The sequence below is a fragment of the Pleurodeles waltl genome, chromosome 12 (genome assembly GCF_031143425.1).
Source record: "Pleurodeles waltl isolate 20211129_DDA chromosome 12, aPleWal1.hap1.20221129, whole genome shotgun sequence".
Classification (NCBI taxonomy): domain Eukaryota; kingdom Metazoa; phylum Chordata; class Amphibia; order Caudata; family Salamandridae; genus Pleurodeles; species Pleurodeles waltl.
In genome coordinates this window covers 86264179-86408357 of record NC_090451.1, presented here as the reverse complement: position 1 = coordinate 86408357, position 144179 = coordinate 86264179, and the positions used below count along the sequence as shown (strand labels likewise).

The 144179-nt window shown below is 45.2% G+C and overlaps 2 protein-coding genes across 2 annotated transcripts; both read left to right on the top strand.

Moving 5' to 3' along the window:
• The first annotated feature begins 45357 nt into the window (after nt 1-45357).
• Nucleotides 45358-102472, top strand: LOC138268164 (asialoglycoprotein receptor 2-like). The gene is made up of 7 exons (XM_069217585.1): nt 45358-45508; nt 56534-56673; nt 60822-60941; nt 63594-63716; nt 65649-65800; nt 82837-82946; nt 101257-102472. The coding sequence occupies exons 2-7, from the start codon at nt 56601-56603 to the stop codon at nt 101441-101443; spliced, it is 765 nt and encodes a 254-aa protein (XP_069073686.1). The 5' UTR covers nt 45358-45508; nt 56534-56600; the 3' UTR covers nt 101444-102472.
• Nucleotides 102473-108449: 5977 nt separating this feature from the next.
• LOC138268075 (CD209 antigen-like protein B) lies at nt 108450-138511 on the top strand. Its single transcript, XM_069217435.1, has 6 exons — nt 108450-108580; nt 125333-125446; nt 126945-127271; nt 127834-127985; nt 134051-134163; nt 137166-138511. The coding sequence occupies exons 1-6, from the start codon at nt 108487-108489 to the stop codon at nt 137338-137340; spliced, it is 975 nt and encodes a 324-aa protein (XP_069073536.1). The 5' UTR covers nt 108450-108486; the 3' UTR covers nt 137341-138511.
• Nucleotides 138512-144179: the final 5668 nt, after the last annotated feature.

The following is a 144179-nucleotide window of genomic DNA, read 5'->3' as shown; positions in this document are numbered from 1 at the left end:
TAAATCCCACAACTGGAAGTTGTGGGATTTATTACAACAATTAATTTGATACCAAACTCTTGGTATGCATCGTTTAAGGAAACTTTAAAAATTAAAATAAAGTCTCCCCATTCTAGCCTATGAAGGCCATTTACTACAATGAGGGAATTACGAATTTGGCGGTTTTTACCTCACCAGGGCTTATAAAACTATTTTTATAAAGTCCCTGCTTATAGTTACATGGCACCCAGCCCTAGGGGCACATAGGGCACACCGTAGGGGTGACGTATATGTAAAAATAAGGTAATTTAAGACTTTGGAGCTACTTTTAATTCCAAAGTCGAATTTGCATATAACTTTAGTACCTGTCCAAAAAGTTTAGGGGTGACCAGGGCAAAAAGGAGGACTTTCCTACAATCAGATAACACAGAGTCCATAAATCTTTGGAAAATGGAGGGGGCATTAGTGAGACCAAAAGGCATAACTCTGTACTCATAGTGACCAAATGGGGTCCTGAAGGCAGTCTTCCACTCGTCTCTTTCTTTAATGCGTAACAGGTGGTATGCTCCCTGTAGATCCAGTTTGGTAAATCGTTGAGCCCCTCTGACTGCCTCTAATATATCCTTGATGAGGGGCAAAGGATAACGGTCTTTTATAGTTATCTTATTTAGGCCTCGAAAATCCAGGCAGGGACGAAGATCCTTCGTCTTCTTGGGTACAAAAAAGAGGGGAGCCCCTGCCGGATAGGATGATGGTACAATAAGACCGCTCTGTAAGTTTTGTTCCAGATACTCCTTTAGAACTTTCCTTTCAGGTTCTGTGAGTGAATACATCCTCCCAAAGGGAACGATAGTTCCAGGTTCCAAGGGAATAGTACAATCTTAATCTCGATGTGGAGGTAACACAGGTCTGGATGGTTTTTGGAACACATCTTGAAGTTCTGAATAGTGTTCAGGGACTCCTTGGACTGTATTGATGGAACATCCGGTAGAAATTTCAGAAGGCATCAATCTCTTAGGTGACCAATATGTGTCTGAAGCAAAGCAGTTCTCATGACAAAACTGTGAGGACAAGGAAATAGTCTGGGTTTCCCATTTTACATAAGGGTTATGTCTTATGAACCACGGAATTCCTAAAATGATAGTATGGTTGGGTGATGATATGAGATCAAAGGAGATGTGTTCTTGGTGGTTACCAAATTGTAAACTTAGTGTCAGGGTGGTAGTATCGACTGGACCAGAGGATATTAAAGATCTATCCTGTGTGTGCACCTGTTCTGGAATTTCTTTGGGTCGTGTAGGTATTTGTTGAGTAGTGGCCCAAGTCTTATCCATGTATATGCCACTAGCACCACAATCAAGTAAAGCCATTGTTCTTTCTTGACGGCCGTCCGGTAGCTGTAACATCAGAGGTAACATGAACAAAGTCGTGGCATTGTCCTTGAATGAACTGATGGAAGGTATAGCCAACGACCCCGTCCCCTCCCTTCTTACAGAGGACGGGAAGTGGCGTTTCCCGATGGCCTTTGAGGACGAACGGGGTAGGTACGAAGCATGTGGCCAGCAGCACCACAATACAGGCACAATCCTTCTTACGTCAGTCTTCCTGCTCGCTAACGGAAAGTGGGCCTCGAGTGGTATCCACTTGCATAGGTTCCCCTCTATGTCTGGCGGGAGGATGAGATTCCTCGGAACGATGCAGAAAAACCTGTGAAGTGCTTGGCTGGGAAGATCCTCTACTCTTTCTCTTCTCCAATCGTCGTTCTTGGAGACGGTATTCGATGGAAAGAGCTTGATCCATCAGACCAAGGAGATCTTCATCTCGGGTGGAGTGTACTAACTCATCTTTTATTTCTTCTTTAAGTCCTCTATGGAATAAAGTCACCTGAGTTCGTTATACCCAAGTGGTCTCCGCCGTTAGCTGTCGAAAGCGAGTAATATATTGAAGGACATCTTGTGAGCCTTGTTGGATGTCACATAAGGCTTCTTCCGCAGAGGCATCCAATCCTGGACGACTAAACATTTGTTTAAACCAATTCACGAAGGCGGAATAGTCTGACAATACCGGGTCATTGGATGATACCATCGGGGTTGCCCAGGCCAAGGCAGGACCTGATAACGCACTGATAAGATATCCCACTTTTGTCCTGTCGTGGGAGAATAGGGTAGGTCGGAAGGCGAAGTACACAGTTAATGCATCGAGGAATTCATGCAGTTTAGTTGGTTCACCAGAGAAACGAGGAGTAGAGGTGGAGACAGTCGGAACATCGCCACTGCGGAAAGCCAAAGCCTGTCGTAAAGCAGCATTCTCATTGCGTAATTGTTGCAGTTCCTGAGCCTGTTGCTGAATAGTTGCCAGAAGAGATTGATCAGGATCTGCAGCAGCCGCCACTGTATCATCCATGGTGTTAGATGACGTCGGGAGAATTTGGTGCTGCAATCTGTCACGACTTACGTGCTGCTTACACCTGGAGTCCGCAGATCGAGTGGCGTGGGACTTGAAGGTTCGGCCTCGGCCCAGGTAGGGGCAACTTTTTCTGGTAGCCACCGTGCTGTAGGCAATGAAAATGCCAAGAGCAGACCGTGCCCTCAGAAGTAGCGCCAGAGGGAAAAAACCCTGAAAAGGGGAAAAAACCTCCAACAGATAGATTCCTGAAACAGGAACAAAAGAACAGGAATCAACAGAGGCAAAAATACAGGAAATACACTGAACTGACGAGAACCAGCACAGGAAGGCAAAGAAACAGGAGTGAAGACACCATCCAAACAGAAAGTGTTGCAGTGCAAAGAGAGTAAGAATCACAGCCCTTAAATACCAACAAACAGGAAGCGACCAACAGGAAGTACAAGGACACCATCTTAGATAGGGAAAAGATACATAGAATAGAATGAACTAGGAGCCATAGAAAGCAGGGAACAAGGAATGTTGGGAAAAGAAGGGAGATATGGGAAGGGAGAAAAAACATAAAGGAAGGCACAACCAGATAGCCAGAAAAGAAAAGAGAAGAAAAGAAAAGAACAGGTGAGTGGGGGTCAGACCTGCCTGTAAGCGCGGTGAATGAAAGGAAAACGAAGCCCCATACCAAATTTGGGGCCTCGGAGAATGCCGATCAGTCTAGGGGCGCGGCGCGTCTTGTGGCTGCGTGCCGCGCCCCGAGCCGAATGTTCGGCTCAAGACGTGCGCGCGGCACGACATGTCTGAGCTGGCATAAAGGGGCACCCACTGACTGACACCCACTACCAGGTTCCCATGCCACCTACCAATCATAGTTGTAATGCACACTGTACTCACCCCCTTGTGGCTGCTGTGATGCCCTCAAGCGCCCATCCAGCTCTGGGTAGGCCACCGCCAGTATGCGGGCCAGCAAGACCACCTTCCGCCTTGACGCGCAATGCTGGTGGAGTTACCTCACTTCCACCTGTCGCTACATACAGGACAGGCGGTTGCAATTTTATGGTGGTGGACAATATTCAGATAGTCGAGAACTGCGTCGTTTCCATATTTTGCACATACATTGCCATTCCCAATGTCCCATCACGTTACTGCTCTATGTACATTGAGGTGGTGGTTCTGTTGTTTAAATTGTGTCAGCCTACTCACTCTTGTGTCCCTTAGATACGTACCACTGTGGAGGAATCGGAGGATGAGACAAGCCCCCGTGTACAGACCCCTTGTGAACTTGACTACACTGGAGGAGAGGCATAAAATACTCACCTATAGACTGGACAGTGCCACAATCACAGAGCTGTGTGCTCAATTGGAGCCTGATCTCATATCAGCTATCCGTCATTCCACTGGGATCCCCCCTTTAGTGCAGGTTCTATCAGTGCTCCATTTCCTGGTAACTAGTTAATCCCAAATGAGAGTGGGCTTGGCAGCAGGAATGTCACAGCCAATGTTTTCAATCGTGCTGGCAAGGGTTTTGTCTGCCCTGGTGAAACACATGTGCAGCTACATTGCTTTCCCCCAGGTGGAAGATTTGGCCACTGTGAAGGCAGGATTCTATGCAATGGGACATATACCCAACATTATTGGGGCGATTGATGGTACACATGTTGCATTTGTCCCCCCCGCCAGAATGTACAGGTGTTCAGGAATCAGAAGAGTTTCCTCTCACTCAATGTGCAAATGGTGTGCCTGGCTGACCAGTACATCTCACACGTCACTGCCAAGTATTCTGGGCCGGTGCATGGTGCCTTCGTCCTGAGGAATAGCAGCATTCCAAATGTGATGGCACAACTACAGAGGCACAGGGTGTGGCTAATTGGTGAGCCTGACTCCCCACCCAATGTATGTAAGTGTATGCCTTCTGATGTTGACCCCATACCATTGTGTAAGGCTAATGTTTGTCCCTCAATACTTGCAGGTGACTCTGGCTACCCAAACCTATCGTGGCTCCTGACCCCTGTGAGTAATGCCAGGACAGGAGCTGAATATCGTTATAATGATGCACTTGGGCGGACCATGAGAATTATTGAAAGGACCTTCAGCCTCCTGAAGGGCAGTTTCAGATGCATCAATCTAACCGGTGGATCCCTGTGCTACTCACCCAAGAAGGTCTGCCAGATAGTAGTGGCATGCTGCATGTTGCACAACTTCACCTTCAGACGACATGTGCCTCATCTACAGGAGGAGGAGACTGGAAATGCCTCTGTGGCAGCAGTGGACCCTGAGAACAGTGAAGATGAGGAGGCAGATGATGAGGATGTGGACAATAGAACATCAGTTATACGTCAATACTTCCAATGGCACACAGGTGTGAGAGTGGAACTGACCATTCCTCTGATTATTGAATTATTCTGTGTGGCTGTAGCAGGATGGCATTCACTTCCTTTGCATCTCTACTTACTGTCACATATGGCTTCTTATTTTGCAGATGTTGGTGATATGACAACTGTGTACTGATGTGATGACTACAGACAGCTACACGTCATTATTGGCATGCCATCACAGAGTTCAGATCATTTGCACAAGATGTAACTGATACATTATCTTCACATAAAGCACTATCACTCAAGTTGTGTTCAACTGTGTTTATTGTAGTGAATTTTATAGATGGAATAGTGCAATGGAATGGAATGATGGTAGAGCTAAGTCCAGGTTTTTAGTCCAGTCTGTTTGTAGCACAGGTCCAGTGTCCAAGGGGCCATAGGAAGGGGAGCAAAGGCAGTTCAAAGTTGACAAGGTGACAGAGTGGGACACAAGGGGGACATTCAGGAGGGTCTAATTTCATGGAGGTGGTCTTGGTCTTGGCAAGTGTCTCTGGCTTCTGTCTGGGTTACAGGGAACGTTTGCGGGGTGGCGCTCCTTCTACAGGAGGAGGGGTGCTGGTGGCCTGTGGGTCCTGTGGCAGGGGCCTCCTGCCCACTAGCTGCAGTGGAAGTGGTGGGCTGGTCAGTAGACTGGCTGGTGTCCTGTGTCCCCAGAACAGTGTGCCCACTGCCACTGACCCCAGGTCCCTGATTGTCTTTGGGGTGAGGTGTGGACTGGGGTCCCTGTACAGGTGGGCACACTGCTGATTGACATGTCCTGGGGACAGAGGTGTGGGGACATTGGGTGGGTGTTGTGGTGTTGGATACTGATGGGGGAGGCTCTGTGGTGGACTGGGAGTGGGCTGGGGTGTCCGACTGACCAGTGGTCCCTGATGGGTCAGGTAGTTTATCCAGATCCAGAAGTCCAGAGTCACCGTCATCACTGGGGCATCTTCTGTTGGGGGACTGGTTAGTCATGGCACCTCCTCACGGCTGAGATTTTCTGGGGCACCTGTGGGGACGTAAGTGATGTATTATACTTCATGTCTGTGACATATTGTACATCCCTTGCTTCCCCTCTATTGTTGCTGTTGCCCTACCACCTTTGTTTGTGTATGGTGATGTATTGTGTGAATGTTAGTTCTCCATGCTGTGATGGGTGTCCATGCAGGGCTGGGAGGGCTGTCCATGCATTGGTATTGCATGTAGGGCTTGGCATTTGGGTTAGTCAGATTTGTGGGTGCAGTGAGTGGGATGGAGTGGAGTGATGGGAGTGAGGGTGAGGAGGTGGGATGGCATGGAGGTATGGGGGGTGATAAGTACTGAATATTGACTCACCAGTGTCCAGTCCTCCGGCTACTCCAGTGAGTCTCTCAGGTTGCAAGATTGCCAAGACTTGCTCCTCCCATGCTGTGAGCTGTGGTGGAGGAGGTGGGGGTCCACCGCCAGTACTCTGGATGGCGAGCTGGTGCCTTGCTGCCACGGAACGTACCTTACCCCGTAGGTCATTCCACCTCTTCCTGATGTCATCCCTTGTTCTTGGATGATGTCCCATGATGTTCGCCCTGTCCACGATTCGCCGCCATAGCTCCATCTTCCTTGCAATGGAAATTTGCTATACCTGTGCTCCAAAGAGCTGTGGCTCTACCCTTACTATTTCCTCCACCATGACCCACAACGCCTCATCTGCGAAATGGGGGTGCCTTAGTAGGGCATGGGCGTTGTGTGGTGTGTGTTGTGCAGAGGGTGTTAAGTGATGTGGTGGTGTGTGGGATGTGGGGTGCGTGACGGATGTATGTGTGTTTGTGGTGTGTGTGCGTAGTTGTCTCAGTGGTCTTCGTGTTAGTCTTAAGGCGCTTATTGGTATTTGTAAAGGGTGGTGTGTGATGTGGGTGTGTGTAGGAGTGTCAGGTGTGTGAGTTTAGTTTTGGCCAATGTTGTGTTGTTTTGTATTTGGGTGGCCATTCTCTGCGTGCCGGTGTGTACCGCCAATGATTTATTGCCATTGAATGTCGCTGTGGTGATTCGTGGGTCATAATGTGGTGGGCTTTGTTTTGTTGGCGTAACGGTATAGGTGTTCGTACTGCCACTTTAGCACTGACCTTTGGGCTGGAAGATTTGTGTATGTGGCAGCATTCTCTCGGTTTGGTGTGTGTGTGTCATAATATGGTGAACAGATATTCGCCACCGTGGCAGTATGTTGGCGGCCGCCACCGCGGTGGTGAGTGTCATTTACCGCCAATGTCATAATGAGGGCCTTGATGTCTTTTTTTTTTTTTTTTTTATGCTTCTTGGTCTGCAGTCTGATGGTGTCCTGTGTGTGCTGAGAACACTGGAGATGATGAGCTTGTCTGTAAGATAGGAGGGAGTGTTGGCTGTGATGACTTTGTAAAAGCTGCAGCTTGTTTTGAAGATGTGAGGGCCAGCAAGATGAACAAATGGAAATCCAGTGGGATGGGGGTGCTGTTATCATATTTCTTCAGCTCCTGGATGTGACATACTGCAGTGTGTAAGATGTCGCTAAGGGCTGTGTAGCATCCCTGAGGCAATGGAGTAAGGGATTACCACCATTCAGATGCAAGAGTATGAGGATTGAATAGCAATTCTGAATTTGCTTTCTGAAAGAAACAGTTTGACTTTAAACAGAAGAGAGAGCTAGTAATAGGCTGTCTACGTTTTTTTTTTTTTTTTTTGCAAAGTGTTCCTAGAGGGTGAGATTGGTGTCCGGGGTAAATGCAAAAGATTTTGCATTCAGTGAAAGTTGGGGTTCAAAAATGTCAAGGTTTATGTCACTGAGCCAGATTTGTACTGTATCTTGTTTGTTGTTCTTGGCATGTAACAGGAATTCTGCTTTGGTTGGGTTGAGGTTCAGGTAGGCATTGGACATCCAGGTCTTAATGATGTTCAAGTAGTGTTTAGGGTGTTGGATGCAAATCTATGAACTGCACATTTACACAAATAAAGGAGATGCTGAGGAAGGAGCTTGGGCTATGACACCACATCCATGATTGAGGACAGGATAGCATTAATTTTAGGAGCAACATATGCTTGTACCTATGTCAACAATGCTCACAGGGCTCCCTTTACACCTTTAGCACATTACAATATGTTATTAAAGCATGCTAGTTACTGCCTTCTGGGTATGCAACAGAACTTTGGTAAATCTATCTATAAATTCTCATTTCTGTTTTGACGCGGCAGTCTCAGCCATGAAGAACACGGCCTTTAAAGCAAATTCTAATGTGTAAAGTTGCAGTGCCAGAAGAACAAAAAACTGTTAGTCCCAGTAGCAAGGGCAGCTTTTTCTCAGGAGCATCAGGGTGTTGACCCGCTATGCACAGTGAGAGTGAGCTGTCACATACACAAAAGAAGTCATTTATGCTTTCTCTTGCAACTTTACCTGGGTCACACTTGCTGGATGGTGGAGAAGTGGGCTGCTCGAGGCATGATGATTGGCAGCCAACTTGCTTGTCACCATGATGAAGTGCGCATGCCAGTCTGGCCGTTTCTTTAGCCACTGCCATCCCAACATGCATACTTAAGCTCTCCTACCTAGCACTGTGCTAGTGAGGCAGTGTGGGTGTGGTGTCTGCCTACTCTAGCGAATCCTGGTGCTGCTGTCATACTGTTCATTTATACAAACAGCATGAAAGCAGCATCGGGATTAGGTAGGATGACGGGCTATGTAGGGGCAGTAAAAAGGCCTTGGCAATGCACTTTTAAACTGTGGAGCAGATGGACGCAACCGCTGCTCTCATGATTGTGGCAGGCTGGAGCAAGGATTAAAACGGGGCGATGCAAGTGTGCTAACCGTGGCTCTTGCTTTAAACTAACACAAAATTCTTAGGAACGGGGCCTTTTCATGTTTAAAGTCCTTCCTTTGACTGTCCCTACTCCTTTGGCATGTTAATGGAAGTATTAAGTAGCCAACGTGATCTCTGTCGACAGTATTCTCAGGGTCCACTGTCTCTAAATGAGTTTGGTAGGCTGAGGCTTGGTGATGGAGTACCCCGTCTGTCCAACTCCAAATCAGGCCCTAAAAAACCCTTCACTGTAAATGATAAAATCTTATTTAAAAATAAAATATCATCAGAGATCATAACTTGTAAAAATATATAAGTGGAGAATTTGGGGATCTGTAGGCGTGTCCACAGTAAATGAAGCTGAGCCGGGTCCATGCCATAATCTACATAAAGATGTTCATTTAGATTGATTTATATATTTTTAGGTGGATATCCTAAAGATTTGACCTGGATCTGCATCTAAATTGGACACCGGAGTTCAGGTGAACTGTATGTGTAATCCTGAAATACAAGCCCAAAATGACCAGATTAGCAACTGCAGGAGATTCATCAAACAGGCATTTGAAGTTGTAAATTAGTTGCTTTGTTACTCAATGTGTTCGTAATTTTGTGAATTAGTAATAACACTTAGAAACTGAGGGCCTCATTACGAGTCTGGTGCCATGTTGGTGGCAACTTGGTGGTATTGTTGGTAATACGAAATACACTGTGAAGACTGCCAAAAAACAGCCAAAAATCAGAAACTGCAAGGACACAGGAGGACAGAAAAGAGGTGGTCCTACCACCAGCACTGTCAGCCCGACAAAAAACCACCCACCAGATTACGAGCCGCAAATCACCACAGTGTTTCTTACATGGAGGAAAACCATTGGCGGTGCGAACTGCATCGGTCACAACTCACTACAATCAGAACACCACACCACATTAGATAGTTTGAATACCCCACACCTGTCACACATCCACACACCCAAAACCTACTCACTGCACTATATAACACACCCCAACACAACCCACAATCCTTTGCAAAGAGAACGCCATTAAGATACTCTGAGGAGCCAAAAATATAGATTTTGCTCTATTACAGTGTAGACACACATACACATCTCACTCAACACCCCCCCCCATTAGCACAACTATCACAATACACACATCACTAGCACACACAATGTGCAACAACAGTCTCCAACTCACATTGCAGCACACACACCTCACCAATTACCTAACACTGCACCCTTACACTCACAACACCCCGATCCACCGTCTGCACAACCACTACCATGTCCCCACAAAAACAGCCACATTTCACTGGTAACAAGTTGAGGGTCAAGGTGGATAGAATTGTCAGGGTAGAGCCACACCTGTTTGGAGCACAGGTCAGTTGACACGGTCAATTCTGTAGGCAGTCATCCATGCACAAGGAACGACATCAGGAAGAGGTGGAATGACCTATGGTGGAATGTGCGTTCCATGTCATCCAGGCACCAGATAGCTGTGCAGAAGACTGGCGGTGGGCCCGCACCTCCTCCCTCATGGGAGAAGTTCTTGGACATACTGCATCCTGAGGGTCTGACAGGAATACAAACAGCATTCATGTCACACAATTGACTAGTCTTGCATGCTTCCTCACCACCCAAATCCTCCTTATGTAACTATTTTAGCCACTACACCTCTCGCCTAATCACCTAATGCCCCTCTCTGTAATGCCACATCTGCACTCAGCCCAACTACCCTCACAGCCCTTGGAGATGGCACATTAACTACAGGCTGATCAGATCACTATGACTTCCAGAATGCACTAACCCATCATTGTGAAAACCTGGATTATGCTCATTACATGTTATGCATGTACAACTAAAGTACTGTCTACACCATTTAGAATGTTCTAGCAAGGACCAGTACATGGCAATGACGGTAATGCAATGGAACACTCACAGTAGCAAACATAGTAAAACACAGCTACAGCTAAGTGATCATTCCTAATGGCCACAGATCAAATATTTCAAACCAGAAATAGACAGACCTGGGATTGGAAATTAAGATAGCATTGTCGATGCACATGCACAACATCTAGTTACAGAACAATTTCCCCTGCATCCTCACATACTGTATTCCCACCAGAACACCATGGTGCAATGTGCAGCCTTAATGTGTGACCTATAGCAAGCCTGACTATTCACCAGGTAACAGTGCTGAACAGTCATGTCATATATCAGACATAATCAGATTGCATCTGCACAAAATTCCATACCCAATTAGTATAACAGCTGTAAACATGGAGTAAGGGAAACAAGTCATAGAGTTGTATGTACAACTAAGATATGCTGTGCTGCATCTGTAAATGTCATTGCAGGGAATCATGTTAAGCCACTGTATGCATCTCACAAGAAAGCAATGAAACACACATTCTAACCTGACTCTATGTCTCACTCCCTCCAAAGGTAACCTTGCCATTGTCAACATGGAGAGGATACCTCAGACTGTCAGTCCCCCTCAGGATGAAGGCCCAGGTGAGAACAACACGCTTTGTTATCTGGACACCGACAAACAACCTGGCCCATCTGGGACACCTGGTCAGTCAATGACTCTCAGCCTTACCCTGCCCACATCAACTCCTCCAATCACTGTAGCATCCATGTCACAGGCAACCATTGCACCCAAACCTGCACCCCAAGAATTGCTCAATCTATTGTGTGCCCCACAGTACAGGGACCTGAGTCCAACCCTGACACCCCTGAAAATCATGGACCTCCAACCACTGTGAGAGGGCACACTGTGCTAGGGGCACGGGGTGGGGTGTGTGGGAGGGATGCTGTGGGCCAGAGGATGGGGCCTCAAAGAGACACAACTGACCAGGAAACCATCTCCCAGGTCTTTGGACCTTACCAATGGTCTCAAGACAGGATGGGCCAAATCGTCACCATGTTGGGGGGGAATCAAAGGCTACTGAGGGAACACCACCAGAAAGTCATGCAGCAGTGGCAGGCACAAAATGCCCACATGGCTACCATTGCAGGGGTGCTGAGGGACATCAATACCACCCTGATTAGTTTCTCCACACAATATCAGGCCCCTTCAACTAGCAATGTCACATCTGCCCCTTTTACATATGCAACAGCAAGTGGAATGGAGGCCCTGCCAGGGGAAGGACATGCCTCAGATAGCCCACCCTCTATAGCCAAAGAAGCCCCCACAAACGTGAACGTCCACCCAGACATCCAGTTGGAGCAGATGCCAAGACCAAACCCACTGCCACGAAGTGAACCTCTCCTGATTTGTCACCCTTGTATGCCACACAAACACCCTGGTAATTGTTCAGAAACCTAACTCTATTTTCCCATGGTACAAGGACACTGGACTTGTGTAGCCAACAGGTGTGGCAGCTGCCCTGATGAATACATCAACAATGACGTCACTCATCACTTTTATTTTCATTTGTGCACTTAATTGTAACTGATAGTATTTTAATATGCACAATAAATCACAAATAAACACAGCTACTGTGTATGTGTCCTTTATAATACATGTACAATAGTCACGTTTGCCAGATGTGGTCTGGCCATGCCCCCCTGTATGGAACAGCCAGTGTGATGGTCATCAGATCTCAGCAGGAGACAAATTGCAACAGAAATGTCACAGGACAGATGTCAGAGAGGTTAAAATCCAGGGCAACACAGTTGTATAGTCAGTATTCCAATCTGCAAATAGAGTATTACAGAGAATACCTTCAGGTTGTAAGACATGGTGTCATGCAATGTACATACACTGGTTGCAGAAGTCGAACACATAGTTAACTATCTACAAAGCTGGGGCACACAGATAGATCCTCTATATCACCAGGTAGAAACTCTTCACATACCTATACCATAGCTACATTATCACATATTCAATGGAACACACTAAGAACATCACAGAGGAACCCAGTACTTAAAACATACACTAACACAGGCCCCATACATGTAGGATTGTCACTCACCTATGTCAGTATACACTTATATTCACCTTGGACAGCAAAGTTAGAATAGAAACACAACTAAGTCCCATGGCCATCACGAAGTACTCCAACCATTGTGAAGCGAGAGGCCGTGATCAAATCTTCACACATGTGCCACTAACTTCACCTGACACGTTATACTCCATTTTACATCCTCCTCAACCCCACAGGTAAAAGAAAAGGACTAAGCATTTACCACCCGACTTGTATGAAGGATAACCTATCAAGGTACCACCCAACTGAAGCTAATTACATTTTACCAGGTATCTGTCAGGCACACCTCTCATGTCTGTCAGCAATAACCATTGCCTACTGACACTGAATACCTCAAGCCTAGGTTGCAGAGCCAAACAGGATATAGCTAAATCAATGAGTGGAAGGAAAAGAGGCTAGAAGACTGCACGACACATAGCTCAAATCTGAGAAGTCTTTACTAGGAGTGTATGTTAACATCTGCTGTTACAACACATGAAAAAGCAGACCTTTCTGTCCTGTACACATTACAATTTATTATTCTGCATCCACAACTCACACATTGGCATTGGAGCTCAATACATCCCCTCTGATGGAGCACGGAAGGAGGTGTAATGGTAGCCATCTACTACACGTTGTGCACATTCATCACAAAAAAGGTAAATTTCACATACCTGTATGTCAGTTGAAGAACTGATTGATGAAATCCACTCTAGAGTCACGTGGTCCTTCTTCCTCTGGCTCTTCATCAATTGCCATATAATCATTTCCAGCCACAGCTTCAGCTGCCTCTCCGTCATCCGCTATCAATGGTATCTGACGTCTCAAGGCTAAATTGTGGAGCATGCAGCAGGCAATGATTATTTGGCATACCTTGTGGGGCGAGTAAAGGAGGGCTCCTCCAGATAGGTCCAGGCACCTAAATCTTGCCTTCAGGAGCCCAAATATATGCTCTATTATACACCTTGTCCTCCTGTGGGCCTCACTGTAACGGAGTTCCCCTGACATGAATGGGTACCTCACTGGTGTCAACAAACAAGGATGGTTTGGATAGCCTGAGTCACCTGTGAACACAATGGTTAAACAACTCAAAAACTGTATGTGTGACTGGCCATATTGTGATGAGAGGAGACACTTACACATACTACAATGGAAATGTACCAACTAGCCAGGCCCTCTCTGTGTGGAGTTGTATCATTAGCTGTGGGACATTGCTTTTCCACATGATGTAGTAATCATGCACAGATCCTGAATACTTGGCTGACTGAGTGGTAGTTCTTCCTGTTCCTATACACCTGTTCATTTGCACTGGGAGGGACCAAGGCTACACAGGTGCCATCAATGGCTCTTACCACATGAGGAGTGCGTCCCATCTCATAAAAGTATGCCTTCACATAGGCCAAATCCGCTCTGTGGGGAAACCTGATGTAGCTGTCCAGGTGTCTCAACAATGCACACAGTGCATCCTTCAAAACCAGACTGAACATAGGCTTAGACATCCCTGCTTTTAAAACCACTATTTTGTGAAAGGAGCCTGTGGCCAGGAAATGTAGCACTGGCAAGCCATGAATGATGGGAGGTATGCCACATGGATTGCGAATGGCAGGCATCAGATCTGGCTCCAACTGAGTACATAGATCCATGATGGTATGACGATTTATACGATATGTCTGGATGACATGCCTTTTCTCCATGGTGTCCAGGTCTACTAGTGGATGGTACACTGGTGGTTGTTGACTCTCCTCATGGCAGGATAACTATGTTGAGAGAAGTGAAAATGCTATGATTTATGCAGTATGCACACATCATGTACATTTTGTTTATCACCTCACACCTAACATCTGTATAGGACACATAGCACATCTGACATGTACAGTACAGCCCATAGATGTGCACAGATTTAATCCTTCTTGGTGCACATTGGCAACTATAACAATGGGATTGGATATTTGATACTCTTGTTAGAGCATATGTGTGTAAGACTTAGCTGTCCTGCACTAATCACACGTATGTTTTGGTAAAGACCAATGTCTTTTTGAGGACTAAGCATCTCTGAGTATCTGTACATGGTTAGTACCATATTTACTCACTCAAAACAGCTTTTACTTCACACTTGCACATTATGTTACACAAACATGATGGCACTACCTACAGATATATAGCAATTTAGGGGATTAAGGCCCTCATTACAACCCTGGCGGTAAATGCCCCCTACCGCCGTGCTGACGACCACAAATGTACCATGACCACGGCGGTATTCCGCTACAGGTATTATGACAGAGAAATCCGTCACTATACAGACACCCACACAAGTCTGCCACACCAAAGGTCAGTGATAAACCGGCGGTAGCAAAACCCACACCGTTACGCCAACAGAAATATGCCCACAGTATCACGACCCACTAATCACCTATGCGCTCAAAATACACACATACTAACAAAACTACACCACATTGGACAATTCAAAATACACACACCAGACACATACACACATCACACCCACACACTCACACCACTATAAAACACACACCCACATTACCCACAACCCTTTCCAGTGAATGAAAAGAGATAGCAAGCAGAGAGAGACACAAGGCAGGAGCACCCACTCAATCAGAGGCACAGAACACCATCACCCATACAACATCCACGCACCTCACACCACATCCACAACACATCACCCCACACATCCTCACACCTACCACTCACACCACATCCATGGCACCCCAAAGACACCCCAGGTTTTCAGAGGAGGAGCTAAGGGTCATGGTGGAGGAAATCATCTGGGTAGAGCCACAGCTATTCGGATCACAGGTGTAGCAGACGTCCATTACTAGGAAGATGGAGCTATGGCGGAGAGTCGTGGACAGGGTCTACGCCGTGGGACAGCACCCCAGAAAAAGGGATGACATCAGGAAGAGGTGGAACGACCTAAGGGGGAAGGTGCATTCCGCGGTATCCAGACACCAGACAGCTGTACAGAGGACTGGTGGTGGACCCCCACCTCCTCCCCCACAACTAACAACATGGGAGGAGCAAGTCTTGGCGATCATGCATCCTGAGGGCCTTGCAGGAGTAGCAGGATGACTGGACTCTGGTAAGTCAAATCTTTACTACTATATCACCCACGCTACCAGCATGCCATCACAAACTGCTACCCCTACCCTCACACCCATCACTCCACCACCTCACATATACCCCCCATCATAATCCACCCATCCCAATACCAAGCCCTACATGTAACACCAAAGCATGGACACCCATCACAGACCTGCATGGACACCCATCACCACAGCATGCCCATTAGAGATTAACACCCAGCCCACAAAACCACTACGAACACAAGGCCAAGCTGACAGGGAAATCACAACCATACAGGGAAACATACCCATGCACAAGATGGCACACGCAGATACATTAACACTGCATTTGCATCCCTACAGGACCCCTACTCAACATCACCAGTGAGGAGGTGCCAGCTACAACCAGTCCACCCCCTGAAGAGACCCACAGTGATGACAGCAGCTCTGCACACCTGGATCAGGATGACCTACCTGGCCCATCAGGGACCTCTGGACAGTTGGTTACCCTGCCACAGTCCCAAGCTACCACAGAGCGCCCCCCTTAAGGAAACACCAGCACAGCACACGACCAGCAGGTCCATCCCTCTGTCCCCAGGACACGTCAATCAGCAGTGTGTCCACCACTACGGGGACCCCAGGTAACCCCACAAACACAGGACGATCAGGGACCTAGGGTCAGTGGCAGTGGGCACACGCTTCAGGGGACATAGGCACAGGACAACAAGGAAGCTGGGAGGACTGCTGTGCGACAGGGGGAGGACAGGCCCAGGGAACCCACACTCCACAAGGCTCTTTCCAACATCCTGGGAGCATACCACCATTCCCATGAGACCATGGGCCAGGTACTGGCCAATTTGCAGGAGACCCAGCGGCTGCAGGAGGACAGTACCTAGGGATCAGGAATGACCTAACAAACATCTACACCATCCTGGTCACCATTGCAGGGGTGCTGGGTGACATGGCCAAGACTATGAGGGAGGTAGTGGGACAACAACGGGCCCCTGACACTAGCCACACAGCCACCTCTACCAGCGCTAGTGGACAGGAGGCCCCGCCACAGGACCAACAGGCCACCAGCACCCCACCCCTTGTAGAAGGAGAACCACCCCACAAACAGTCCCTGTGATCCAGGCAGAAGACAGAGAACATTGCCAAGACCCCGCCAGGAAATAAGACTCTCCTGAATGTCACCCTTCTGTCCCACTATGTCATCCTGTCCACCTTGAACTGCCATTACTCCCCTTCCTATGCCCTCTTGGACAATGTACCTGTGACACCAAGAAACTGGACTCTAACTGGACCTTCGTCCACCATCACCCCTGCCCAGTGCACATCCCCTTCTACTTATGAGCACTGAAATAAACACCCTCGGATCAAAAACAAGTACAGAGTCTGTCAATTGATTGCAACATGTATTAGGTTAACAAGCTGTAAACATTTCAATCCATATGTCCAGTCATATATACATTGGTATGACCTGTAGTGGGCAGCAGTACACACAGCAGGAACCAGAGTGGGGCACAGGAATCTGAAAAGAGACATGGCAAAGGGTAAAGTCAGTGGCCAGAAACATCGGGTAAGAGGCTGTCCTGTACAATGTCCAACAGTGAAATGAAATGTAATATGAACGTACAATGTCTTACCTGTGTGTCACTGGAAGTATTGCAGAATAATGTTGCTCCTGTTGTCAACATCTTCTTCCTCTGCCTCCTCTTCCTCACTGTCCACAGGCTCCAACGCTGCCACAATACCATCTCCAGGCTCATCCTCCAGCAGAAAAGGCACCAGGCGTCTCAAAGCCAGGTTGTGCAACATGCAACAGGCAACGATGATCTGGCACACCTTCTTGGGTGAGTAGTACAGGGATCCACCAGTCAGATGGAGGCACCAGAATCTGGCCTTCAGGAGGCCAAAGGTCCGTTTGATAATCCTCCTTGTACGGCCATGTGCCTCATTGTAACGTTCCTCTGCCCTTGTCCTGGCATTCCTCATTTCAGTAGACATGGAAGGTTGGGGTAACCAAAGTCACCCTGCAAATATCCAGGGATACCTGTTAGACACAAACTAACCCTTAGGGACAACCCCATAACCAGATACCTACTCATACTGTGTGGGGACTTTGGGCTCACCTATTAGCCACACCCGGTGCCTCTGGGGTTGGCCCATCACATAGTGGATGCTGCTATTCCTCAAGATAAAGGCATCATGCACAGAGCCAGGGTATTTGGCATTCACATGGGAGATGTATTAGTCCGCCAAACACACCATCTGCACATTCATAGAGTGATAGCTTCTTCTATTCCTGAAAACTTGTTCATTTCTCTGGAGGGGGGGGGACAAATGCCAAATGTGTACCATCAATGGCACCTCTGATGTTGGGGATCTGTCCCAGGATATAAAAGTCAGCTTTCACAGTGGCCGAATCCTCCACCTGGGGGATCACGATGTAGCTGCGCATGTGTTTCAGCAGGGCTGCCAACACTCCGGTCAACACGTTAGAGAACATTGGCTGAGACATCCCTGATGCCATGGCCACTGTTGTTTGGAAGGAACCACTTTCCAGGAAATGGAGCACTGACAGGACTTGAACTAGAGGGGGGATACCAGTGGGCTGCCAGATAGCTGACATCAGGTCTGGCTTCAATTGGGCACACAGTTCCTGGATTGTGGCACGATCAAGTCTGTAGATGATGATAATGTGTCTCCATTGTTGCAAGGTCCACCAGGGGTCTGTACACCGGAGGATGCCGCCATCTCATATGCAGCCTCAGCGGTTGGAGCCTATGCAATAGAACGGTCAGCAAAGGGTCACATTCCCACATCTATTACACTAATGCTGTTTTTTAAAGCTTACAGAAACAACATGTGAATCCTAGAATCAGTTGCCGTGCCAATGTCTGCTGTGACGCAGTTAGGTGCCATGCCCTGTGGACCCCTGAAATGGTGGCTGCCTGACCTGTGAGGAGGGACAAATGGGAATGAGGTAATTGCGCTGGCGTAGTGTGCCGTCGCGGTAGGTGGTCAATGACCCCAGTGCAACTTCACATTGGTTATCATTGTTCCCTATGGGTTCCAGGAGCCAATGGCCATTTACGCTGGCGGTGACGGTACGCACAGCCATGGAAATGACTGCCATTTTCTATCTAATCACTCACTTGCTACCTGACCTTCAACAGGAGAGGACCTACACTGGAAGTGCTGCTGTGACCTGTGTCTGGAAGCGACAATGGCTTATGTGTCTGGGGAAAGGGCCCCTGCCTTCACTGTGGAGGAGTTGGAGAAACTGGTGGAGGGGGTCCTACCCCAGTACACATTACTCTACGGTCCTCCAGACAAACAGGTGAGTAACATGTGAGCATAATGCGTGGGCCATGAATGTATAGAGTGCCGTGGATGTAAGCCACATGTTGGGGTGTGCTGAGGCATCCTGGCCAGAGTGCAGCATGTAAGATGGTCATTGTATGTGCATCAGCGGATGGGTGGGAACTGGTGGCCAATGAGTCTGGTGGTCCGGACTGGTGAATAATTCCCTTTTCTGCTGTCTTTTTCCTCCAGGCCAGCACCCACCAGAAAAAGGGTATTTGGCGTGCCATCGCCAAGGAGGTGTGGACCCTGGGGGTCTTTCACAGGCGGAGCACCCACTGCTGTAAGAGATGGGAGGGCATGCGCCGCTGGTCAAAGAAGACGACAGAGGCCCAGCTGGGGCTGGCCTCCCAATGAGGAAGGGGTGCCTGTCGCACTATGACTCCCCTGATGTTCTACATCCTGCCGGTGGCCTATCCGGAGTTGGATGGGCGCTTGAGGGCATCACAGCAGACACAAGGGGGTGAGTACAGATTCTGAAAGCTGACTTTGCGTGCATTAGGAGGTACCTGGGTGGGGGATGTGGGCTCTGGGTGCCCCTGGGCCAGGGCGATCATGGCATGGTAGGTCCCTTGTTAGACAGGCTCTGGCGCACTCCTATCCCAATAGTGTAAGTGGCCATCTACTACTGGGCAGGGTCCTCTGGGTTTCTGGTGTGCAGATGCTGGCATAAGGCATTGTACCCCATGGGCTGGTGACTGTCTTAGAAAATGGATGGGCATGGCCAAGTGCATAGGGCTGCTCCCTGTGTGTTGTGTCCACCAACGGTTGTGGTGTTGCTGGCATTGACCAAGTCTATCCTCTGTCTCTTCCCCCCCTTTTTGTTTTGTCACCCTGTCCTTGTGTGCATTAGCATCATCTGGCAGAGAAGCAGAGGCACCTGGAGGCCAAATCCACCGAGGGTGAGGGCACCAGTGGGACGGAGGGTGAGGGGAGCACCACGACGGGGACAGGAGGGGAGACCACAGACAGCGACTCCTCCGACGGAAGCTCTCTGGAGGTGGTGGACACCTCTGTGCCCACCCCAACAACAGGTACAACCGCCACCCCCCTACCAGCACCACCCTCTCAGCAGCCCTTCAGCGTATTTCCTGTGCCCGCTCACGCAGAAGGGTGGGCATCTCCTTTGCCCCTGGCACCTCAGGCCCTGCCCCAGTCAGCCCTGCTGCCCTCAGTGAGGAGGCTATTGACCTCCTGAGTTCCCTCTCTGTTGGGCAGTCAAACATACTGAATGCTACCCAGGGTATCGAGAGGCATTTGCAACAAACAAATGCATACCCGGAGGGCATTCACTCTGGCGTGGCGGCCCAACAGAGAGCATTTCAGGCTCTGGCCTCCGCACTGATGGCAGCCATTGTCCCTGTCTCTAGCCTCCCCCTCCAACTTCCTCTACCCAGACCCAGTCCCCTCAACCCCAGCCTATCCCAAGCACACCTTCAGACCAGCATTCACCCACGTCAACACACAAAAGTGGATCAGGCAAACATAAGCACCACACTTCATCTTACAGGCACTCACACAAGCACCATACCCATGAAGACACACCAACATCCACTGCCTCCACTGTGTCCCCCTCCTCCTCCTCGTCCACCTCCCTTCCTGTAGCATCTCCACTCGCACCTTCATGCAGTACATCTTCATCCACTACCTCCATCACCAGCACGCCCATCACAACACACCCCTCACGAGCAGTCACCACCCCCACAACTATGCACACGTCCCCTGTGTCCTCTCCCAGTGTGTCTGTGACCCCACCGCCCAAAGTACACAAATGCAAGCACCCACCCACCCAACAGCCATCCACCTCACAACAGCATCCAGCCCATGCACATTCACCCAAACTCAGCAGACAGACACCTCCTACAACCACTCCCTCTTCCTCCACTCCCAAACCCTCTGCATCTTCCCTTCCCAGTTTGTCTAAAAATAATTTCCTGGCTAACATTGACCTGTTCCCTACCCCTCCCCCCATCCTTCCCCTCGGGCCAGGGTGTCCAGATACCAGGCCAGCACCTCCGCCACCAAGACGGCATCTGCTGTGGTACCTGCAACTCCCAGGGGATCAAAAGGTGCACCCGTCAGGCCAGGCAGTGTGTCACCGACCCCTGCAAAAGGACCATACAATTCCACCACCTGCCAAGGTGAAGAAGGGACCAGCATGCAGCAAGGCCAAGGAGTATGACCCACCCAGCAAGGCCTCCTCCAAAACTTCAGCTGCCAGAGCCAAGGTCCCATCAACATCTCCCAAGGGGAGGAAGGGGCAGAAAAGCCAATGCAAGGCACTTCAGACCTCGGAGGCTCCAGGTGAGGGCCTGGTGCCCCCCCATCAGAAGCGACAGCCCCGCTACCTGTACCGCGGCCAGCACCGCCACAAGCCCCACTGCAAGCACCGCCACCTGCACCGCCTCTGCCACCACTACTGTCAGCAGCAGCATCCCCAATTGGCAGCCATCCGAGGCTGCAGGAGACAGGCTGGTGCCTCCCTCCACCACTGGCAGCACCATGACAGCACCAGGACAGCACCAGGACAGCACCGCCAGCCTCACCGCCACAAGCCCCGCCGCAATCACCGCCGACAGTAGGATCACTACCAGCAGCAGCAGCCATAGTATGCGCCCCTCCAAGGCTGCAGGAGATGGCCTGGAGCCTCCAACCACCACTGGAAGCCCCCCCACCAGCATCGGCACTGCCACCAGATTGCAGACTTAGTCGCCGAAGGATGGAGTCTAGCCCTGCCTCCATGGAGTACCATGCTACCTATTCCCTGCAAATCACGTGCCTCAGACACCCAGGTGCGGGAATGTGAACTGCCACACCCCAAGTGCTGCATCACTGGGCACAAGACCCGCTCCAGAACCAGTGGGGAACTGCATCCACTCACCCTATCCTTGGTAGGATGAAGCACACTGGGCACAAAGCCCCCTCCAGAACCAGTGGAGAAGACATCCACTAGAGAGACTGTGGCCTTGCACTCCCCAGGACAAAGCAGTGAGCAAACCACCCACTTGAGAGACTGTGGTCTTCCACCCCCCAGGAGCAAGTAGTGGGCAACCACCCACTTGAGAGACTGTGGTTTGGCACTCACCAGGACCAAGCAGTGGGCAAAGCACCCACTTGAGAGACTGTGGCCTTCACTCCCCAGGACCAAGCAGTGGGAAAACCACCCACTTGAGAGACTGTGGCCTTGCACTCCCTAGGACCAAGCAGTGGGCAAACCACCCACTTGAGAGACTGTGGCGTTGCACTCCCCAGGACCAAGGAGTGGGCAAACCACCCACTTGAGAGACTATGGCCTTGCTCTCCCCAGGACCAAGCAGTGGGCAAACCACCAACTTGAGAGACTGTGGCTTTGCACTCCACAGGACATCGCTGTGGGCATGGAGCCCCCTCCAGGAGCAGTGGCTTGATTCCATCTTTCAGCTGAGGTGCCCCCCCTGCCCCGTCTCCCTGAGGTGCCTGTGTGTTTTCGACCTGATGCCCCTGCAGTGTTCTCTCCGTATTGAGGCAGGAGTCAAGTGTGGGCTTGACCCATGATACTTGGCCCAGTGGGCGACGAACATTTGCAAAGGACAGTGTACGGCCCTCTGTACATGTTGTAAATATTTTTATATACTGTTTTTCTATCCGTTACGTATATCTGCATATTTAAAAAATATCACTGATTTAACTTAATTCCTTTTGTCCTTACGTTTTTCCAGGGGGTAACAGGGTGTAAATATACTGCTGTTGCATGTTTTTGTGTGTATGGTGGCGGTGGGGGTGTTGCGTGTGTAAGTCACTGGCTTTTTCCTCCCCCGGTCCCCTGTGTGATAGGTGCAGTACTCACCGTGGTTGTCGCCACCGCCTTTGATATTCCTCGTGTATGAGGAGGTAGACCAGCATGAGCAGGACCTGCAGCTTGGGCTCCATGGCGTCCTGGTTCTTAATTGAGTGTCGAGAGGTGAGTGGTTTCCCTTCAGAAGACTGTTTCCGCTGTGCTTTTGATGGCATTGGTACCGCCCCAGAAGAGCTGGCGGATGTGCGTCTTGTAATGGGGTGGGCGATACATTGACTTCCGCCTGTCTGTTGGCGGTGACCGCCGCAATGTTTGTTGCTACCGCTGTGGCGGTCGGAGTGTTAAGGTGGCTGTCTCTGTTGGCGGTTTCCGCCGTGGTCGTGATCCCATTTTTTTTACCGCCAGCCTGTTGGCGGTATTACTGCCGCTTTATCAGCGACCGCCAGCGTTGTAATGACGGCCTAAGTGAATGAAGCAGATTAGAATACAGTTCCATCCATTAAATGAGCCCAAAATGGAAGGCGCCTGACCTACTGGACTGGACAGGTGGAAGTGACCTAAGTCTGCCAGCAGAAGTCATCATGGCGGTAGGCGGTCGCAACCGCCATGTAACTTGCCATTGGAAAACATTGGCGTCTTTGGAGGACTTAGCCCAATGGCGATGTACGTCGGTGGTGACGGTCATGTACATGGCGGCCGTGACCGCCATCTTCTGCGCTATTGCTCACTTGACTCCTGACGCTTTTGCCAGCAAGGCTTCCATGATGTGAGCTGCTACATACTGCCTCTGGGAGCCATCATGCCACGTCCTTCAGGTGGTAGGGCCCTGCCTTCATCCTGGAAGAGCTTGAGAGGCTACTGGAGGAGGTTCTACCCCTGTATGGATAACTATATGGGGCACCAGAGGAGCAGGTGAGTCCAATGTCCTAGTTATGTGTGATAGCTGTTATGTGTGAAGTTGCGTTGGGCATGTGAACTTGTGAGGGTGTTGATGAATGCAGATGGATTCATCTGGAGGTGTTTGTGTAGTGATGATTGGCATATGTGCCTACTTACTGTGACTGATGTGTACTGACCACTCCTATTGGTATGGCACATGTGTACATGACCTTCTTCTTTTGTCAGTGTCATCCATGCAGGTCAACACCAATCAGAAGAAGGGGATTAGGCGTGCCATAGACAAGCAAGTGGGGGTCTGCAGCTGGCGGAGCACCCATTGCAAAAAACAGTGGGAGGACCTGAGACCCTGGGCCCGGAAGACCGCTGAGGCATGCTGGGGATGTCCTTCCAATGAGATAGGGATGTCTGTCGGACCCTGACCCCCTAATAGCCCGCATTTTGGCAGTGGCCTACCCTGAGGTGGATTTGTGTTGGGGGACAGCACAGCAGCCACAAGGGGGTGAGTACTGACTGACTCCATGTACTTTCCTGTGGTAGTTTGGTGTTTACTGTCACACTTTAGCAGCTGTATCACTGTAGTAGGTGCTACATGTATGTTGGCTTCTGGAAATGCATAGTACTCAAGTTACCTGATTAAAAGATGGCTTAGGATTGGGTGTGTCAAAGTTTAGATCACCTGTGTCAAGGAATATCTATGACTGCATGTGGAGATGCACAATTGCTGTGACTCTACTCAGCCATATATATATATGTAAGCTGCTGTGTAATCTTACCCATCTAGTATTTCCTGGCCCATTAATCTAATTTGATGAATATGTAGCTCTAAGGTGTCAGACCGCTCCCATCTGTTAAAATCAGCTGTATGTGCTACATAGTGCCTGATAAATTTGGTATAGGGGCCTAGTTACCCTCTGTCCTGGTAGAGGTTGGCATCTCATTCAGTCAATAGGTATGGCTAGCATTGGACTGTTCATATGGATTTGTGGAGATGTCCCCATTGTCCCTTCATAATAATACTACGGGGTATGTGACGGTAGTAACGGAAGGACATCCAACTATGGGTGTCTGATTTTGTCTATGTGCCCGTACCTGCATTTCCATGCCATTGAAATGTGGGCAAATCACTTTTATCCCAATGCCTTTGGTTTGGAGGAGGTAAGTGGCTAGACTGTCCTACCCTTTGACAATGTGCAATGTCCATGCTACATGTGTCAATGTTCTACGAATAATAGCGAAACATATGCATTAGCTGCCTAGATCATGTCTCAATGGTTACTTGGGGGCAGATCTTGTAGACTGGGACAATCATTGCTACCCTTAGCCTAGCTGTTGCAGGCAGTTTGGACAGGAGTTGGTTTTGGTTCACCTCATATTTCAAGATGTTGTAGTTTAGCTGTACTACAATTCCTCACACAGGTGTTGTTGTGGGATATGTTGTCAGTGGAATGACAGTCGTATAGGTCCATGTGTACATCATTTGTACATGTCTTTTCAGTGGGATATTGTATTGTAATTGTATTGTATTGTAATCGTATTTATATAGCGCTTACTACCCCTGACGAGGCGTCGAAGCGCTTTTCGATGAGTAGCACGCTACTCCGGAACCCAACAAGAATTAGTGATGGATTAGTATCGTTTAATAATGAGTACAGTTTTAGTATTATTATGAGTGAATTTGAGCCGTGGATATGAGAGTTTGTTAGTTAGATTGACTGGAGTAATGGAGGGGTGGAGGAGGAAAGAAATCCAGAAGTGTTAATTGGGAGGATATCCTTCATTTACTCAACCCAAAGGCTTGGGATGAATAAATGGGGGCGGAGGGGGAAGAGTATGTGGAAGGGTTAGGGAGAGCATAGTAGCAGGGTGAGATGAATGCAGGAGAATTTAGTAGGGTTGTGTGGGAGGTCACAGAGGTAGAGTGAGGTTTGGTGAGTTAGATGTGGAGGGAAGAGCTTAGGCAGAGATATTTAGGAGGTGAAAGTGGTAGAAGGGATTTGGGATGAGTCAGAGTGAGAATGGAGGATAGTTTGATAGAGACATGACATAAGAGTGATGAGTAGATAAGTGTGATAAGATGAGAGCAGGAATTCATAGATATCTAGTATAACAACCCAAAAACTAGGAGCTAGGTTTGTGTTATGCATCACAGCATGGACTGGAGAGGCCTCACTGCACCTCACACCCCGGCAGGCCTTGGGTTTGTGTTATGCGTCACAGCATGGACTGGGGAGGCCTCACTGCACCCCACACCTTAGCAGGCCTTGGGTTTGTGTTATGTGTCACTGCAGGGACTGGAGAGGTCCTATGTGCAACCGTGAGAGATGGGGAGCACCTGTACACGACGACCCACAAGAAGAGGTCCACGCTCAAGTATAGTGTGATACCCTGCATCATCCTGAGGGAACCGGGCCTGAACCCGTTCAAGATGTAGGAGGACGAACCACTTCACAGAGAACCACTTCACAGAGTGTGCCGAAGTGGAACCAGATGCAGACATGGTGATAAGAGAGTGATGCACGTGCCCTCTGTGTGTTGTCTGAATTTAGCTACTGGAATTCACATGTCAGGAATGGTGTAAGCGATGTTGATGAACTCGTAATTTCTTGGCTCTGTATCTGCATGCCGGTGGAATGTAATGTGCCCTATTAGGAATTAGTAGGCTGTCCTTTGTTTAGTTGTGATAACTATGCTCTATGTGATTGTCAGTGGATGTCTCATGTGTGCTAGGTAGGTCACTGTAGCTGTCCATGCACTTCTGGTGTGATATGGTATATCTGTGAATAGTGACTGCAGCTATTCCTCTAAGATTTTATACATGTAGTGGCATAGCTGTTCTCCAGACATGGAATGTAAAAATGTGATGGCACTATATGGGACTGCTGTTGTGTCTTCATCAGAGATTGTTGCCATTGATTCATATATACAGAGAGATCAGCTAGGCATGTGATTGGAATGGCAGGTGCTGTGTAATTTGTAAAGAGAGTTGTCTTTACTTGCATGGAACATGACTTATGGTTGTAGATTCACAATATGCATGAAATGGTGATATGATAATGGAGAATTATGACCTGGATTAGGACAATAGATCAGCTTTAGCCAGTTAATGATGAGCATCCTGACATAGATTTACAGGTGATTTGATGGGATGCTCTGGTTGTGCACCCTTACATGGATTATGATGTCGGTGAGAGAGATGACAAATGGGATAGATAGAAGTAACATGTTTTGACATGATGTAGGATGTGTGGGTTTCGTCAGGGGAATACCTTGCCACAAGGTGTATACCTACTGTTGTGCATGTTGTAATGTGTGTATGTGAAGAATGTGTTGAACCTCTCTCTCCCGCTCTATCTCTCCCTCCCTCTCTCTCTGCTTGTGTGCCTCAGCATCGGCAGGTGAAGGAGATGGGGCACAGGCGACTGGGGATGCTGCCGGCCATGGGACCCGGAGTGCTTATACCACCGACAGCGGGGACCAAGTGGCCCTGAGGGCGAGGGCGAGGGGAGTGCACGGGGAGACTGGATCCAGCACATCATCTTCAGAATCCTCCTCCAGTGGACACTCCCTGGCGGTGGCAGACCCATCTGGGACCACCCCAGCACCATCTTTGTCCACCACCCCTCTTTCTAGTACCACCCTCCCAGCCCAGTTGTCTGTGCCTGCTTACCCAATAGGGTGGGTGTCTCTTTTGCCACAGGCCTGCTGCCCTCAGTGAAGATGCTATTGACCTCCTGAGGTCAATCTCTGTGGGTCAGTCGACCATTGTGAATGCCATCCAGGGACTGGCAACTCAGATACAACAGAGTAATGCATTTCTGCAGGGCATTCACAGTACAATGGCTGGCCTACAGAGATCATTACAGGCTGTGGCCTCCACACTGATGGCAGGTAATCACCCTTTGTCTTCCGCCTCCCTCCACCTTCCTCTTCCCAATCCCCTATTCCTGTCCCAGCCAAAGCACACATACAGACAGGCATGCATCCACCTCAACATCCAAGGGTAGCACTGACAAACACAAACACCACAAGACCCATCACAGGCATGCACAGAAGAAACATCCACCTGCAGACACATCAACAGTCACTACCTGACTTTGCCTGCCCCCACCACTGACACACCTGCAGTCAACACACCATATTCACCGATACAGGCCCACCACCTATCCTACCCACAATCAGCACAATAGCAGACCCTCAGACATCCACCCCAGTCACCACATCAGCAGACACCACAACCACAGACACACCTATATGCAGCACATCTGTCAAAGCCCAGCTCACCTGAGTCCTTGTTCAGTTCTGATGGAGGTTGAAGACAATCCGACCCCACCCTGAAACTGCTTGTTCCAGCACACTAGTTTTTAAAACAGTGCATTAAGAACAGAAGCTCAAGGGAAGGGGGGAAGTGGATAAAATAAAATAAAGAGACAACAGCGTTCTTGCGTTTCCACTGTTGAAGTGCTGCACAAATCTGCGGCCCTCTCTGACTTCGGTAGAAACTGGTGCCTAATGAAACATAAACAAAGAACAGATAAGTACATCCTATTCCTAACTGGGTTCCTGACTATCCCTTTATTTATTAGAAATTTTCTTCTAAAAGTACCTCTTGGATCCTGGTCTCTAGTTTCCAGGTTTGGAATGTGTTACTGCTCTGGGATGTGCTTTCTATTACTCTAAAGCTTCTAAAACATTACACAAATACCGTTATCAGAATTATCAATATCAAACATTCATCTTAATATAACTAAAGCCTAAATTGCCAATAGCAGACTCACTTGTCCCATATTTCCAGAATCTTTTATAAAACAAATACTGTACTTTTACGTCAAAATACAGCATGTAATTTGTGCAAGTCCTTGATTTACTGTTTGCCTTGCTGTTAATGGTTTCCACGGTTCGATTCTTAAAAGTTCCATAAAAAAATGTTTGCTTCACAAAGTTCCGCAAAGTATTGTTGTAACAAAGAGTTTGAATCACAATGTTCGTGGAAGGTATCTTGTTTCAAATTGTCTATACACGAATCCAGAAATTGTTGTCAAAGTTCGTTCAGGTAATAAAAGTTTTGCACTTACTTGTTGCTGGCAAGAGATACTGATCAGTCTAACCTTGTCTTCTTTCTCTTTTGCAGGTTGCTTGTAGGAGAGAGGCTGAGGCAAGGAGGAACCGGAAACCGGAAGAAGGAAGAGCCAGCAGCTGCGCCCATTGAAGCCAATGAAAGTCTGTAGAGAGCAGGAGTGCCAGCGCCGAGGGATCTGTCCTCAGGTAAGCGGGAGGTAGACGAGCACAAGCACTAGGCGAGGCTCGAGGGCTGCCTTTTATAGACAGGGCTGGGTGTGGTCCTCACATGCTGCACATGTTCTTGAAAGGTGTGCAGAGCTGGGTGTGGTTTGAAGAGCTGGGTGTGGTCCTCACATGCTGCACATGTTCTTGAAAGGTGTGCAGAGTTTCAGTTATTATGCAAATGAGTTAAATTAACACATGGCCTAGAGAGGAGTGTTTTAAAGAAGCCTTGGTAAAAGCAAGGCCCAATGTGTAAACAAAACAGCACATTAAACAACATACACAGAAGCCTAGGGGGGGGGGGGAAGGTGAGATAACAAGAAAGGCTTTCAATAGTAAGTTTAAAAGGGAGCTATTACAGAACCCACTAGTGCAGTGAGAGGGGACATGCTCTTTGCTGTGCACAAACCCTAACAGTTGCCCCCCTCAAAGGCCCTCCTACAGGATGGGGTTTTCCTGGATTTTTTAAATAAAACCGTCTAATCAGCTGTGGGGCATGTACATATGATGCTGGTTCCCATGAATTCTCAGATTCATCATATCCTTTCCATTCTACTAAATAAAACAGACGTCCACTAATTCTTTTTGAGTCTTTTATGCTTTTCACTTCATATTCTAGATTTCCCTTAATTGGTATGGGTGGAGGTGGTGGTTCAGGTCGGGTTTTTGGATTGTACGGCTTAAGCAAGGACACATGGAATGTAGAATGTACTGGATATTCTTTTGGTAAATCTAATTTTACTGTTACCGGGTTTACTATGGTAGTTATACTAAAGGGTCCAATGAAACGTGGTTGCAGCTTTCGGGATCCCTCTATGTTTAGGTTCTTTGTGGAGAGCCATACCTTGTCACCGATTTTATACATTGGGGCCTCAGATCTGTGTTTGTCTGCTTGTCTTTTCATGCTTTCCTTGTACTTTAATAAATGTTTCCTGGCTTTGTCTTGTATGTCACCTAACCTTGTTAGTCTATCCGTTACTGTAGGTAACAGAGAATCTTCTAACAAAATGGGTATAGCTCTTGGATGATACCCCTGCAAGAAATAGAATGGTGAGCAAAGTAGAGCTGAATGCTCAGTATTATTATAAACAAACTCCGCTACAGGGAGAGCTTCCAACCATTCACTAGAATAATCAGCCAATAAACAACGTAGCGTTTGAAGTAAGGTTTGGTTCAGTCGTTCAGTCTGTCCATCTGTCTCTGGGTGGAAAGCAGTGGATAATGCCACATCTATTTTCAGTTTTTTACATAATTTTTTCCAAAATTTAGAGTTGAACTGGCTCCCTCGGTCTGACACCACTTTGCTTGGCAAACCATGTAAACGCACAATTTCCCTTATAAAAATATCTGCAAATTCTGCCGCCGTGGGTAATTTCCGTAATGGTACAAAATGTGCCATTTTAGATAAAAAATCCACTATAACCAACACTGTTGTGAAAGATTTTACAGGTGGTAAACCTAAAATAAAGTCTACGCTCACAGTGTGCCAAGGTTGCTTGGGTGTTGGCATTGGTATTAACAAACCGTCAGGGGCCTTATGAGAAGATTTATGTCTTGCACAAATTGGACAGGTAGTGACAAATTGCTTAATGTCCTTTCTTATAGTGTCCCACCAAAAGTGTTTTTGCACATTTTCCAGGGTTTTTACCCAACCAGGATGACCTGCCAACGGTGAGGCGTGATGCCAAATTATCACCTGTGTTTGTAATTCAGAGGTGGGCACTAACAGCATGTTGTCGTGATACAATAAACCTCGTTGTATTGTGTTATGGGAATCTTTTAACCAATCCTGAGGTGCTATTTGCATGTGTGCATTATATAGATCTGTGATGAAATCCTTCTGTTGTACTGGTGCCAAAAACTTTTGGGGAGGAATAATGGGTTCTCCTATTTTATCTTGTTTCATGTCTGAAGTATGTCCGTATCTAGATAACACATCAGATTGAATTTGTTGTGCACCTGGTCTATAGGTTATTACAAAGTCAAATGTGCTAAAAAAATGTAACCAGCGCATCTGACGTGGTGTTAATGCTTTAAGTGATCCAAAAAACTGTAGGTTCCTATGGTCAGAAAAGATTGTAACTGGGTACTTGGCTCCCATTAAATGGTGCCTCCATTCTGAAAAGGCTACTTTGATAGCTAGTAGTTCCCTTTCAGCCACAGTGTAATTTTGTTCAGCTGGTAATAACTTTTTGGAATAGAAGGCTATAGGATGTAACTGGCCATCTACTGCATCTCGTTGAGAGAGAACTCTTCCTAAAGCTACTTGTGAAGCATCCGCTTCAACAAAAAAAGGCAAGTCAGGATCAGGATGTTTCAGAATTGGGGCTGAAGTGAACTTTTGTTTTAGGAGTTGAAAGGCGTGTGCCGCCTCATCAGTCCAAATAAATCGTTGCCCTTTCCGCAACAAGGTAGTTATTGGGGCCGCAATGTCTGCGAAATGTGCAATAAACCTCCTATAAAAATTGGCGAAACCCAGAAATTTCTGAATATCTTTTACAGAGGATGGTTCTGGCCAATCAGCAATAGCACTGATTTTCTTTACATCCATAGTTATTCCTTGAGGTGACAGGCAGTATCCTAAAAAGTCCACCTTGCTGACATTAAAAGTACACTTTTCTAACTTAGCAAAAAGATGATTTTCTTTTAACTTTGATAATACTGCACGAACATGTTGGGTATGTTCTTCTGAGTTCTTAGAGTAAATGAGAATGTCGCCTATGTATACTATGACACAAACGTCCAGGAATTCGTGTAGGACCTCATTTATAAAGAACTGAAAGGCCGCAGGGGCATTACATAACCCAAAGGGCATTACTGTGTACTCAAATAAACCAAACTTTGTCTTGAAAGCTGTCTTCCACTCATCCCCCTCTTTTACTCGGACCAGGTGGTAAGCTCCCCGCAGATCTAGTTTAGTGTATACAGTAGAATGTCTTAACTTATCCAACAACACAGGTATTAGAGGAAGAGGATATTTATTCTTTATTGTAGCCTTATTAAGTCCTCTATAATCGATACACGCGCGCAGGGATTTATCCGGCTTCAGGATAAAAAAGAGTGGAGATGACACCGGAGATGTGGAATGACGGATGAACCCAGACTGTAGTAGGTCATCTAGGTAGGTTCTTAAGTATTTGGTTTCTTCGTCAGTCAAAGCATATACTCTGTTATTAGGTAAAGGGGCCCCTGGGATAAGATCTATACGACAGTCATAAGACCTATGTGGGGGCAGCACACTAGCCTTTACTGGATCAAAGACGTCTTTAAAGTCAGAATATTCAGGAGGGAGACTTGGTTCATCTTGTATAACACTAGCACAGTGTAATACTGTGCTCTGTTCTGTACCTGCTTCTTGATAGCAATTGGTTCTACAGAAAGAGGAATCCAAAGTAACATTTCTATTCACCCAATCAATTTTTGGGTTATGAGTTGTTAACCAGGGTACCCCGAGAATCAAACCAAAATTAGGAGTATCTATCAGATCAAAGCTAATCACCTCTGTGTGCCCGTTCTGACAGACCATAACAAGTGGACTTGTTTGTTTTGTGATTAATCCAGAGGTCAATTCTGACCCATCCACTGCACATACTGCTTCTGGACAAGGCTTTAGGCACATAGGAAGTCCTAAGTTCTCAGCTACCTTATTATCCACAAAATTTCCTGTCGCGCCTGAGTCCAGTAGGACAGGGAGAGAATGCCTCACTTGGGTAGTAACAATTAAAACGACCTGAATTATGAAATGTCTAGGTATGTGCGGTACCATGAAGGCTGCAGCATTAGAGGTTTGATTAAGACGTTTTCTCGAACAAGTAACCTCTCCCCTTGTCGAGCTTAATCGTTTCCCGATTCAGTTGAGGAGGTGGAGGAAACAGCACCCTTTCGTGGATTTTTAGGCTTTACTGGACATTCTCTGGCAAAGTGACCTGCCCTTCCACAATATAAACATAATTGAAGTTTTCTCCTTCTTTCTTTTTCCTCTGATGTGAGTGAACCTCTGAGTGTCCCTATTTGCATAGGCTCAGGTTCAGGGAGTTTATTATCTGGGTCTTTCTTCTCGTGTCTAATACAAGTTAACCGTGATTCCACTTTGTATTTATCTCCCTTTCTTTCTCCTAGTCTATGTTCTAATTTCACAACTAAATCTACAAAGTCCGAATAGTCTTCTGGCAAATCAACGATATGAGCCAGCGCGTCTTTTAACTCGTCTCTCAAACCTTTATAGAAAAGGGAGACACGCTTTTCTTCTGGCCAGTGTGTCTCGGTGAGTAAACGATTAAAACTAGTGAGATAGGTCAATAAATCCTTGTTACCTTGTTTAAGATTTAAAAGCTCATTATCACTTGCCTGCATGAAAGTGTGTTTTGCAAAAAGGCTGGTCATGGTACGTTTAAATTGATTCCAATTATGGAGGATGGGATCATCTCTCTCCACGAAAGGAATTGACCAATTGGCTGCTGTGCCACCCAAATAAGACAAGACGAATGCCACTTTCGTAGCATCAGTAGGGAACTGTTGTGGCTTACAAACGAAGTGTAATTGACATTGATTGATAAAAACATGGAATTTGTTACTATCTCCATGAAAACGTTCAGGTGCTGCAAAAGGGCACAGCATTAGGAACATTAACAGTGACCTCAACTGGGGGAGGCAAAGTTGTATGTTTTGATGGCACCCCTGTCTCTGAGGAGGTTTTAAACAAAGGCGTAAAAGCTGTGTTCCACTGAGATACCCTAAATTTATACCTGCTTAAATCCTGTTTTAAAGAGGTATTCTCAATCTTTAATCTCTCTATTTCCTCTTGCATATGTTGCAAGATGCCAGACACTGATTCATTATGAGCCAAGTCCTCATTTAGGGCCTGCGCCATATCCGTGACGTCAATGCCCTCTATTTCTTCCCCGATATTCATCGTCCACCAGAACTGAATTTTTTTATTTATTTAAGGCTTGTGCTTCTGTCAAAGCCCAGCTCACCTGATGGAGGTTGAAGACAATCCGACCCCACCCTGAAACTGCTTGTTCCAGCACTCTAGTTTTTAAAACAGTGCACTAAGAACAGAAGCTCAAGGGAAGGGGGGAAGTGGATAAAATAAAATAAAGAGACAACAGCGTTCTTGCGTTTCCACTGTTGAAGTGCTGCACAAATCTGCGGCCCTCTCTGACTTCGGTAGAAACTGGTGCCTAATGAAACATAAACAAAGAACAGATAAGTACATCCTATTCCTAACTGGGTTCCTGACTATCCCTTTATTTATTAGAAATTTTCTTCTAAAAGTACCTCTTGGATCCTGGTCTCTAGTTTCCAGGTTTGGAATGTGTTACTGCTCTGGGATGTGCTTTCTATTACTCTAAAGCTTCTAAAACATTAAACAAATACCGTTATCAGAATTATCAATATCAAACATTCATCTTAATATAACTAAAGCCTAAATTGCCAATAGCAGACTCACTTGTCCCATATTTCCAGAATCTTTTATAAAACAAATACTGTACTTTTACGTCAAAATACAGCATGTAATTTGTGCAAGTCCTTGATTTACTGTTTGCCTTGCTGTTAATGGTTTCCACGGTTCGATTCTTAAAAGTTCCATAAAAAAATGTTTGCTTCACAAAGTTCCGCAAAGTATTGTTGTAACAAAGAGTTTGAATCACAATGTTCGTGGAAGGTATCTTGTTTCAAATTGTCTATACACGAATCCAGAAATTGTTGTCAAAGTTCGTTCAGGTAATAAAAGTTTTGCACTTACTTGTTGCTGGCAAGAGATACTGATCAGTCTAACCTTGTCTTCTTTCTCTTTTGCAGGTTGCTTGTAGGAGAGAGGCTGAGGCAAGGAGGAACCGGAAACCGGAAGAAGGAAGAGCCAGCAGCTGCGCCCATTGAAGCCAATGAAAGTCTGTAGAGAGCAGGAGTGCCAGCGCCGAGGGATCTGTCCTCAGGTAAGCGGGAGGTAGACGAGCACAAGCACTAGGCGAGGCTCGAGGGCTGCCTTTTATAGACAGGGCTGGGTGTGGTCCTCACATGCTGCACATGTTCTTGAAAGGTGTGCAGAGCTGGGTGTGGTTTGAAGAGCTGGGTGTGGTCCTCACATGCTGCACATGTTCTTGAAAGGTGTGCAGAGTTTCAGTTATTATGCAAATGAGTTAAATTAACACATGGCCTAGAGAGGAGTGTTTTAAAGAAGCCTTGGTAAAAGCAAGGCCCAATGTGCAAACAAAACAGCACATTAAACAACATACACAGAAGCCTAGGGGGGGGGGGAGGTGAGATAACAAGAAAGGCTTTCAATAGTAAGTTTAAAAGGGAGCTATTACAGAACCCACTAGTGCAGTGAGAGGGGACATGCTCTTTGCTGTGCACAAACCCTAACAACATCCACCATGCCTGCAGTCACCACCCCAACAGATACTCACCCATCCACCACTGCATCTTGCAGCACTTCCACCCCAAGACACATAAACGCCTACACTCAACCACTAAACAGACACCCAGCACCCACAAGCATACCTCACACACACATGCACCCAAGATGTCCACCAAAACAAAACACCTCATACAACCACTCCCTCTCCCTCCACACACAAACCGTTTTGCCATAACCGTCCCAGTGTGTCAAAAAAAGCTTTCCTCTTGGAGTTAAACCTTTTCCCTACTCCTTTCCCACCCCATGTGACCCCAAAAATCTATGTGTCCCTCCCCAAGTCCAGACCTTCCACCTCCACCACCTCCCCTGCCCCTACTGCAAGTACCCATGCCCCTTCCAAGACATTTGCCCCTTCCAAGGGTTTCCAACCCTCCCCTAAGCCTCAATCCAAGCTACCCCTCCCAAACCCAAGCCCAAAGATCCTCCTTCCAACCCTAAGCCCCTTCCAGTCCCCCCTAATCTCTGAGGTGCCTGCCACCTCCTTGATGCCCCTCCCTGTGGAGGTTACATGGCAGTCATAAGTCAAGTTAGGGGCAGATACAAGTGCCATATGTGCAACTTGCACTTGTAAGATTTAGACTGACCTATGGCCTTTAAGTTTGTATGTTATGATGTGTATATATCTTTTTTGACTATTTCTAAATATCACGGCCAACCTGTTGTTGGTTCAAAGGTTACATCTTTGTCCTGCTATTATTTTGGTCTTGGTTGATTGTGTTTGTGTTTGAGTAAGTTTTGTGTGAGTTGTGTCGGGCAGCATGTGTGGTTGTGTGTAGTACATTTGTCCCCCAATAATGGATGTGTATTGTGTGATGGGAATGTGTATGTTGGTGACATGTTGTTGTGTTGGTATTATGTGGTGTTTGTGTAGATGTGTTATTTGCAGTGTTGCATGCCTTTGTGTGGTTGTACTGTGTGCATGAGTGTGTGTGAAGATTGGTATGTCAGATACGTTGTCATATGTGTTTACGGGGTAGAGATATATGCCTCATTGTTTGGATGTGTGATTGTGTGTGTTTGTTCTCTAGCGTTGGTACATTGTGTGGTATGTATGATTTTTCAAGATGTGGTGTGTATTGCGGGTGCTTGACAATACTTTGGTGGTGTTGCCATTGTGGTGTAGTTGTGTCTTTTGGTGCTGTTGTGTGTTGATGTGTGTGCCTGTGCCGATGCTGTGTATCTGGGGGTTGGAGTGTGTTTTAGCCGTGTGTGTGTGTTGGCCGTAGTGTGAGTACTATGTGTGTGGGTGTGGGTATGTGGCTATGTGTGAGTGTGCATGTCAGTGTGAGGTTACATTTGTGTCTCACCCTCACCACCCGTTCCCGATTGGTATGTTGCGTGTGCGTAGGTAATTTGACAATTTACAACAGTGACAGGTAAGTTTGTGTACTCACGGTTGTTGTTGTTGTTGTTGTTGTCATCGCTGGTTCTGAAGTCGTTGGGCAAGCAGCAGTAAGACATGTACTTCTGGTTCCATGGCGGCTCCACGTGGGTATGGCTTCCTGAAGGTGAGTGTCTCCTTTTATACAGTTGGTTTCTGCCAAGGTTTCCTTGGTGGTGCTATTGCAGTGGAAAACTTGGCGGTGTGCAGCCTCATAATATGTCCAACGGAAACATGGTCTCCGCCAGCCTGCAGGTGGCTAAAGTCGACTGTGGCGGCCTGTCCACACTGGCAGTGCCGGTGGTAGTTTGGCTGTATTCTGTTGGGAATACCACCATGGTCATAATTTGGCAGTCTTCACCACCAGAATGCTGGCGGTACGACCGCCAACATGGCGGTCCTGAGTCCACCAAACTCGTAAGGACCCCCTGAGACTGGTACAAGTTCCAGACATAGGTCCTCATTATGACATTGGCGGTAAATCCCACTTACCGCCATGCTGACTGCCGCCAACATACCACTGCCGCCGCAGATATCCGCTAATCATATTATGACACACACACAGCAATCCGTCACTATTCAGCCACACACACAAATCCGCCAGCCCAAAGGTCAGTGATAAACTGGCGGTATCAAAACCCACACCGTTATGCTAACAGAACTACGCCAATCACATTATGATCCACAAATCACCACGGCAGACATTCAATGGCGGCAAACCATTGGCAGGACATACCGCCACGCTCAAAATACACACACTCAAATAAAACAACACCACATTGGACAATTCAAACTACTCACACCTGACACCCATACACACACCACACCCACACCACTATAAAACACACACCCACATTACCCACAACCCTTTACGAATACCAATAATTGCCAGCAGAGAGAGACAGCAAGAGCACTCACACAACCAGAGCCACATACCACTATCACCTATACACCACCCACGCATCTTACATCACACACGCCAACACATCACCCTAAACACCCTCACCCACACCACTCACACTAAACTCATGGCACCTCAACGACACCCCAGATTCTCTGAGGAGGAGCTAAGGGTCATGGTGGAGGAAATAATCCAGGTAGAGCCACAGCTATTTGGATCACAGGTGCAGCAGATATCCATTGCTAGGAAGATGGAGCTATGGCAGAGAATCGTGGACGGGTTCAACGCCGTGGGACAGCACCCCAGAACAAGGGATGACATCAGGAAGATGTGGAACGACCTACGGGGGAAGGCACTCTCCATTGCAGCAAGACACCAGCTCGTAGTGCAGAGGACTGGCGGTGGACCCCCACCTCCTCCCCCACAACTAACAACATGGGAGGAGCACGTCTTGGCAATCATGCATCCTGATGGCCTGGCAGGAGTAGCAGGAGGACTGGACTCTGGTAGGTCAACTCCATACTATTCTCACCCCCCTACCTGTATGCCATCACATACCCCCACCCTTATCCACACTCCTATCACTCCACCACCTCTCACACACCCCACCATCACAACCCACTCATCCCAATGCCAAGCCCTGCATGCCATACCAATGCATGGACACCACTCACAGCCCTGCATGGACACCTATCACTACAGCAAGCACACTAGAGAGAATCAGCTAGCCCAACACATAACAACTCACACAAGGCAAAGCTGCCATGGCAATAACAACCATAGAGGGCAACCAACCCATGCACAATATGTTACACACAGAAACAATAACACTGCATTTACATCCCCACAGGTACCCCAGCCAATATTACCAGAGAAGAGGTACCAGCAACATCCAGTCCCCCCACAGAAGAGGCCCACAGGGATGACAGCAGCTCTGGTCGCCTGAATCTGGATGACGAACCTGGCCATCAGGGACCTCTGGACAGTCGGTTACCCAGGCACAGTCTCACAACACCACAGAGCCTCCTCCCTCAGGAAACACCACCACAGCACCCACCCAGTGGGCCCATAATTCTGTCCCCTGGACACATCAATCAGCAGTGTGTTCACCACTACAGGGACCCCAGGGCACACCACAAACACAGGACAATCAGGGACCTGGGGTCAGGGCAGTGGGCACACGGTTCAGGGGACAGAGGCACAGGACAACAGGGAAGCCGGGAGGTCTGCTGTGTGCCAGGGGGAGGACAGGCCCAGGGAACCGACTCTCCAGGAGGCACTCACCATGATCCTGGGAGCATACCAACATTCCCAGGATACGCTGGGCCAGGTCCTGGACAAGATGCAGGAGAACATGCGGCTGCAGGAGGGACAGTACCAGGGGATCAGGGAGGACTTGAAGTCCATTAACACCTGAACCCTGGTCTCCATTGCAGGGGTGGTGGCAGACATGGGCAACAGTATGAGGGAGGCAGTGGCACACCAGTGGGCCCCTGACACTAGCCAGACTACTGAACAGCCCTCCACCTCCGCTGCCGCTAGTGGACAGAAGACCCCGCCTCCGGACCAACAGGCCACCAGCACCCCTCCTCCTGGAGATGAGAACCACCCCCGCAAACGTTCCCTGCGATCCAGGCAGATGCCAGAGGCTATTGCAAAGACACCCGCCAGGAAATAAGACTATCCTGATTGTCACCTTTGTGTCCCACTCTGTCACCCTGTCCACTATGAACTAGAAGTAGGAATTCACAGACTGCCAGTAACAATGTCACACATCAAACTGTCAATGAATTGTGAAATAACACAGTCTCACCTGTGTGTCATTGGAAGTATTGACGAATGACTGAACTTCTGTTGTCCTCATCCTCTGCCTCCTCATCTTCACTGTCTACAGGGTTCACTGCTGCCACATGGCCATCTCCAGCCTCCTCCTCCTGCAGAAAAGGCACAGGGCATCTCAAGGCAAAGTTGTGCAACATACAGCATGCCACGATGATCTGGCAGACCTTCTCGGGTGAGTAGCACAGGGATCCACCTATTAGATGGAGGCACCGAAACCTGGCCTTCAGGAGGCCGAATGTACGTTCAATAATCCTTCTTGTTTGCCCATGTGCCTCATTGTAACGTTCCTCTGCCCCTGTCCTGGGATTCCTCACAGGGGTCAGTAGCCATGAGAGATTGGGGTAACCAGAGTCACCTGCAAATATCGAGGGACAACTGTTAGCCACACACTATGCCATGTGACCCACACCATACCCATTTACCAACATCCACTGGGTGGGAACCAGGGCTCACCTATTAGCTACACACGGTACCTCTGGAGTTGGGCCATCACATTTGGGATGCTGCTATTCCTCAGGATAAAAGCATCATGCACCGAGCCTGGATACTTAGCATTGACATGGGAGATGTACTGGTCCGCCAAACACACCATCTGCACATTTATAGAGTGATAACTTTTAAGATTTCTGAAGACCTGTTCATTTTACCGGGGGGGGGGAACAAATGCAATATGTGTCCCATCAATCGCACCAATGATGTTGGGGATATGTCCCATTGCATAGAAGTCAGCCTTCACTGTGGCCAAATCCTCCATTTTGGGAAAAACAATGTAGCTGCACATGTGTTTAATCAGGGCAGACAACACTCTGGTCAGCACTATTGAGAACATTGGCTGTGACATTCCTGCTGCCAAGCCCACTGTCACTTGGAAAGAACCTGTTGCCAGAAAATGGAGCACTGATAGAACTTGCACAAGAGGAGAGAATCCCAGTGGGGTGATGGATACCAGATATCAGGTCAGGCTCCAATTGGGCACACAGCTCCATGATTGTGGCCCTGTCAAGTCTGTAGGGGAGTATAATGTGCCTGTCCTCCATTGATGCCAAGTCCACCAGGGGGTCTGTATACAGGGGATGTCTCCATCTCCTATTCATCCACAGCAGTTGCAACCTATGGGGTAAAATAGTGAGCAGCTGGTCTTATCTGTACATTGTAACCACTTCAGTTCAATGCATATTGTGATTGCTACAATATTTTCGTGACATTTGTCCAGAATGTGAAATTGTGAACTGTGACGCAGTTAGGATCCATGGCCTCCCTCCCTCCCCTGAACTGTCCAGTATGGGGGGACAGGTGGAAATGAGGTAATTCCGCTGATGTTGTGCACCGTCGCGGGAGGCGGGAGGCGGTCGGGAACCACTGTGCAAATCCTCATTGGTTATCATTGGGCCCTATGGGGTACAGTGGCCAATAGTGATCTACGCCGGTAGTGACGGTACGCACCGCCCCAGACGTGACTGCTATTTTCTATCTGTTCACTCACTTGCTACCTGACCTTCAACAGGAGAGGACCTATACTGCATGTGTTGCTGTGACTTGTGTCTGGAACCTACCATGGCGCGTGGGACTGGGAAAAGGGCCCCTGCCTTCACCTTGGCGGAGTTGGAGCGATTAGTGGATGGGTTCCTACCCCAGTACCGACTGCTGGATGGGCCTCCAGATCAACAGGTGATTACACTGTGAGTACGATGCATGGGGCATGAATACATGGAGTGGTGTGGGGGGAGTTGGTGGATGGGCCCTGGGCAGTGTGCAGCATGTATGCTGGGCCATGTCTGTGCTAATGGGGATGGGAAGGGGCATGGTGGGCCATGAGTGTAACAGGCAGGACAGTGTGACTAATACCTTTCCCTGTGTGTATTTTCTCTGCAGGTCAGTGCCCATCAAAAGAAGGGTATGTGGCGTGTCATCACCAAGGACATGCAGACCCTGGTGGTCTACGGCAGAGGGAGCACCCACTGTCGAAAACGGTGGGTGGACCTGGGATGCTGGGCATGGAAGATGGCAGAGGCCCAGCTGGGGATGGCATCCCAACAAGGAAGGGGTGCCCGTCGAACCCTGACCGCCCCTGATGGCCCGCATACTGGCCGTGGCCTATCCGGAGCTGGATGGGCGCTTGGAGGCATCACAGCAGCAACAAGGGGGTGAGTACAGTGCCCTTCATTTCTACTTACGCCTAGTGGGGTGGTATCCGGGTGGGGGATGTGGGCCTGAGGGTGCCCCTAGGCCAGGCCTGACATTGCAGAGTAGGTCCCATGTTGGCCAGGGTTTTGATGTGAAAATCCTCCAACCTAGCTAGTAGGCATCCACTACTGGGCAGGGGTGTGTGGGTCTCAGGTATGCTGCAGTTGGTGGTATGTGTCCCTACCCATGCCCTGGTGACTAGCATTGTAACTGGTAGTGAATTGCCTAGTGCACAATGCTGTTCCCTGTGTGTGAGTGGGTTGTGTATACCAATGATGTCGTTGGTGCCGCCATTGACCAAGTGTATCCTATGTCTCCCCCCCTTTTTTGTTTTGTCACCCTGTCCTTGTGTGCATTAGCATCATCTGGCGGAGGCGCAGAGGCACCAGTGATGGAGAGAGCTGCATCCCACAGGACCCAGGAGGCAGAGTCCACCGATGGAGAGGGCACCAGTGGGACGGAGGGGGAGGGGAGCACCACGGCAAAGACAGGAGGGGACAGTTCGAACACGAATAACTCCTCCGATGGAAGCTCCCTAGTGGGGGCGGACACCTCTGTGCCCACCCCAACAACAGCTACAGCCACCAGCCCCATACCAGCACTGCCCTCCCAGCAGCCCCTCAGCGAGTTTCCCATGCCCGCTCACCCAGGAGGGTGGGCATCTCCTTTTCCCCAGGCACCTCAGGCCCTGCCACAGTTAGCCCTGCTGTCCTGAGTGAGGAGGCTATTGACCTCCTGAGATCCATCTCTGTTGGGCAGTCAACCATTGTGAATGCCATCCACGGATTGGCAGCCCAAATGCAACAGTCCAATGCTATTCTGGAGGGCATTCATACCGGCTTGGTGGCCCAACAGAGATCAATCCAGGCTGTGGTCTCCTCTCTGATGGCAGACATTGTCCCTGTTTCCCACCTCCAACTTCCTCTACCCAATCCCATTTCCCTCAAACCCAACCTATCCCAAGCACACAGGCAGACAAGCATGCACACAGGACAACACATAAGAGTGGCACAGGCAAACACAAGCACCACACTTCATCCCACAGGCACTCACACAAACACCATCCAGATGCAGACATGCAAACATCCACTGTCTCCACTGTGGCCCCCTCCTCCTCATCCTTCACCTCCCTCCCAGTTGTGTCTACACTCACACCGGCATGCACTACATCCTCATCCTCTACCCATCAACAGCACATCTACCAGAACCCACACCTCATTTCCATTCCAACATCCATGCACACGTCCCCTGTGTCCTCTCCCACTGTGTCTGGGTCCTCTCCTGCCAAAGTACACAAACTGAAGCACTCAGACACCCAACAGCCATCCACCTCACAACAGCCTCTAGCCCATGCACCTGCACCCAAACACAGCAGACTGACACCTCCTACAACCACTCCCTCTTCCTCCACTCCCAAACCTTCTCCCTCTTCCCGCCCCAATGTCCCTAAGAAGCTTTTCCTCTCCACCATTGACCTCTTCTCTACCCCCCCATCCTTCACGTCAGGCCAGGGTGGTCAAAACCTAGGCAAGCACCTCAGCCACCCAGTCCACGGGCACAGTAGTGTCCCCAGCAACTCCAGGTGGGAAAGGATCTCGGCCACCAGCCAGGCAGACAGAAAGGGTGCCTGCCCCAAGTGTTGCAGGAAGAAAGGGCAAGGAGCCAGCAACAGCTGCAGGAAGGAAGTGGAAGGAGCCAGCCCCAAGTGCTGCAGGAAGGAAGGGCAAGGAGCCAGCCCCAAGTGCTGCAGGAAGGAAGGGCAAGGAGCCAGCCCCAGGTGCTGCAGGAAAGAAGGGCAAGGAGCCAGCCCCAGCTGCAGGAAGGAAGAGCAAAGAGCCAGCCCCAGCTGCAGGAGGTAAGGACAAGGGGCCTGTTGCTGGGACTCAGTCGTAGACCCCACCACCAACCATGGTGATGCAGCCGTCTGAGGCTGCAGGGGATGGGCTGGAGTCTTCCCCCAGCGCCACCACCAGCAGCAGCACCAGTGGGCAGCTGTGCAAGGCTGCAGGGAAGGTTCTGGAGCTTCCCTCCACCACCACCAGCAGCAGCAGCACCAGTGGGCAGCCGTCGAGGTTGCAGAGGATGGGCTGGAGCCTCCCCCACCACCACCAGCAGCAGCACCACTGCCACCTCTGAACAGCCGTCACTGCCGGCGGACATTCTGAAGATCTGCCTCCATGGGCTGTTGTGTGGCCTGCCCCCTGCAAATCCAGTGGGTATGACACCCACCTGAGAGACTGTGACCTTGCACTCCCCAAGATCTGCATCACAGGGCATGATGCCCCCTCCAGAACCAGTGGAGATGCCATCCACTCACCCTATCCTCCTCAGGATGAAGATCCCAGGACACGATGCCCCCTCCAGGACCAGTAAGCAGGTCACCCACTTGAGAGACTGTGGCATTGCACTCCCCAGGACCAAGCACATAGCATGTTGCCCCCTCCAGAGCCAGTGGGCAAGTCACCCACTTGAGAGAGTGTGGCCTTGCACTCCACAGCACAGAGTAATGGGCATGTTGCCCCCTCCAAAGCATGTGGGCAAGTCACCCACTTGAGAGACTGTGGCCTTGCACTCCCCAGGACCAAGCACAGGGCATGTTGCCCCCTCCATGACCAGTGGCGTTGTACCATCTGCCGGCTGAGGTGCCCCCCGTTCCTCGTCCTCATGAGGTGCCTGTCTATTTTTTACCTGATGCCCCTGCCGTGTTCTCTCTGTGTTGTTGCAGGAGTAAAGTGGGGCCTTGGACTTTGTAATGTGGCCCTGTGGCCCACAAACATTGAGGACTGGGCAGTGTCCCTTCATTTGTAAATATGTATATACTTTTTGATTTGGATGCACGTATTGCTACTATATTTATCTTATTACACTCACTTTTATCTATTGGAGTTGTCCTTGCATTATTTTTGAGGGGTACAGGGTGTTTATGTTATGTTGCTGCATCTGCTTGTGTGTATGGTGTTGGGGGTGGGGTGTTGCGTGTTGCTTGTGTGTGTCAATCTCTTTTTCCTCCCCCCCTCCCTTGTGTGCTAGGCGGCTGTACTCACTGTGGTTGTCTTCGCCGTCATTGGTGTTTGTAGTGGAGCAGCACGTAGAAGAGCATGGGGAAGACATGCAGCTCGGGCTCCATGGTGGCATGGTTCTTCCCAGAGTCTCCAAAGGCGAGTCATTTCCCTTCTGTGAAGTGTTTCCACCAGGCTTTTGATGTCGTTGGTACCGCCCCTGGAAAGGTGGCGGATTGGACTGCTTAATACAGTGGACGGAACATTGTCTTCCACCTGGCTGTAGGTGGTTACCGCCGTGGTGCCTGTTGATTCTGCCCTGGACGTCGGTGTATTAAAGTGGCTGTCTGTCTGAGCTGTTTCTGCCATGGTCATAATTTAGCGGTATTTACCGCCAGCCTGTTGGTGGTATTACTGCCACTTTATCACCAACTGCCAGGGTTGTAATGAGGGCAATAATATGGAGAAAAAAATTGGGAATTCCAGAAATTTGTGAATCTGCACCCATGTGAGTGTGTAGATCTGTGAATACAGATTTGAGAATATATCTGAGAATTTGGCTCTTATTTTGCTTAATTTGCAAAACATCCTCCAGTCCGTCTAGCTAAGAGGAACGAGTTAGAAGCCACAAACGGCTTTAGGGAAGTCACAAGAATACTCTGCCCTAGATATGGGCATCATTTCCCAGGGTCTACCCACTAGACAGACACTGTCTAGAAGCCTTGTCTGTCACTTTCACGGAGAAGAACTGGGTGTCCACTGTTTCCAAGTCCTACCACTGACACAATGTTTGACTAGTGTGTAGACGTGCACTAATAGAGGAGAAGATTTTGTGTGGAGCACAAACGCAAAAGGAAAAAAGGGCAGAAGTGAAGCAGTAAAGTAAGTACCCTGTTAGGAATTTACCTTATATACCACAAGTCGATCAATAGACCATTTGTAAAGGCTTGTAGTAGTATTTGTATAAGAGTTTCAGGCACTGATGTGGGGTTGTAGCTGTGTGTAATCCTTCACTGAATTGGTGAATTGGTCTGTACCAGCAAGGCTTGTGTACCAGGAAGCCTTGTTTTATTTTGGTTGTAAGGCTGCTGATGTATGTGCAGTTGCTTTTTCTGATTTAGGGCAGGCAAGAGTTTATTTGAGAGGCTGCATTGAAGACTTCCGTGTGAGCTGGGTAGCGCATGCATGGTTGGTAGACTACAAGGTTCTGGGGTGGTCTGTATATGAAAATGTTTGGTTGTGTGAGTCCCAGAGAGAGACCTGAGTGTGCAGCTTTTCAAAAACAGATTAAGTGATGTCATATCCAGTAGAAGACCAACAGATAAAAACAGGGCTCAAAAAATCATAAAAATGTTACTAGACGTGCAGGTCGAGTAACTTAAAAAATCTACTCGACCTGAGTGTAATGTACTTGACCCTCAAACAGATCTCAAATTGTGTGATCCTAGGCAAATAGTTTACATAGTCGCCTTTTTCTTAATTCTCACATATGATTGCACCTTCAAATATGTGACCTCAGCATTTCTGCAGGACAAAAAAACTCTTTTGTTTGATTAAGTAGACTAAAGTTTGCTGCATGGATCACAGGAATCTAGTCAACATACCCATGAGGTCTAGCCCACATAACCTAGGACTTCTTTTAGTTTACTAACAACATTGCCATCAGGGCAGGAGTGTTTAAACACTCAATTTTAATAAATATATTACCAAACAATGATGTGGTAGCATACTGTCATCTGCACACAGTAACTTTCCAAGAAATGTCCAAAAACCTCTCCACAAACTTGCAACTTTACTGATAAAACTGCATAGTGTATTAACAGTCTGTGAAAATTGGGTTTCAGAAAACATATCCTTTTCACAACAACGCACACAGTATTCCGATTTGTTTTCATCCTATTAAAATATTTTTCCATCACACAGAAATATAAAAAAGGGCTTTCACAGCTATTTAAATATATTTAGAAATGTTTGCACAGTTGACTTAGTCATTTAAATAGTGTGTGTTAGGAAAAACCTGTCATCCTATATCCTTTTATTTTACATTCTAAGCAGCAGGTCACATAGGCCCTCATTACAACCCTGGCGGTCATAGACCGCCAGGGCTGTTTCGACGGTTGCACCGCCAACAAGCTGGCGATGCAAACCTTGGGATTACGACCGCGGCGGAAGCGCCAAGGTCGCACCGCCGGGACCAGTGGTTTACGGCCATGTTGGTCCTGGCGGTTTACCGCCACGTTGGTCCCGGCGGTTGTAATCCGCCAGGGCAGCGCTGCTTGCAGTGCTGCCCAGGGGATTACGAGTTCCCCGCCCGCCAGCCTTTTCTTGGCGGTAAGAACTGCAATGAAAAGGCTGGCGGAAAGGGGAGTCGCGGGGCCCCCTGCCACGGCCCCATGGAGCTTTTCATTGTCTGCGTAGCAGACAGAGAAAAGCGCGACGGGTGCAACTGCACCCATCGCACTGCCGCAACACTGCTGGCTCCATTTGGAGCCGGTTCCCGTGTTGCGGCCGACATCCCCGCTGGGCCGGCGGGCAAAAACTAGGTTTTCCGCCCGCCGGGAGTGCAGCCGCATTGGCGGCCGCACGGCGGTTACAACTTGGTAATGTTGTAATGAGGGCCATAGTCCCGGAACTCTGTAGTCAGAAGGAGAATTAATTGTAAGAAAAACTGACTTTTGACCTCTGTCTGTGAACAGAGCAAATGTGACAGAAAAACAAGATTTAAAGGCATCTTTTATTGCCCCTCCACTTTTTTAACTGAACAAAACACCTGTTCAGTGTAAACTCAAGGGAGTAGTAAGTATTAAAAATAGCTCGGCCTGGTCAAATAAAACTTGCCAATGCCAGTGGTCCAGTTGATTTTTCCAGCTCTGAATAAAATGGTTAAAAAAACTTCAACATTCCTTCAGTAAGTACCAATGACAATAATTTACAGTAGATATTAAACCTTGATTGGTTGACCTGCTGATTTGCATCTGTGTTTATAGAGAGCTTCCTGTTGTTCTGTGGCTCTGTCTGCAGGACAGTAGAATTCATGTAGCATAAATGTGCAATTTAGTTCAAGCCAGGGCTTTACTCCAGGAAACCTTGACTGCTTAGAGGCAAGCCAGACCTTGCAAGTCTAGAAAATACAGTAGCAAGTACAGTTGGGTGTGAGGTCCTACATGGTGTCTCAGCTTGTCTTGTGGATGTATGTACGACTGTGTCGTGAAGAGGAACAAAGGGTACAACAGTATTGTATGAATACCTTAAATCAATGCATTTGCATTTCATGTGTGTGATGCACCAGACTTTTCACATTTGGTTGTGTTATCTGAAGCAGTGCAAGACAGACCTTGAGTGCTTGGTTGCCTTGTCGGTAAATGTGCATATTAAGTTACTGTGTGTGGTTTGCTCCTTTGATTTAGAGGCACTTTGCCTGTACAATTTGGATTTGTCCTTGAATATGATACACCAGCCACGGACACTTGCTTAATTTGTAAAAGAATAAGTGCTGGAACTCAAGGTTTTTGCCCAGAAGCCCACAGCTTTTACTATTGAACGTCAGGGCTACCAAATCCCAAGGCCCGCAGCCTTGATTCCACCTCCTGCCTCTTTATTCCACCACCAGACACTCCCTGCTTTTTATCTCGCTTTTTCAGGTACTTTTTCATCCCTTCTTTATTTCTTTGTCACTGTTATCCTGCCGTTCTTTTCCACCTTCTTTCCCCTTTTTTGTTTTTCTCTGTCTTGCTCTGGGTCAAAGTCTGATGAGGAACGATAAGTGGGAGACCACACATGAGCACTGGTGAGCCCCATCTGCAACCATGGCTCAAATCAAGCACTGGTACTGTTATACTTCAAACAGAGTTAATTGTCCTTGCAGCACACTAAGGGGTGGATTCATAGACCATATGCGCCATTATAATTAAGATTACAAGCCAATTAAACTGTGATGTGACTCATACTTCTTTAGATGTAATTGTATGATACTAATTAAATACAAATTTCTGTATAGTGAACACACTGGAAGCAAGGACACACACAATTGAATACAATTTGGTTCGAGTGTTTCCCTATCTGTAGAGTGTTGCAATATTTCGTGGTCTGAAGAGAGGAAACAGTTGTTTCCTTAAACTAGACACAACAAATAACAGGGCTCCCTTCGATCTGATATTTGTAGTAACAAGACAGCGACCTTTTGTTACAGAAGATGGGGCCTACACCATTGAGTGCCCTACGTGTGATGCTGAGTGTCATAAAAGAGATCCACTGGGACAAATCGCCTAGGCCTGTCTGTGGAAGGAGGAGATGTGGTCCATGATTGATTGTAGAGGAGTCATTTTGTTTCTGTGATTAGGTGTAGACACAATTTGTGTAATTTGCTCTGGAGTGATTATGCATAATTTCAGGAAAATTACATACAATTACGTGTAGATACACAAAATGCAAATCTGCACTATATTTTCTTGCAAAGTGCACCCTCAACTCATTTTGACTCAAGACACATTTTGCGGTACATAACATGAAAAAAGTGGTTCTAGCTGGTCCCTCACGTAATTCCCAGATGCTGCAGTAAAATGTTACTGTGAACGGCATGTACTTGGGTGGGCAGAATACGGGGAATTTGACTCTGCAGAATTCTGGAGAGGTACATAAAACTCTGCAAGATTCTGCAGAGTTCTGCCAATGGGCGGAAATAGGCACGGCGTGCTGCTTGCAGTGTGATTTAGCCCCTGGAGCGCGTTCTGTGGTGCTTCAGAGGGCGTAGCTACGTGAGTTGATTTCGCTGCAGCTGGAGTAGATTTTCTACTCGAGCAGCAGCCTTCTGACCGCAAACAGTTGCGAACACCTGATTAGAAAAAACTCGCTGGATGTCCTCCTGGCGACCGAAAATCATGCTAGGGTTCCAAAATCTTGTTCGCGGTCACCAGCTTAGCGTTTTTGAGCTGCATTCAAGAAAACAATCCACCACGCAGCAATTGGCGGAATTTGGTCAGAACTCCGCATTACAAGCGTAACTTGGAGGCGCCAAAATTCCACCAATTCCACTGGAGGAACTAAATATTTCACCCACCTCTAATAATGGCATAATTTGGGGAATTTCTTGTGACAAGTGTAATGCGAAATTCCCAGCATTACATGAATTTTGCAGACTAGGGGGTGTCAGCTATGTGGGGATTCCAGGGTCATGCAGAGGGGCCTTTCCTTCCAGCCATTGTTAAGACCAAGCGTTCTATTGTTGGTGGGTTGCTGGAACACTGTCTGAATGAATAGTATCAAATCAGTTATAATCAAGCAGCAATATCATTTCCCTCAAAGTTGACAAGTTTATTTAGCAGCCCTTTATTGTATCTTATCATAAAGGTGGATATGAGACACTGGGAAATGGCAAAATAGGGCTTGTGGTGTGGGAACAAAGACTTCTGCCAGATTACTCACACTGTTAATCAACACTGAAGGGTACGATAAAACATCCTGTGTTGTGAAGGATTAAAGTCGTAGTGATTAGTCAATGTTACACTTTCACAAGACCACGTCAAGGGGTGAGCTGGGGGAGTATGCAAATATTGTATATCAATTTCTGTAGGGTCAGTTTACTTGGTTTTTCATCTAGAAGGATGGAGGAAAAATTAGCAAATTAAAGTTTTAAGTAGGTTTTGGTCCAAAGTTAGGCCCCAGGACAAAGTATCATCTTTTGGTGAGGCTGGCAATGGCACTGGATAAAATGTGTCGACTTGTATCAAAATCTGGTACTTGGATGTCAGTCTTCAGTTTCTATCGACTGATACAGTCCCTGCACTCTCAGTCTCACTGAAAGTGGAGCACACAGTATCCATTGTTTTTTTGAGTGACGGTGTGCAGTTGAGGGACATGATTTCACACCTTACGAAACCATCGGGGTGTTGTGTATCAGTGGGTCAAAAACATCAAATGGGCATATCTAATGGGCCAGGCATGTGCTGCTGGCCCATCAGAACTGTCGAGTTTCTTTTTTCCACCCTTTCAACCCACAAGTGTGATGCTGGCCCTCAGAGGTGTTGTTGCACCGTCAGACTCGTGGAACGACAGAGGGCACATTTTTATGGGGCACGCCAAAGTGCTCTCATGGGCAAATCTCCACTTATATTTGCTGTCAGAATCTAAATTTCATTTATGGGGCAAAGGTAACAAAGTGAACTTATAGGAATGAGGCACAAGACAGAAGTTAGCTTTATTGATGGATAAGCATGTACAGGGCCAGTACTCAGGAAGACACGACAACAGCAGCAACAAAGTTCGCTGCTCATTTCCCAGGTCATTTCTGCTGTTACCATCACCAGCAGTCGAACTCTCGCCCTGAGCACTCCATACCATGACAATCTCACTTCATCTTTCCTTGTGACACTGATATCCCGTTCTCTGGTGTAGCCTGTGCTGAATTTGAGCAGGTGTTTGCTGGTGGGGCCCACCAGCACTCGTTTTTGGGAACTGGTGCTTATTTTAACTCACTGTACACAGAAAAGACAAATGTGGAAAGAAAAAGGAATTGAAAGACTGAGCAACTGTGACGAAGGGAGAAAACAAGAACATACAAGAGAGGGGTAAAGGGGCAGGGAGTGTCGGTGGTGGATTAAAGAGGCATGAGATGGAGCCAAAACTGTGCATCCTTGGTATTCGGCTCCCGGACCTTTGATAGCCCTGGGTGTATCAATGGTGTCATTGGCCCCAGTGCAAGCAAGGGATATGCCCTCCCAATCCACATGCTGAGTAGCAAAATAAACATTACAATTTGAGTGGAGCAGGCCCTCACCCTCCAGGGCCCGGTGCCACTCCACCGGCTGCGCAATGCATAGCTAGCTCTTAAGCTCAATTGTCTCTGGTTTTCCTCTTTTTAGGGTCGAGCCTGCGTTGCATGCGCTCGCGCATGCGTATCGCAGGGAGACTCTTTTGTATTTAGAAAAGGGTTCGGAGCCCTGTCAACTTCACGTCAGTGCTTTTTATTGGTTCGTGGGCTTCCCTGATAAAATGTGCTTGCTTTCATTAGTCGAGGGCACGCATATGGCATGCCTTTTCCGGTGGCTATCCCTCCTCGAGCGCAGCGACCAACTACAGAAAACATGCGAGGCTCGCTGTTTTCCATCGGGCTCGTGGACCTTTTTTTTCTCTAATTTAGAGCGCGATCTCGCTTGGCAGAAGTCGAGCGCTTTACATACTTGATTTCACTTTTTCGGGTTGTGTACATAAATACACTTTTGCCGAATAGGTGAAAAGTCGGGTTAAGAGTTTACAATGCGATCAGCTCTAACATGAGCAAACGCGAGACCCGTCGCATTGTAAATGCTTGTTCTATCAATGTCAGAGATTTAAAATGTTAGGAATGTTGACATTTCCTCCAGGGCGGCGCTGCATGGTATCAGTGTTAACTTTTACTCCTCTAATCCCTTTGGATTCACAGTTACACTTACCCTGCGTTCTTTCCTGGGACGAGTAACTTTGTGTCAGTGTCCACATTTCTTACTCAGGTTAGTTTCTTTGTATCAATTTTCACACTTCCTAAAACCCTGAGTTTCTTTAAGTCTGTGTCCAGGACTAGTTACTCTGTTACAAATGTTTAGATCTATAGTTTCTCTGAAGTTAACTCCAGCCTTAATGGCAGCGTTTACATTTCCAAAGCTCAGTTACTCTGCACCCCTTCTTTTCATAATGTGGCCCAGAGAAACCCCAGAAGCAGCATAAAGGCAGGGAGTTGCCGGACGTGTGATAAGATGCCAACATGCATTTGGATGACATGAGCACAGGCTACGTTTTATATCTGTCTATGATGTAACTCCATTGCAACAAAGAAAATCAGGTGCCCCCTCCCTCTCTACATGGGCCCAAACCCTCCACCACTCCAGTTGTCCTTTTCCTGACACAGCCTAGCGCTCTGATTAACTGCAAGGTTTTACGTAGCGCTTCACAATACTCCTTAATAAGTGATTAAATATGTAAACGTATTTTATATTTATTAGTTCTCTATTTAAAAAAAAACCCATAAAACTCTCCAGTAATTAAATCTCAGATAATTCACAACCATTTGTGGGGAATAATCCTTCAAATGCTTATTCTGGTAGGCTTTGATTTCCCTTCTTCCCTTGTTGGCTTCCTGCTGACCAGGAGTCTAGACAAGACAACCTTGCTCTTAAGGTTCTGAAGGTTTTATATTGCAAATCTATCTGCTTGCTGCTGTCCCCTTTCTCAGACCATCGGCCTTTCGATTACTCAAATAATGGGAACACTCTGTGCAAAATGTCTGAGATATATCTATGCCTTGGAAACGTCAGATGGCTGGCTTTCATCTGGTGAAATAGACTAAACTCCTAAAAGGATGAGGTACCCTGGTCTAGATTTATGGAGATTTTGAATTTAGTGTCTATTTTGGAATTTACAAAGCCACGCAAAACCTGATTTGCTTGACTTTGCTTTGCTTGGTGTACATAAAAAATAAAATAAAATAAACACAAAGCAGTGTTATGCGCTGCCTAGTGTTACCTTGTGTCAGCTGGGTATAGCCTGTGTGGTCAGTGGGCGTTCCCATGCATCCATCCATGGATTCTGATTCAAACCCATATTAACAAAGACTTGTGAACGTGGCTTTCTGCCAAAATGGAGCACCTGCCTGATGCTCGAGTAACTAGGAAAATGTCTTTATTTTCCTTATTAGTTCCTCCTCGCACGTGTTCTGCATTTAGCAGCACACACACAAAGAAAAAATGTCCTCTAACGAGAGTTTTTTGCTGGAAAGTGCTCCTTCCTCCACAAAAACTATTCTGACCACAGTGCAGACAACCTTGCGTAATGATGCAGTCATGCCTGCATTGGCACTAGGCAGCCGCAAGCGCACCAGCGCCAGGAGACAGCAGAACTGTGCTACAACTGTGAAATTATGGAGAAATCCTGCTCTCCCTTTCATGCAACTTCACGTGCTGCAATGCGTTTTGTGAAGTGCTAGTAAACATGCACAATAGCATCCAATTTTAAGTGTAGTGTTACGTGGGAACACTAGTGTTGGGTTCCTGGGTAGACAGTATTTTCCGTACCAGTAGAAGACAGCTTGCACCAGTGGCGTAGCGTGGGTTGTCAGCACTCGGGCCAAGGCAAGTAATTTGCGCCCCCTAACCCGTGGATTTTAGCACTCATGAGTGCGAGCGCGCCCCCCCCAGATGTTGCGCCCGGTGCGGCTGGCCCCCCCTGCACCCCCCACGCTACGCCACTGGCTTGCACTGTCCTTGCCCCACCCTGCTTTTGCCATCCACTGTGATACAATTATAAGGTTCCACAGTGGCAGAGTTATTGAACAGCCACGTCAAGTCAGTGCTATACAGGAAGTTATAGCTGCACAATACAAACACCGCTCAATGACCATTATAAACCCAGGTATCAGGAAGGCCAATTGGTGTGGCTGGATGATACATTCTCCCACACACACCTGTCACAATACAATGAGGAAGTAACTCACTATTGTTCATTATCAATTATCAAAGAAGGTTTAATGTATTTATATAAAGTGTACACTTAATTATAGAGTATTACAGTCTCACAATAAACGCAAAGGAGCCTATTCATAAATTGCATTTTGCAGTACTTAAAGTATTATTATAGTGGTACCACTCAGGTACTACAAAACTGAATCCATAAACCTACATTTGGAAACGTTCTTCTCTGGATCAACTATGGTTTCTGTGTGATGATTTCCATCGGGGTGGTGGAGATCGAGATGTATGTTTCAGTCAAAAATGTGGGATGGACAAGGGGGAGTGGCTAGAAAAAGGGACATAATTACTACTAAATTGGAGAAAAATGTATGGAGGTGTTTGGACAGGGGCATCCTAATATAAACATACACTCACAAACCAGTAGGACTATTGCTGTCCAGAAACTACACTTCTAAAGTTACTGCAGTCTAAAGGCGACATAACAGTTCTAACTATACTCCAACACAGCCTTGGACAATGTCAAGCACCACACATGGCGACTCACGTGATCATATGAACTGCAATATACTCCATTAGAAAATAACAGTGGAAGAAAAAAAAATCACATCTCTTATGAGATAGTGAAATTACGTTAAATTAATTAAATCATTTTGACATTTAAATTATACATATATGTGTGAATGTATATATCATAAATACATTGTTTTATTTTTAAAATGCATAATAACCGGAATTAAAACAATTAAATAAACATTCACACATCTATTAAAAAAATCGAAATAATTTGATTGAAGTGAACATGTAAGTTTTAACAAAATTTGTAATTAGTAACTAAAAAAAAGTTATTGTGTGAATTTTCAAAATTAATATTGCTTATAATTGTTATTTATAAATGAAATGAATGTATTTAAATTAATTCATTCTTAGATATACATTTAATTTAATGCGCTAATGTGCTGTAATGTTATATGTTAACAATAAATAGTTCAAGCTAATTGTTATTTATATTTTACATTCAAGTTTGTTCAAAGAACAATAAACTTACCAACATATGTGTGGAAAGTTACTAGTAGTAACCTTACACTCTACAAACCTGAAATAGGATGCTCTTCCACCTGATGTGATGGGGCTAGAGACATGTTAGCCTCACTTAGCTGTACATTTGCACTCTGAAGTGGTGAATAGCAAAAATGTCTACAGTTACACCTACGTGTAGAAGTAATGTACACATGTATATTTACCCTTGTGAACATTCATAAGGCTCTATTCTCTTTTACCAGCCAGCACTATTGCCACTAGTGACTAGTCGACTATTCAAAATTACTAGCTTGACCATCCTCGATGCACAACAATGAGGGTCAAATCTATGAACTGTTGGCGCAGGGCAGCAAAGCAAGTCACCTTGCTGCGCTGCCTTGCGTCAGAGGAAGAGCAGGAATGCACCATTTAGATGCAATACAGCGCATTCCTGTCCTTTCCCACTGAATTGGCACCGTTTTGGCTGTCTAACGCCAATGCTGACATCCTTGCTCCATGGTGCAAGGGTGTCTGCGTTGCATGCAGGATTGGTTTTGTGCAGGAAGGGACACGTTACTGGACAAAACAATCCTGGGAGGCTTTGTCCTCGTTCTATGTGTGTTGCAGACTGCAAACTACATTGAAAGTGGAAAAAATGAGGAGAAATAAAGATATTTATCCTCGTTGCTCCTCACCTGGAGGTGTAGGAATTTGGTGCATCCTCAGGTTTACCAGAGTTGGTAAAGCTGGAGATGCCTCAAAATCCATGGGTATTGCGTGGGAATACCGGCAACTCCGATGGAACGCCTCCCTTGCACAGATTAAGACAACACAGCATTTGCGCTACCTTACTCCATATCTATGAGGCCATTCAAAGCCACACAAAGGTGCTTTCCTTGGCTTTATAGATATGGTTGCAAGGTGTGCACCGCTATTGCATCACCAAAAGTGAGGAAACAGAAGCACAAGGGGCTACACAAATATGCCCTTCATTTTGCAAACCATTCATTGGTATTGCCGATCAAGCTGTCATGTGTATATGTGAAAAGACTGGTTGTATGCATGCGTACACATACATTAAACATGTGTACATCTAGGATCCAGTAGAAGTACCAAACTGACCATTTGTTTGGAGATTTTATCATCTTCCCAGCAGAACTTAGTTTTTTCTGAATAAAGAAACACACTTTCCTTTTCCGAGGTTCGAATCTGTGGTTTTGGCACTAAAGGCCTGATAATGACCTTGACGGATAGGATACTCCATCACAAACGTAACGGATATCTCATCCGCTGTATTGTCATGTTTGTGACGGAGTATCCCATCCGCCATGGTCGTAATCAGGCCCAAAATCTTTGCTGTCTGTTTTACCTGTTAGAACAGCTAGGCATTTACTGTTTGCTCCTCAAGAGTGTTTTCATCAACTAGGCTTTGTATCTACTTTGTCACTATCAGGTGATGTGAAAAAACTATTTCCAAAGAAACTGTCCCCTTGGTGCAGAAGAGACTGGAACCCGCTTCGATGGAGTCGGATGTGACTTATGCTGATTTGAAATTTAAGTCAAATGTGGGGGAAACAGCTAAGCTAAGATCAGGTAACGGGCACCTCAGGGAAATGCAGAGACTTAGAGATCTGCGGGACATTTCCTGATAAGTTACTGCATGTGAAAAAGCAAAAGGGGTGTAGAAATATCACATCATGTATGCAATGTGTAAAATTAAATGATGTTTGTGTTGGTCTTTGTAAATGTGTGATAGTGTTTGTTTCACAATATGTTCCATAGGTGTGTGTGTTTGTGTGTGTATTTCAACTTTTTTGTATTTCTAAAAACTCCCAAAGGAGTTTCTTGTAGAAAATCAAATAGTGACATCAAAACCCAGGGAGGTTTCTCCCAGGATGTGGGGAACATTTTTTTCTGTCATTCACCGCCAGGTTTTTCCTAGCAAGAACCAACAGGGGAAAAAAATCTCATTACACTGTCTACCTTAAATAGGGCAAACAGTGTAATGCCCCTCCTCTCATGGCCCTTACTCCGTTGTGCCATCTGAGGAAGTTTTCCACCAATGACCAATGGAGTCAGTGGGGTTCCATGGACATGAAACGTTGGGTCCACCCATCTGTGAATGAGGAGGACACAGACCAAAAGTTTGGCAGAAGGATTGTGATAAGGTACCCTCTCTGGCAAACTTTCAATCAGATGCATAATATTAACGCAATCTAGAAGTCTTATTATGCATTAGATTTGCCCTTCCATCTTTCATTAACGGAGAACACCCACAACTATAAATTCATTCACATTTCTCACAGCAGGCACAGACTCCCACCCTACTCTGCAGCCAGTCCTAACACTGCCTTCATGCTGCTGGTTAGGATTGGCCGAAGAGCCCTGGCTTGGCACTCTGTGTGTGGGTGAAATCAAAGTTGTGGCTAAAACAACATTTTCTATAACTTTTTTTAGTCTTTCACCTTTAGGTAACTGCATATTAAATAACACACAGCTTAAATGAAAAATAAATGCAAGGTAAGTTGATCAGAGGGAAATGCACTATCGCACATTATAAAACCTCTATTAGTTAATGTGCTGCAGAGGTCTGTGTCTTTAACCACAGAGCCACAGAACTGGTTAGTGCAGTGAAGGATAGTGACATATGTATGTTTAGTGCTACAAGGTCCCAGTCTGTGACATAAAGCACTGTGAATATGTAAGGCATTATTTTAAACTTGCATTATACAAAGTAGAAGATAGGCTGCTATAATATTTGCAAGAATGTTTAAGATAAAGTACTTCCAAAATATAGATTTTAGGAATACCCAGACTGTACGTAGTGCAATTTAGTTATAGCTGTTCTTTCAAAGCACACACTTCACAGCTCAGTTGGTATGTCCCTTGCTATGCCACTCAAAAAGAATAAATGTGTGTCATCAAGATGCTTAAAATGATTTCATCAATATCAGGTTCCAAGTACCCTTTACAACTACAGGTTAATGAGTTGTGCACATATACATTTCTTTCAGGCAAACTAGCACCCTGGCAAGGAGGCTTGTTTAGCTGTCTGCCCGTCCCCTCGGTTTCATGCACAGGAGACTCCCTGCCTTACACTTCAGCTGAAGCATGTAAACTCTCAGGACTCACCATCCCGGGACAGTTGCCTTTCCCTAAAAAGAAGGGGAACATTTTTTTAAATTTAAATGTATGGGCACATCGCGTCCTTCTGATCCTGCACACTTCGACCACCGGTCTCAAGTAAGATGCCTCATGCAGCTGCGCTGTATTTAGTGTGTCTAGAGAAGCAATGCTACATGCAGCTGCACTGTCTTGGTTGTATAGTAACACGCAGAGCAACTTTGCATTCCTGAGCACCTGGCTGTTTGGCACAGGGCTGTGTCAGCCAAACACCAAGCATTTTTATTATTTTATTTTAAAAAAGAAAGTCCTGAAACCAGATTTCCTTTTTAAAAATAAGAAAAACGAATGCTCCTCTTGCCATGAGAGTAATCTCCCATAGCGAGAGGAGCATCTGTGCAAAAAGGCTACATATCCGCCCATGCTGATTGGGTGGGGGGAAATGTAGCCATTTCTCTGACAGCATTTACCCCACATGCCGTTAGAGAGGTTTGACTATGGCCGGCATAGCCAAACCGAAAGTCTACCCACATGTAAATTGGACAAGTGAACTTTGTTGTTGCTTCTATGTATTCTCTGTCTCCATTAGGGCAGAGTATACATACCACGGTGTTTAAATTGAACCCCCAAGTATGTTTGCAACTCAATTAATATTAGTCCATTGTGTTGGGTCTTTCTTCATTGCACACAGAACAGGACTGCTTGCTGTCGGTGTAAGGTACTTGTTTTTTATGTACTACATGAGTAAGAATGACGCAGAGTTTGTGCCAGATCACTGAGTCCCGGCACAGTCTTTAAGTGCAACTGGCCGATTCGATGCCAATGTATATATTGGTTTGCATAATTAGAACAACTGAACCATAAAGCAAGAGGTGCTGTAACATTGTGCACACTAAAGTATACAAAAAGCGATGGATGGAATGCTTGAATAAATGTCAGCCAATGGTAATTACTCGGGCCGCATCCCAATCCGTCATTATTTTGCATACCATGGCCCCTCAGTTTGGACCAAGCCATATGCAGAACAGTCTTGACCCTGCTCCAATGGGAACGGTCAAGCCCAAACTCCAAAGTCAGGTCCTCCCTGAACTGGAACACAAGCAACCCAGCTCAGGTTTCGCTCAAGTTAAGGTTCATCAGCAAGGTATAGCTTGGTTCGGCTGACATGCATGGGATCCACAGATTAATTCAAGCATTCCAACTATCATGTTTTCTTTCCTTTTGTGTGCTGCGCTAAGTAGGATGGGCATTCCCAGACGTGGTTCCCAGGAGCAACACCAAGATGGCTTGTTCATACCAATTTTCTCATCATTGGCATTCACTAGATCCCAGGAGTTGATCCCTTATCCATGCATATTTGAGGAGCCTAACACTAGGGATATCACCCATATTATTAATCCATTTGAGACCTACTTAGAGGCATGATTCCCTACTACTGAATGATTGCTGGGCTTGAGGTAAACTATCTGGATACTATTGATACTGTTTGGATCCATTTTTATAGGCAGTTTTCAGACGGGGATGTGGAACCACTGGCTAAAGCTACAGAACAGATGTGGGTTGATTCTCTTTCAGATGCCATTTTTTAAGTTTGACCTCAGATGCAGCGTTTATGTAGGGCGATGGCTCTTACAGCAGGAAGCAATGGGTCTGGCATCAAGCAGGAGTATTCAGAACAATTTCACAGTTGGGTATGTGGTTTCTGCATCAGGCCATCATCAGCTTTCCTTGAAGTTGTAATCAGAGACAGCAAAAGGGCAGGGCCCGTCTGGAAATGTCTGACACCGTGAAAAGCAGAACCAACAGTCTTACCATCTAATTCACTTTCTTTGGTGCTAGGAAAAAAGCTGAGAAAAAATCCTCAAATCACAATTCTATGAATTAAGACTTTCATTTTTTTCTTAGCACAAATTCCAGTCAGTTGGGTTTTCCATAGCCACGAGGGACTACACTTGAGAGCACAATAAATCTGATGGGGATTTTAAGGAGATGAATCAACAGAGGGTTTTTGTATAAGGTGGCTATGAAAAAGCACAATATCTCCCACACTATCACAACCTGATCCCTGTATGTTCTCTCAGAATCTAGGAATTACAGGGAATATGGAACACTGCATCCACTAATCTCTCCTTTTTCCTTGAGTTTTCCGTTTTCCCCAGACATTTTAGCTACTGGTAGTTATACAATTGTTGAGGGTGTATTACCTGTTATTGTGGTGTTCATACAGGTCCCATAAATCTGATGGGTTCATGAACTCACATTATCAGCCCTATTAGGATTACAGAGGCACACAATGCCACTAGGAGAAACACTCCATTTTTTCAGGGAATGTGGAGATTTTTCCACTTGAGGAAATGTATATCAAGTGGAAAGAAATGAGTGGCAAATGTAGGTTTCAATTAACCGTAATGGTGACAATAGTCTATCATTTAGACAAATATGCAGGCATGGCTGTGGGGTAAATAACCATATACCCTGCAGTCAGGCCCAAAACATGTGGGCTTTGTAAGGTGGAATCCTTAGACAATCATAGTCATACACATACAGCTGCAGGGCATCTTCATTTGCGATTTGAGCCCACCTTGACCTGTTAAACATCAACCTGTTGTGTTTTCTAGCCTTACCAAAGACCTCAGATACACAGGAAAAGAAGACACAGCCATGGATATGCCTGGTGATTTCAACATTGGTGATCTGTTTTCTCCTGCTTGCTGCAGTGATTGTCCTTATAATAATGTGTAAGTAGGATGACTTATATTTGAATTCTTTCACAAGGTTTGGAAAAAACTAGCCTTCCCAAAATGTCCTCTGAAACAATTCTAGCGATGGGCAAATTTTATTTTTTGGCTCACCCAGATTGCCTTTTTGGTCACTCTGTCAATGCCTTCATTGTGACTTTATTCTCTAACAAATATGCACTATTTGTATGAGAAAGGGTTGAACTTTTAATGTAATTACAGTATGTTTATTTAAGGCTTTGTGTGGTAATGAAATGTTCCTTTTCCAAACTTCACAAATTCTTCCAAATACTATGATTAATATCCATGGGTTGCAAATTTCCCTCCAAGTGGATTTTCATCTCAAAAACCATAGTACTTTTGTGTCCCTTTGTAGTTGTTCTGATAAAAAGAGATCACCAAAGTACACCCAGTCACAAGGAAAAAGGTTATGAATAATTATGAATTTTCCTCACAAATAAACACACAACCACTTTCAGAATCATCTAGCACGCTCAAAGAATTATTGCCACTTTACCTTGGGAAATGACAGTAAGGACTGAATATACAAAACTTTGTCAGCTATGAGTAGCCCTGCTTTTAGGCTTGACTATTTTACTACTTTAATGGTGTTTTCAATCTGTGAGGTTAACATTCAAATCATTTAAATAAAAACGTGATTAAAATGTTGATTTCACATTAATAACAATGAAGGAGGAAAAGCCTACCGATTCTGACTGCAACACAAAGAAATGGCACCAAGATGCTTGGAAAAATATGAGCATGCCAGGGACATTTGTTTCAAAACCAAACTCCTACTTTGGGGGGTTGTTTTTCAAAAACAACTAAAAATGTTTTACCAGGGCAGTAAACATGGCACCCACACAACAAAGCTTCATTGTCCTTAAAGGAGATGCAGTGGCAGTAACTCCTCTAAAGGGCAAGAGATCTGAGCCAGAAGGGCACAGATCTCCAAATATGGTGGAATATTGGTCTCCTGGTCACTGGTACTAGGCTATTCTCATTTAGGTTTAAATCTACAATAAATGCTAAAACCCCAGTGAAATGGAAACAGACCTCATCAGTGTAAACATATAAACACCTGCACAACCACCAACTAAAATACCATTCAAAGAAAGGAAAGTGAGAAAGAATGTCTCATTTGTATTTCTATTTGAAGGGGCCAACACAATGTATCTTTGTTATACAAAGTGGCAGCAAGAGAGATTGGTGTACAATTATTCTGCTTGGGTTTTGTTATTTAGGGATGTCACTAAAATATTGTTTCTTCTTCCATTTGTTTCTTACAGTTTTGTGTCCTGGGATTAAAGGTTCATGGGTTAGACGTATGTTTTAGGTCTGATCCAATTATTTTTTACACTGTAGAGAATCTTGGAATATTAAACTCATACGTGATGTCTTGGCAGTGTTTAAGTCTGTCACTGATTGGTGAAATGGCTGGCCCTTAAGAATCTTGGCCAATGTGCACTATCACATTTACCAACAAACACAGCATGGGTAACAAGTTGGTATTGATAGCAGGTCTCCTGTGAAACACCAATGGCTTTAAACATTTAATACAATGTGTAGTGACTGGTACCTGTGGGAAAAGAGTGGTTTCTCCTTGCACACGGGACCGTGGTATAAACACAACACAAGACTGTCCACATACCAACAAAATTCACAGCTGCAAGATGGCCCATTGTTATGTAGAATACCTCCAACCCACCCTGGCTTTTTACCCATCTGCACTTTACTGCTGGGAGTTTTGAGCCCATAGTTACAATGTTAACAGGAAAATTTCAAGTCCCAGAATACAATGCAATGTTTGTTAAAAGGTCATTATGGACCTAAAGTGAGACAACTGCAATGGGGAAGCTTGGAGCTGTGAATGTCCACACACAGCACACAAAAGTAGCACCACCTTAAAGCACCCAAGGGAAGGACTGCATAAAAGCAGAGGTGAGCATGTTTAATGCATCACGTTTCGACTGCCTAAGATTACAGCACTGCAAATACATTTGGTGTAATTCAACATTTTAAAGGTTTCACAAGGTACTACGCTGCTGGCAGGGATGACCACCCCCACAATGTCATAATATTCAGTAAGGAGTAAGTGAATGGCCCTCAACTGTGTCCAGGGATTTGATTATTAAAACATTTGAATGTAGGACTTTTTAAACCATTAATAGACCTGTAAACCAGACAGAGCCCTGACAGAGAGATAATGAGATGCCTGGGAAAGTAATGAGATGTGAGTGTGATTGAAAGTGCTATAAACAGACCCCCGATGACTAAACAAATCTGGACACACTGCCAATGGAAAGACACTGCGTATTGTACATTATTTCTCCTTAAAATTAAATATGTGCTATATTACAATCGCTGCAAAAAAAAAAATTTAATTTATATTGTTGACACTGGAAAATCATATCTTTTGACTATTTTGGGGATTAGGCAGCTGAATAAACACTGATATGCACACATTTAAAATGTTTTTAAAATACACAAAAAAACACCACTGAAACCACAAAAATAAACACTGAAAATAGGAAAGCAGTGGCAGAGTGCAGCCAACTTCACTTAAAATAGGGGTCTATTCGTCACATAATAATGGCAGAATAAATAGAATTTGTTTCAAGGAACTCACACTCAATCCTCCATTTTTTCTAGATTCAGTAATGACTGCCAGACTACAGCAAACTGAGCAGAAGATGGCACAACTACAGATCAATCACAGCCGGGCACTGATGTACATCAGGTGCACAGGAAACCCTTCTGACAGTGATTGTGAACGTAAGTGTTCTGTAATGGACCTTTATCAGTACTGTGCCATAACTGGTCTGGGAGCTAGAAGCATGTTGGAAAGGATTACAATTCCATAATCATACTTTGCTGAGGGAGAGATCAAACCAAGCTATCCCCATCCCACCCAAGAGGGTCTGCGGTGCAATCATCCACAAAGAGACCTTGGACCACTTGATTACTTTCAGAGCAGTTTTCAAAATATATTGCTTAGAAATTTGTAAACTTTGAAGAAGAATTTATGAAATGTTCTAAGGTTAGGACATACTACCTCAGGGCATTGTTCTACACAACCGCAAATTGTGAACATCTCTAAAATAAAATTATGAAACGCTCCCCTCAGGGCTGCAATTAATCTTGCAAGGGTTGAGGATCCCTCTGGGTTTCCCAAGATATCCATGATGTGGGATAACTGACAACCTTAACACCACAAAACAGTTTGAGCAGAAAGCAGAGGGTGGTTGATTTACAATAAACCAAATTTGATTAGTCAAGAGACAATCTTCAGACCTTTGTAGTCAGAAGGACTGGGTCAATTGTGCAAGATGGTTAATAAGACACTGACACAATTTGTAAGGGCAGGTAGCAGTTCATCCTCTGCTGCCAATGTGTGGAGGCTAGTAGTATGACAATCACAGCATATAACATCCTCAAGTGTGAGATAATATGAATATGGTCACATGATGAGATAATAAGATGTGCAAATAAATCAGTATGAAACTCAATAGGTCATGTTTGTAAGCATGTTAGGAATCCCATATGGACCCTGTTTGCAAAGATTCGGGGTAACTGACGCTGGAATATCCCATTCAGGCTAATATCCCTGCTCCAAATTCCAATGATTACAAGTGTTTCCCCAAATGGGGAATAACCACATTGAAACTGGAAATACTGTTTGCATTTCCACGTAGCTTGTCCTTATTTCAGGAAGAGAACTGTTGACATTTTTCCGTCTGCACAGAGAAGGCGTAAAATGTCTAGAGGAGGGCTCATGCATGCAGAGCTGGTGGTGTGGTGAGAGAAGTTGCATGTGGGAGGGTTGAAGTAGACCAAGGAAACACTATCTGCACCCCTGTGGTGCTGCATGGGTTCTCAGGCATTCCCTGTCTTTATCACTGAAAAGTTTCATCAAGTGTGGATCTGCACCTGGTGTACCTGGCCGGTGTCTCTGGACCTGAAATGACTGGGCAGAGAGACACATGTGTGGTCATAATGGCCGGAGATAGTAAGCCACACTGGTTACGCTCCATTTGGGATACTGCAACTCATAATCAGGGCCAAAGTATCAGCAATCAAATGGCTGAGGTTGCCAGCCACAAATATTGATATCAGAATAGCGCACAACTAGGGCCAGCTTTAGGGTGGTGCGACTGCACCGGGTGCTGACCTGGATGGGGCGCTGACCTCAGAGGGGGCGCTGTGTTTAGCAGTAACTTACAAAACGTAGGATTTAAAAGCACCTGCTGATAGAGTCCTTGTGCGTCCAGCCTTCAGGAAGCACTTAAAATCCCAAAATATCTCTGATTAATGTTCTTGCTAGAGAGGGATCAGAGTTTTGTCCAGTGGAAGTTTTAAAGTAGGACAGATAGTTAATTTGCCTACTGCAAAGAGCAGAACTTTAGAAAACCATGACGACAGTCGCAAGGTTTCTGCAGTGTACATGGACAGAAACCCAAGATCTAGGGAGGCAAGACAGTAAATACAGAAAAACCAAAAGAAAATGATGGAATGAGCAGGAAGTTATAAGGAGGTGGTGGAGTGAGAATTGAGAAAATGAATAAATGTGGAAAGGTGTGGTAAGTGGAGATTGAATTGGAGGAGCTTTAAAGGCAATTAAGGAATAAGAAATCAGCAGGTGAATGATGATTTCCTGAATTAATATTATATGCTTTATTTAACAATGCCTCATGCTTTCTTTGACAGAATATTTTACCAAGAGTTGCCCCAAGGATTGGTTGCTGAATAACATCCAATGTTATTATTTTCCTGTTGAGAAATTGAGCATGGAAGAAAGTAGGGAGAACTGCAGATTGAATGAGTCATATTTGGTGACCATCTTAGATGGACAGGAACAGGTGAGTGTTAGCACTTTAAATGGTCTCCGTGTCATGCCCCACACATTTAATCAATCTGGTATTTCCATTTGCCACTGAAAGATGGGCAGAGTTGGGTCAGAGTCACCCAATACAATCACCATTTCACAAGGGTTCCATGTCAATGAGGTACAGATAGCAAAATCATCTCTGAGACCTTCCCAGATGAACAGTCGGTGCCACTCTTGATTCTCCACTCTCAGAAAAAAACATGTTCTCTTGGTGCCACCACTACCAGAAAGTGCTGCCCAGTAAATGTTATTCCACTTGGCTCACATATCACAATTCCTTTGAAACAATAGCAATGCCTTCTATATGGCAGTCTTGTACACTACAGTAATTTAGAGGAATGGTTGTCAATTAATCTGTATCAATAGTCCAGTTCCTGGATTTAGAAGATATTACTGGCTGGTGTCAACAACCTAATGGAAGTGCATTGTATAATTGGGAACACCCCTGCAATTCAAGTTAGAGGAATGCCACAATGAAGCAGATGTTTCATCCTGTACTTTAATTGATGCCCTAAGCTGGCCATCACTAGCTGGCATCCCAAAAACTTCCTAAAGTGAGACATGCCTGAGATGGAAACCCACAACTTCTCTGTGCTTACTTAAGTAAGGGCCAGATGTAGGAAAGGTTTTGCACGTCGCAAACAGCGAATTTCGCTGTTTGCGAAGTGCAAAACCCACATCGCGATGCCCAATTCCCGTTTTGCGAGTTGGTAACCTAGTTACCAACTCGCAAAATGGGACTGCGAGTCGCAATTAGGAAGGGGTGTTCCCCTTCCTAATTGCGAGTCGCAGCGCGATGCTGCATTGCTTTGTGACCGCGAACGCAGTCGCAAAGCAATCACAGTTACCACAAGTGACACACTGGTGGTAACCCATTCGCAAAAGGGAAGGGGTCCCCATCGGACCCCTTCCCCTTTGTGAATGGCATGGGAAAAAAAAATTCCGAGCAGGCAGTGGTCCTACGGACCACTGCCTGCTCTGAAAAAATGAAACAAAAACGTTTCATTTTTTCATTTTGTAATGTATCTCGTTTTCCTTTAAGGAAAACGGGCTGCATTACAAAAAAAAACTGCTTTATTTAAAAGCAGTCACGGACATGGTGGTCTGCTGTCTCCAGCAGGCCACCATCCCTGTGAGTGCTGCGAGTCGCAAGGGGGTCGCAAATTGCGACCCACCTCATTAATATTAATGAGGTGGGCCTTTGTGACCCCCTTGCGAGTCGCAGATGGTGTCAGGGACACCATCCTGCATCCTGAATTGCGAGTCTCTCTGACTCGCAATTTGCGAGTCGCAATTCAGGAATTTCCTACATCTGGCTCTAAATCCTTAAAAGTGAATCCTGTTTGATTTTTATTCACCATTTTAATTGCATTAGTTTAGTGTGAATCTGAGTATGGGAGGACAAGCCACAAGAATTTGTCAGCCGCAGTACGTGTGAGTGTGACATCATTGGAGCCTCGCTGGGATAGGTTGGTTAGTGAGAAGGGTCGCGCACGAATTGGCAGCCGTCTGTGAAGGGCAATTGGTTGAGAAGGTGTCTGAATAGAATTCTGGGATTAAAAGTCACTTCCTGATTTGATTTTGAGGAACACAAAAGTCGAAAGGATGACATTTTTCAAAGCTTTAAAGAGTGCTTTAAGGGGAGAAGTGTACATTACCATAAGTATAGGGGATGTGGCACTGCCAGAAGGTACATTAATCGAAGAAAAGGGCGTAGCACCATGTCTTTGGTTGAAGCAGTGGTGCAAAGTGACAGAGAAGGATGGGAGTTTAGCGTTTGCTTCCCACAGAACATTTAATTTGAGGAGCTTAGAGAATCTGAGGAGGGTACTGTATGATCTAACACCCCCTCCGAGAACCAGCACAGTTCGAGGTATTGGCAATCTGGAAATTAGTAGGCAGATAGCAACAGAAATTTGAGAGGAGGATGAGAAAGGCAGAAAAGACACTAGCGGAGGATAGATGGGACATTGGTCAGAAATCGTGGAGAACAGAGACTTTACAGAGAATTAAGATGTTTCCAGCGATTACACAGGACAATGAGTGAGAAGGAAGGAAAGCTACTAAGTAATCAAATAGGAGCCCTTCCGAAAGTAGAGAGCGGCAAACTGGGGAGACTAGGAAATCATTTACATATGAGGGAGAATCAGACGATTATGGGTTTATCTTGCAATTATTGAGAAATCGTCCCCCACCATATGCAGCACACAAGAGTGGTATGAGCACCAGTGCAGATCCTTCGGCTCCGACCCAGGTTAACGCAACAATGAGTACAGTACAGGTTAATCCGAACATGACACACAACCCAATGCAGAGTAGTTTTAACGCACCTATTACCGACTCAAAACCAGGTGCCACACTCATGTGTCCCGAGAATTTACCCTTATGTACCTGTAGTGGAAACTGCCACGAATCTGATAGTGTTAACAGGACAGTGTTTCCCGAAACTGACATTGGTTCCGACAGAGCCGACTCCACTTTTACTGCCTCAAGTGCAGCCACAAGTGATGGCAAGATACACTCCGATAACAGGGACACCGATAGATATGTCTGTAGTAATGAGCCAGAATATGGGAACCACACAACCACACTACTTGAATAGCAGTCCCAACCCCGATGCTGTATCTGTACCTGTTACTATTGACCTAATTGTACCTTTGTTCGCACAAGGGAAAAACAGTGGAGATGAACAGGGAGTCCTGAGCCAGAGTTCAATGAAGAGAGGACTTAATGAGAATATCCGAGCAGTCTCTCCTGTGGGACATACCTTTGACAGATCGAGATCATTGTTAGACCTTAGGCCATTCGGAGTTTCTCCGGATACTATCATAGGGTCGAATGTTAGTCAGAGCCTGAAATTACTGACACCGCAGTCCCCGAATACAGTACGACACGTGCGCATGCACAGGCCAATAACATTTCGCTGCAAGGTTAGACTGCCCAGCAATTGACTGAATGGTTAGATAAGCTGAATACCACTCAGAGTACCCCTATGGGAGAAAAGAACTTGAACTATATGAGACTAGGAATGGAAGGGGTGAGCTCATTGAAGGAACTATGGGTATGAACAGATTAGATTCCTACACAGAAGCAGAGTTGAAATATCTGTGCCCCAAGATTACAAGGGAAGTGAGCAATGTGCACCAAAAACTAGCAGACCTGGCAGAGAAGTACGGCATAGAAATAGAGAAAATGAAGCTTTTGAAAAGGAGTTACGAGTTAGATTTTGACACAAAAGACTTCAAACACATGAGATCTGCAGGGATGAAGGCATACCTTAGGGAGTTACTCCAAAGTGTCCAGACATGGGGAGCCTTAGAAAAATGGGAAGGCAGATGGGCAAAGAAAAGAGATAAAAGAAAAAAGGGATTGTGCAGAGCTGACTGCAAATGTGCAGCAGGACAAGGATCCAGTGAAAATACTATTGATGAGAGAGATTTCAGGAGGGAATTTTGTTCATGTCCCTTGGAGCAGAAGTGACATTCTGTCCTTTACAAATTATTATCCCAGGTTGACAGATAAGCCAGTAGAATGGTATCAGCAGACAGACAGGTTTGTGAAGCTTGCAAAATGCCTGTGGGAGGACTTGAACACTTTTAGAGATAGTAGTTCCAGCTGATTAGTGGATGGAGTGTAAGAGAAGTATAGGTTGGCTGACAAAAGAACCAGAGAGAGATCATGTTACGGGTGCGCCGTCTCCTGAAGTATTGAAATATTACTATAAAGTGATTGCATTCCTGAAAACGAGAATTTCGTCCAAAAACATTGACTTGCAGAGAATAGACAGGACAGCTCAGGAAGCCTAACCAAAGTAATAACACAGTTCACCAATTGCCGTTACACAGTGAGAATGGAATAAAAGATGATTGGGTGAGCGAGAGTTCGGATGAAGAGGAACGTGTGCTTGCAGCTTCTCTAGAGGTAGATCAGAAAGGCCCATATTTGAAAGAAAAGGTAATGGGTCACAAAGTTTCATTTCTGGTTGACACAGGAGCTACATGCACTACAGAGAACTGAAGAAGTTCCAAATTTGCCCCTTTCAGGAAAGACAGTCCAGATTGTAGGAGTAGCAAATCAGTATTTGACCAACCCGATTACGAACGAGTTCAGGTTAAAATTGGCAACTTTAAAGGATTGCACAAATTCGTAGTGTGTGATTCGAGTCCGGTATCCCTACTGGGAAGAGACTTGCTCTGTAAAACCAGGTTCTGGATTACTTGCTCAAATGATAGAATCGAGATACAGTTGAATAGTGATGGTGAAGATGATCCAGAGACAGAGACAGAGTGTGAAACAATAAATGAGGAGTACCCACTGATTAATTTATTTCCAGTGTTCACAGTGAAAGAGCTTCCTCCTGATTTACCGTGAACGGTTAAAGAGAAAATGTGGGATCTGACAGGGAAATGAATAGGTCTTATAAAGGGAGTTGATCCAGTTAAGGTTCCTGTAAAACCAAATGCAATGTTTCCTCAGATTCCTCAGTACCACATGCCACAGGATAGCCTTATAAAGGTTTCCCAGATAATTGCGGAATTTGTAAACCAAGGGGATTTCAAAGAGGTATTGAGCAACCAATGTAATTCATTGATATTGTGATTGAAAAAGCCCCGTGGGAATGTTCGAATTGTCCAGGATTTGAGAAAAGTAAATGACATTGTGATCAAATGTTGCCTGTGATAATGTTTCTGATTCCATGTGATGCTGAATGGTTCACTATCATAATCTTGTCACAAGCCTTCTTTTCTGAGCTTCTTCATGAGAACAATTTATCTTTTGTTTCAAATTGTTGGACAGAGTTTACTGTTGGGGGTCGAATTTTTCGGAGTCACCTTCCATACTCAATCAAATCTTGGAAAAGAATTTGGAGTAGTTGGAATTTCCTTTCCAATCGACATTGGTACAGTACATTGACGATTTATTGATTGCGTCCAGAATAAGGAATGAGTGCAGGTATGACACGATTGCCTTGCTGAACCATTTGGGAAAGAATGGTCATAAAATGTCTCCACTTAAATTACAATGCTGTCAGAAAGAAGTGAAATACTTGGGTCACCAGATTGAGAAGGGATCAAGAAAAATATCCAGAGAAAGGGTCACAGCAATAATATAGATGAGTCCCCCAGCCACACACAGAGATGTCAGGATGTTTCTAGGGATGGCAGACTACTGTCGCCAATGGATTCCCAATTTTTCAGTCATTTCAAAGGCCCTTGCAGAAGCTGACCCATAAGGAGGTTACCGATCCCATAGTGTTAGACCAGGCTTGCATAAAAGCGTTTTCTGATTTGAGAGAGAGTTTGTGCAGAGCTCCGGCTTTGGGTAGACTGATTACACAAAGCCCTTCACATTGTTTTGTCATGAGCATGATGCATGTTTTTTGTCTGTCTTGATGCTAGTTCATGGAGGTGTAAACCACCTAGTAGCATATTTTTCAGCTACTCTGGACCCAGTTGCAGCAGCTTTACCAGGCTGTCTGCATGCTGTTGCAGTGGTTGGACAGAGCCTCACACAGTGTGAAGGTATTGTGGTCAGACACTCTTTAACTATTATGGTCCCTCACTCTATTGAGATCCTACTCACGAAAACCCAATATCTGACAGGTGCATGGTTGACCAGATGTGAGACAAGTATTGTAAGGTCACCAAATGTGTCATTGAAAAGATGTTCAGTGCTTTACCCGGCAACCTTACTTCCAAATTAATATGTTGAAATTTAAAAGTTGGAACACATTGAGCTTGATTGTCTTGAAGTAACTGATTTGGGCACAAACCGAGATCTGTCATTGGAGACACCCGATTCTAAGAAAATGACCAAATTATCTTCGTTGATGGTTCTTGTTTAAGGGATAATACAGGAGTAATGAGAGCAGGAAATGCTGTGTGAACAATTACTGGTATCCGGAAGTGTCTTGGCTATGAGGAGTATATTCTGCAACTGGTAGCCCTTACTAGAGCATTTAATGTTTCTGCTCAGCTTAAAGTTACCATCTATATGGATAGCCAGTATGGATTTGGAATAGTCCAAGATTGTGGTCACAGAGAGGTTTCATGACCTCTTCTGGTTCGCCAGTGAGAAATGGTGAGAGAATTAAAGAATAGTTGCATTCTATCCAAATGCTTGAAAAAATTGCTGTGGTGAAATGCAGTGCACATCTGAAGTCACAAGACTTTGTGTCAATTGGGAATATATATGCGGATCAAGTCGCAAGGTTTTGCGCATTGAACAGTATATCTTTCAAAGATAAGTGGGAACTGCTACCTGAATAAGATGAAACGCGTCCAAGTTTTGCATTGAAAGTAATAGTTAGATTGGAAGAATTGAAAACATTGCAGAATAATGTTGACAGGGAGGAAAAACGTTCATGGAGCAAAATTAAATGTGTACAGCGACAGGATGAATTGTGGGTTTAAGAAGAGGATCAATTGGTATTGCCAAACAGTCTGTTGTCTCAAATGGCTAGGTATTATCATGGTCAAGCTCATGTTGGGAGGGATGCCATGATTCGTCAGTTCAATCATAATTGGTTCAATCCAAAGTTTAGACAAGTTGCTGAATCAGTTTGCACTTGTTGCACGCGGGAAAAGAGACAGTAGTTAATTTGAGCCACATTGGAAAAGCAGGAGGTCCATTCAGCAGAATGCAAATGGATTTTTTTGAGATGCCTGTGTGTGGAGGTTTGAAATACGTCTTGGTGATTGTCTGCGTCTTTAGTCATTGGTATGAAGCGTACCCTACAAGAAGACATGACAGCCTCACAGTAGCAAAACTATAGCTTAGGGAACTGATACCACGTTTTGGGTTTCCGATCTCTTTAGAATCAGATGGGGAAAGTCACTTCAACAATGAAGTAATTAAACTACTGTGTGCAGCATTGAACTTTGAGCAGAAGCTGTATTGTAGTTACCACCCTGAAGCATCAGGACTAGAGGAACAGATGAATGGTGCCTTGAAACCCAGAATGGCAAAGATGTATGTGTCCACAAATCTGAAATGGCCTGATGCACTGCAGTTAGTACTGATGGCAATGAGAAACACACCTAACAGGAACACAGGATTGTCTCTGCACAAACTCCTCATGGGCAGAGCACTGAGGTTGCCAACAGTGTCTGCAAATGCCCTTGTGAGCATAACAGATGATATGGTGTTGGACTACTGCAAAGGTCTGGCTGATATGGTTTGCTCTTTCTCTCAGCAGGTGGAAGCCACCACCCTTCCACCGATCCATGACCCAGGGCACAACCTGAGAGCCAGTGAGTGGATTGTGGTCCAGAAACACGTGTGGAAGATGTGTTTGGAGCCTCACTGGAAAGGCCCATTCCAGATAGTTTTGATTACTACCACAGCTGTGAAGTGTGCTGGAGTGCCGAACTGGATCCACGTCAGCCACACAAAAAAAGTGGCAGGTCCTTTAGATGATGAAGAGGAGTTGTTGAGAGTACCAACAATGACCAGACAAGCCTCATAGCCGGAAAAAGAAGAAAGAGGAACTAAGGCCGTATCTGAGCCCGTTGAGGGCGGTTCAGTCACTCCTGTGAAAGATGAAGGAGAAGACCTTCAGGAGGGTGACAGTGATCCTATCTCAATTGATGCAACAGGAGAGCCTAGTCAGAGGAGAGCTTTCCCAGAAATAGACAAATTTGAGAGACAGATAGAACAAACGCCCGAGGGGGAAGGAGTTGAGGCCGATCAAAGCCAATGTGATCTGACTTCTCTTGAACAAGTTGCAGGTCCGTTGAGAGAAAATCCTTCAGAATAAGACGAAGTTTCAAGTTCAACATTGAAAAGAGCATTGACTAAGGGTCCACTGAAAGGAGATAAGTGGGCGCAATCACAAGCAACGAGAAAAGAAGTAGTTGTTGAACCAACAATAGATGAAGAAGTAGATACGACAAGGAGAGAAGATCTGAGTGAAGGAGAGTTGCAGGGTGATCGAAAGTTTAAAAGAAATAGAATAGCGAGGCGAAGGTACGCAGGTCCTGAATGGGCGTATGCAACTACAAGTCAATTGCAGAAATACTTTTTGTCTATTTGTTTTGATCGAGACATTCGAGGTCAATATATTGGCACCTGAAAGAAGCTGATGAACTGAACTGTTGAGACAAATTGAGAAAATACAATGAGAAAGAAACTGTTGAAAGTAACCAGAAAAGACTTTTGATAACCTAATTTGACTTTTGAAAACCTGATTTGGCACAACTGCTAAACCGATTTTTGACAAAGGATCCTGGAAGTGAGACTGAAAGCTGTAAATGACTGCTGAAAGAAGATTTTTGTTTTTGATTTTAGCAGCATAATTCTAAATTGTTCTCTTCTACTTTCTGATTCTTTACAGATCATGAGTAACATTAGCCAGCAGGGTAGGAAAAACAGGTGCTGTAAATACATGAGTGTTGGTTTGGCAATTGTTTGTGTGATATTATGTGGGATATTGATTTTGGTCATGACTGTTCTTGATAAGAGTTAAGACAACCATAATTCAGCTTTAGACACAACTACTGCATTAACAGTAATAGAGAAGTTTAGGTTAGACGAGAAGTATCTGCATGTAAACAATGCCCAAGGGTAACTTTCTTCTAATGTCTTCTATCGCTTATTGAGTGAGTATGTTGAGATGATGAATGCGACGTATTGTTTTGTGTGTACGCAGATTCCTTCATTAGTCGAAGAAGGAGTTACCTATCATAATTTGCCTCTTACCTATGGGATAAGTTGTAGCCTGTTACTAACAAGATTCTATAACCAGGAGAACATTCAGTATTCTTACTCTAACCATGACGTTGTGTTTTCTTTTGACTCCATAATTAGGTACCTGAGTAGAGTAGCTAAGGATAATGACATAGCATTAGTTAGGGATTTCTTTGAGCCTACATTAACTTTTGGGACAGCTTACGCTCAAAGGAATTACCTGACATGCTTGCTCACACCTTTAGAAAAGTGCTTCTTAGATCACACAGATGACAGTAAAAAGGCATTAAAGGAGAAATTAGAAAAGGGCTTAGAGAAAAGGACTTACAAGAATGATTATGCTTATAGTGCAATAAAGACACAAGGAAATTAGCTTTAGATGCGAAACACGTAGGGAAGCTTTGTGTATATAGGCCTAGATCTCGCACTGACACTTTATTTGTGGGAACAAGTGAATGTAGACATGTGTTTTTGTTTCACAGTAAATGGACATTTATGTTGATTGGACAGGATCCAGCGATTCCTGGAATATGTTACATCTGTGGGCCTAATGCTTATTACTGTCTTCTATGAGGATGGTATGGCACATGTTATTTGGGGATAGTTTTCCCGAAGATTTTTCAACTGGACGTCTTAAAGAAATTATCAAAAGTGAATGAGTTAGATCACATTAGAGAAAGGAGAGAGTCTCCTTCTGGTATGGTGGGAGATATATTTGGAGCAATGATTCCTTCAGTAGGAATTGTTCTGAATTCGATAAAGATTTAAAATCTGTCTACTATTATGGATAACATGCTGACAAATTTTTCAGAAGCCATACTCCTGATAGATACTGAATTGTGCGTGGAAAGAGCTATGACTCTTCAGAACCACCTTGCGTTAGACATTCTTTTGGCAAAGGATAGCAGAGTTTGCAAAATGCTTAATTCGAAGCATTGCTGTTCGTTCACTCCTGACAATAGTAAAGAAATTAGAAGCTTACTTACTAATCTGACTAATGAGAGTGCTGATTTGAAGGAGGTGAAAGAACCAGGTATTTGGGAGGGAGTTGGCAAATTATCTGCTTAAAAAATATGAAGGGATAGAGATGACAGAATTTTAGCTGATGCAAAATTTTGTGTTGGAAGGTTTATTGTGATAGCACATTTAGTCATCAGAGGAGGGATTGTTAACGCTGAGTTTAATAATGAATATTCATGTATTTTGAGTGTTGAATTTATGTAGAAAATGTAATAACGTAGAGAAAAAATAATGTACGCATTTGAAGGTGCGCCCACCTGAGTGGCCGTCAGTATTCACAAGTGTACTTATTAATGGCTTATTAATATGAAATGGTGAGCTTATGTTTGATTAATGTAGTAATATGTCATATTGAGGGTTATGTATTATGTATTAGCTTTATTAATTTTAGGCCTTAACTTAGCAAAGGTCGTGGCCTAGTTGCACGGCCTCATGTCAAGCTGCATTTCTTGGGTGTTTTTATAAAATATCTGCTTAGAGAATTAAATTATGATTTTCCACTGTACTGTCCATGTGCTCGTAGCTGAAAGTCTTTCTCATGAGAACTGCTTGCTAGGAGATGATGTACCTGCCAGTCCAACAATGTTTAATGTAATGTGTGTAAGACTGACTTTCCCAGGAAAAGACAATGTGGACTCTGACTGGAGAATAAGCTGCAACAATATTGTTAGCTAAATTAAGCGCAGTGACGAGAACTGAAGAGATGCGAACCAATTGTCAACATGTGAACCATGTACTAGTAAAATTATAGATTTGAAGTTTTAGATTTATTGGATAAAGTGTGAACATGCAATCTCCTGACCAATTAGGAAGTTGGAAATAGTTTTAGGAAATCTAACTTAGCCAGACTGCACTGAGAAGAAGACACCATTTGCCCATTTTCTATTTTGCCATTAAGACTGCCATTATTTCTTGATCGTCTCTAGAAGAGACGTGCTTAACTTTACTGCTTAAAGAGACTTTGCTGTTTCTGAACTCTGATGCTGAATCTTGATGCACTGCTGAACCGACTGATGTCCTTATGTCCAAGACTATCTTAGCCTGCCGATCCAACTGAGGAGAGGTATACTATCACTGATGTTGTTTGCTATGTCTATTTGCTTTTGTTTCTAGGTACCAACCACTATTTTGATAGAGCCATAGTTAGATGTTTTCCAAATTTGTGTTGACTAAATTGTTTTGCATGAAGCCCAAACATGTCATTCGAATCTGATGTTAGTTAGGGTTCTCACTGATGGAGTTCGCTACATGAAATAACAGCTGATGTCTTTTCCTTCCTGAATTCTATATATATGTTATTTCATTTGCACAGTTATTCTTGCTGTTAATTTGCACTGTAACTTTAGAATGTGTAGTAGCTCAAGCTTTGATTAGATTGCGATTCTTTTGCCGCTTTAGATGCCAGTATTGTTCCTGTATTTTTATTGATTCATTTTGTACGTTAGCATTGTTAATATAGGGAAATAAACATTCCAACTTTTACCAAAAGGTGTGGTTATTCATGACTGCAAGGTCATGGTGTGTGAACATTTTTGACTCCTATTGATTATTAATGTCATTGGCTATTGATCTACGCATGTACGGGATATATGGTGGGAAAACCTCAAAGCGAGTCAAAAGGTTCATCAACCTATTTGTGTCTCCTTGTAAGTTTACTTATTAAGGTCCGACGCGCTAACACAGGGCATCCAGCAAGAGGCTTCAACTGGTAGTCCATAATATACAAACCACCATTCTTAAATCTCATCTGGTAGGACTGAGAAACAAGATGGTCATAGCTCAACCAGATGCTTATGTCTGCCAGCACCATGCAATAGGTTAGCTGCTTCCTAAACTACAATGTGGTCCTAATTCAATCGTTGAGGGATGTCGCTAGATCTGTACAAAGCTGGTCCCTTCACCCAAATCTAAAGAGGCCCCTTAGTAACATACACCCACTCATGAAGGGGCTTAACCTAAAGCTTTGGTTCAAGACTCCCTGACCATGGTGATGGCTTGGTTGCAAAGCCTCTCTTTTGCCTGAGACAGAAGTCTCATCTTGTTCTAGAAGCAATTTAGCAGTTCAGATATCTTTCTCACTGCACGCAGAACTGGAAGCATGCAACCCCATCCATCACAGTTTACTTGAGTTACCTGCAATTTTCTCCTTCAGATCCACGCTGCACTTAATGCCCCTGAGTCCCAAGGTTATTTGTGCCTGTTTGCTTAACTCACAAATTAAAATAACAATTTTTTTAGTACAAAACCATTTGCATCTTTCTGTAAAGTTATTTTTTTACTTGTAAATGGATTTACTCACACTGAGGTCTCTTTCTGTGTAATTCTACTCATTTGGGGCTGGGGTGGGTTCTTCACAAAAGGAATGCCATTTTCTGACCCCTTGCCTTCCTGTAATAGTCAGCATTTAATACTTCAAAGCAACTGTAAATGCCTTTCCACAGTGGAAGTGGAAGATAATGCCCTTCTGCCACCAAACTGTAGGAGAAAGTGTTTGTCCATGGAAAAATGTAGGGAAAAAATAAAAAGTTATCAAGTGTGTTTGTCCTTGTGGTAACTGTTTTTCATTCAAAAATGTGTGAATGTATTTTCTCACATGCAATAAAAGGAATTCACAAACAGTTTACACTGTGATTGTTGCAGATTTCGAATCATACTTCTGTAAAGTTGTGAGAGTTCTATAAATGCAGATGAGTGCAGATTTACTACTTTCTTTGTAAATTGGCCCCACTGGCTTTACATTCCATAGAGTATCTGGCTTCATTATATGTGCCCTTCTGTCATAGATACCTTCTTAGATCACCTGTGGCTGGGTATCTCACCGAACAGAGTCAAAAATGTCCCAAGGTTTGCACAAAGCAATGTAGCGTGCATGCCTCCACTATTACTTTCCTCTAATTATGATGTGCACGATGTCACAGCCCTTTATATTATTTATACACCTTCAGTCTAGGTGGAACAACTAATATGAACAATGACACTCAACACCCTGATTATGTCACCTTCATATGGCCTCCATTCTACCATGTGGTGATGACAACATCAGGATCTTAGTGCTGAATCTCATCACAAATTTACCACCTAACTACTAGTGTGGAATAGGGCCAACAGAACAAATACCATTCATGTATGTGACTGAGCAATGTGCGAACCCTAAAATGTAAGCCAGTTGGATGAGCACTGAAACAGGTCCAGGAATTTGACACAAGGATCATTGAGTGTGAGGCTCAGTTCCACTGCTATGAAAGATGGATGAATCATTGCTGAGCTGGAAGTCATCCAAACTAACTTTGAGCCCTTGATTACTAGGACCCTGCATTCAATGCATTTCAGCAGTTTCATAATAAAACTAGATGATTCTTAGCTGGACATTTAGGAAACCTTGTGAATGGTCTTCCACTGAATACCTTTGCCTGCTAGGGAAGATAAAAGTGTGAGGAATTCCATAGATTAACTTTACCTGGAGGTCAAAAGCTCTCTAATCGCATTGGGTTGCAAGAGCAGTAATTTAACATGGGTAATATGTATCCTGACTAAGTTAATCGCATTGGGTTGCAAGAGCAGTAATTTAACATGGGTAATATGTATTCTGACCAAGCGTAACCTTAGCGTTAATGTCTAAAAAGCAAAATTACTAGCGGAAGCAGCCACTGCTGTTCAGCGCATCTTTGATGTTGTTGAAGGTGTGCAACCATCCAAGCCCCATTAGGTCTCTGGCTTGAAGGCACACATCAGACATCTTTGGCTTCTTTATCAACTACCCTGGGGCAGGCAACTGTAGATGCTGCTGCTGCTACACGTCGGCAAGAGTTATAGTTACATCATGGAGTGAGTTATAGATACTTCAATTAACTATCACTTGTGAATTTCAGTGTTTTCTTTTTAGTTTAATATGTTATGATGTAACTGACATTTATTTTCACAGAATTTTAAAATCACATTTAACCTTTGTTTTTTCTAGTGAATTTCTAGTTTTTTTTTGTTTTTCTTTAATGTAACACAATTTTTTTTTTTTACCATAACCTACTATACCTACCCCACCAGAGGCAGTGCACAGTGTGGGGTTGGGTGCAGGGCCTGGCTGTCCAACCCCATGTCAGGCACTGCCTTTGGCAATGCACGGTGTGATATTGAGCGAAGGGCCCATGGCCATGCACTGTGCCCAACCCCTTATGGTCAGACAAGCCTGCGCTGGGCATTGCCTTTGACTGTGCACATCATGGAGCTGGGCGCGGGGCCAGAACCCAACACCCTGGGGTGCTCAAACCCCCACCTATTTTTTTTACAGAACTGAAGACTACGGTTCTGCTGGAAAATCTCTCCAGGACTCCACTGATCAACATAGTAGCCCTACGGATCTCCTGGGCCGCAGAAGAAAACCGTAGTTTTTAATTTACACCTAAGGGTGGGTACATCTGAAACTCATAACAATACTTAGGGGGTCATGGTACCCCTTCCCAGTACACATATGCTTTCTAAGTTTTTTAAAGACACAGAGGCTGAGTCTCTAAATCCTAACATGTGGCCACAACTTTTTCTTCAGGTTATGGCCAGCCAATATGATCACTTGGTTTGAGCTTGTGGGTCTGCGGACCATTGTGGTGGACCCGTGATAGTACCGAGGCACAAAACATACATAAACTTTGAACCTTAATTTCTCAAAAACTACTGAACATATTTATACCAAATCACAAAACGCACACGTTTTGCTAAATTTTGTGTAATTCCATACAACTGATTTTTCTGAATCGCTGTTCAAATTTCCTTTGAAAAATTGCATTTTGGGACATATCTTTTTCTTAGCCTCCCATTTGAGAGATAGATAGAAACACCTGGAAACTTTCCAGGAAGGAGCTGAGGTGGATGGGACTTTTTTTGTAAGGTTTCGTGAAGATTTGTCAAAGACATTAGCAAACCCAAAAATCTATTTGAAGGCATTTGTCGAAACGCGTTGAAATTTGGCCGGGACAGCGTGATGGGGATTTAATTTTGCTTTCAACTTTAGATATATATGTTTTTTCCACAATAAATAGTCGATGAACTTTATAAACAAATTATTTTGGATATCTTTTTTCTGCTAATTACACACGATCCTTGGGACATTGTACAGCCGCCCGGTGACTGAAAAACTTTTCACTGCTTTTCGAATCACATATATATATATATATATATATATATATATATATATATATATATATATATATATATATAATATATAGCGGTCAGTTATAGTCAGGATCTAGTTTCTATAGAAAATGCTTTTTTTTTTACTTGCCTCTATCTTTGGCACTTTGATTAATCTTCATAACATTTTTCCATAAATATGACGCTCACATCAGCTGCTATTTGATGGTTTTAGGGTGATCGATCAAGAAGGGACTGAGAAAAAGGGGGGCCCCAAAACATGTTTTCTTAATAGGATTAGCGGCCTAACCACTGGACGGATTTACACCAAATTTGTCAGAAAGCCAGCTCTTGGTACAGAAAGTGACCTTTTTGTAATTTGGTGTAAATCCGGTCAGTAGTTTTCTAGTTATTAAATGAAAAACACATTTTTATAGATAGGGACGAGGATCCTCCTTGGATCCTCCTCGGATCTTCCGTTGATTCAGAGGAAAAGCAAGGCCCTGATTGGCTGGCCATAACCTGACAGAAAAGTGGTGGCTGACATTTTGTTTCTCACATTGCCTGGGGGATTGGAAAAAGCTGTGTAAAAACATATAAGGGCTCAGGACACAGGTATCCTGACCCCATAAGACACGTAGAGGGGTTCCCTTAGGGACTCCTCATGGGCAAAACATTGTTTTTTTTTTTTCAGGCCAATCCACAGATTCAAGGATCCTCCTCATATCCTGGGGAAAAGCAAAGCCCTGATTGGCTTGGCACAACCTGACACAAATATTAGCATGTGTCTTAAAAAAACCATAGAAATTCACTGAAAAAAACAAAGGTTACAGGGACATTATAGTTAGGATGATGTTTTACCCAAATAGGAGTCGGAACAATGCATGCTGGAACCACGCATGCCTAAACAACGTGTTCGGAACAACAACTGCGTTGCTACCACGAATGCCTTAACAACAATTTTTTGTTGTAAAGGCATTCCTGGTAAAGGCATGCATGAACGGCATGCGTGGTTCCAGCATGCGACTCCCCCCCTAACACAATCGTACCCCAACCCCCCACCCCTGAAAACAATTCTACCACTACCCCAATTCCCCCTCACCCCCACCGACCCCCCCACCCCACCCCTAAAACTACCACAACCCCCTGCCCCGAAAAACCTAAACTTCCCGACCCCCCTCCCCAAAACTACCACGATCCCCCACCCCCTAAAATCTAAACTACCCCGACCCCCCACCCTGCCCCTCAAAACAAAAAATACCCCACCCCTAAACCTAAACTACCCGACCCCCCACCCCCTAAAAACTTAACTATCTGCACCCCGCCCCTAAACCTAAACTACCCCGACTGCCCACCCCACCCTTAAACCTAAAAATGCCCCAACCCCCCACCCCTGCCCCTAAACCACCCAACCCCCCACCCACAAAAACTAAAAATACCCTCACCCCCTACCCCTGCCCCTAAAACAAAAAATGCCCGACCCCCCTCCCCGTCCCTAAACCTAAACCACCCTATCCCCCATCCCCAAAATCTAAAAATGGCCGACCCCTCACCCCTGCCCCTAAAACTAAAAATGCCCTGATGCCCCTAAACCTAAACCACCGACCCCCACCCCTAAAAACTAAAAATGCCCCAGCCCCGTTTACCTGATCACGTCCTCCTATAAAGCTGACTCCCTTCTTCTGTGCCTTAACCACGCATATGCGTTGTTCAGCACATGCGTGGTTAAGGCACTGAACAAGGAAGCCATGGTTAACAAAAGCGTTGTTCTGCTTTCGTTGTCCACAACTTTGTTGTTCGGGAGTCGTGGATGGGGATGTTTCCCATTTTACCCATATAAAACCATAGAAATTCAGCAGTTATAGTTATATTTATAGTTATACTTATCTGAAGAACTATAACTTGTGTTGGAAAGTCAGTTTGGGCAACGAAGTATAGTTTCTTAACATAACTGTAAGTTATGGTTTTGTGTGGGCAAAATGTCAACCTAACTATAAAGTCCCTGTAACCTTTGATTTTTTTCAGTGAATATATATATTTAGATATATATATATATAGATATATATATATATATATATATATCTTCAAGGTATTTAGATGTGAAGTTAAGAATAGTTGAATACATTTTTTGACTGCTCTGTATGTTTCGTTCACTATCCTACATCTTGCTTTTCACAGGACTTTATCACAAGAATGAAAGGTCTTCACCACTACTGGATCGGATTAACTGATATTCATGAAGAAGGTACCTGGAAGTGGTTGGATGGATCTGCATTGCAAAAAGACAGGTGAGATGAACACAATGTGATGGAATTTATTCTTCTGTAACTGCACTACTCAGGCATTCAGGCAGTTTACATCAAACAACAGCGCTGATATAGTGGAGCCACAGATTAGACTCAATAGAAACATACAACAGTCGTCACTTTCAACCTAGTGGATCATAATTGTAGATAACTTATGCCCAGTGACAGGAGTGAGTAGGTCTGATTTTCAAAGTGAGAAATGTAAGGGTCTGCAGGCCATGAGTTACCTGTTTTAGAGGTAGTGAATGCAGAACATCCTCCGAAATTGGAGTTTGTTCCATCAGCCATTGACTCACTCAGTAAGGCCCTCGTAAATGTGGCTGACATTAAGTATCATCATGATGTATCATAGACGTGTGTTATGAAGAGTTTATATGAATAACAATTTATCATGTACCATTTAGAATGGTGTAGTTTAGGGCAATAGAAAAGGTCATCCTTTTCTGAAGAGGAATGTTTTGAATAGTTCTCCGAACCATAGCAGCATTTTATGAGGTTGATGCCTTCTGAGCATGCTCTCCAGAGTTTGGGGTTAAGCAGGCATAAGCATATCAAGCATTTTTTTTACTTTTTCTTTAGGCACGTACAGCATACGTTTGGATTTCTTATGTCCTCTCATTTAGTTGTGTAATCCACTAAGTATAGCTTATGTACCTTCAATTAAAGCTTAGGAGGAGGAGCAGATGACCATTGGGCTCAATATCCTAAAGGGGGATTAAAAGAATGCGCATCATGAACCTGTTTACATGGAATAACTGCAAACCTACCTATAACCCAGTGGCATGGCCAGACTGAAATTAAATCTCACTATTCTGTACCAAGCAAACACAATAAGCTTCTCTATTGTGTGGTGGAAAGATGGGTTTCTTCTATTTTGGAGTAATGGACCTACATGCTGCATTACTATCTTAGGGTATGTTCCCAAGTACAAGAAACCTCCTCATCATGCCACCATTGGAGTACAGTTCAAAATATCCTGTTTTTCTGCTCAGCCATCCTGCACTTTGTGCAGTTGTTGGACCTGGCCTTTTTACAGGGTCATCCCAAAACTTTTTGCCTCCTTCCTCCAATTTTTTCTCACTTCTTGTTGTTGGCTTTTGAACTCTGGGCACTTTGTCACTGCTATGCAGTGCTGAAGTGCATATGCTCTCTGTGTAAATTGTACTGTTGATTGGTTTATCCATGATTGGCTATTTGATTTACTTGTAAGACCCTAGTAGAGTGCACTATATGTGCCTAGGGCCTGTAGATTAAATGCTACTAGTGGGCCTGCAGCACTGATTGTGCCACCCACTTAAGTAGCCCCTTTACCTTGTCTCAGGCCTGCCATTGCAAGGCCTGTGTGTGCAGTTTCACTGCCACTTCGACTTGGCATTTAAAAGTACTTGCCAAGCCTAAAACTCCCCTTTTTCTACAATAAAGTCACCTGTAATGTGTGCCCTAGGTAGCCCCTAGAGCAGGGTGCTGTGTGGGTAAAAGGCAGGACATGTACCTGTGTAGTTTATTTGTCCTGGTAGTGTAAAACTCCTAAATTAGTTTTTACACTACTGTGAGGCCTGCTCCCTTCATAGGCTAACATTGGGGCTGCCCTCCTACATTGTTGAAGTGGTAGCTGCTGATCTGAAGGGAGTAGGAAGGTCATATTTAGTATGGTAAGAATAGTAATACAAAATCCTGCTGACTGGTGAAGTTGGATTTAATATTACTATTTTTGAAATGCCACTTTTAGAAAGTGAGCATTTCTCTGCACTTAAATCTCTCTGTGCCTTACAATCCACGTCTGGCTAGGTTTAGTTGACAGCTCCTTGTGCATTCACTCAGACACACCCCAAACACAGGGTACTCAGCCTCACTTGCATTCATCTGCATTTTGAATGGGTCTTCCTGGGCTGGGAGGGTGGAGGGCCTGCCCTCACACAAAGGACTGCTACACCCCCTACTGGGACCCTGGCAGACAGGATTGAACTGAAAGGGGACCTGGTGCACTCCTAGGCCCCTCTTTGAAGTCTCCCCCACTTCAAAGGCACATTTTAGTATAAAACAGGGCCTCTGCCCTACCACCTCAGACACTTGCTGGAGAAGAAACCTGAACCAGAACCTGCATCCTGCCAAGAAGAACTGCCTGGCTGCCAAAAGGACTCACCTGACTGCTTTCTACAAAGGACTGCTGCCTTGCTGAACTCTTGCCTTGCTGCAGAAGTGCTCTCCAAGGGCTTGGATAGAGCTTGCCGCCTGTTCCCTGAAGTCTCAGGACCAAAAAGACTTCTCTTTTTCAATTGGACTCCTTGTGCGCTGAAAGATTTGATGCACAGCTTGCTCCGCAGTGAAACATTCACTGCACGCCGATCCGGAGAGACGCCGCTCGACCCCGCAAGGAAAAGATCGACGCAACACCTGCGGTGCGACCGGAACTTCGACGCACGGCCCGCCTGGACAACGCCGCCCGACTTCCAGAGAGGAAATCGACGCGACGCCTGCCGTGAGGGAGAAATTCCACGCACAGCCCACCGGAACGACGCGCAGCCGGATAACAAGCTCAGGATTCCACGCACAGACCCCGGGACATCTGGTAATCCCGCAACCCACAGGAGACTGCCCGCGTGTCGGAAAACGATGCACGTCTTCCCCGCGTGAAAAATAACGACGCAAGTCCGTGTGTGAAGGGGCAAAACTGACGCACACACCATTTTTCCACGCATCTTCTCCTCTGCGGCCCTCTGTGGCGATTTTCCACTCCAAACCAGGTACTTTGTGCTTGAAAGAGACTTTGTTTGCTTTTTAAAGACTTAAGATACTTTATATAACTTTTCAGTGATATCTCTGAAAATTCATATTGCATCTTTTATCGTTTTGACCTGCAAATACCCAGAAAAAATATTACATATTTTTTCTAAACACTGTGTGGTGTATTTTTGTGGTGCTATATTGTGTTATTGTATGATTTATTGCACAAATACTTTACACATTGCCTTCTAAGTTAAGCCTGACTGCTCAGTGCCAAGCTACCAGAGGGTGGGCACAGGATAATTTGGATTGTGTGTGACTTACCCTGACTAGAGTGAGGGTCCTTGCTTGGACAGGGGGTAACCTGACTGCCAACCAAAGACCCCATTTCTAACAGCAGTGTTGTACTATTTCAAATGAGGACCAAAAGCATTCACAAAAGACAGTGAAAGAGAGTTAGGCCCAGAGTTCTAGTTGTGTAGAGGAGTATTCACCTCATCTAGTATTTGCCATTGCTTCGGGGTGAGTTATACATATTGAGATTTAAACTTTGAAATGAGGCATAAACCACAGAATCGGTACTGAGCACACGCAATTCAATATGTTTTTAGACCTTTTTGCCCCAACAAATTCTGGCAGATTTGAAATCTATCAGCTGAAAACTGAGAATGTGATAAATATTATGCACTTTGTAATTCTGATCCCTCTGCAAATTTCTTTTTGCACAGGGATCGGAATTGAGCCCCAAACTTGCAACCAAGGACTATGAGAAGAACGTTTAGCTGATATCTTTTCTCAGCTCATAGTGTGTTTACTCCACTAATCTCAATGTGATGGGTAAGCAAATTTCTGCAACTTTTCCTACTCCTTCTTTATATAGGTTGTTACCTTAGGAAATTTTACAAGTAGAAATAAATAATAGAAAACACGGTTTTATGTATAAACCCTAAAACAAAAGATTTCTGCTTAAAAAAAGTTGCCGGCAAATACTCAAACACTTTTTTGTAGCAGTCTTTGAAAGGGACAAGGTTACGCCAGATTTCAACACTACTTAAAAAATGTTAAATTGCCAAGTTAAGCACTATTTTGAATTTCTAAATGTAAAGCATTGATCTCTGCTCCTATTAATTAAATACAACTAAAAATCCTAAACAATATGAGTCAGGAAGCCTCTGTCATGCATTGTGCTTAAGCTAAGACTTGCTATTTGGACTCTTAGAAGTATTATTTGACTGGCGGATGGTGAGTTTTGTTCTCTTCTGTGTCGTCATGAGTACCATGCCAATTCCCTTTGCCTAAATTGGATCCACCATTGGCTGATCTGCCTTCTGCTTTGCTATTGGAAGTGAAAAGAAATCCTGGCTCCTCAATACTTTTTCAACTGACTTCCAGCTTTCATTTTGTTGTGGAAGCAATTTACATCCAAGTCTTTAGGGTCCAGATCATAAAACATTTTTGACTGGTGATATTTCATGTCCTTGGTAAGTTAGGGCCATATGTACGAACACATTTTCCCACTGACACAGAATTGGAAAAACCCTTTGCTACATCTGGCCCTTAATGTAGTACTTGGAGTAAACATATTTTGATACCATATTTTGAAAGCAGGCCTCTCAAGATGGTAACGTACAACAGTATTGATATATTAACTCCCTCTATAACTACTCTATAATAATTCCCTCCTGCCTCCCCCTCCTCCTCACCGTCCGTTTTCCTTTTCTAAATCCAAGAACCCCTGCCGCAGCATCCCTGCTGCCCCTCCCGCCTCCTCCTCACCGTCAGTTTTCCTTTTTGCTTTTCCCGCTGCTGCTAATCCCTGCGTCCCCACCCCCCAGCGTTCCCATTCGCCCAGCCCTCCCTCCTCCGAGCTGCCACTTCCTCCCTCCTCCCCATTTATGGCAGCTGCAGCGTGGTAACAAGGAGCAACCCTTGGTCACTCCTCGCACCGCCGCCCGCTCCGCCTCCACTTGGCTGTTCCCTTTTTCTTAAAATCCCTGCTGCTGCATCCCCGCGGCCCCTCCCGCCTCCCCCTCTTCTTCACCATCAGTTTTCCTTTTTGCTTTTCCCGCCGCTGTTAATCCCTGAGGCCCCACCCCCCCCAGCCTTCCCATTTGCCCAGCCCTTCCTCCTCCCAGCTGCCACTCCCTCCCTCCTACCCATTTATGGCAGCCACTTCGCAGATGCGCCGCTGGCGCGCCAAAGGCAAGCCCGCTGCTGCTAATCCCTGCGGCCCCACCCCCCAGCCTTCCCATTCACCCAGCCCTCCCTCCTCCGAGCTGCCACTCCCTCCCTCCTCCCCATTTATGGCAGCCGTGGCGCAGTAACAAGGAGCAACCCTTGGTCGCTCCTCGCACCGCCGCGCCGCCTCCACTTGGCCGTTCCCTTTTTCTTAAAATCCCAGCTGCTGCATCCCTGCGGCCACTCCCGCCTCCCCCCTCCTCCTCACCGTCAGTTTTCCTTTTTGCTTTTCCCGCTGCTGCTAATCCCTGCGTCCCCACCCCCCAGCGTTCCCATTCGCCCAGCCCTCCCTCCTCCGAGCTGCCACTTCCTCCCTCCTCCCCATTTATGGCAGCTGCAGCGTGGTAACAAGGAGCAACCCTTGGTCACTCCTCGCACCGCCGCCCGCTCCGCCTCCACTTGGCTGTTCCCTTTTTCTTAAAATCCCTGCTGCTGCATTCCCGCGGCCCCTCCCGCCTCCCCCTCCTCCTCACCATCAGTTTTCCTTTTTGCTTTTCCCGCCGCTGTTAATCCCTGAGGCCCCACCCCCCCCAGCCTTCCCATTTGCCCAGCCCTTCCTCCTCCCAGCTGCCACTCCCTCCCTCCTCCCCATTTATGGCAGCCACTTCGCAGATGCGCCGCTGGCGCGCCAAAGGCAAGCCCGTCTGCACCTGTCCGCGCCAAGACCGCGCCCAGCGCCAGTCCCTCTGGCCCCCACAGACAAATCTACTCCCCCTTCACCCTCCACTCACTCAACCCAGGCCCCCGCCCCACCTGCACCCTTTCCAGCCTCACACACACTCAAGGCCCCTTCACCTGCTACACCTGTCATTTCTCCTGCTCCTCATCCCTCACACCACACACCAACCATAGCGACCCCCCCTACAACAAACACAACACCCCCAACGTAATACTCACCTGCTCTGCCCCCACCCCCACCAACCAGCCCGCCGCACACCACCCCACAACCAGAACACACCACGCAACAACAGCCTTATGCACCACACCAACACCACCGACCACAACCACCTCAACTGCCTGCTCCTCAACACCCGCTCCCTTCACAAACATGCCATAGAACTCGGGACCTCATCACATCACACCCACCTGACATCGCCTTCCTCACGGAAACCTGGACCAACCCCTCCTCGGAACCCGACATAGCCATCACCACCCCCAAGGGATACAAACTCCAACGCAAAGACCGCCTCAACAGGCCAGGTGGTGGCATCGCCATCCTACACAGGGACACCATCAAAGTCACCATCAGCTCCCAAGACACTATCGACAAACACAGAACACATGCACTTCTTAATCCACATTAACAACAACTCCACCTTCAGAGGTACACTTATCTACAGACCCCCAGGACCACGCCCGCCTTCTGCGACACCATCAGCTCACACGCCCTCACCTCCACAGACTACATCCTCCTCGGTGATTTCAACTTTCACTTGGAGAACCTTCAAGACCACAACTCAACCTCCTTCATAGACAACCTCGCCAACCTCAGACTCATACAACTGGTCACCGCACCCACCCACTCAGCAGGACACACGCTCAACGCAATTTTCACCTCAAGCCAACACATAGCCTACACCCACACCACCAAACTCCACTGGACTGACCACCACTGCGTCCACTTCTCCTTCACCAAACCCCCCACACACCACCATCAACACAACACACCCTATCGCATGTGGGACAAGATCCCCACAGAATGCCTGAACTCCAAACTGGCTCACAACCTCCCCCCCTCACCAACGATCCCAACACAGAAGCAGACAACCTCTCTAAATGGATCACTACCTGTGCAGACACACTAGCCCCCCTCAGAAAACATATCGCCACCGGCAACATCAAGAATGCCCCATGGTTCACCCCCAAACTCCAAGACTCCAAGCGCAAATGCCGCCAAGCGGAGAAAATAGGGTGACAAGAACCCTCTACAACCAACTTCTCCACCCTCAAAACCACCATTCGCACCCATCACCAACTCATACGCACCGCCAAAAGAGATCACTACAAGACACGCCTTGACAACAACTCTCAAAACAGCAAAGAACTCTTCACCATCATTAATGAGCTAGCCAAACCCAAAGCCAGCAACATAGACCCCACACACACACAGCCCCTATGTGACGCCATCTCTAACCACTTCCACCACAAAATCCTGGACATCCACAACAGCTTCATACCACACACACCCCCCACCCAAACCACTCACTCACCCAACTCAACCCCCACACATGACCCCCCCACCACACTCACCACCTGGTCCCCCACCACACACGAAGGAACCAAAAAAACCATGAACTCCATCCACTCCGGATCCCCCTCCGACCCCTGTCCTCATCGCATCAACAACAAAGCAAGCCCAACCATCGCCCCCATACTCCGTAACATAATCAACTCCTCTTTCGACTCCGCCACCTACCCAAACCCCTGGAAGCACGCAGAAATCACTGCTCTCCTAAAAAAAAACAAGGCCGACCCGGAGGTCCTCTCCAACTATCGCCCCATCTCCCTCCTCCCTTTCCCCGCCAAGGTTGCCGACAAACTAGTCAATGCCCGCCTTTCCCACTTTCTCGAAGAAAACAACACTCTTGACCCCTCACAATCCGGGTTCCGCAAGAACCACAGCACGGAAACCGCCCTCATCACATGCACTGACGACATCAGGACCAAAGTCGACAAAGGCGAGACCGTCACACTCATCCTCCTAGACCTCTCCATGGCCTTTGACACTGTCTGCCACCACACACTCTGCACACACCTCCACAACACAGGAATTCGCCACAAAGCCTTTGACTGACTCACCTCCTTCCTCACCCATCGGACCCAAAGAGTCCGCCTTCCACCTTCCCACTCCACCCCTACCAAGATCATCTATGGAGTCCCCCAAGGGTCCTCCCTCAGCCCCACACTCTTCAACATTTACATGATCCCCCTAGCCAACATCCACCGACCACACGGAATCACTATCCTCTCCTACGCAGACAACACCCAACTCATCCTCTCCCTCACCTGCAACCCCACCACCGCCAAAACCAACCTACACGCTGCTCTCATCGACACCGACAACTGGATGACAACTAACCACCTCAAGCTTAACTCCAACAAAACCGAGATCATCATCTTCGACCCAAACAAAACCATATGGGATGACTCCCGGTGGCCCCCGCTCCCACCCCGCAAACCACACACCCAACCTCAGCATCATCCTGGACCACTCCCTCTCCATGACACAGCAAATCAATGCACTAACCTCCTCCTGCTTCCACACACTCGGCACTCTAAAAAAATCCTTGAAATGGATTCCCCCAGAGACCAGGAAGACAGTCACCCATGCACTCATCAGCAGCAGACTAGACTACGGTAACGCCCTCTATGCTGGCACCACACTCAAACTCAAACGCAAACTCCAGAGAATCCAAAACACAGCCACAAGCCTCGTCCTTGGCCTCACCCGCCACAAACGAATCTCACCACACCTCAAATCCCTTCACTGGCTCCCCATAGACAAGAGAATCACTTTCAAGATCCTCATCCACGCACACAAATCCCTCCACAACACTGGCCCGACCTACCTCAATGAAAGAGTGAACTTCCACACTCCCACCCGCAACCTCCGATCAGCCGACCTCGCACTAGCTACAATCCCCTGCATCCAACGAACCACCACAGGAGGCAGGGCCCTCTCTTAACTCACCCCCACAACCTGGAACTCCCTCCCCACCAAACTCCTCAAAACCAAAGACCTCCTACTCTTCAGAAAAAACCTCAAGACATGGTTGTTCGAACAGTGACCCCTCCCTCACCCCCCCCCCCACAAGCGCCTTGAGACCCTCATGGGTGAGTAGCGCACTCTATACATTTTTTTCGATTGATTGATTGATATTAATTGAGTTTAAGTGGGTTTTCAACCTTGTACAAGTATCATCACCAGGTTTTGCACTCCAAATGATCAAATGGAAAGCAGAAGACATCAATAGAGGCAGCCTTTATGTGGTCCTTGTTGACCTAAAGGCTGCCTTTGAAACAGTACCTAGGAGGAGGCTTTGGGAGATACTCAAGGAAATGAGGGTGCTGTTGCATTTATTGGGCATAATTGTGAGGCTCCATGAAAAACAACTTATTGCAGATCCACTGGGGCCCCAACGGCCCAGTAGCAGTGGAAAAGGGGGGTGAGGCAGGGCTGCGTTCTAGCCCCAACCCATTTTTCTATTGTTTCATTAAAATTCCTCATGGAATATGAAAATGACTCCCCTACTTTGGGTGGCTTTAAAAGCTTGACAGCTGACAGTTCCCTTTTGGTTTCAAAATCCCCATAGGGTATGCAAAAACTGATAGAGAGGTTCAACTTGTTTAGTTCAATACAAGGATTAAAGGTCAAATCAAGAAAAACGAAGAATATGGCAAATAAACCATGCAAGTGCACAAGGTTTACGGGGGGCATACCTTGGGGAAAGCAAGAGTAGAAAGGGTGGATGAATTAGATTAATTTGATTACCTTGGGATCTGACTATGAAGTAAAAACAGCTGGTCAACCCAAATCACAAAGAGTACCATGCTGTTTAAGCATGGATCAGCAGCGATACTCAGATTGGCAGATAAGACATCATTTCGCCCAGTCTCCCCAGCGCTTGAGATATATAGGGCTCTGGCAGTGGGAGGTGCTATATATGGTGATGAGCTCTGGGAAAGTAGTAACATTGGCTTGCTACAGGTGGCAGAAAACACCTTTTTTTAGATCCATCCTCAAATTCCCAAAGGTACACCTCGAGCCTCCTAACTACTAGATTTGAATCAAAACCCTACTGTAGGAAAGTACCATCTTTCCTGGCATGTTACCCCCATTATTATTTGTGTGTATGTTTGTTTTTGCCTGTGTCACTGGGATCCTGCTAGCCAGGACCCGAGTGCCCATAAAGTATGCCCTGTATGTGTTCCCTGTGTGGTGCCTAACTGTATTACTGAGGCTCTGCTAACCAGAACCTCAGTGTTTATGCTCTCTCTGCTTTCAAAATTGTCACTGCATGCTAGTGACTAGTTTTACCAATTCTCATTGGCACACTGGAACACCCTTATAATTCCCTAGTTTATGGTACCTAGGTAACCAGGGTATTGGGTTCCAGGAGATCCCTATGGGCTGCAGCATTTCTTTGACCACCCATAGGGAGCTCAGACAATTCTTACACAGGCCTGCCACTGCAGCCTGCGTGAAATAACATCCACGTTATTTCACAGCCATTTTCACTGCACTTAAGTAACTTATAAGTCACCTATATGTCTAACCCTCACCTGGTGAAGGTTAGGTGCAAAGTTACTAAGTGTGAGGGCACCCTGGCACTAGCCAAGGTGCCCCAACATCATTCAGGGCAATTTCCCCGAACGTTGTGAATGCGGGGACACCATTACACGCGTGCACTACATATAGGTCAATACCTATATGTGGCTTCACAATGGTAACTCCGAACATGGCCATGTAACATGTCTAGGATCATGGAATTGTCACCCCCAGTACCATTCTCCAGTATAGAGCCCGGGTACTGCCAAACTAGCTCTCTGGGGGGTTTCCTGGCAGCTGCTGCCAACCCTCAGAAAGGTTTCTGCCCTCCTGAGGAGGTCTGGGCAGCCGAGTCCCAGGAAGGCAGAACAAAGGATTTCCTCTGAGAGATGGTGTTACACCCTGTCCCTTGGGAAATAGGTGTGAAGGGCTGGGGAGGAGTAGCCTCCCCCAGCCTCTGGAAATGCTTTGAAGGGCACAGATGGTGCCCTCCTTGCATAAGCCAGTCTACACCGGTTCAGGGATCCCCCAGCCCTGTTCTGGAGCGAAACTGGACAAAGGAAAGGTGAGTGACCACCCCCCTGACCTGCACCTCCCCAGGGGAGGTGCCCAGAGCTCCTCCATTGTGTCCCAGACCTCTGCCATCTTGGATGCAGAGGTGTGAGGGCACAATGGACAGCTCTGAGTGGCCAGTGCCAGCAGGTGACGTCAGAGACCCCTCCTGATAGGTGCTTACCTCTCTCTGTAGCCAATCCTCCTCTGAGGGCTATTTAGGGTCTCTCCTGTGGGGTTCTCTTCAGATTCTGAATGCAAGAGCTCACCAGAGTTCGTCTGCACTTCTCTCTTCGACTTCTGCCAAGGATCGACCGCTGACTGCTCCAGGACGCCTGCATAACCACAACAAAGTAGTAAGAAGACTACCAGCAACATTGTAGCGCCTAATCCTGCCGGCTTTTTCAACTGCTTCCTGGTGGTGCATGCTCTGAGGGCTGTCTGCCTTTACCCTGCACTGGAAATCCCAAAGAAATGTCCCATGGGTTGAAGGAGTCTTCCCCCTGCTACCGCAGGCACCAAACGTCTGCTTCACCAGGTCCTCTGGGTCCCCTCTCCTCTCGACGAGCATGGTCCCTGGAACACAGGAGCTGAATCCAAGTGACCCCCACAGTCCAGTGGTCCTTCTGTCCAAATTTGGTGGAAGTAAGTCCTTGCCTCCCCATGCCAGACAGTAATTCTGTGGACTACGTGAACTGCAGCTGCTAGGGCTTCTGTGCACTCTTGCAAGGATTCCTTTGTGCACAGCCTAGCCCAGGTCCCCAGCATTCCGTCCTGCATTGCCTAACTTGCTGAGTTGGACTCCGGAGTCGTGGGACCCTCTTTTGTTTTTCTGAGTTGACCGTCGTCCTCAGATCTTCTAAGTGCCTGTTCAGGTGCTTCTGCAGGTGCTGCCTGATTCTGCATGGACTCTCTGTGTTGCTGAGTGCCCCCTCTGTCTCCTCCTCCAAGGGACGACCTCCTGGTCCTTCCTGGGCTCTGGCAGCACCCAAAATCTTTAACCGCGACTCTTGCAGCTAGCAAGGCTTCTTTGTGGTCTTTCTGCATGGAAACAACTCTGCATCCTCCAGCACTTCATGGGACATCTTCTGACCAAAGGAGAAGTTCCTGGCTCCTTCCGTTGTTGCAAAATCTTCAGCTTCTTCCTCCCAGAGGCAGCCCTTTTGCACCTTAATCCGGGGTTTAGTGGGCTCCTGTAACTTTACTCCTACTTTTCAGGGTCTTGGGGTGGGGTATCTTGGACACCCATAGTGTTTTCTTACACCCCCAGCGACCCTATACACACTACACTAGGCCTGGGGTTCATTCGTGGTTCACATTCCACTTTTGGAGTATATGGTTTGTGTTGCCCGTAGGCCTATTGTCTCCTATTGCATTCTATTGTGTTCTACAGTGTTTGCACTACTTTTCTAACTGTTACTTACCTGATTTTGGTTTGTGTGTGTATATTTTGTGTATATTACTTACCTCCTAAGGGAGTACATCCTCTGAGATACTTTTGGCATATTGTCACTGAAATAAAGTACCTTTATTTTTAGTAACTCTGAGTATTGTGTTTTCTTATGATATAGTGCTATGTGATAAAAGTGGTATAGTAGGAGCTTTGCATGTCTCCTAGTTCAGCCTAAGCTGCTCTGCTATAGCTACCTCTATCAGCCTAAGCTGCTAGAACACCTCTAATCTACTAATAAGGGATAACTGGACCTGGCACAAGTTGTAAGTACCACAAGGTACCCACTATAAGCCGTGCCAGCCTCCTACAGAAGCAGTAATTAAGTTAAAACCATTACTTTGTACGGTGGCAGAACTTGAACTTTATTAGCTCTGCTTCCAAGATATCCTCCAAAGCCCAGGGGTGTTGAGGATACTATGGGAGAATTATGTCAAGTCATTTCTGACTGGCCTAGGGCTGAGCATCCTGAGACGTTATCAGTGCCCAGTCATGTAGGACTCTCAAGGCATGATCTTCGGAATGTGAGTGATCAAAACTGTATCAATCAACACACAGGCTGCTGACACTGCAGTTCCTAGAGGCAAGATTTGAGCCTAGTTTTGAGGCCTTTCTTGACTACATTAACCCTGAATCTGCAAGATTACTATGTATTAAGTTCAGATTGGGGACCTTGCCAATAGCCAAGTCCACTAGTACGTGGGGACCCTTAACATCTGAAAATCCTCCCAGTGCAGACAAATACTCAGTCTGTAAGGACACACGCAAAACAAAGGAGCATCTCCTCTTTTTCTGCCCTGCCTGTATTAGACAAAGAAAACTCTGAATAGTGCCACGTTGTAGATTTCTGGGCGTCCGGCAGTACAAGATAGCACTGGAGATTTGCAAATATAACACCAGAAACAGTGTAGTATTTCACGTCACCAAGTACTCACAATCTCTTTGGCACATAAGGAGAAAACGTGTCCTAGTACTGCAGAAATAGATGAGCAAGAGGCCAATAATGGAATAGTCTTGACCACCCAAGGTAATGATCTCTTTGTCTCTTTTACCACCATATAGTCTGTCAAATATGACATGTGGAAACTCTATTGCTGCACTTTGTATGACAAGCACTCTAGCCCTACTGCTGTATTGTCTGTTTTTCCCTCTGTTTAATTGATAGCACTAACTAAGATAACCAGAAGCAACCCTGATGCACTTTAATTGACCAGCACTTTAGCACTAGTACAGTGCTGAATTTTATGGAACTTAAACCATGAGTTCCTTTTTTTTTACTGACATCGGGATTTTTTTTATGTTGACTTTTGTTTATTGTCTCTGGTTCCTAATCTGCTCCATCTCACTTGAATATCTATGACATCTAAGAGCGTAGCAAATCCTGGCTATTACCATACAGATAAATCCCGGACCCGAGAACATGAATGAACGCCACCATTAGACATGGCGGACCACATTAGGGGCCAGATGTAGCAAAGAAACATTTTGCGACTTGCAAATAGCGAGTCATAGCAACTCGCTATTTGCAACTCGCAAAATGTTATGCAGTACGGTGTCTCAGACACCGACTGCGACTCGCTATGGGGTCGCAATGACCCACCTCATGAATATTCATGAGGTGGGTCGCAAATTGCGGCCCCATAGCGAGTCAAGGCACTCGCAAACATGGAGGCCTGCTGTAGTCAGCAGACCTCCGTGTTCGTGACTGCTTTAAATAAAGCAGTTTTTTTTTTTTTTAAGTGTAGCCCGTTTTCCTTAAAGGAAAACGAGCTGCACTTAAAAAAAAAAAAAGAAACCTTTAGTTTCGGGTTTTTTTCAGGGCAGGCAGTGGTCCCTTGGACCACTACCTGCCCTGAAAAAAATGTTTGGGGTCCATTCACAAACTGGAAGGGGTCCCATGGGGACCCCTTCCAATTTGCGAGTGGGTTACCATCCACTTGAAGTGGATGGTAACTGCGACGCGGTCCCAAATGGTATTGCATCCCACTCAGACTCGCAAATAGGAAGGGAACACCCCTTCCTATTTGCGAGTCGGAAATGCATATTGCGAGTCGGTCCCGACTCGCAATATGAATTTCTTAATAGCAAAGTGGCTTTTGCGCCTCGCAAACGGCGATTTTCGCTGTTTGCGAGGCGCAAACACTTTGCTACATCTGGCCCTAGAGGTTCTTGTCTATGGTTTGTATTGTTTGTCTTTCCTTCTTGACCCGCTATGTAAATAGAGAAACACCGCATGTAATATCTCTTTGTGGAACACTACTAAGAGCGATGCACTGTGTAGCCACGCACTTGTATTTTAACATTGTTTTTTCTGTGTAACTTTTATGGTCTGTGGCCTAATAAAGTATTTCTTGTCTTGTATGACAATAATGTTTATGCGTATTTGTTGTGTACCTTCTGTTGTGGTGGTTATGTGTTCTGATATTTTTTATTCAGCTCTGTTGTTTTAATAATTAAATGTAATATTGTTGTGGTGCACTGTGATTGTTGTGTTGGTGTTTTGTTGTTTTGTGACCTGTTATGTTTTGATCGTATTGTTATCTGGCTCTGTGTATATTATTGTGCTATGATCTGTGGCTTACTTTAGATGTGTCATCAAATGTTGCTACATTTCCATCCAAAAGCTGCACATGCCACTAAAGGCTGTCCTAAGCATCCATTTAGTACCATGTTGAGTGATAAAACAGCGCTGCTCCAGCTCTTCCACTAATTAAGACACCAGTCAGCCCAAAACTGTGGCAGAGATCATACCTTAAATTAGCATTTGCAAGGCCCACTTGACATGACACAATCCTAAGTATTGAAGTATTTCAACTTAACCAAGATTTGGATTCCTTCTAAATCCTTTAGGCTTGGGATTTTACTACATTCTACCAATAAACGTACCTGAAGTTCTGTCCATGACTAACAACTCACAAAGCTGCTAGCAAGTGGAAACCAAGAGTACCAAGTATGTGCCTTATTCTTGCACAAATCTACATTTACACAATTTAGGAATTATCACATCTTTTCCACTTTATGCTCTTACCCTGTACTGATCATGGTTTTTCGTGTTGAATACTGAAAATATTTTGTGAATTCCCTTATCGAGTACAACAATATACATGCATTTACTCTCACAATATCATATTTACTCGCAAGGTTAATTTCTTCCATGAATCAACCCCTTCCTGGACATCTTCACAAAGTTTGGAAGGTGTTCCCTCCCCCTACCATCTACCCCTTGACTGGAGTAAATTGCCGAACATTCCAGGATGAAAAGATATCAATTAATGATTTGTGAATACCCCTAAACGTGTAAGTTAGTGTGCACATGCAGCAATGTATTACTGATTTCTAAATGTGCTGTGCTTGTCATTAGCAGGGGTGGTTTATATTTATATATTGATTGACTCTATGTTATATGCATCTCTTTCTCATGCCATAGTTTGCTGTTATGTTCTGTTTATCTGATAATGAGTATTCAGTGTTTCGCACTCCAATAGTCACTCCGTGGCAGTGGAAATGTGGCACGGCTTCCTGGCTAACAGGCTTTCAAGAAAGATGCCACTTGTTCCCCCTCCTTTTGCCTTCATTCTTCCAAAGTGTGCCCAAACCTCTAGGACATTCCTGACCTGGAATGCCCACTCCTCGCACACAGAAGCAGATGTATTCACATGGAAGCCTGTGTGTCAGCGCAAAATCAAGTTTCTTTCAACTAGAAAGGTGTTTTTGCATGAATAAATCAGACCATATCTCATCTTTGATTTCATGTAAGATATGGTTGCAGATCTTATGAGAAAATCCATACCACCCTCTTTTCACCTGTAGAAGGTATTTGCTCCCACAATGGTCAATACTGCAAAGTCCACTATCACCCACTACTCCTCCACCACAAATTTAACTTGGTTCTTGACAATAAGATCTGAATCTAACTGTATGAGGTGGGATTATTCCTCTCGTGCTATGGTCTCAAAACAAAATCATCGATTTTTCCATATTTTCCTCATATTTTACAGGTGAGGCACTGCAGCTCACATACCACTGACCTGCAGTATCTCAACATATTAAATGTTCATGAAGGAAAATCTGTGGTTAAGATTGATCCTCTATGAAGTCATTTAGTTCTTGATTGGCATAATCCATGGTCAATAAAAGAAAGCTGAAGCCACAGCACAAAAATGGACTTTGGGAAGGCGAAGACGTAGACTCTTCCTTCAAACACAGTAATGAGCTAGGCTCCTTTTTCCAAAAACAAATCTCAGACATTTACTCAGCCTTCCCGACACAGTCACAAAGCCCCTGGGAAGGTTAGCGGGCAATGTATTGGGGACACAGTTAGCCTAGCAAGGATCCCTCTTCTCTCTCTAGAAACAGCATTAACATTATTGAGTATGCTTAAATCTGGATCCCCTTTATACCCTGCGCCTCCATCGATCTTAGTTCAAGGAGCGCCAACAATAGTCCCCATTTTGAACGATCTGTTGAATCTTTCATTGGTCAGCAGCTCCCTCCCTCCACAGTGGAAGCATGCAATCATAAAGCTGCTGCTCAAGAAACCCAACCTGAATCCATTGTACTAAACAACTATAGACCTATCTCAATGTTGCCAACCTTGGTTAAGATTCTTGAAGAAACATGTCAACCCTCTTGTTTCCACTTTTCTGGAAGATAACCACATTCTTCATCCTTCCCAGATGGGTTTCAGACCCTTTCATAGCACAGAGTCAGCCTTGATAGGAGTTACAGAAGAAATCAGGAAGCGATTAGACCAGGGAATGGTCTCTGCAATCGTGCTCCTTGATCTCAGTGCGGCCTTTGACACCGTAGACCATAGTATCCTACTCCGCAGAATGAGGGAAATTGGAGCAACAGAGCATGCCCTAAAGTGGTTCACAGAGTTCTTAGATGAAAGATCTTTCCAGGTACTCGACCGCTCTTTCTACTCAAGTAGTTTTAAGAGCCACTGGGGAGTACCACAGGGCTCATCCTTAAGTCCTACGCTATTTAACATTTATATGCTACCATTGGCAAGGATAGTGGAGCCATATGGCCTCTCACTGATATCTTACGCAGATGACACTCAGCTGGTAGTTTCCTTCTCCACCTTGCATGGCTCTTTTGATTCTCTGCTTTCTCCCTGCCTACAGGCAGTCTCCAATTGGATGGTGGAGTGTAAACTCAAGCTGAGTGGAGAAAAAACAGAGGTCATGATCATGGGTCATCACTCACACCCATACCAAGTGACACCTAATTTGCACTTGTTAGGAGATCCCCCATCGCCCAAGAGTCACATTAAGAGCCTGGGTGTATGGCTAGATCCATGGCTTACCACGGACCATCAGGCAAAGAAAATATCCTACACCTGTTTTGGGATATTTAGACTCCTTAGGAAAGTCTTTAAAGTACTCCCATTCATTGCAAAGAGACTTATTTTACAGGCACTAGTCATTTTACGTCTGGACTATGGGAAAGCCCTGTTTTTAGGGTCCCCAAATTATGTAAAAAAGAAATTGCAGGTGGTTCAGAATACGGCTGCTCGCCTTCTCTTCAACTTGCCCAGACATCATTCGGCCAAACCTGCCCTTTTAGCTTTACACTGGCTCCCACTGGAACAACGATTAAAGTTCAAGGCACTTTGTTGTATTCATAGAGCTCTTTATGCTAAGGGCCCTTCGTTCCTGCGTACTCTAGCTACTTTTCATAAGCCGATCAGACTTCTTAGGTCATCAGCAGCAGCATTAGCAGTGATTCCACCAATAAAAAAAGCTAAATGGGGCGGAAGATTGATGGCGTATCTCAGTGCCAAACTTTGGAACTTTCTGCCTATTTCTGTTCGGCAAACTAGCCACAAACTATCTCTTGGTCGGCTATTAAAAACATGGCATTACTAATATCTGTTCCCCTATGCTTAGTTGTTGGAGATTTCTATATAGCGCTGGAAGGCCTTAGGGTAGTTATGCGCTCTATAAATTTCCATAACATAACAGTTGTGAGCAGAGAGTGATGGAGGGAGGGTTTGTAACTGCATCAGAGCAATCTGAATGAAGCTGTCTTGTGTTTGACTCTTTTCTTCACAGATTTTGGAGGTGTGATCAACCTGATAACGGAGGTGGCAAAGGTGAAGAAGATTGTGCTACTCTAGGAATTGCACCGTGTGATGAGGTTTCAATCCTCCAAAACTGGAGTGATGAGAATTGTTGGGAGAATCACAGATACATCTGCAAAAAGAAGGCAATGGATATCCAAAATGAATTTGTACTATAGAAAGGAATACATTTAAATGCCACAAAGTACACAAACACACACGTTTGCGCACACACACACACACACACACACACCCCCAGCCCTCCCCAAAACACATGTGAATCTGTCTGCATTCAGACTTCTGCTGGTGCAACACTGTACTTATAGATGAAGTGCTTAATCCATAGTAAATGAACTGTTTTATTTAATAATAATGTTTGGGCAATATGATGAATCTACACAAACTTATGAATCAACTAAGTTAATCAACCTAAAGATAAAATGTAGTACAGGTTTGTCAAGGGATACATAAACAAATAATTTGGTGCTAATAGAAAAGATTACTTTTTTGATTCTAAGTTAAATTATAGCATTTTAGCTCTGCTGTTATCTTCACATTGTATATAGGCCCACTGGAATTATGTGACAGTGGAGGGCCAAATTATGTGGCAGGGATGACTAAATTATGCAACAAGGAAAGGCAAATTATGTTTTTTTTAATGTGCTACATTTTTTTTATAGCAGTACAACATTATTTTGTAATTTGTACACTTCTTCACTATGTCTCGGCATAGGATTTACTCCATTAGTACCAGTTTATCATCCAGATATAGCAATAAGCAACAGAAAGGTAACCAGTCAACTTTTCGAAGAGCCTTCCACTGAGCGGCAAAGCGTTTCACAAGTTTTTAATAACTTTTGATCCACTTAAACTAGAAACAATTTTTGTTTTAAAATCTGCAGATTATGCACAGATGATGGATAATTTGAAAAATTTAGCATATTTATACCCAAGCGTAAAATGCTGCAGCTGCAAAACCGCTTAATTCACCTGGTCCTCATTATATGTGTGGCCTTCAGCAGTCCTGGAGTAAGAGGGTTGCTAGCCTCACCAACAATTGTGATTTTTAGGGCTTTTTTTATTTTGAATTGTAACCATAAATTCTGCTATGAATTTGCATGAATATTTTTCTAACACTTTTTCTTTCAATTAAGTGAGGTGATTAAAGAACCATTGCGTCCCTTTAATAAAATGTTTACCTATGAAAATGTGTGCACATGTGTGTTTATGTACGTGTCTATGATTAAACACATGAAAGTATACATATATGTTACATTTATAGTAAAATTTGTATATTACAAATGTGATTATACTTCATCTAGCAGAAAAAGGTATTTTTTCAACCATGGAAATGATTATTGAAAACAGCAAATCAGTCCTGGACCATACGGTTTGGTTATCTGCAGTAAAAGGACTTGAATTGTGAAACGCCTGCCTGTAGAATGCAGTGATTTTAAAGTTGCTCTTTTCTGGTTAAAATGCATCACATAATACTGCCAGTAAATGTGGAACATATTGATGCATTATTTGTCTTTTATTCATGTATAACCTAGATGACTTTGCTGCACAATTTGGTCCTCCATTGACACATAGGGCCTGATTACAACTTTGGAGGAGGTGTAAATCCGTCCCAAATGTGACGGATATACCACCAGCCGTATTACGAGTTCCATAGGATATAATGGACTCGTAATACGGCTGGTGGTATATCCGTCACTTTTGGGACGGATTAACACCTCCTCCAAAGTTGTAATCAGGCCCATAATCCTAGTAGCCCTGACAATAGCAAAGTTCTGTGTGTAGTGTCATTAGGGTGTTGAAGCTATATTTCATGGGGGCATTTGACATATTTCTATATTGCGCCCTCACCATGCACTGCTAATTACCCCACAAATAACGGCACTCATGACATGTTTGATAACATCATTGATAATATCAATGTAATATGTGCAGTAAACTTTTTGATGAAAAAACTGAGCATGGCGGGGGTGCGAGTTATAGTTACCTCAGGGCACAAGTTATAGTCAGTTTAGGGCACGAGTTATAGTTACTTTAGATAACTCTAACTATACCAGGTGAATTTCTATGGTTTTGTAAGTTTAAAATGGGAGCCTAACTATAACATCCCTGTGGCTTTGGTTTTTAAGTGAATTTCTATGTTTTTTTAAAATTCTATTTCCTAACTATAACAGAGAGAGAGGGAGAGAGAGAGAAAACGCAGAGAGAGAGACGTAATTGAATAGCCATATACAATGGTTCGCTGTTGTTCCCATCAAGAGGTTCTGCAGAAATTATAACCCAAAATGCCCAAGGCTTGGTATGTGTAAAAGTTCCCAGAACTCTCAGATGGCAATTTATATTTAATGTCCATATTGAAGCAATCCGTATGAAACAGTGTTTTCCAAATGGGAACGTGTTTGTTGAAAACAGTACCCAAATATTGGGCTATACCTCTTTAGTAAAAAGAAGAGAAACAAATTTAGTTATAGAACAAATACACTGTTTTATTAAAATCATTGTGTCTGTGGACTCTTTCTCTGTAAAGTAAACACTGGTCAGTAAGCAATGGAATTAGAATGCTAGTTTTTGGAAAAGCTTTGGGATCCAGGAAACAAGTGTCCAAGTTTAGCACTCTGTTGATGAGTCTAGAGTTCAAGTCTTTTAGTTTCCATTGCCCAGTTCTCCAGTATCCAGCCCTGACTGTCTCTATGCTTGATACCATGGCCCAGATTTGGAAACATTTTATACTGTGTTTGCATCACAAAAGCGAGATCCTTCTGCTTTAAAATGTAATAGCTATGCACTGCAGGATTTCTCTTAAATGTGGTTAGCTCCTTGAGGCAGGATTTCACAGAGCCTGTTGATAAGCTCAGTCGGCAAGGAAGAGCAGCTCAGGGGGCTTTACTGCCCTGAATGCTGCTAAGGATAGTCTAGGGGGAAATAGAAAAGAGTGCTCATGGAAGAGAACAGAAAATACTCATAGAGAAAAGTGATAGTCATGGCACCAGTAGCACTTGTTACCACTGATTGATTTACACACATAAACATATGCAGGGGGGACAGGCATAACAACAATTCTATGAGGATGCTGAATGGTTATGGTACCTCGCTGCGATCTCACTCGCAATCACCAAGGCCCTAATTAAGGGTTGTACGAATCTCACAACATTTTTCAGTTTCCATGCAGTAAAATTGTGTACCAGGGAAGTATGTGAAAATCCCCAAATAATGGGGATTAACCATGCAGGGCTGATTTTTCAGACCGTAAAACCACTAGGAATCCTCTATTCCATGGAAATTATCCATTACCTTTCTCTCGGAGTGGGAGGTGAACTCCACTCTGCTCATGGAGTTTGCAGAGTTTTTCCCACTCCGCTCTGCATGGAGCACAGAGTTGAGTGGAGTTTTTTTCCTCGTTCGCACTCTCCACTGTTAAATTGGTGACCGTGAGCAAGGAAAATCTTACTCCGGACCACCTCCCGCTAAGATTTCTCAACGCAGGCAGTCACAGATGGTCACTACCACTTGCTTTGAGAAACCTTCCATTCACGTTGAGGAAGCTGCCGCTGGAGTAGAAAATCTATTCGAGCGACAGAAAAGAAGCAGTGCCCTCTTGCGTGTGGGACAAACACCTGGCACTAAAAATAAGCACGTATGGCGCAACCTGATGCACTCTGCCGCTTGCAAAACTCTGCGTAGCGAGGTGGCAGTGTTTGGTCACTTTCGCAGAGTTCCACCCGCTCAGTGTTTTTCAGATTGTAATATGCGCTTCACCTGTTTGTAACGCACCAGAGAGAGAAGCTGACATACTGAGGCTATCCACTTGCTCATAGGCTTTACAAAAAGGGGGACAAAAAACACGAAATTCCACGGTTTCAATACATGACAAACATGCAGGGCACTGCTTGCCTGCCTCCTATTCCTGAATTAATTCACTGGAAGAATTCCGGGGCATATTTATACTCCATTTGTGCCGGAAATGCGTCGTTTTTTTTTACGCAATTTCGACGCAAAACTAACTCCATATTTATACTTTGCCGTTAGACGCGTCTAGCGCCAAAGTCCATGGAGTTAGCGTCATTTTTTAGCGTGGACACCTACTTTGCGTTAATGAGATGCAAGGTAGGCGTTCACGTCTAAAAAATCGACTCCGAGGCATGTGCGTCGGATTTATACTCCCGGGCAAAAATCACGCCTGGGAGTGGGCGGGTCAAAAAAAACGACGTACGCCCGCTTTTGCGCCGTTTTTTAGCGCCTGCAAAAGGCAGGCGTTAAGGGACCTGTGGGCTCTGAAGGAGCCCAGAGGTGCCCTCCCATGCCCCCAGGGACCCCCCCTGTCACCCTTGCCCACCCCAGGAGGACACCCAAGGCTGGAGGGACCCATCCCAGGGACATTAAGGTAAGTTCAGGTAAGTATTTTTTTTATTTTTTTTTGTGGCATAGGGGGGCCTGATTTGTGCCCCCCTACATGCCACTATGCCCAATGACCATGCCCAGGGGACAGAAGTCCCCTGGGCATGGCCATTGGGCAAGGGGGCATGACTCCTGTCTTTGCTAAGACAGGAGTCATTTCTATGGGGGTTGGGAGTGAAAAAAAAATGGCGCAAATCGGGTTGAGGCGCAAAAATTGCCTCAACCTGACTTGCCCCATTTCTTGACGCCCAAGCCCCATATCCCCCTACGCCGGCGCTGCCTGGTGTACGTCGTTTTTTTTAACGCACACCAGACGGTGCCGGCGGCTAACGCCGGCTAACGTCATTCAATAAATACGGCGCCCGCATGGCGCTTCAGAATGGCGTTAGCCGGCGCTAATTTTTTTGACGCAAAACTGCGTTAGCGCAGTTTTGCGTCAAAAAGTATAAATATGGGCCTCCATATCTTAATCTTGGGAAAAGTGACATAGCCAAAGGAGGCTCTAGCTGGTCCAAGAATTTTTCAAAAGCTGAAATTAATTTCACATCCATGAACCGCCCTGTTAAAGTGCCATGTGCTGTTGAGAGTAACTAATTATTATAAATGCATGCCCAGTACCTATCATTCATTCAGGATGCTGTTCCCTGGCTGTCATTTTCCGGTTAATCCCTCACAACTTGCTAGATACAGCCAGGTTTTAATATGTTTGAACCAGGGTATTGTCAGTTGTTTATCTATCTCTTTAACTTCTGCCACTGCCTGTTTCACTAGGATTCGCAATTCGCCCGACCAGAGTTTTACCCAATATAACAGAGGTTTTAGGGCTGCTATGTTTTCAATATTCCTCAGCCCTAGAACAAGTCGCACTGGGGGAAGTGGGCCACTTCTGCGTAGGGCCAATATCAATATAAATGTGTTCTCTGTTAGCTCTAAGTGCACAGTTTTGTCATGACCCTATAATTCAGCCCCATACAGGGCCATGCTTAATCCCTTGGCATCATGGCATGATAGATCTCAAGCACTGGAGATATAGGATGGAAATAAGACTTGTTCAGTTTTCTCGTAGTTGCAGACTCAGCATGCTGTATGGACAATTGTGTAATTATTGGTAATTCTCCATCATAAAGTAACAGGGCATTACCAGAATTACTTTGATTACTCTGAAATTCCATCCAGGCCTAAAAATAAGGTAGAGGTAAAAGTGTTGTGGATAAAATGTATCTCAATGGAAAATAAAAAAACTGCAGTGGTTAGTTTTACCAATGTACATGTGAATTGTATACAGATATGCATTCCTCTTTACCATAATCCCTAAATGCTACTCCTTCCTAGCTCCAACCTTAGAATGTTTCCCCTTACACCATATTGCCATTTTAAAGGGAGTGTCCTTGAACCATCTCCTGTCCACGCTTCTTTTGCATTTTTTTCTTGCACCATGAATTACACGTTCCATTACACTGAGCATATGCCTCTTTGCTGATATCAAGGGCTGTGTAATCGAACTCCCCATCCTGCCTAGTACAGCGTGTCACCTCTACCAGATCGGACCTTTTTAGAGAGAAATAGTGGCCTTCTGCAGCCCCTCAACCTAACCAACATTAACCTAATTCCTTGCCCAAACCCTACACCTTAATCCAATCCCTACACTAACCTGACTTCAGTCGTAACCATAACCACGTCCCTTACTCTAAATCTAACCCTAACGTCTACACATAACCGAAATCTAACCAGAAAGATATTTTAATGCCACACTCAAGGCATCCATTTGTTTGCTGCTTTTTTCGATTTTTTGTAGTTTACTTGTTTTACCTCTTTTTGTTAATCTAAGCATTACTGTACTTCTTTTAATGTAAACCTTTGCTCCTGCAAAGACCTCTCTAGCAGCTCTACACCTGCAGCGAGTACAGTCGTACACAGTTGTGGTCAGTGCTTAATTTGTGCTTGTTGTTTCCGGTGCTGAGCACCGGCACTTATTTTTAAGGGCCGGCGCTTACTCTTCTGCCTTAAGCATTTGATTCGAGCAAAGCACACATTTGGAAAAGACGGAGGAAGACAAACACGAAAAAGCGTCACAAAGGGAGAAAGCAGAAAGCTGCAAGAGTGAGCTGAAGGGGCAGAGAGTGGCTTTAGATGGATTGAAGATGCCAGAGATGGCTTCATGATTACCTGCTTCAGTATTCCGTGCTCGCACATTTAATTGCAGCAGCCGCGTGTTAAAGAGGAGGGCTTTGGGCACCGGCACCTTTTTATTTACAAATTAAGCACTGGTTGTGGTTAAACCCTAACTGAAGTTGCACTTGGTGGTACACCCCTAGCACCACAGCAGGCAGTGCACGAGTGCAAACACTACATACCCCTTTCCTCCTGAAACACAGCGCTTTCAGGAAGTAAAAAGAATCTTGCTGGGGTTAAAAAAAAAAAGCCCTAAAACAAAGTAATACTTGTCTCTCCAAACGTGCAACACCTCTGTGTAAATCACCATCGAGCCACACTCGAGGAGGGGTCCCTGCTGCACGCGTGTACATTTTGCTGCCAGTGGTTACACAACAGCCAAGTGTGACAGAGATCAGCTGGTGAAGGATAATAGGAAATAACATGAAACTTTGCTCTTTCACAACAGCTTGTAGCATTCGCTGAATGATAAATGGGTTGGCCACATTTCTTCCTCGCTCTGAAATCACATTTCTCTGTGGGGAAGTGCCCCCACCTTTGCATAACTGAAATCCACCCCAGTGTGATCAGGACTTTACTTCCCCTTTCTAAAGCTGTTCACCGAGGTTCCTGCTGCTAGTGTGCGGCCCCCGCAGTGATGGAGCCCGGGGTCACGTATGCAGAGCTGAGGTTCCCTCAGACACCAGCGCCCCCCGCAAGGAAGGGACAGGCGGCTGTGGTCAGGACAACAGGTAGAGGGCACCGGGGCTGGGGCACCGCGAACAAGCGTTCACAGGGTCTCTGCAGGAGGACTTCTGGAGAGGGCTTGCCATACAACAGCTGTAGGGTCGCAGCTTTAGGATTTCTAGGGGGTCACTGTCGCAGAGTCCGCGTGGTGTCACTTACGCATGAATTCTATAGGGTCTCTGTGCCCTTGCTTACGTAGGGTGGCTATAACATGGCCGCTGTCTATGAGGTTACCATCAGTCAAATGTCTCGAGTTGCTTTTGCAGGATATTTGAATGATTAAAGCAAGGGACATTAGTAAGGTCACTACTGAAGCTCTTCTGAGAGATAATCCAGGTAGATCTTTCAAGGCGCTGCAACAGACCTTCTGTTTTGTCACTGCAACAGCCTCTTTCCTAGTTCTCATATTTGATGAAGGTTTGGAAGGAAAAGCCTTCTGGCCTCAATATTCTTCTGGGATATGGCTGAACACTTCAAGTTAAGCATATTCATGTCACGGCACTGACAGTGAGGCGCAGATGTGGTTCGCAGTGACTACAGCGGTCAGAGTTGTGACATGGGGAACCGGGCTCGATTCCTGACCTCGGTTCGACATTCAGTAATTTTGGCCAGATCACCTAATCTCCCTGTGCCTGGAATGAAAAAAGGTGTAATGTCTTGTTATCTGCTAAACTTCTCTAATAACCTCGGAGTTAGGTTTGAGCTACAAAAAAGATATCAATCTCTTAACATGTCTTTTCAATTATGTGTTTATTAAATAACACTGTAAAAAAGACAACCTTAGCAATATTGCTATATGTCAGAATCTATCTCCTCTGTACAGTGGCTCACCATGTGGGCTAAAACTATTAATGCATAGACATTAGTGTGCTGCTGCTCTATCAGATTGTGAGGATCTCACGCATATCCTTTAACCATCCTGTATCCAGGCACTATTTGTTTTATTAATAATGGAAACCCCAAATTTACATTTTCTTTGGAAGTAGTCACAACAACTGGCAATCCATTTCTCTTTATATTTTCTGCTGAGATTGGATTTAACGTTCAGGTCCTTGTCTGTTGGGTCATTGTGAGAGCAAAGTCTACATGTGTCATGTTTATGAAGGAGGAGGGACTGCTGACACATATTGTAGGATGCTGGCCCTTTATGGGGTTTGGAAATACAGTGTAAAGGGCTGAGGGGTTCCCCAGTGAGTGGACAGGGCTTGCTGTGCAAATCCAAAATGCTCTATTTAGGGGTACTATGGTCGTGCAGCCTTAGGCTTAACACAGAGGATTGCAAGACATCTAAAAAAATACACAAAAGTCAATAAATGAGACATATGACTCAAGAAGGAGATCCACACTAATTACTAAAAATAGCAAGTATTTTTATATATGTTTAGCCATCAGAAAAAAATCATTCAGGTAAGTACATTTTTAAATAGGAATTCTTTTCATTCTGAAAAGTGGACGCCGTATTTTCTGAGTTCTGCAATGCTATCCTAAGGTAGGATACACAAGTTCTGAAAACAGGCAGAGTACAGCGATTCAAAAGATCAATCTCAAGGAGTTAAGGTGAGCACTGATCAAGGTCAAAGGCAGCACCTGCAGTCACCCTTATTGGCATGGGGCAGCCGGGCAGAGTGCAAAACAGAGTTGAGTGCCCAAGGAGTTCCAATAGAGATTCTCACTGCGAAAAGAGGCTGCAGTCTCTGGCCAGGAGACCAGTGGGGCTGAACGAACAGCAGGGCTCAGGCATCATGATGCTCGGGCACAGGTAGGCACCTTGGGACCTCATCTTCATGGCTCAGGGGTGACGGTGCAGAGGTGTCTTCAGGTGCCGGGGTTTTCCTTAACAGAGGGGGAGGGGGCAATGGACTTGGACTCTGGAGGCTGGGTAATCTTGTTGGCACCGGTGATCCACTTCAACTCTGGTCAGAGACAGCAGGTGCAGTGGTGACTTCAGGTGTCGAGTTTTGGCCGTTCCAGAGGCTTTAGAGTTCCTTCTTTTGGAGTTTGCTGGAGAACAGGTCTGCAGTTCACCAGTGATCTTGAGTCTTTTTTGAAGGCAGGCAGTCGTCTGAGGTTTTTGGAGTCACAGCTGCAGGGCGAGTCAACTTTGGTGCAGATTTTCGATGAAGGATGCAGACAGGCTGGCGGGGCTGGAACCAGGTCAGCTGCTTCTTTTCTACTCTTCTGCAGCTCTTCAGTGTCCTTGCTCTTCATAGGTCATCAGGATTTGCTTCTCTGGTGCCAGGGTCTCCCCTGAATACTGAATTTAGGGGGTTAGGTGTGTATAGGGTAGTAGCCACTAAGCTACTGACCCTTGGGATCACCATGACCCCTATATGACCACTTCCTTTGGGACATGGGCATAACCCTGTTCCAGAATGCCTAGGTCTGCTATCACAAAGATGGCTACCTCTGAAATTTTGTGTCCACCTTGCAGTAGCCCACCTTAGGGGTGGTACTAGCCTGGAGTGGCGTGCCTACCTGACTAGCTAATTTTCCCACCTGTCCAGGTGCCAAGTGGGCTCTGGACAGAGGAGGGTGGCTTCCTCTCCTATGATGGGAGCCAGCTGTGCACTGAACATGCTTTTCTCTTGATTTAAATTTTAAACTGTCTTTATTTTGAAAACAGGTCTATAGATTCTTCTACTCATCTACCTGGGGGGACCAGATAGCCACTGATGTGCAGATGGACTATGACAAACTGGATCGAACCAAAACAGCGATTTAACTGAACAGAAATAATGTTTATTAGTGGGTTTAGATCTTAAAGTCCACGTCCAGGGGTCTCAGTTGTTCATAGCTTTGCAGTTGTGGTGGGCTGTGCATTACTCAAATGCTTTGTTACTCTGGCAGCAATAAACTCTTTCCAGAGGGCATGTTGTGCTTTGTACAAGTAGCCATATAATGATAATAACAACAACAAAAATATTCATGATAATAATAGAAACAAAAAAGGTTCCTGTGTGTGGTCTGTGGGAGTATTATACAAGTGTTTGTGATGTTTGCTAGGATTCTTTATAGGGCTTTTGGTGTTAGGTATGGAATTAGTCTCAGCTTTGGATATTTACACCATCTCTCATCATCTTAATCCCCTTCACTAGCTCACAATAGCTAAGTGAGTTGTCTTCAAATTCCTTTGCATTTACCACTCCTCCTTATATAGAGTAGGGTTACTCTATCTTCTTAATTCAGTCAGATCCCTCCTGCCCTGGAAATTCCAACCTGTTCCAAAGCCTTAACATCTCTTGAAATTGTGCTGGTGACTGCTCCATTTCTTACTTGCCAGCCAAACATAAGAACTCTCCTCTTATCGATCTTCGAGCTATTACCAACCATCTTCTCTGTAATCATGAGCTGTAAACCCTAATCCTTCATCCTTCCTCAAACAGTTGCATAGGCCCCTGGCTTTCCAGTTGATCTATGTTATCGCTTTGTTCTGCATCTTCCCTTGTGGTGGATGATGTTGAGTCTGCACCTAACCCTTCCGAGTAGGTGCAGTCAACCATCTGCAGAGGGGACTAGCGGGTAAGAGGGACTATTTGGCCTTGTGAACGTAATCCAAACCGCTGCAGGTGTGTGAGTTCCCTGCGGGAAGTGTTTGTTCATTTCTGATTCTGTGCCTCCTGATGTCCCTATTTAGTGGTGGATATATCTGCCTGGTCACGTGTTCCCACTCCCCCTATGTCTCCCTATTCCTGTGTGTGCCTGCCTCTGTGCCTTGAATGCTCAAGGTTTTGGAGTCACTCTGATTCCATGCGTCGCATTTGCCCCTATCCATCTTTACACCTACCGCTGTCCATCTCCTATCACCCTGTTTCATCTGACCCAAGCCTCACCATCACAGAGTTTCCAGCTCTCTGTAGCCCTATCCTGATCTTTCTCTTGCCACATCACATGATTCCTTTTCACCATTGGCTGTTGCCTTGAAATGTGCTCAGCGGTAGTCATCCCTGCTTGGGACAGCACATGGGATGGAGGAAATCTGGGAAGGCAAAGAGGTATAATTGGGGGAAGGGTCCCTGCCAAGGAAAATGGTTCACATTTAGAAATATGAAATAGGACCAAAAAGATATCAAAATATTTAAATTTTAGGAGACCTTTTATAATATCAAATCAATAACAGATTGAAAGATGGTAGAATAATATTTCCTGGTTGACTAATTTAGTTATTACACCCTAGACGTCCTGTCATGGTTCTATATAGTAGTCCCTCTATGGGGACCAGCTCGAACCAAGCATTGGGGGCAAACGGAGGCTTTATAAAAACATACTAAATAATTTCTAGCTATTGCATCAAGAATTTTCAATTCTGTTAAGGACAAGGAAGCTCCGAATATGCTTCTCTTTCCATGCTTTATTTTACTCAGTAGCCAATCAAAACAAAAGAAATTTAAACACTACATTTCCCATATCTTCAAGATAGTCACATGACCAACCATAGAGTGTCCTCTATAAAACCCTGCTGACATCACAAAACGCCTTCTTTTTTGCGGATAGGCACGAAAGACAAGTGCAGAAAAAACATGAGTCCATCAAGCTAATGAAACAGTCTTACGGAAAACTCCTTGGAGTTCCTCAACTTGTAACTGGTACCAAGGGCACAAAAACTTATTTTTGCAGTACGACCAGTAACTGTCCAATCCAGAACGGGACCTCGGGATCCCAGAAGAGACGATCCAACTCCATTCAGCATTGAAAGGAACGACATCCCATGAAAAACACACACTGTTGAAGAGCGGCCTCAAGACTGTTTCTGCTCAACACCTGGGAAGACAAAGAAAAGCCATAACAACTATTCTTTAAGCCCCAAACAAAAACTCAAGTGTAGGGCATAACAATATCTTTGCAATCAGAATAATCACATAAATACAATACTTATACCTTATGTAGGTCTTCACATATCTGTTGGGTGGGATAATCCTCACCTCCGTTTCTTTAATAGAATTGTAAATTCTTGATGCAATAGCTAAAAATGTTTTTATTATATGTCCGGACTGGAGGCTCCAATTATGCTTGTTTAAAGCTAAGCCACCACTATTGATGCTGCATCCACAACAGGTTTATAATAAAATGACTTAAAGGTATATTCAGACGACCAATCCGCCGCTTTCATGATGTCTTCCAGACGAGACCCTAGACTGAAAGATTTGGATGCCATAGCACCCCTAACAGAATGAGCTCCGAAGACGGAAGTATCAATTCCCTCTTCAGAAAGGAACCAACTCAGCCTTCTAGCCAAAGTGGCAGATTAAACTGGTTTAAAAGGCTTTTGCAATACAATAAGTAATTGCCCCTCGGCGTCTACACGGAATTCACTAGTAGCAGCCTCATAAGCTCCGGGGCATTGTACCACACATAATTTGTAATCCTGAGGAAAAGCCGAATAGGACACCGACCTAATGTTAGTCTTGGTCCTCCTAGAATCTGTAAAGCTGACACCCTCTTGTGAAAATTCACGACCTTTGAGGTCCAAGGCATGAACGTCCTAAACTCTTTTGCAAGAAATCAAACATAACAACATAGTTAATTTAGCCGATAACTGCTTGCACAATGAGTATTTGTTATCCGGCCAGGATTAAAAAAAAGTAGAACTATGTTCATGTCCCTTAAAGAAGAATACTTCACTTGAGGAGGTTTGCCCAAACGGATACCTCTCAATAACTTACACACCAATGGATCATCCCCAACAGGTTTACCGTTGACGGGAATATGACCCGCCGAAATAGCAGATCTATAATTGTTCACTGATCTGTAAGCCAATCCTGATTCAGCTAAAGACGACAAGAAGTTAATTATGGAACACACATCCGCTTGAGAGGGATCCAAACTCTTCTCGTTACATCAACAAACCCATCTCCTCTATGCCGAAGCATATCGTTTATGGGTATTATTGGACGAGGCCTGGTCAGTAAAGGTGGAAGATTGAGCAGAAATGCCTGGCAATTTCCATCTATCCCTGAAACCCTTCAGGCCACTAGTTTGAGCTGATTCGATGAGATCAGGGGATGTGGGTGGCCTGTTGGGTCCTGTAATAGATTCAGAAGATGAGGAATCAGGCCGAGAAAGTAGCATTACATTTCCAGAACCAAAGGAAAACATTGCTGAGCCATCCATAACGGTGTTACCAAGACTATATCGGCTTTCTGACGACTCGCCACAGAGAGAACTCTGGAAATCATACTGAATGGCGAGAATGCGTAACCCTTGTGGAGAGACCAATCCTGCAAGAACGCATCCGTCGCCAGAGCCTCCAGATCCGGGCACCAACTGAAGAAGGCTGGGATCTGATGATTGGTCCTGGAGGCAAACAGGTCCACTGAACAAGGACCCCAAATGCGATTGAGTTGTATGAAAACTTTCGGGTGCAACCTCCAATCACTAAGGTCTCGGAGATGTCGGGAATACCAATCCACAGAGTTTCTCGTGCCCAGAAGTACTCCGCAGTGACCGAAATTCGGCGCTGCAGACAATAATGCCACAAATCCTTGGCAATCTCTGCTAGCATGTGGGACTTCATGCCTCCCAGTCTGTTGACATATTGGACTGCTGAGGCGTTGCCCATCCTCAGCAGAATGCAACAGTCTGACCTGATCGGTGAGATGCTTCTGATTGCGAAGGAGACAGCTAACAACTCCAGACAATTGATGTGAAGTCGGAGCTCATTCTCCGTTCAATGACCTCCCATAGAGAGGGCCTGCACCTTGCGCCCCAACCCCATCTGCTGGCATCCAAATCCAGAATGACATCCGGAGCACTGCCAAAAATTGCCCTGCCATTCCAGACTTCCATGTGGTTTAACCACCAGTTCATTTCCAGCCTGGCCTCTGTCGATAGCTGCACCTAGTCTGAGTACAACAACCCCTTTCATATGTGTTGAATTTTGAGGAGTTGAAGGGCCCTGTAATGTAGGGGGCATGGGAATATCGCCTGAATAGACAAGGCCAGGAGACCCACAATCCGAGCTACGGATCTCAACAATATTATCTGGTCTCATAAGGCAGATCTCAATTCTCTCTTGATATTCTGTATCTTCTGAGAGGGAAGAACTAACTGGGGCAACACCGAATCGATCCGAAATCCCCAAAATTCCATCTTTTGGGAAGGGATCAGAGATGACTTCGGCTGATTGATGACAAACCCAGCTCCTGTAATAGCTGAATCATCCAAGACAGATGGAGAACCACAGTCTGGGGATCCTGGGCCATCTGGATTAAATCGTCGAGATACACAATTAACCTGACACTTCTGGCATGGAGGGCTCCTGCCACTGGTCTCATCAGCTTGGTGAAGCACCATGGGGCCGATGAAAGACCGAACGGAAGGACTTTGTATTCGTAAGATTGCCCCTACCAAAAGAATTGAAGAAAATGTCTGTGAGGAGCAAAGATGGGGACAGAGAGGTACGCATCCTTCAAATCCAGTTACACCATCCAGTCGCCCTCCTGTAGCAGGTCCCCCAGGAGATGAATACCCTCCATCTTGAAATGCCTGTAAACTATCAAGGAGTTGAAAGTCTTTAAGTTGAGGTCTAAACGGGAACCCGCCTCTTTTGCTGACCAGGAAAACGTTGCAGATAAAACCCCCCGGATGCGGCGATGATTGGCAAATGGCGTCTTTTCGAAGCAGGGAAAGAATTTCCTCTGCTTGAGCTCTTGATCTTCTAGGGAAAAATATATCTCCCGAGGGGGGGAAACCTGAATTGGAGGGCTGCAAAACTCTAATTAGTACCCCTGTACTGACTCCAGGACCCAGGCGTCTTGTGTAGTGATCACCTGGTTGTGCCTGAAGAATGTAATCCTTCCCCCCAATACCACGTCTGAATAAGGTATAATTCTCACCTGAATATCCTGTGTCCTGGGCACCTTTTTGGTAACCTCTTCCTCTGTGGAAACGCTGACGACCCCCTCTGGGTCTGGTGGGGTAGAAGGTCTGGTCTTGGTCCTGCCAGGAACGGCGAGACATGTTGAAGGCTTCACGCTGGGAGCCCTGATAAAATCCACGGCCTGACGAACGGGCTCTGTATCATCCGGCCCTTCCAAAACTGTATTGCGTAAAACCTTCTTTAAGGACAAATGTGCCTTGTCTAACGTATTGTACATGGCCTCAAACTTTGCTAGGTCCTTCACAAATGGGCCCCCAAACAATAGAAACTGTGCTATAGGGCCTGATTTGGAGGAAGCCAGATCATTCTCCGTTCGGTGGACATGGCCACGTTAGCATTACCCAACTGTCGTACTGCACATTGCGTTCAACCAATTAAAATGTCTGGATCAATCTGACCCCCAGACTCTTTTGCAATGAATCCCATTTCCAGTATCTTTGTGAGGGGTCCTGAAAGATCAAGTAGTTTATCTTGACAGGACTGGCATGCTCTGTGCAGTCCTTTTTGGGGTCTCTGGACCATTTTTTCATGAAATTGCCCATTGTTGCATCCGCCTCAGGTGTGTCTGCCACTTTACCCTCCAGGTCCAGCCTGGGGTATTCAGATTTCAGCCTTGCCCTGACCTCCTTATCGAAACCTTGTCTAAGATGCAATTGCACATAATTTGCTACCTCAGGAAGAGGAGTCCAGTTGGTGGAACAGGGGTTAATAATCTCAGATGGATCAAAAGTAAGCACCTTCGGGGGACTGGTCCCAGGTCGGATCCCTGATTCTGCCACCTTTCTCTACAGGTCAAATACCTTGAAAGGATCATCAAAAGAGGATGCCTGCAGTTGACAGTGGCTATACCCATGTTCATTCTGAATTGTCATAGACACTTTCTCAAAGGCCTCGGAATGCCATAGTTTAGCCTTCACCTTGCCTTTGGCTTTTCCCTCTGAATGCGAGGCTGATGCAGCAACAAGATCACCAGAGGCCGGAAGAGGAGGCAGCCAGTCTTGCTGACAGGTGAAACCCTTAAGATGGGAGGTCAGGGGGTCTAATGCTCTGGCCAAAGCCTTGTTAACCGACAATTGGACATTGGAATCTAGTGCCTCCACCAGGCTTTTTTCAAAGGAAGGAGGGAACTCCTGGTATTCCCCTTTGTACTCTTTATAGGGGTTTTACTGGGCCATTCTCAAGCATAGATGAACCCCCAATGAGATTATAAGTATATCTGCGTAGTTATAACCAGGGGGAGAGCAACCCCACCAGTTGCAGGAATTCAAGTTAAAGAGTGGAGGGAGGTGCCTGGAGCACTCTAGGCAGAGCCTATGCACAGTTTTACAACCCTGGGCACTCTCAGATGCCTCAGGGCATGGTGAGCAATGTATAGGCACAAGGAGGAAATATAGTCCCAGTTTTGGGGGAAAACGAGGACAAAAAACGGTGGAGCGCATCGTCAACACTGCCCCAAGCCTTCAAACCACAGATGAAACTCACGCAGTAAATTGGCGCATGCGCACATGTGCCAAACATCTAGCCGAGACTAGAAGGTGAGACGTGACCGACCCAAGATGGCAGCCGTGTCTCCACCCCCTCTCCTGCTCCACGAAGATAAAGTGGAGCGATCGCTTCCCTGGAGGCCAAAGCGCTCCAACCCGGAAAACAAGTATAGGTTAACCACAACAGCATTCGGTATGCGCATAGTGACGTGCTGATCGTAGTGAAAACAGAAAACACAAAGCACCTCAAACAAAGAAAAGGACATGCACTTAACTGGCTGCAGAGCAGCAAAGAAAGAGAACGTTTTGTGATGTCAGCGGGGTTTTACAGAGGACACTTTATGCTTGGTCATTTGACTATCTTGAAGTAATGGGAAATGTAGTGTTTAAATTTCTTTTGTTTTGATTGCTACTGAGTAAAATAAAGCATGGAAAGAGAAGCATATTCGGAGCATCCGGTCTCGACATAGAATTCAAATGCAATAGTTGTATTATTGTATGTTATTTTAAATAACAGGAATGCAGCCCAAGAGCACTGGAGCACTTCACATGAGCCCCGGATTTCATTATACAAGTTCAGATTCGTTTGATTTTTTATTATTATTTTTTAAAGGCACAGGGAGTTTAAGACATATGCCCGAAATTTGAGACCTTGCGGCGAGCCCGGGACTCGACCCTGGTTCCCCAGTTCCACATTCGGTAGGTCAGGAGGCGGAGCAAGATGACTCGCAGGCCCACCATGACCCCCTCGTGCTGCGCCCTGGTTCGCACCATTCGATAGCCCGGATGTTTCTCTGTAGGTGCCTGGGCCAATTATGGCACAGGAAGTGGACATCAGACAAACATTCTCTTTTCTCTCAGAGAGTCAGGGTAAACTTCCCCTTCATCTGCAAAGTGTTATCACAGGAGCAGGTGAGGGTCGCAAGTGGTTCACACCATCCTGTGTGTTCCGATTGTGTGATGAAATATGTTAATATGCGTACAGATGTCTTAAGAGTGTGACAACCTTTTACCTTTAGCACTGGATGGCAGCGCGTTGGACCTTGTAAGCCGATCTCTGCCCTCTGTCCACACTGACAGATTCCTTTTGAATGTCTCCAAGAAAAGAAGGCAGAAAATCCCAAATGAGATGTTCTCCTGTTTTTTTTTTTATTATACCATATGTCAAAATGAAGCAGTAAAGCACAATATTGTATAGCACAGTATAATATAATGGGACATAATATATTACAATACTCTACTAAGATATCAAAACTATAAGTAGCATAATAAAATAATAACAATACAAAAAATAATACCAGGCAGCGATAGAGTCATGTTTCACTCCAACGTGGCTAGAATTCGACCCCCTCCCCAACCGCCCAAGGCCCCTACACCCCTTCCCATCACTGAAGGTAGTATATCAGCTAGTGAACATGGGCCAAGTAATGTGACGATGTACCTGAAGGAAAAGGAGAAAGCGGGGGAATCTAAAAAACTTGAATAGGTATAGTGCCAAGCTAAGATCTTCTGGGTATATCATTAGAAGACGCAATTAAAGTGGATGTGTGCGGGTGGGGGTGGGTTTCTGGGAGGTGACAGGTAGAGAGAACCATCTTGGAGCATTGACCATCCGTTGAATCAATTCTCCACAGAAATATCGGGGTTCGCTAGTTACTGTTCAGCAAGCACCAGGGAACACCTGTGTGCAGTCAATGAGGGTGGAGACATCTTACTAATTATGCACCATAAAGGTACACACACCCCACCAGAAGTGTGTGGGTACATTAAGATGGTAGAGGTTGATGAGACACACTCAGATTGGTAAAGGAAACAGACATAACAGGTCAGATGCTTGTTGGTCTATCGAATGCAGGTGAGATTGGAGACGGGCAGGGAACAAGTCCTAAAAAAAGAAGGCGGGCTAACAAAGTTAGGTGGTATGCTGGTGACATCATGGCACATGACATCACACATGGAATCATAGACATTGGCATCACTGCCCATGATCTCTCAAGAACTAACCACACAAAGTGACATATGTTTAGCATGTCTATCATGAGTACATTTGAGCGCATTACAATATTTAACAAATTAGAAAATCTGGGCATCAACTTTTACATTTATTTTTTAAAACTCTGTCAAAAAGAAATTGGCAACAAGAAGAAATATGGCAGTAAATCTGTCCTGCTTAATTTTTTGCAAAGTCTGCATTTTAAAATATTTTATGGGGTTAAGGTACCTGCTGCAGAGATCTTTTTGTGGCAACTAAATCTCAGGGAATAATAATAATGGTAAATTTATTCTGAAGGTTAACATATTTGCTGGAGAGATCTGTGTTTAGTCTAGTTCCAGTTCTGAATCAAAGTAGCATATAGGATCAATCAATCAAGGAATTTGTAGAGCACACTACTCACCCAGGAGGGTCTCAAGGCACGGGGGGTGCTGCTACTGCTCGAACAGCCAAGTCTTGAGAAGTCTCCTGAAGTAAGGAGGTCCTTGGTCTGACGTAGGTGGGTGGGGAGAAGAGTTCCACATCTTGGTGGTGAGGTGCAAGAATGATCTGCCGCCAGCTGTAGTTCTGCGGATGTGTGGGACTGTTGGGAGGGCAAGGTCGGCGGAGCAGAGCAGTCGGGTCGGGGTGTAGATGAAGAGCAGTCTGTTGAGGTATTCTGGTCAGTGTAGTGCAGTCCCATGTGAGCGTGGGTGAGGAGTTTGACGGTGATTCTCTTGTTGACGGGGAGCCAGTGCAGGTCTCTCAGGTGACCTGTGATGTGGCAGTGGCAGGGGATGTCCAGGATGAGGCATGAGGAGGTGTTCTGGATGCGTTGCAGCATTTTCTGGAGTTTGGATGTGGTTCCTGCGTAGAGGGCATTGCCGTAGTCCAGTTTGCTGCTTACGAGGGCTTGGGTGACTGTTCTTCTGGTTTCTATGGGGATCCATTTGCAGATCTTTCGGAGAATGCGGAGGGTGTTGAAGCAGAAGGAGGAGATGGCGTTGACTTGCTGGGTCATGTATAGTGAGGAGTCCAGGATGAATCCTAGGTTGCGTGCGTGATCTGTGGGAGTCGGAGCAGATCCCAGTGTGGCAGGCCATCAGGAGTCATCCCATGCGGATGGGGTGGAGACAAAGATGAGGACCTCAGTCTTGTCAGAATTCAGTGCAAGACAGCTGTTTTTCATCCATTCGGCGATGGCCTTCATTCCTTCGTGGAGGTTGGTCTTGGCAGTGTCCTTGGTGAGGGAGAGGATCAGCTGGGTGTCATTGGCGTATGAGATGATGTTGAGGTTGTGAGATCGGGCGATGTTAGCGAGTTGAGCCATATAATGTTGAAGAGGGTCGGGCTGAGGGACGAACCCTGGGGTATGCCGCAGATGATTTTGGTGGCTTCAAAGCAGAATGGAGGGAATGGAGGGAATCTGAGTTCTGCCGGAGAGAAAGGAGGTGATCCAGTCCAGGGCTCTGTCGCGGATTCCTGCATTGCTGAGGCGTGTGCGTAGGATGTGGTGGCAGACGGTGATGGTGGTCCAGGAAAGCAGGAAGCTGGTGGGTGGTGAGTCTGTGGTGTCGGTGGTTGCGGGGGGGATCTGAGTGCTGAAGCTGTCATGGATGTCTTCAATCTTGTGGTGGAGGTAGGAGGCTAGGGAGTCGCAGTCTTGTCTTGTGTTGGTGGGAAGTCGTTGGAGCTGGGGTTGGAGAGTTCCTTCACGATATTGAAGAGCTCCTTGTGGCTGTGTCCATTGTTGTTGATGCTTTCTTTGAAGGCGGTTCTCTTGGCAATTCGGATGAGTTGATGGTGTCTGCGGATGGCGTTTTGAAGGCTGTGTGGTTGTCAAATGTTTAATTATAGCGCCACATTCTTTTGAGTCTTCGGCATGTCAGCTTAGATTCTTGAAGGTCGGCGGTGAACCAGAAGGCCTTTCCATCAGTACGTCTGTTGGAGGGATTTTTGACCGGGGCAAGAGTGTTGGCACAGGCGTCGATCCATTGCCTGAAGTTGCTGGCAGCTGTGTCGGCGGTGTTGATGGGTGGGTTCTGGGAGAGGGTAGTGATTAGTTGGTCTTCGTGACTTTGTTCCATCTGTTGCGGGTGATGGTGTGTTGTGGGTTTCTCGAAGGCGAAGTGGATGCAGAGGTGGTCTGTCCAGTGGAGTTCGGTGGTGTGGCTGAAGGAGACGTGTTTGCTGGCAGAGAAAATAGGGTCGAGTGTGTGTCCTCTCGAGTGGGTGGGTGTCATGACGAGCTGTTTGAGGCTGAGGTTGGAGAGGTTGTCGAGCAGGGAGGTGGTGTTGAAGTCATTGGTGTTTTCGAGGTGAAAGTTTAAGTCCCCGAGGAGTATGTAGTCAGTGGATGCGAGAGCGTGCATGCTTATGACGTCGGTGATGGAGTCGCTGAACTGCTGTTTGGGGCCGGGGGCCTGTGGATGAGGGTCCCTCGGAGGGTGGTGTTTGGGTCGGTGTGGATCTAGAAGTGCAGGTGTTTGGAGGTGCTGAGGGGGTCTTTGGTGCTGGTCGTGATCCTGAGGGTGTTCTTGTGGACGATGGCGACTCCTCCTCCTTGTTTGTTGGAGCGGTCTCTGTGGGTGATCTTGTAGCCGTCCGGGATGGCTATGGAGATGTCAGGCGCTGAGGAGGGGTTAATCCATTTCTCGGTCAGGAAGGCTATGCCTCAGGAAGCTGAGTCGAGTAGATTCCATAGTTCTACGGCGTGTTTGTGGACAGAGCGGGTTTTGAGAAGGATGCATCTGAGATGGATGTGTCCTGTCTTGGTGGGTGGGCTGTTGGCGTGGAGGCTGGTGAAGTTGCAGTTCCGGCAGGAAAAGGGTCCACGAGTGATCTGCTTTGAGGCTTGAAGGCAGTGGGGTGAGCGGCCGGTGTTGCAGGCATGGAGGGTGGCGTGATCGTAATGAAGAAGTGTGTGCCGGAGGTGGGGGGGGCGAGAGCCAAGGGTTCTGGCGCTGGGGGCAATCCAGGCGCAGGCAGGCTTGCCTTTTGCGTGCCAGCAGCCGCCATTAAGTAGGGAGGGAGGGAGGAGAAGACAGCTGGGAGGCGAGAACGGCGTGAAAAAAAGGGGGCGGGCAGCCGCAGCGGGAGAGCAGCAGGAGAGAGCGGAGGGGGACGGGGCAGCAGGGGCAACAGCGGTGGGGGAGAGAGAGAGGCGGGAGGGTGAGAGTGAGAGAGAGTGGAGGGAAAAGAAAAAGTGAAGAGAAAGTAAGGCAGAAGTAAAGCAAAAGTAAAGGCAAAAGTAAAGCAAGTCAAAAGGGCACAGAGGAGAGCGAACAGCAGAAGGGGCACGGGGGGCAGAAACGGAAGAGAGAGCAGACAGAGAGGAGCAGAGAAAAGGTGGAGAGAGGCAGCCTAGTAGGAAAGCAGAGCTCTCCCACTAGACACCAGGAGGGAGCCTCGAACTCCTGACAGGGGTCAGGAGTTCAGAGGAACGAGGGATGAGGACTCTACTTAGCAGGTGGAGCCACGGGAGGCAGAGCAGGATAAATATGTATCCTGCAAATATATTATGTATCATGTAGATAACTGATTTGTATTTTATGTAAATGTTAAGTGGGTTACTGCTTTTAACATAAAGATACTTTTGTTATTTGCAGTTCATAAATTGTGTGTCACAGTGAGCTATGAAGGACAAGTGACTCCTAACCCTTGCAACCCTCATTGTCTTATGTAACACATCCCGTACATTGGTTGACACACATATGATTTATGGTCAATTTATCATATGTAAGTGTGATGTAAAGTGCTCTGACACCCTACTATGGGATGAGAAGCACTATAGCGCTATAAAAGAAATAAACAAAATAGTGGTATTTAAATTGTTGTTTGTGTAAATACAGGGGCAGACCAACAGATCTGACATTTTTACAATGCATGCACATTTGTTATATACTGGAATGAACAAAGTCAAAAGCATGGTTTTCGTATGTACCAGTGGAGAGATAAGCTGTGTGCTTTTGTTTCCCCTCTATTGCATTTAGGTATGAGGTTCCTGATAGCTCCAAGCCCGGATATTCCAACAAAAGGAGTCCTGATGGCCCCTTAACTTCAGTCTCTGTAATAGACCCAGCTGAAATCTGCTAAGACCCCTGGCTGCCTGTATGTTGCTGCTCCGAACAAAAGCATACAACGTGCAAGTGCTGCTGAATGTGTCCCAGTGTCATAAAATTACATCCAGGCAGGTTTAGAATTTGTCTGTGGGGCCCAAACTGTTGGCAGGGTAGACGGCTCCACCCTGTGAAAAAAGTGGATAGATGCTGTCTACTCACGTGTACCCCAGACTCGTGCCCTGAACGGGACTTATATAGTGCTAACCTGGCCCAAAGGCATTAGAGCTCTTTATTTGAGAGAACGGATTTTACAAGACAGATTTTATATATTTTTTTAGACATGGGGAAGTTAAGTGATTTGATCAGAATCATAAGTTGAGGTTAGGTTCAAACATGGTCCCCCGTCTCCTCTCCTATGTAGCCAGCTTGAGAGGAGAAGTACATTCGAACATTTTGGAAGATGCTTGATTTCCACACATTCACTTCATACTGCAGGTCACAGATCTGAGGCTAATCCTTTGCAGGTCAATGCCAGAATCCAGACATGCCGCCCGAGGGAGTGGATGGTACAAACATAGGGATGTCAGGCTACTCCATTGAAAGGGAATTTACCATTTCCTCCATATATCAGATGTCCACTGCAACCAGCTCTAAATCAAGCCCATAAAGTTGGATAGTCTTTCCAAGTCCTCCAAGTTTTGCTTACCATAGAACCCTAAATCAGGTCCACGGTGTCCAATTTGCGGCCATTCAGCATCCAATCAGGGTAGAGAGGTATGATAACCATACATACCAGATGACCTTCTACTAGTAGCTGTAAGTGGCATGCTTTCATATGTCACCACAGACGTGAAAAGTAATGTCAAAAGCAGCTGCCCATCTGTGAATGACCAGGACCTGCAAAGCATCTTCCAGTGCCAACAGCATAACACCAAATGCTGGGGTGCTCCCGTTACCTTATGTCTCAGCACTAATAATATTAACATTATTAGTATTACTACTACCTTTATATTTATTAAGCGCATGTCTACCTAAATACTTTCGCGCTATGAACAAAATGAAACAAAAAAAACACGTAAATAAGAGACAAAAACACTGCATGGAGAGTCTGAATGTCTAGGGCAGGCCCTATAGATAGGATCTGTTTATAGGGCCAGGGCTGAAAGGGGAGCTCCCTGAAGGGTGTGGGGGCTACTGATGCCTGTTACAGCCCTGCTGTGTGCTCTGGGGCTTGCAAGCACAGGCAGAGATGCATGACTGATGAGAAGAGGTGCACCTGCTCATGAAACCACAAGCGAGCCCACATTGATCACTGATGACTCCTGATGTAGACACGCCGATTACTGACATGTTCCTTCTTTCAGTGACCACGAGTGGAAAGGCAGCTGTTTCTTCGCCAGTGTCTACAAAGTTGGTGCGGACTCTTGCCATTTTATCTTTTATCCTGCTGGTGCTTGTGGTCACTCTTTTAATTCTAGGTAAGTATATTCCGGAATATTATTTTGGTATTTCGATAGGCATTGTTTTCAAAGTATACTTCAAAAACATGGGTCCTCAGCTCTTCTTTGGGATGGGCTTCTCATGGCCACCTGGTGCTGTAATATTGAAAGTGCCCCGGGGGGCATCACTGGTGTGAGCAATAGTGTTTTGTGCTCCTGGAGTATTTGATATTTCAGAAGGATCCATACTGATTTGTGCTGCTCCTTCTGTAATACAGATCGCGTTGGCGCTACATGTGTGCAAGTGCAATCTCAAGGCGGCGATCCCTCACTTGTTTGGTATTTTGGTTCCAGGGAAATGAGGGAACCTATTGTCTTTGCATCAGTGCAATATTGCAGACATTGGGGCAGAGAATCCGTCAAGAGTCACACCTACTATGCGCCAGATAAAGGTGGTGCACAGTTAGCACAACCCTCTTCGGTCGCATTGGAAGAGGGTGACACGAATTTCCTAGAATCGCCATGTAGACCCAACAGCAAAGAGTCCATCAAGAGGTATACTTGGTATGAGCCACATAGAGGTGGTGCCCAGTCAGTGCAACCCTCAAGGTCTCCTGTGGGAAGGGGGTAACATGGATTACACAAGGATCCCTATGTAGGTGGTGCTCTCACACAAAGCACCTGCCTGCAGGAGGAGTTCTGCCTCCCGCCAAAGGCATGCTGGTTGTTGCCAGTATAGTGAAAGTCAGATAGGAGGCTTCAAACAGCTGGTCTTTTCTTCACTGATGAACTATTCACATTGAAGCCACAGTGGGACACTGTGCCGTATCTATAATGCAGTCTCTATTACTACATATGAGTAAAGTGGATTTCCCAGTGGCTGCTGTGTGGTCCTAGACATTTCACCTACAAATCAGTATTATCAAGTGTGTTCATCGAATAGGTTCTGTGGAAGCACACCAAGACTACAATTCCCAGAATGCCTTAGGTTATTGTACACAGGGCCAGACCTGGAAACATGCCAGTGAACAGATGGTATAGAGATGGCCACCGTACTGACGATCCCAGTGTTAACCTTAAATGTCATGTGAATGTTTTACCTTATGTGCCTTGAAGCACAAAGGGGTTAGCTAGATACTTTCAAGGGGTATAGTTTAAGGGTACTTCCTCTCTGCTGTAGCTTCTTTCCCATGTCATTTTGATGAAAAGGCTAGTTTCTCCATCAATAGGGCTTTAAATGAAAGCACTCCTTGGAAAGTTGTAGCAGCATTTGGGATAGTTGGACGAGGACTGCTTTGGTTCAGAACAGAAGACATTGCAATTAGCAGAAGCATTAATAGAGTGCCAGAATGTTTCTGAAAGATAACTGAAGGCTCAAACTCCCTTTGTCACCTTAGAAAAAGTTGGGAGCCATTTCGTAGGGGGCAGCTGTTCTAGATTTGAATTCATGAAATTGAAATATGCAAATTAAATTTAAAATGCCTCTTGCCCAATTGAATTTTGTGACTCTGTTGAAGTAATCCTTGATGTGTTCCAGCCATGAGGTGGTCCAGTCAGCTGCAGAGGAGGACAGCGGAAGTGATGCAATGCTCTGCCAATGCCACCCTTTTATCAGAAGAAGTCATGTATTTCTCCAAGCTGTGGGACACCTCCCAACAAAATCTTACCCAGTTGCTATCGGAGTATGCCGCGATGACCTCGCTGTACCAAAACCTGTCTGTATCCTTCCAAAACACCAACAATACTCTACAAGACCTGCTGGAGCAGCAGAGGCAAGCAGCTGAGCACCGGACACAAATGTGGTCATGGCTGCAAGGGAGAAACGTTTTCCAGTGTTCTAGAGAGGATGTGAGTGGCCATGCAGGTGAGCAGGTTTGTGCGAGTCTGATGCAGTGTTTGATCCTTGCAATAAAAGCAGATGTAAATAAACAAATTATTTTTTTGAAAAAACATAAATTAGCTTTATGTAAAGCACCACTTGAAAGTCGGAGTTTCTAACTATATATCCTTACATGTACATATGGGACTTTCTATAATGCAACTTTCTACCTCTATTATTTTCCATATAAATGTATACTTTTCCATGTAGGTACGTATATATTTATATTTACTACTTTACTCCTACTGTAGAAAACAAAACAAATAAAAAAAAACTCCTCAACTCTCTCCAACTCACTACTCTGCCTCATCCTATGCCTCTTTCAATATATCCTCTACCTCCACTGTCTGACTTATCCCAGACCTCATTGTACTAATATGATCTCCTTAACATTCTTTTCTAGGCTCTCCCCTCCTCTATCCCCCTTGCAACATCCACTTTGAGTAACTAAGGACCACGCACACACCAACCAGCAATCGAGCTGTCAATATACGAAATCAAATATTAAAGGCACTTGTTTTCTCTCCTTCCTGCCCTCTCTTTTTAGCCATCCGTTGTAAGTCGTGCCAGGAAGAATGGACATTCCAAAATCCTCACTGTTACTATTTTTCGGAAGAAAAACTGAGCTGGTGGAACAGCCGAGGAAGGTGTGCGTCTCATAAGTCCAAGCTAGTGTCGGTGAACAGCCGGGAAGAACAGGTGTGTTAACTTCTCTTTCTAGTTGGATCACAGCCCTAGAGCAGTGGATGTATATCATTATCATCTGACAAGGTCTGGATCTAGCCTTTCAAATATACGAGAGCAAAGGAAAGTCTGTTCTCCTCAAAGTCTTGCCTTCCGTTATCCAATGTGTTCTTTCTTCACCATGGGTTTCTCACTTTACCTAACTATGGAACATTTAATTACGAACCTAACTCTATGTTACATCAGGATGTTTGTTGTACTTATAAGGAACAGGGATGTGTTACATCAGTGTCCTATGTTTTAGGTCACTGATCAGTCTGTATGAGTGATGAAGTGTGAATGGAGTAGTATGTGGAATGCTGGCTGTGTGAGTCATTTGGGGTCTGGAGGCTAAACAAAGTTGTCCTTGCTCCTGTCGGGATGTCCTGTTTCCCTATTCATATCATATTTATTTTCCCACTTGGAGGGTACATGGAAACAACACAGTGAAGAAGTATCTCACATGAACTGGTGTGTCTTGCCTAATGACTGTTACCACGTTACAACACTCTTTCAAGTGAGGAAAGAGTGATAAGTCTGTGAGAGGCAGTGAACTTTTCAAGCCAAATCAACTGCAGGAAGCCACTTACAGATCTATCATCCACTTGCAGGTCTATCAGCCACTTGCAGGTCTATCAGCCACTTAGAGGTCTATCAGCAGGTTGCCCCCAAAAACAGAAAGGCTGTTGCAGTGACTAGCGTTAGGTGGATGCCAAAATGACACCAACTAGACTTTCAATACCAGTTGTGCGCAGTAGTATTATTTTTGCACTATGTTTCTGTGGAACGATGATGCCACATTACAACAAGTTATAGTTGTGCAGAACCCCACTTGGTATTTGCAGGTGAGGGTATGGAACTGGTAATAACATGCTTGATAATGCAATCTGCTTTCCAGTTACACTTTCAATCTGCTAACAATCTAATAAATAGGTGAACATTAAAGTTCAAGAAATTAGGATAAACATGTAATAATAGATCTGGTATTTCAGGTGTGTGGAGTATTACCCATTCTCTAGAACAGTAATTATCAGCTATTGGCGTGGTAAAATCACCTGGTATCAGTAATACCCATTTTAAGGGGGTAATAAGTAATGAAGTCCCTAGAGGGTACCAGTCCTGGTCTGAGACAGTAGTGGCACCACAAATGAAAGAGTTGAAAGCTACAAGGGGGAAGTGGGATCTTCCTGGAATATTATGAAAGTACATTATTGGGCAGCAAATGTGTTCTCCTTGCCGAAATCTGTAAATTTTTGCAAATGAGCTAAGTTGTTTTATAAGGCTCTAACAAACAGCCATATAAAACCTGTAAACAATGTTTGAATGTTGTAATCAGCAGGCCCAACTTATTTAAAAGTTATTGAGTAAAAATGTGTCACCTTCCTCTTAAAATCTATCTGGAGTAAAAGCTTAAAATAGGTAGGGTAATCTCTTCATGTGTGAATCAAAGCAAGATCACATGTTTCATTACAACCATTAAATAGAACACATAGGGGGTCCCTATGGCCCCGGTGGTAGGTGATAATGTGGCGGTATTACCGCCAACAGGCTGGCAGTACATACCGCCACATTATGACATTGGTGGGTTGGCTGCAGCCAACCTGCCAATTTACCATTCCTACAGCCATGGCAGTAGCGGGTGCCGGGCTGGAGATAAAAACTCTCCATCCCAGCGGCTGCTATTGTACCAGTGGCATTTTGAGACTTTCTACTGCAATGCCACAAAAACCATGGCGGTAGCCTTACTAGTGACAAGGAATTCCTTCCCTGTCACTGGTAGGAGGCTCACCCACCCCCCAAACACTCCCCAGACGCTCCCACCCCCCTTCCATCCACGCTCCCCCCTTCCTATCCTCCACCCCCATAAACGTGCACTCTTGCAGACAGGCACCACGCATACACACACTTACTCACACTGGCATACACGTATTCATTCACGTATGCATTCATTCATTCTCTCACACATCGATACACACATTCACACTGACATGCAGACACGCATTTGCATTTGTACACACATTCTCACACATGCATACACCCACGCAAACAACACTACACACACAGTCGCATTCATTTCCACACTCACAGCCATGCACACACCCCCCCCCCCACACACACACACACACAACACCCCACTCCCCTGTCGGAAGCCCAACTTACCTGCATCCAGGGGGTCTTCCGGCAGGGAACGGGACGGGGCGCTGCTCCCGCCAGCAGCGCCTGCCACCAGAACACCGCCAGGCTGTATCATGTGTCATGATATGGCTGGCAGCGGTCTACTGGCATGGCGGTGCTGGTGATAGCAGCGCCATCTTACCACCATCCAACAGCATGGCCATGTGGACATAATCTGGCGAACGGATGGTAGCCGCGGTGACGGTCTTTTGGCGACCGTCACCGCGGCGGTAGGCGGTTTTTACCGCCATTGTTATACTGAGGGCCAAAGTCACCAATTACAAGTTAACTGCGTTTAGGTGCTGATACAATGTGGCCTTCAATTACATTTTTGGATACTAATCCCACACTTAAATACAGCTAAATGAGTCAGTTCCAATAGCATGGAGAATAACTGCATTGATTCGATTTTTTCCAGGTGAAATTCAATACAGAATTCTCAATTCTGCTGCAGGATTAAAGCAAAGGGCGTCTACGAGATGAAGGGCGAGAAGTGATTTGGACATGTACCCAAGGAGGAAAAGAGTCTCAAGACTGGCCCCGGGGAGCAATCCTTGTTCCCCATGCCTTATAAGTGGGTACCCCAAAGGCTAGGGTCCGGGCCCTGCTGGTCTTGCAGCCCAAGGTTTTGGGAATTTACAAGATAGATTTTCCTGTTGGGAAAATTAATCCCAGGTGTTCCTGCACCCAGAATATCCAAGTGAATGAACTCTGTGTCAGGTATAAATGGTCAGGGCAGTTTTCTACCTTGAGATACAGCTTTGCCCAACTTGTAATCAGTACCATAGAATAATAGCACATATTTTTAATGGATTTGAAGATGGGGCAGCAAACTTTAAAAATACCTCAATAATTTGGCAACACTTTGTCAATTTGTAGCTCTATAGAGATGATCTTTGTTCATGTTTCGACAGTGAAAGTTAATAAAAGCAAGAATAATTCCAATTGATTGGAACACTTTAGGTCACCACACAATGCACCAGTCTCAATCTCTTAAATTCTGCTCCCAAACTTCCTATTTCAATGGTTACATTGAGTCCAGCTGACTCAATACAATTAGTAGGAATATAAATGAGATACAGTCAAAATGTTTAGGTAGTATATAATGTTGGTGTGACTAGTCAAACTAGGTTAATGATTTATATTTACTAAGAAAATTTATAGTGACAGTCAGGTGTCACAAAGAAATTTAGGCAGAATATTTTTGTTAGCTAGTTATGACATTATGCCACCCTACTGCTAGCCTTCTTATTGTATTGTATTGTTGTTGCATTTAAACACACTGCCTGTCCGTCATGCACACTACGGCAAAAGTATAGAGGTGGCTGGGTGCCTCGATTCCCTCTAAAGTTTCTGTCTATCACAGATATTCTTTGGAAAATAATAGACATGTATCCGTTCCATCCTCTAGAACCTTCCAGGAAGGGTTAAAAATGTGTCTTAGTTTAAGTGGACTAACTTGGAAATTACCAAAGTGACATTCCTGTGTCAATTATGAATGCTATGATAAAAAAAAGAAAAATGTGGTTTAAAAAATAGATCTTGATTAATCAAACTATGACCTTCACCTCAAAGATCATTGGATTTGACTTTGGATCTGAAGAACCATTCCAAAATGGATTATGTAGGTATACACAACAACTGCTAAGGATAAAAAACCTAAACAACAGTTTATCATCTCTAAATGGTTGGCCTGGAGGAAGCTTTTAGTCACATCCTGAAAGGCTTCTTAGTGACCTTGGTAGCAAAGGGGAGAAAGCACTGAAGCAGCTCCCTCCTTGGTTCCCTTAATCACCTACTGGTTTTACTCATCATGACCTGGTACAAGGACAACAACCCCAGGATGCACTAACCTCCCAAAAAGTACTGCAGGATACATACATGGAGGACAAACCATGAGCTCACAAGACTCTGTTTCCTGTAACACTGTAGCCTTTAAGCTCTGGCTTGATATAATGAAGAAGAGGTCAAGGCTAAAAATCATTGAACTCTGCTCTGACTAGGTCTTACAAATACCTCCTGAGAAGCATGAAACCTTTAGACCCGGAGCTCCATGTACAGAATTCAGACTTGAAAAACACCTAATGAACTGTTAACTTGGTGACACCTACCACCATTCTAATTTACTACTCCACTGCACCTTCCACCATCTAAACATGCTTGGTAGTGGTCTTAGCGGGAAATAAACCAGATATAAAAATATATACATACATTTAGATGAAGGAAAGCTAATTCTAGAAGAGAATCTAAATTATTGTCCCTTCCATTAGAGACATGGAAATTAGACTTTTGTACAGGTGTCTTCTAGGTCTTGGGCTACCAGAATCAGAAAAAATAGCCTTCAATTAACTTGTCCCGTACATTTTTGATCATTGGAAGAACAGAATATGCACAAATGTGTTTGGTTTGGCAACTTCTGAGAAAGGTGTGCATAGTGAACTGTATTCATATCATGGGTAACAAACTGGCACAGAAAATATAAAAAAGTAAGGAATTATATATAATGAGGTAGGTCACTGAAAAACGTTTTCTAAAATGGGCACAAGACCCCTACTCACTAACCTGGGTGGCCTGCTTAATTGTTAGGCTGCTTCTCCTTCACCTCTCATCATGCTGAACGATAAAGGTACCCTAAAGTAAGAGCTCGTAGCAGAGATCATTTTAAGAAGTAGATAAATGGGACTCTTTTCTCAATAAATGCCTTCAGGTTAACTGGAAAGTGCATTTCTGTTGTCTGGAGCAACATTAAAAACAAAAGGGTGGACATTAAAATGTGGATTATAATGGTCACTTAGTCCCTTCAGCCATTACGTTGATAGGTACTAGTGTGGAGAGAATACTGTGCCTTTTCCCTGTCTCCCTCTTGGTGTGTATAGGTGCCTAATAAACTGTCAAGAAGATTGCTTCTGCTAGGACTTGATGGTTCTGGAGCCAACATGGGAGAATATGGAGTCTGCCAAAGAAGTGATCTGATGCCACATTGACCACTAGAGGTCCAGTTCTCTATTGGGAAGAGCGGAATCTACTGAATGTTGGTTGAGAACTGAGATCTCAATACCTTGTGTCGTCGTAACACAAGATAGGGGCCCAGTTCCCCCAGGTTGGGGAGGCTTCAGTGCCACCCAGAGTTTATGCAACCGAGAGATTATGGTCCTCATCTCAATCACAAATTACCCGTATTTGCTACAAGCCACTCCATAAAATCATCACCATAATCCCCCTCTTCATACACTGGATGCACCACATAATCATACAGATCCTTCAAGGGATACTGTATATCTCTTCTAGACGTGGCCATTAATACAGTGGTCATGTATTGAAAAAGACAAAATCCAAAGTGATAAAACGATGATCCCCTTAGATCATCTTTTTGTCACTTTCTGGATAGGCACAGTATAAATCGCATAAATAAACAGACAGATAAATAATCTTCTTACTGTGGTGCAAGTTAATAGTTAATCGCTGGAAAGACATTGTGTATTTAATATTAGAAATAATGGCATTTCATGTGCATCATTCTTCCCCTTTTTCATAAAGTGTCATATTAACAATAAAGTTGATCGTGAATGTCTGGTGGGTGCATTGCTCTTGCTGTACTCGATGATTCTTTTCCTATTTCTAGTATTGTATTGAAACTAGAATAAACATTGGACTCTGTGTTGTATTGGCCTCTTGTAGGATAGAAAATGGTAAGTGTGTATTCTCTTCGGATAATTGTCTTTTGGTCAGTTTTATTAATAGTAACGGAGGACGTGAAAGCAAACTTGTTTATTTGCATTCATTCATGAACTCTTTTCTTGGATTCAGTGTTTTCTTATAAATGTGGAGGTGAATGCACACTAACAAAGAATTCATTTTATATTCAGATTTTTATCAACAGCAGGTTACAAAATCCACATGATAAATTTTGGATTGGATATTCAGACTCTCAAAAGGAAGGCCAGTGGCACTGGGAGGACGGTTCTTCCGGCTCCCTAGGGTGAGTTATTCCTTCTATATTTAATCGCACTTTGGTAATAGCTGATGTCAAGCCTGGAAGAAATTGGATTGATGGTTGATGGGTGGTGACACCCTATTCATGCAGTAAACACAATCCTTGTCAGGGTGTAGTCACAAAGCAAACCCCAAATTAACCTCCTCTGAGCCCTCTGGTAGTTTGGCTCAGAGCAGTCAGGCTTAACTTAGAGGTAATGTGTAGAGTATTTATGCAGCAGTTCACACAGTAATAAAGTGAAACACAGCACAAGAAAAATTCCACACTAATTTAGAACAATAAAGTTAAATGTAATAAATAATTTAAGACCAAATCAACAAACATCCAACCAGTAGTACCAGAGATATGCAATTTTCAAGATTTAAGTGAAATTAGTGCCAAAAAACACAAAGCTGCAACTGTAGATATCTGATCGCTCTAGATCGGGACAAAGTCACAAGTTCAGGCTGACTGCTATGAAGGGCAGGCTGGCTACAGTGACCAAGTTAGGCCCGCTGAAAAAGTACCTTAAATTCAAGTTACCAAGCGATGCAGACTCTTGCGTTGTGGATGTCTCACGCAGAAGAAGCGATGCAAGGTCCTTCTGTGGAGATGCATCACACAGAGGCAGTTCTGGGAAGCTGCGGGGCTTCTGATGCTGAGTCTTACATCGTCATCGAGGATGCCATAGAGGAGGGACTTGCAAAGTGAAGACCTGCATCAAGGATGCGTTGAATAGTAGCGGGTCCGGGGAGACTGTAGGCTGTAATGTGAGGTTTAATGTCAGGGATTGTCAGGAAAACTATTGCCAGCGTTGTTAAGTTCTTTCCTCAGCTAAAGCGATTCCCCTTTTCCTTGTCCCCACATTGGTTGCAGCGGTGTCCTCACTCCCTGTGGCTCTTGCGGAGTCTGTTCTTAGAACTAGCCTCTTCAGGTTTAACTACCACTCAAGATGGTGGCCGCAGATCCTTGTGAGGTCAGCGCTCTAGTGTTTCTACTTTAGTCTTGTGCTGTAGCCTGCCTCCAGCTGTTCCTCTTAGGGAGCCGTGCACTTCAACTGTCATCCTGAGGAGAATGAGCAGTGTTCCTGAGGCTCTTCGTTTAATAGAGAATTCTTCCAGTTTAGAGGAAATTAATTATTTTTCTTGTTACGGTGTGCACACCAGCTAGTTTTTCCCTTCTGGAGAAGCTGAATTTCTTCCTTCTTCCAACAACTGGCTTTCAGCTTCTGAGGAGAACTTGTTTGGGCTTAACAGAACTTCAAGCAACTGCAGTAACAAATCATTTTGTATGATTTCCAGACTTGCCAACATATATATATATATACATATACATTCAAAAACTCTTCGCCTTGCAGACTTGCCAGTCTTAGAGACAAACCTCAGTGCTCAGACTAATTCTTAGAGACTGTGATTGAGAAAACAGAACCTTGAGAAGGAGTTTTCGTTTCCTGTAAAATACATTAGTAGATTGTATATTTGTGAACTTTTCAACTGTTCTCCAGAGAACCTTAGATACATCTGACTCCTGGAGAAAAAAAGATATTAAGTAAACATAGTTCTGTTTCTCAAAAGATCCAGGTTAGAAGAACAATAGAATTGGGTGAATGTGAATGGTTGAACAGTTGAATGTGCAATAGGAATGTAATTATCTATGCTCTCATCACCTGACTGCAGGTCCTTCCTTTAAAGAAATCCCAAAAAGAAGAAAGGTGCAGGTTACAGAAGCACTGTTCACAGTCCACTGTTCGGGTGGAACAAATAAATGGACTTTCTTTATGCTTGGAGTGTATGGTGACATTCTAAATTCTTCCTTCTTGGCTAATCGTTTTCTCTCTCACATAGTGTAAATAAATCTGTGTTCTTCTGTATAGTCCTACGCTGGGTAGTTTATGTTTCTCATCAGTGTATTGCAAATGGTACTGCACACAATACGGGCTGTCTTTTATCACTATACTACAGGTTCTGTGTTCATTTTAAGGTGAAGTGTTGGCCTGCTCACTCCAGCGTCTGTGTGAGACGCATGTTCATCAACAATCATCCACATGTCTGAGGTGTGCGGGCGAGGATGGAAGTACATATGCCTTATGCAGCCCTACGACAGAGCGTTTCTACTCAACCCGATCTACACTCCCCTACACCACACTTAGCTACTGACTGCTGAGAGAACAGTGAGCAAGAAAGTCATGCTTCCTTCTCAGGTTCTCATAAAACGACAAGAATTCCACTCTAGGGATAATGTAGTCATTGGGTGCTAATTTGTTGTATACTCCATCTTCCTGCACATCAGAGAATAAGAAAATTCAAAGGGACAATGAAGGTGAAATCTAAGCAAGTTGGCTATTATTACATAATAAATTACCCTTTTCTATACTCTGAATCGATAATGTGTCACTAGTATACATTGTATTGTTTATTTTTTTCACCATAAAGATGTCTCAGGGAAATCAGCACTCAGCACATCTTTGTGATATGAAGATCAGGATTTAAATTCATTTTAGAGCAACTCTTTAATCTTTCCAAACTAAGCAAACTGAATACAATTAAATTGGGCAACATAAATATCTCTCCTTTTAAACTCTTAGAAACATCTAAGCTGTGATAGTAAGTGATATTTAAAAAATAGGTGATTACTATTTTGTGAAAAACTTTTAGTGTTTTTAACTTAAATATGATACATTTTATTTTTGCGCTGCAGATTGCTAATTATTGATACCATAAGGCCTGTTTCATTGTTGGTGCGTGATTTAGAACTCTGTGGGCGGGTTACTTCGTCACAACAGTGACAGATATCCCGCCCACCGAAATCTAAATTCCATTGGATATAATGTGATTTACATTTTGGCGAATGGGATATTTGTCTCCGTTGTGACGGAGTAACCCGTCAGCAGAGTTCTAAATCAGGCCCTTAATCAATTGCTGTCCATAACAGTAACACATGCAAGACATTCTTATTAATGAATAATGATATTAAACTTATTTTTATTGTCCCATTTGTTTTCTAAACAGGTTCTGGAATCGGTACCAGCCAGATAACTATAATGATGCAGAAGACTGTGTCACAACAGTGCAGTATGGAAGTCCTTACTCATGGAATGATGATCAATGTTGGAAAGGATTCAGATACATATGTGAAAAGGATGCAGACCAGGTGCTCTTCAATAGCACCAGTATATTCTCCTAAACATCTGCGACTAGTAATTCACTCTCTCTGTCACAGGCTTGACTAAGTCTCTCTTTCGGTGTCTGGAATCTGCCTTCTCGATTATTCATAGAAACACCTACCTTCAAGTCATATGTTTCTATGTGACATCATCAGTGCAGCAGCCAATCAGTCTAAAGGTCTCTAGCAAGGAGTATGGAAAAACCTACAATTATCCCGCTGTAGAGTCCATCCACACTGGAATCCATTATGGTTGAACTACGAGTAAGAGGATGTATTGAATGACTTCGACAAGAGAAAGTTTGGACCCTAATAAGAATTTCAATTCAGAGTCATTACTTCTAACGAGAAATTTAGTGGATGCAATGTGTGGCAAAAGATGGAACAGCATCTGAAGGACCCGGGTTGGAGCCTGCATAGTGTGAAGATCAGCTGATGTTGTTGATGTAATAATCTATGTCCCGCTTTGTAAAACATTTCTATAAATTGAATCTTGCCATACTTCCTGTTCGTTGTCTGTGGAACCAGAAAACCTTCCAGAAGACAAATGTGTTGATCGTTTATGCTTCGTGCATTCCCGACCATCCCAGATCTGTCAAGATCCTCCATTTATGCACTTCTGAAAGGATGAAAGCCCACCTCTTTGAGTGGTCCCAAATCCATGTGCAACTCTCATGGACACAGACACAAAACATTAAATCAGATATTGGATTTAGTTCATACAATTGGCACTGGGCCTTCTCTTCCTGTTGTTGGTCTAGGGCCTGGCACATAGATGTGTGGGCTGGTGCCTAACATATGGAGCCACATGTGTGCATGTAGAATCTTGAGTTTAATACTGAAACTGACGAAGATCCAGGAAATGTACTTCAAAAAAGACTATTACAGGAGTTGTGCTTGGCTCATTGGCTCCTGGTAGTTGTAGTGTTCTAGATTAGAAACCCTCAACAGTGTTAGTTGCAGAATGTGTTAAATACTCATGTTTAGATTGCCAATTCACTGTGCAGAGCTGGATACAGGCCTTTGCCAGGCCGTGGCTACGGGAGGGGCCCAGCCACTCTATATTTGTGTGTGCCCCCCTAAACCACAGGCCTCGGTGTAGCTTGTACTGTTATTCTCTTAAACGGTGCTCAGGTGCACGCTTTCCTGTATGTGGTAGGGGCCGCAATGTATATAAACTACTAGATGGGCAGACTCAAGGGCCTTGCTGTCTCTTAAAAAAACGGAAATAGAAACTGTTTATAAAAAGTCAGTCGAACGGAAATGATGCAGGGCGGGTCAAGTAGTGAGCTTGCACTGCGAAAAGAGATCCGCACCGGGTCTGCCCTCCGCCCACATTCCGATAGCGCTTTCCCTGGAGCACCCTCTATTCAAGCATCTGCACAGCGCCTCGACCCGCTCCCACTGCTCAGCCTGCACTCAGGTTCGGAACCCAGGGCACCCTGCCCGAGCTGGCAGAGTGTAATGATAGTCGTTACTCCAGTGAAAAGTTATTAATAATATAAGTTTATTTTGTAAAGCGGATGCAGCAACGGAAACGATCCCTCACCCACCTCCGTCTTTTTCCCTGTCTCCAACCGTCCCTCTCTGGAATGTAGAATTCTCGACATACGCGCGTATGTCGAGAATTCTACAACACAACATATCCACCCCCTTTACAAACAATAGATGACATGCCACCCCCTTTACAAACAATGGATGACATGCACAAATTTCATATAACTTAAAACTATGTACAAGATAACTACAACAATAGTATAACTTAAAGTCAACTTCACTCAACATAATCTTGTAAATATCTTGGGGGTTTACGAGGTCTTAACCCCACTCTTTTGGTTTGGACATTCCCTTTATTCATATCTGTAAGTGGTTCCATCTCTGTCTCTTGTTGACATTCATTTTGCAAACAGTCTCTCTCCTGTACATCCACTCTTCCTTTATCTAATATATCTTCATCACTCATAAGCAAAGAAACACTGTTCTCATCTGAAACCCATCTTTCAGAGCCCATCTTCCTCTTTTCATTTCCATCACTTCTGCAATACAGTGCTACTTTCCTCTTACTCCACCGTTCACCATTTTCCAAAACAACATGAAATTCACATACATCTTTAACTAAGTAGGGTCCCCGAAATTTCATGCAGCTATTTCCAGTATTCACCGCTCTAATTTTCACCAAATTTCACCAAATCTCGTCAAAGATCGTGATGTCCCTGCACTCTTTTGGATTGAATCTCTTTCCTCTAAAACTGAAAGCAACCATGGTGGGTTAACTTTTGTACATGCTTTCCTGCCTCTCATCCCCTCAAAAGGAATTTTACCCGTAACACTGTGCACTGTGGCGCGATACGCCCATATAAAGTCGTCCACCATAGTACGTATATTCTTGCCACCTCTTATAGCCATGTTGATAACACCCTTTACCATCCGATTGCACCTCTCTACCATACCATTGGCCTGTGGATTGTATAATGCAGTGCAGGAATGATGTATCCCTGTCTGTTTGAGGAATTGTTCCATCTCATGGGAAACTAACTGTGTCCCATTATCTGTAATGAGTTTCATTGGAAAACCTTCTTCATGAAATATTTCCTGCATTGTCCTAATAGTTGCTCTGGTAGTAATCTCGGGCCAGATGTAGCAAAGAGATTGCGAGTCGCAAACGGTGAAAATCGCCATTTGCGAGGGGCAAATACCTCTTTGCTATGTAGAAATGCATTTTGTGAGTCGGATCCGACTCGCAAAATGCATTTCCGACTCGCAAATAGGAAGGGGTGTTCCCTTCCTATTTGCGACTCGCAATGCTATGCAATTCCATTTGCAACCGCGAAAGCGGTCGCAAATGGAATCGCAGTTACCATCCACTTGAAGTGGATGGTAACCCAGTCGCAAACAGGAAGGGGTCCCCAGGGGACCCCTTCCCCTTTGTGACTGGACATAAAAATATTTTTTCAGAGCAGGCAGTGGTCCAAGGGACCACTACCTGCCCTGAAAAAATCCAAAACAAAAGGTTTAGTTTTTTTTTTCTAAGTGCAGCTCGTTTTCCTTTAAGGAAAACGGGCTACACTTTGGAAAAAAAAAACTGCTTTATTTAGAAGCAGTCACGGACATGGTGGTCTGCTGTCTCCAGCAGGCCACCATCCCCGTGAGTGCCCAGACTAGCTATGGGATCTCAAATTGCGACCCACCTCATTAATATTAATGAGGTGGGTCTTTGCGACCCCATAGCGAGTCGCAGAAGGTGTCTGAGACACCTTTCTGCATTTGGTTTTGCGAGTTGCAATTTGTGAGTCGCTATGACTCGCAAATTGCAAGTCGCAATACCATACTTACCTACATCTGGCCCCTCTTTCATAAATTTGACTGTCAACCATTTTGAATGCACATCAATCATCACTAAAGCATATCTTAAGTCCCATGGAACACCATTCAAAGGTCCAATGAAATCCATGCACAATGTATGCCACACTATGCCAGGATCTGATATGGATCCCAATAAACATTGTCTGCCCACTTTCAATCTCTTCTCACTCTCCACACAATCAACACACCTCTCAACCCAATTGCAAACGCACCATCAATCCCTGGCCACCAAAAATTTTCCTTTAGTCTTTTTTTCGTTAAAGTCTGCCCTAAATGGCCTTCGTGAGCCAACCAAAACAGTTTGTATCTCACACCTACCGGAGGAACAAACCTGTCACCCCTCACCACGATATTCTTAGTGACAATAGACAATTCCTCCAGTATCTTTGCATAGGGGCCAACCTGAGGGTTTAATGTACTCTCTCTCCTTTCTCCACTAACAATTACATTAATAACGTCTTTCATCACCTCATCTTTCTCCATTTCCTCACACCACTCCTCACTCGACACCACACCCTGAGTGCATTCAAGCACGTCTTCAACACTTGCAACAGCACCTTCACTCTCATAGTCTTGTATACGTTGTTTATCTACCTCCTGCCAATTCAATGGCAAGCGAGATAGGCAATCCGCCTGAACATTACGCTATCCAGGAATATATTCAATAGTAAACTGATACTCCTGCAACCTTGCAGCTAATCTAGCCAGGCGTGGAGACACTTTGTTGGCACCCCCAGGTAACAGTACCCTCAACAATGGTTTATGATCAGTGCGCAATATTATCTTACGTCACTAAATGTAAGTTCTGAAATACTCAATGCCCCACGATGCAGTCAATGTCTCTTTTTCAATGACTGAGTAATTTTGTTCCGATTTGGTCAATGATCGTGACGCAAATGCAACAGTCCCTTCTCCTTTGTCAGAGCTCTGTGAAAGCACAGCTCCTAGACCAATTGCACTCGCATCCACTGTTATAATAGTCTTAGCTTCAAGATTGAAAGGTACCAAAACTTTAGCTTTACACATTTCTTTTTTTATGTTTTGATAAGCTGACTCCTGATCATCCCCCCATAGGAACTTTTGCCCCTTGTGTAAAAGTTTTCTTATACTCTCCGTTTTATCAGCAAAATTCTTTATGAATTTGGAGTAGTACTCAATGAGTCCCATGAATGATCTCAGCTGTTCTTTATCCTGGGGGGATGGAACTTTTTCAATGGCATCCAACAGTTTCCTCATTGGTTTTACTCCATGTTCAGAGAGGGTATATCCCAAATACTCAATTTCTTCAACTAAAAATTTACATTTTTCTCTTCTTAGTGTAAGACCTGCTCTCATAACTCTCTCTAATGCACACTTCAGTACTTGGTTATGTTTTTCCAAAGTTTCTCCCAAAATTAAGATGTCGTCTTGAAAGTACATCACGTTATCAACCCCTTCAAACACATCACACATTATTCTCTGAAATACACCTGCCGCAGAGGCCAAACCAAATGGCATCCTATTAAACTGATAGACCCCCTCCATAGTAATAAATGCTGTTAACTCTTTGGATTCCTCGTGCAATTTGACCTGATGATACGCAATCCTAAGATCTAACTTGGAAAAATATTTTCCCCCTCTCAGCAGTAAAACTAATTCGTTAATATTAGGGAATGGGTAATTATCAACCACTATATTCTGGTTAAGTGACCTGAGGTCGACACAGAATCTCAAAGACCCATCAGGCTTACTTGTGAGGACCACTGGGGAGATCCAACTTGATGTTTCAATACGTTCTATGATGCCCTCTTGTACCATGTCACCAATCATTTTCTTTACCTCATTCCTTGCCTTAATAGGAACTCTCCTCAATTTGTGCTGTACAGGAACTGCATCCTTCCTTAGCATGATTTTGTGTGTATACCCTTTAAGTGCTGCTACTTTATTGGTGAAAACTTCTTTGTATTCCTCCAATACATTACCTAAGTTATCGTCTTGCAACGCCATGACCCTATCATCTGTCCTGGGATCCAATCTTATGTGTAAATCATACTGGTGATGCCAACCCAGAATTGGTGGACCATTAGTAGCCACATAAACCTTATCCTCAATTTGTCTCTCAGCAAAACTTATGTTGGCCAACATGTAACCAATTATATCTATTTTCTCACCTTGATAACCACCAGGATTGATATCCTTTGGTAGAAGACGCACATTGGGCCATTCTTTAACCAATAAGCTTTTGGGTACGATTGTGTATAGTGAACCAGAATCAATCATTAGTCGTACCTTTCTCCCACGTACTATAAAATTTGCCGTTGGTTTGGGAGGTCTATGTGTACTTTTCACCTCCTGTCTAGTGTTCTCTATGGATAAAACTCTATCTATTTCTTCGGCATCCTCCATATAATCTTGATGTATGATACCTACTCTAGATTTTCCATTATTCGTACACATGCGTGCAAAATGCCCCTTTTTACCACATTTCATGCAATCCTTACCCAAGGCAAAGCATGATTTTGAATCTGCATTGTGAAACTTACTCCCACATCTCATACACGCCTTACTGTAAGACTTGTTGACAACGTTATTCTTATTTGCACCCTTGAACATACGCCCACCTTTTGTACTTGCCAAAACATCATTGCCTTCTTTTATAACACAAGTTGTATTTGTCTCAGAACTACCATTGGACACTCTCTCTTTCTTTTCCATCTCTCTCATACAATATTCAAATTGTTCAACAACTTTTGCTACATCAATAGCATCCTTCAACGACGGATTTTTGGCTGCCCATAATCTTTCCTGCATTTTTTTGCTATGCCACTGAACGATTAATTGATCTCGTATTAATTCTTCAGTCATCGCACCAAATTGACATTTGGTGGATAACTCCCTCAACCTTGTGACAAATTCATCAATACTCTCCTCTGATCTATGTGGTTGAGTATAAAATGTATGTCTTGCCATGACAATGTTGACTTCTTTCGAAAATCTTTTTTCCAGTCTTTTCCTCACCTCCTTATATACATCCATTTCCAGTTGACCTTCTTCTACTAATGGTTGAGGTAAGTATTTAAATATGTGCTGACCTTCCTGTCCTTTAGTACTCAAAAGGATAGCTTTTTTTCTCACTGGTCTCAAATCCTGGCTGTCAAGTGCCACCAAATAATTTTCAAAAGTGTCAATCCATTCACCCCAAGGAATTGGTGGATTACCTGGTTGTGCAAGGAACGGGGGAGGTGGTACTATACCTTGGGCGTTGGTAGCCATGGTAATTCACAATGTAAATATTGGACTTTTCCCTTCGTTGAATATATATATATATATATATATATATTTTTTTTTTTTTTTTTTTTTTTATAAGACCAGCCTAATAAGTCTTAAAACATAAATCTAGACAACATCAAAAATTGTTGATAGACAGTCACACTTTTGTGTAGAATCTTGATGACCTTCAACATTAAATTGTCCACTTTTAAAATTGAAATCTGATTTTTACTCCAAAAATGGCTGCC

What these genes read in the sequence shown, in the direction of transcription:
- LOC138268164 (XM_069217585.1), top strand. Translation starts at nt 56,601, where the DNA reads ATGGAGTCGGATGTGACTTATGCTGATTTGAAATTTAAGTCAAATGTG. An exon ending in AACAGCTAAGCTAAGATCAG is followed by an intron (nt 56,674 to 60,821) that starts GTAACGGGCACC and finishes TGTGTTTTCTAG; the next exon opens with CCTTACCAAAGACCTCAGAT. An exon ending in TTCTGACAGTGATTGTGAAC is followed by an intron (nt 63,717 to 65,648) that starts GTAAGTGTTCTG and finishes TTTCTTTGACAG; the next exon opens with AATATTTTACCAAGAGTTGC.
- LOC138268075 (XM_069217435.1), top strand. Translation starts at nt 108,487, where the DNA reads ATGGAGCCCGGGGTCACGTATGCAGAGCTGAGGTTCCCTCAGACACCA. An exon ending in GGTCACTCTTTTAATTCTAG is followed by an intron (nt 125,447 to 126,944) that starts GTAAGTATATTC and finishes GATGTGTTCCAG; the next exon opens with CCATGAGGTGGTCCAGTCAG. An exon ending in GGTTCTTCCGGCTCCCTAGG is followed by an intron (nt 134,164 to 137,165) that starts GTGAGTTATTCC and finishes TTTTCTAAACAG; the next exon opens with GTTCTGGAATCGGTACCAGC.